Source organism: Primulina eburnea, chromosome 18 (genome assembly GCF_022965805.1).
Source record: "Primulina eburnea isolate SZY01 chromosome 18, ASM2296580v1, whole genome shotgun sequence".
Lineage (NCBI taxonomy): Eukaryota > Viridiplantae > Streptophyta > Magnoliopsida > Lamiales > Gesneriaceae > Primulina > Primulina eburnea.
Window position 1 is genome coordinate 29532583 of NC_133118.1, and position 136784 is coordinate 29669366.

A 136784-nucleotide genomic window follows, 5' to 3' on the forward strand; every position below is an offset into this window, starting at 1 on the left:
TAATATTATGAATGTTTTATTTAATTCATTTTAATGAATAATTTACAAATACATAATAATTTTAAAAATATTTAATTATTTAAAAACTTAATTAGCTTTTAATGAAACAATATAATTTCTACTTAAACAATCAAACACAAAAAAATTAATCATAAATAATGCTCATCTGCACGCGTTGCATACTTGTACAAACATTTTTTTTTTTATGTAAATACCCATGTTGAACAAATTAGAAATTAAATTCGGAATAATTAAAAATCAAATTTAAATTTTCTGATTTTGTAAATATAATTTTTATTTCATAAATAAATATCTTAAATAAACAATGATCACGTGATTGATGAGAATCAATTGGACAAAGATTATTTTTTTATATTGGACACAAATTTAATATAGATTAAGTATAAAATTATATTATTAAATTATAAATAGATGTCCAATTCTATATTTTATTTTAATATTTATTTATTTAATAATTAATGGATAATTTAATTTAATGAATAAATAATATAATAGTCTCTAATAGAATTTATAAATATGTAGTTTAATTATATGAATTTTATGATAATTTAAAAAATATTTATTTTGTAAATTATTTGTATTTTATCACAATTCACATTTATTAATAATGTAATATTGTTTATTTATTTATATAAACATTAATCGTCAAAAATTGCACTATTTTCGCACAAAACTTGCACTAAAATGGCCGCCTTAATCACAACATGCAATCTTGCTGAAACGAAGAAGAGAAAGCGAACATGCATGCAAGGATCATCATTACTGAGGGAGGACCGTTGCGTTACAGAGCGGGCAAGCATTCCTCTGTCGCAGCCAACGTTCGATGCAATGCATATGATATTTATGGTCGCAGTTTAGAGTAGAAATCGTCTCCTTATCGCCATCCTTGTCGTTCAAATTGTTCTGGCACACGACGCATATCTCGTCTTCTTCACTACCTTCCCCGTACTTGAATGACTGAATTGGGGCAGTAGCAGTTCCTTGAAAATAACCTGGGAACAAATCCCGATTGGCAGACCCTTCTGCGTAAGCAGGGTTATCACGAACCCATGACTCATCCATGATCTGTCCACGATTGGCTTGTGGATTCGAAGACGAACCGGTAAGCAGCTGATCAATCGTGAAGTCTTCACTGGGGATATGACCAAACATATTGAAGTAAGTTTGCTCCTGATGAATGTTCCAGGAATTTCGGGGACGAGACCAATCAATCTCATCATATGGTTCGTGAGAAACAGGAACATGAAGAGAGGCTACAAACCCTACCACAGAAGTCAAAAAAGGTTCAGAAACCGGCGGTCGTCGTCGGAAGTTGTCTCTGCTACTCCGATCACGGTGGCGACGGGGAGCCATGGATTTGAATCAGAGTCTGTTTCTGTAAATAAGAATTGGACACAAGAAAGAGATCGTTAGAGTACTCCTCTATATTAGTACAACTGTATGAATAATAACCAATGAACTTATTAGATAATTAAAAAATAATAATATTTTAGTATAAAGTATAATATTCTTTCATGAATCGAGTCGGGTTATAGATTATATCATAAAATTGTCTCGTTACTGTAGGATATTTTGTGTTAATTATATTTGGTTTGAGCGCTAGTTAGCTAAATTTTGAGGAAATTACTTAATTGATCTGCTGTGAACTAGTAAGCACTCAAATTAAAAGATAAATAACATTCCAATTACAAACACACACAAAATTATATATATAATTGTGTTTGTGTCTCTCTGCTAGAGGTGGCTCTCTGGGATCGATTTTATGTTTTCATTTTTTGCGATCGCTTTTATGTTATCAATTTTCACGTCTTGTAAGACTCAAGTGAAGAAAGACTATTTTTTTTTTAAAAAAAACTACAAATTAGTAGATTAAACCATAAATTTATCAAAATAAAGCTCTATCAAATTTTTGTAAATTCTTGTAAACAGATCTGATGAGAAACCTTTTACCGATCCATCAAATCAAATAGTCGTCTACTCGTCAAAATTTTGAAACCCTAAAAATTCACTCTCCACATAAATTAATTACACACTAGAGCAATTAAATTTGCATCGAACATATATTCCCATGTTGCAAACTTCTCGTGTGTAATGTAGACATACCTTTTTGGTTCAACACTCTCAAAAACTGCGATTGTGAAAGCAGAGACTCGTTTTTCCTCCTCTCCACGTGCTTTGGGCAGCGCCGTAGCGAAATAAAAACACAGATTGTTTTATAGTTAAAAATTTCTAAAGGTGGTCATAGGTTTATTTATTATTAGATTCTCAATATATTTTGATAATTTGGTTGGTTTGATTTAATAATCAAATTAATTTTTTAAAAATTTAAACAAAACCTATAATTTTTTTTGGACTTGACAATACATTGTCAATAATTTAAGCATATTTTTTAAAACCAGGACTAACATTGACCAGATTAAAGCTTAGATAACATAAATGACAAAAAAAACTAGCAAATTTTCCCTAAATTGGTAAACATATTAAAATTTTAAATTGTTTTAGAGTTCACTTATCGTTGTATTAATATCCTCACATATTTTTATGAATTCCTAAAGTAGTTTGTAAACTCTTTTTTTTTTAAAAAAAAAAACAGAAAACAGTAGAAAAAATATATAAATAATTGATACTCCAATTCATATTTATTTTAAAAAAAAACTATTTTTTCTCTTGTGAGACGGTCTAACGAATCTTTATCAATGAATCAGGTCAACCATACTTATATTCACAATAAAAGTAGTACTTTTAATATAAAAAACAATATTTTTTCATGGATGACCCAAATAAGATATCTGTCTCACAAAATACGACATGTGAGACCGTTTCACACAAGTTTTTTTCAACATTTATATACTTTTATAAAATATGTTCAGATTTTGAAATATATGTAATATCGATGTTTTTTCATTAGAAAATGATATATAATTAATTCATCTTTAAACATAATTAATAATTCAAAATAATAATAATAATAATAACAATAATTCTAGATTCAAATATTATATTCCTTAAACTACTTAATTAAATTTTAAGTCGATGGCTTATTTAGAACAGCTCGACCGTTACGAAACGAACAAACCCAACCCAGTCCAAATCACATTAGTTCCAGACAATGCTAAAATGTAAATATAATTTTATGAAATTCAACTATTGTTAGCAAGATATCTAATTAAAAAATATATTAGGACATCTTCTGTTCTCCTTTCAATTGTTTTAAATTCTTTTATCTATTTTTAATGATTAAAAATAATTGATAAATAATTTAATTTGGTATATAATAATGTAATATAATTTACAAATATATAATATTATGAATGTTTTATTTAATTCATTTTAATGAATAATTTACAAATACATAATAATTTTAAAAATATTTAATTATTTAAAAACTTAATTAGCTTTTAATGAAACAATATAATTTCTACTTAAACAATCAAACACAAAAAAATTAATCATAAATAATGCTCATCTGCACGCGTTGCATACTTGTACAAACATTTTTTTTATTTATGTAAATACCCATGTTGAACAAATTAGAAATTAAATTCGGAATAATTAAAAATCAAATTTAAATTTTCTGATTTTGTAAATATAATTTTTATTTCATAAATAAATATCTTAAATAAACAATGATCACGTGATTGATGAGAATCAATTGGACAAAGATTATTTTTTTATATTGGACACAAATTTAATATAGATTAAGTATAAAATTATATTATTAAATTATAAATAGATGTCCAATTCTATATTTTATTTTAATATTTATTTATTTAATAATTAATGGATAATTTAATTTAATGAATAAATAATATAATAGTCTCTAATAGAATTTATAAATATGTAGTTTAATTATATGAATTTTATGATAATTTAAAAAATATTTATTTTGTAAATTATTTGTATTTTATCACAATTCACATTTATTAATAATGTAATATTGTTTATTTATTTATATAAACATTAATCGTCAAAAATTGCACTATTTTCGCACAAAACTTGCACTAAAATGGCCGCCTTAATCACAACATGCAATCTTGCTGAAACGAAGAAGAGAAAGCGAACATGCATGCAAGGATCATCATTACTGAGGGAGGACCGTTGCGTTACAGAGCGGGCAAGCATTCCTCTGTCGCAGCCACCGTTCGATGCAATGCATATGATATTTATGGCCGCAGTTTAGAGTAGAAATCGTCTCCTTATCGCCATCCTTGTCGTTCAAATTGTTCTGGCACACGACGCATATCTCGTCTTCTTCACTACCTTCCCCGTACTTGAATGACTGAATTGGGGCAGTAGCAGTTCCTTGAAAATAACCTGGGAACAAATCCCGATTGGCAGACCCTTCTGCGTAAGCAGGGTTATCACGAACCCACGACTCATCCATGATCTGTCCACGATTGGCTTGTGGATTCGAAGACGAACCGGTAAGCGGCTGATCAATCGTGAAGTCTTCACTGGGGATATGACCAAACATATTGAAGTAAGTTTGCTCCTGATGAATGTTCCAGGAATTTCGGGGACGAGACCAATCAATCTCATCATATGGTTCGTGAGAAACAGGAACATGAAGAGAGGCTACAAACCCTACCACAGAAGTCAAAAAAGGTTCAGAAACCGGCGGTCGTCGTCGGAAGTTGTCTCTGCTACTCCGATCACGGTGGCGACGGGGAGCCATGGATTTGAATCAGAGTCTGTTTCTGTAAATAAGAATTGGACACAAGAAAGAGATCGTTAGAGTACTCCTCTATGTTAGTACAACTGTATGAATAATAACCAATGAACTTATTAGATAATTAAAAAATAATAATATTTTAGTATAAAGTATAATATTCTTTCATGAATCGAGTCGGGTTATAGATTATATCATAAAATTGTCTCGTTACAGTAGGATATTTTGTGTTAATTATATTTGGTTTGAGCGCTAGTTAGCTAAATTTTGAGGAAATTACTTAATTGATCTGCTGTGAACTAGTAAGCACTCAAATTAAAAGATAAATAACATTCCAATTACAAACACACACAAAATTATATATATATATAATTGTGTTTGTGTCTCTCTGCTAGAGGTGGCTCTCTGGGATCGATTTTATGTTTTCATTTTTTGCGATCGCTTTTATGTTCTCAATTTTCACGTCTTGTAAGACTCAAGTGAAGAAAGACTATTTTTTTTTTAAAAAAAAACTACAAATTAGTAGATTAAACCATAAATTTATCAAAATAAAGCTCTATCAAATTTTTGTAAATTCTTGTAAACAGATCTGATGAGAAACCTTTCATCGATCCATCAAATCAAATAGTCGTCTACTCGTCAAAATTTTGAAACCCTAAAAATTCACTCTCCACATAAATTAATTACCCACTAGAGCAATTAAATTTGCATCGAACATATATTCCCATGTTGCAAACTTCTCGTGTGTAATGTAGACATACCTTTTTGGTTCAACACTCTCAAAAACTGCGATTGTGAAAGCAGAGACTCGTTTTTCCTCCTCTCCACGTGCTTTGGGCAGCGCCGTAGCGAAATAAAAACACAGATTGTTTTATAGTTAAAAATTTCTAAAGGTGGTCATAGGTTTATTTATTATTAGATTCTCAATATATTTTGATAATTTGGTTGGTTTGATTTAATAATCAAATTAATTTTTTAAAAATTTAAACAAAACCTATAATTTTTTTTGGACTTGACAATACATTGTCAATAATTTAAGCATATTTTTTAAAACCAGGACTAACATTGACCAGATTAAAGCTTAGATAACATAAATGACAAAAAAAACTAGCAAATTTTCCCTAAATTGGTAAACATATTAAAATTTTAAATTGTTTTAGAGTTCACTTATCGTTGTATTAATATCCTCACATATTTTTATGAATTCCTAAAGTAGTTTGTAAACTCTTTTTTTTTAAAAAAAAAAACAGAAATCAGTAGAAAAAATATATAAATAATTGATACTCCAATTCATATTTATTTAAAAAAAAAAACTATTTTTTCTCTTGTGAGACGGTCTAACGAATCTTTATCAATGAATCAGGTCAACCATACTTATATTCACAATAAAAGTAGTACTTTTAATATAAAAAGCAATATTTTTTCATGGATGACCCAAATAAGATATCTGTCTCACAAAATACGACATGTGAGACCGTTTCACACAAGTTTTTTTCAACATTTATATACTTTTATAAAATATGTTCAGATTTTGAAATATATGTAATATCGATGTTTTTTCATTAGAAAATGATATATAATTAATTCATCTTTAAACATAATTAATAATTCAAAATAATAATAATAATAATAACAATAATTCTAGATTCAAATATTATATTCCTTAAACTACTTAATTAAATTTTAAGTCGATGGCTTATTTAGAACAGCTCGACCGTTACGAAACGAACAAACCCAACCCAGTCCAAATCACATTAGTTCCAGACAATGCTAAAATGTAAATATAATTTTATGAAATTCAACTATTGTTAGCAAGATATCTAATTAAAAAATATATTAGGACATCTTCTGTTCTCCTTTCAATTGTTTTAAATTCTTTTATCTATTTTTAATGATTAAAAATAATTGATAAATAATTTAATTTGGTAGATAATAATGTAATATAATTTACAAATATATAATATTATGAATGTTTTATTTAATTCATTTTAATGAATAATTTACAAATACATAATAATTTTAAAAATATTTAATTATTTAAAAACTTAATTAGCTTTTAATGAAACAATATAATTTCTACTTAAACAATCAAACACAAAAAAATTAATCATAAATAATGCTCATCTGCACGCGTTGCATACTTGTACAAACATTTTTTTTTTTATGTAAATACCCATGTTGAACAAATTAGAAATTAAATTCGGAATAATTAAAAATCAAATTTAAATTTTCTGATTTTGTAAATATAATTTTTATTTCATAAATAAATATCTTAAATAAACAATGATCACGTGATTGATGAGAATCAATTGGACAAAGATTATTTTTTTATATTGGACACAAATTTAATATAGATTAAGTATAAAATTATATTATTAAATTATAAATAGATGTCCAATTCTATATTTTATTTTAATATTTATTTATTTAATAATTAATGGATAATTTAATTTAATGAATAAATAATATAATAGTCTCTAATAGAATTTATAAATATGTAGTTTAATTATATGAATTTTATGATAATTTAAAAAATATTTATTTTGTAAATTATTTGTATTTTATCACAATTTACATTTATTAATAATGTAATATTGTTTATTTATTTATATAAACATTAATCGTCAAAAATTGCACTATTTTCGCACAAAACTTGCACTAAAATGGCCGCCTTAATCACAACATGCAATCTTGCTGAAACGAAGAAGAGAAAGCGAACATGCATGCAAGGATCATCATTACTGAGGGAGGACCGTTGCGTTACAGAGCGGGCAAGCATTCCTCTGTCGCAGCCAACGTTCGATGCAATGCATATGATATTTATGGCCGCAGTTTAGAGTAGAAATCGTCTCCTTATCGCCATCCTTGTCGTTCAAATTGTTCTGGCACACGACGCATATCTCGTCTTCTTCACTACCTTCCCCGTACTTGAATGACTGAATTGGGGCAGTAGCAGTTCCTTGAAAATAACCTGGGAACAAATCCCGATTGGCAGACCCTTCTGCGTAAGCAGGGTTATCACGAACCCACGACTCATCCATGATCTGTCCACGATTGGCTTGTGGATTCGAAGACGAACCGGTAAGCAGCTGATCAATCGTGAAGTCTTCACTGGGGATATGACCAAACATATTGAAGTAAGTTTGCTCCTGATGAATGTTCCAGGAATTTCGGGGACGAGACCAATCAATCTCATCATATGGTTCGTGAGAAACAGGAACATGAAGAGAGGCTACAAACCCTACCACAGAAGTCAAAAAAGGTTCAGAAACCGGCGGTCGTCGTCGGAAGTTGTCTCTGCTACTCCGATCACGGTGGCGACGGGGAGCCATGGATTTGAATCAGAGTCTGTTTCTGTAAATAAGAATTGGACACAAGAAAGAGATCGTTAGAGTACTCCTCTATGTTAGTACAACTGTATGAATAATAACCAATGAACTTATTAGATAATTAAAAAATAATAATATTTTAGTATAAAGTATAATATTCTTTCATGAATCGAGTCGAGTTATAGATTATCTCATAAAATTGTCTCGTTACAGTAGGATATTTTGTGTTAATTATATTTGGTTTGAGCGCTAGTTAGCTAAATTTTGAGGAAATTACTTAATTGATCTGCTGTGAACTAGTAAGCACTCAAATTAAAAGATAAATAACATTCCAATTACAAACACACACAAAATTATATATATAATTGTGTTTGTGTCTCTCTGCTAGAGGTGGCTCTCTGGGATCGATTTTATGTTTTCATTTTTTGCGATCGCTTTTATGTTATCAATTTTCACGTCTTGTAAGACTCAAGTGAAGAAAGACTATTTTTTTTTTAAAAAAAAACTACAAATTAGTAGATTAAACCATAAATTTACCAAAATAAAGCTCTATCAAATTTTTGTAAATTCTTGTAAACAGATCTGATGAGAAACCTTTCATCGATCCATCAAATCAAATAGTCGTCTACTCGTCAAAATTTTGAAACCCTAAAAATTCACTCTCCACATAAATTAATTACCCACTAGAGCAATTAAATTTGCATCGAACATATATTCCCATGTTGCAAACTTCTCGTGTGTAATGTAGACATACCTTTTTGGTTCAACACTCTCAAAAACTGCGATTGTGAAAGCAGAGACTCGTTTTTCCTCCTCTCCACGTGCTTTGGGCAGCGCCATAGCGAAATAAAAACACAGATTGTTTTATAGTTAAAAATTTCTAAAGGTGGTCATAGGTTTATTTATTATTAGATTCTCAATATATTTTGATAATTTGGTTGGTTTGATTTAATAATCAAATTAATTTTTTAAAAATTTAAACAAAACCTATAATTTTTTTTGGACTTGACAATACATTGTCAATAATTTAAGCATATTTTTTAAAACCAGGACTAACATTGACCAGATTAAAGCTTAGATAACATAAATGACAAAAAAAACTAGCAAATTTTCCCTAAATTGGTAAACATATTAAAATTTTAAATTGTTTTAGAGTTCACTTATCGTTGTATTAATATCCTCACATATTTTTATGAATTCCTAAAGTAGTTTGTAAACTCTTTTTTTTTAAAAAAAAACAGAAATCAGTAGAAAAAATATATAAATAATTGATACTCCAATTCATATTTATTTAAAAAAAAAACTATTTTTTCTCTTGTGAGACGGTCTAACGAATCTTTATCAATGAATCAGGTCAACCATACTTATATTCACAATAAAAGTAGTACTTTTAATATAAAAAGCAATATTTTTTCATGGATGACCCAAATAAGATGTCTGTCTCACAAAATACGACATCTGAGACCGTTTCACACAAGTTTTTTTCAACATTTATATACTTTTATAAAATATGTTCAGATTTTGAAATATATGTAATATCGATGTTTTTTCATTAGAAAATGATATATAATTAATTCATCTTTAAACATAATTAATAATTCAAAATAATAATAATAATAATAACAATAATTCTAGATTCAAATATTATATTCCTTAAACTACTTAATTAAATTTTAAGTCGATGGCTTATTTAGAACAGCTCGACCGTTACGAAACGAACAAACCCAACCCAGTCCAAATCACATTAGTTCCAGACAATGCTAAAATGTAAATATAATTTTATGAAATTCAACTATTGTTAGCAAGATATCTAATTAAAAAATATATTAGGACATCTTCTGTTCTCCTTTCAATTGTTTTAAATTCTTTTATCTATTTTTAATGATTAAAAATAATTGATAAATAATTTAATTTGGTAGATAATAATGTAATATAATTTACAAATATATAATATTATGAATGTTTTATTTAATTCATTTTAATGAATAATTTACAAATACATAATAATTTTAAAAATATTTAATTATTTAAAAACTTAATTAGCTTTTAATGAAACAATATAATTTCTACTTAAACAATCAAACACAAAAAAATTAATCATAAATAATGCTCATCTGCACGCGTTGCATACTTGTACAAACATTTTTTTTTTTATGTAAATACCCATGTTGAACAAATTAGAAATTAAATTCGGAATAATTAAAAATCAAATTTAAATTTTCTGATTTTGTAAATATAATTTTTATTTCATAAATAAATATCTTAAATAAACAATGATCACGTGATTGATGAGAATCAATTGGACAAAGATTATTTTTTTATATTGGACACAAATTTAATATAGATTAAGTATAAAATTATATTATTAAATTATAAATAGATGTCCAATTCTATATTTTATTTTAATATTTATTTATTTAATAATTAATGGATAATTTAATTTAATGAATAAATAATATAATAGTCTCTAATAGAATTTATAAATATGTAGTTTAATTATATGAATTTTATGATAATTTAAAAAATATTTATTTTGTAAATTATTTGTATTTTATCACAATTTACATTTATTAATAATGTAATATTGTTTATTTATTTATATAAACATTAATCGTCAAAAATTGCACTATTTTCGCACAAAACTTGCACTAAAATGGCCGCCTTAATCACAACATGCAATCTTGCTGAAACGAAGAAGAGAAAGCGAACATGCATGCAAGGATCATCATTACTGAGGGAGGACCGTTGCGTTACAGAGCGGGCAAGCATTCCTCTGTCGCAGCCAACGTTCGATGCAATGCATATGATATTTATGGCCGCAGTTTAGAGTAGAAATCGTCTCCTTATCGCCATCCTTGTCGTTCAAATTGTTCTGGCACACGACGCATATCTCGTCTTCTTCACTACCTTCCCCGTACTTGAATGACTGAATTGGGGCAGTAGCAGTTCCTTGAAAATAACCTGGGAACAAATCCCGATTGGCAGACCCTTCTGCGTAAGCAGGGTTATCACGAACCCACGACTCATCCATGATCTGTCCACGATTGGCTTGTGGATTCGAAGACGAACCGGTAAGCAGCTGATCAATCGTGAAGTCTTCACTGGGGATATGACCAAACATATTGAAGTAAGTTTGCTCCTGATGAATGTTCCAGGAATTTCGGGGACGAGACCAATCAATCTCATCATATGGTTCGTGAGAAACAGGAACATGAAGAGAGGCTACAAACCCTACCACAGAAGTCAAAAAAGGTTCAGAAACCGGCGGTCGTCGTCGGAAGTTGTCTCTGCTACTCCGATCACGGTGGCGACGGGGAGCCATGGATTTGAATCAGAGTCTGTTTCTGTAAATAAGAATTGGACACAAGAAAGAGATCGTTAGAGTACTCCTCTATGTTAGTACAACTATATGAATAATAACCAATGAACTTATTAGATAATTAAAAAATAATAATATTTTAGTATAAAGTATAATATTCTTTCATGAATCGAGTCGAGTTATAGATTATCTCATAAAATTGTCTCGTTACAGTAGGATATTTTGTGTTAATTATATTTGGTTTGAGCGCTAGTTAGCTAAATTTTGAGGAAATTACTTAATTGATCTGCTGTGAACTAGTAAGCACTCAAATTAAAAGATAAACAACATTCCAATTACAAACACACACAAAATTATATATATAATTGTGTTTGTGTCTCTCTGCTAGAGGTGGCTCTCTGGGATCGATTTTATGTTTTCGTTTTTTGCGATCGCTTTTATGTTATCAATTTTCACGTCTTGTAAGACTCAAGTGAAGAAAGACTATTTTTTTTAAAAAAAAAAACTACAAATTAGTAGATTAAACCATAAATTTACCAAAATAAAGCTCTGTCAAATTTTTGTAAATTCTTGTAAACAGATATGATGAGAAACCTTTCATCGATCCATCAAATCAAATAGTCGTCTACTCGTAAAATTTTGAAACCCTAGCAAGTCAAAATTCACTCTCCACATAAATTAATTACGCACTAGAGCAATTAAATTTGCATCGAACATATGTTCCCATGTTTGCAAACTTCTCGTGTGTAATGTAGACATACCTTTTTGGTTCAACACTCTCAAAAACTGCGATTGTGAAAGCAGAGACTCGTTTTTCCTCCTCTCCACGTGCTTTGGCAGCGCCGTAGCGAAATAAAAACACAGATTGTTTTATAGTTAAGAATTTCTAAAGGTGGTCATAGGTTTATTTATTATTAGATTCTAAATATATTTTGATAATTTGGTTGGTTTTGATTTAATAATCAAATTAATTTTTTAAAAATTTAAACAAAACCTATAAATTTTTTTGGACTTGACAATACATTGTCAATAATTTAAGCATATTTTTTAAAACCAGGACTAACATTGACCAGATTAAAGTTTTGATAACATAAATGACAAAAAAAACTAGCAAATTTTCCCTAAATTGGTAAACATATTAAAATTTTAAATTGTTTTAGAGTTCACTTATCGTTGTATTAATATCCTCACATATTTTTATGAATTCCTAAAGTATTTTGTAAAATCTCTTTTTCTTAAAAAAAAAAAAACAGAAATCAGTAGAAAAAATATATAAATAATTGATACTCCAATTCATATTTATTTTAAAAAAAAAACTATTTTTCTCTTGTGAGACGGTCTCACGAATCTTTATCAATAAATCAGGTCAACCATACTTATATTCACAATAAAAGTAGTACTTTTAACATAAAAAGCAATATTTTTCCATTGATGACCCAAATAAGATATCCGTCTCACAAAATACGACATGTGAGATCGTTTCACACAAATTTTTTCCAACATTTATATATTTTTATAAAATATGTTCAGATTTTGAAATATATGTAATATCGATGTTTTTTCATATGAAAATGATATATAATTAATTCATCTTTAAACATAATTAAAAATAATAATAATAATAATAATAATAATAATAATAATAATAATTCTAGATTCAAAAATTCCTTAAACTACTTAATTAAATTTTAAGTCGAAGGCTTATTTAGAACAGCTCGATCGTTACAAAACGAACAATGTGAGAACCCGAATTTCCAACATTTCAGTAGCAATGCAAAATTTCCAGCAGAAGATCATATTTCAGAAGCTGGTATTTTTTCAGCAGACATGTATTTTTCAGCAGACAGAATCCAGCAGCAGAAGAGCGAAAAAGCAGTAGACAGTTACTGATTCAGCTTGGACTTGTAACTGAAGCATTTAAAATGGAATCAAGGCTGTTAAATGCAGATTATGACCATTAATATGGAGCCTAACAGTCAGATTTCGGCCTATAAATAACACTCTCAAACCTCTGAATTGGGTTACAAAAATCTTGAGAGTATCCACTTGAATTTTCGAGCTAAGAAAGTGCTGATTTTCGAGCAGTAGAACAAGTAGCAAGAACAATCAGATTTCAGACTTCTACCGAAACACTTTTAGCAAATTACTGTAAGTGGGCTTACGTATAAATATCTTGAAATCTGTTTGATAATTCTGTGTTAAAGTTCAGTTTCTGTATGTTGATTTCTGATTTTGAAGCACTGAAACTCCCTAGTGAACTAATGGTGGGAATATATATTCTGAACATTTCTGAATTCTGATTCTGATTCTGGCCTCACCCCTTAGAGAAGAGAACATATAGGGGACTGATAGCAGTTTAGCCATGAAATTCACTAACGTGTTCAGTGCTTACTAATTCTGATTTTTGTTCTGAAGCCTGCAAATTCTGAATTCTGGTTTCTGTTGAAAACGATTTCGAAAACTCGGAGTTATTCTCGCCCCTGCTTACTGAGTGACAATCATATCACTCACCCACCAAACCCATCTCAGATAAGAGTACTGAAGAAAGGTTAGAAGAAGAATAGCAGATCCAGTTCTGGGGCTGGTGAAGAAGACTGTTGTTCTCAGTTTATGTTTATTTTTATTCCGCTGCATCTGTTAAAATACTGTAATATTTGGTTTTACATTTCTGTAAAACATCAGTATTCGAGTTGTAACAGACAACTAATTTATTTCGTACTATGAATAAAAGACTGGTTTCTGAAATTCTGTACTTCTGAGGCTTGTTGTTTTCGAATGTAATATTTGAGAGCAACGCCGGTGTCAACCAACCCCCGTCCCGGGGCGTGACATTGAAGTTGTATCAGAGCAGAACCGGGTTCATAATCTGGGGAGGAGGAACTAGAGATAATAAGTTCTTATAGACTTCTGAAAATAAGTCCTGAAAGTTACTAAAATAAGCTACTGTAATAGACTACTGAAAGGATAGACTAACTACGTACAGTTAGGAAAATCAGTAGAGAAATAAATCAGAATGCAGTAGCATATAAAAAAAACAGTAGATGGAAACCAGTAGCCGAAACCAGAACCAGTAGATGGAAACCAGTAGCCGAAACCAGAATCAGTAGATGGAAACCAGTAGATCTGAATGCAGAAGACTGAGTCAGTAGACTCGGAATGCAGCAGACAACGCTGGAAAAGCAGCAGACTGATTGCAGCAGCATCAGAGTTGCAGTAGACAGTGTATTCCAGCAAGAGAATGCAGTAGACCTTGCAAATGACATGGAAGTTGAGGTGTTTTTCGCGCAAACTTCAAACGGCCATAACTTTTGATCCAGGAGGAATTTTTACTATTAAAAGTAGGCGTTGGAAAGCTCTCGACGAGGAGAATCTAACCTAGCACCGCCGACGAACCCCAAAATACCTCTTTAAGATAGTGATATCATCATTTCCGTAAATTTTCCAACTTTTCGAAACTTTGAGGAATTTTCATTTCTAATTGGCTTAGTATTTTTGCACCAAACTTGGCACCATTCATGTTCTTGATGTCAAGGATTTTTAATAAAATTTTCACGGAATTTTGAGACCGAAAATTTTTGGACTATTTCTTCTGTTAATTGTATAGGCATACTGATTCTGTTCATTCCAGTAATTGTCTATAGTTCGACTTGTATTCTTGATATCGTTTCTGAACCTTCACTCTCATGTTTTGGATGTAGGATATGGCTGACCAAATTAGCTACATTAAGAGCTTAGAGAGGAAACTAGAAAAACTCAAGGAGAATAACTACTGCCTAAAGTTGGACAAAGATGAGTTAGAACGTCGGGCAGAGCACTTAGAGGGTGATGTTCAACGTTATGCTCACTATCTGCATGAAGCAGAAGAGAGGAATAAGAAGACTCAGGAGGAGTTTGAAATATCCCAAGAGACTGTGGCAGAATTCATCGAGCTACGTGATACACTAGTTGACAAGATCCAAATACTCAAGGATCAGAATCATCAACTCGTGCACCAACATAATCAGTATACTGAACAGACTGATGCACATATTCATGAGTTGCAGAGTACTGTTGAAGTTCTTAGTGACCAGAATGCAGTTCTGCATGGCCATATTGAACATCTACAAGCAGTAATAGCCAACCAAGATGAACCTGAAGAGGAACCAGAAGAGGAAGAAGAAATGGAAGAGGATCCTATGGAGTTGGGATTAGAAGAAGTGATAGATTAGACATTCAGTAGTACTCCTTTGTATTACCATGTGTTCCATTTGCATTCATGTTCTCAATTTCGATGTTTCGTTGTAATTGCACTTCTTGAGGAATCAATAAAATTTATTTCAATCCATTGGTTTCATATTTAAACTTTGAGCAATTACTCTATCATCGTGCTTCAATTATTTAGTCTCTATTCTGCCATCAACCTTAGAACTTTCTTAATTGTAGGAAATGGACGGACGACCAGTTAGAAACAATCGCAATCCTCGCTATGACAACCGCAACAATAACCGAAATGATGAGGATGCACAACAACAACAACCACCACAACAACCACCAGCAGTTGGCCTCAGTCAAGTGGATTTGATGGCTATAGCTACGATTGTGGCTACCACGCTACAAGGGTTGGTGAACCCTAATGCTAATCAACCACCGCCACCACCTCCAGCTCATAATGGAACGAAGCAGCACTATGAGGCTCTCCGAAGAGCAAGAGTTTCAAACTTTTATGGAAGCACCGATCCAGAGGTGGGACAGAATTGGATGAAAGAGGTGGAAAATCATCTTCGACTACTTGAGGTTCCCCAAAGGATCAAAGTAGAGGTGATTACACCTTTTCTTGTGGATAAAGCTGCCAAATGGTGGGAAGGAGTCTCACCAGCTATGATAGAGGCGGGACCTATCACTTGGCAAAGGTTCCGAGAGACATTCCTGAGGCAGTACTTTCCGACAGCAGTTCGAGTGCAAAAGCTGTCAGAATTTGAAAGCTTGGTTCAAGAACCAAACATGACTGTGGTGGAGTATTCATCTAAGTTCCACTCATTGGGAACTTACTCCCAACCATCATGGGAGACGAAGCCTTGAAGATGCATCGCTTCAAGAAGGGATTGAACAGCCGTATTCAATCTGCTCTTGCCGTTATAGAACCCAACAGCTTTGATGAATTGATGGGAGCCGCCATCAGGGCTGAAAATGACATCAAGAGGCGTGAAGGCGAGAACAATCTCAAACGTCCTCAGCCAAGCCAGTACCAATCGGGCCAGCAATTCAAGAGGCCTAGGTTTGCAAGCAACCAATTTAGTGCTCCATCCTAAGGAACCACTTCTTCTCAATCAAACAAAGAAGGAGTCAAGTGCCAAACTTGCGGATTCACACACACTGGTGAATGTCGTAGTAATTCTGGAGCTTGTTTCCGTTGTGGGAAGATGGACCATCGCATTGCTCAATGCCCTATTCCAGATCCAAGGAATGGTCCAGCAGGTGGAACAACTCCAAATAAGCCTAAGGAGAACAAGCCCAATGCTCGAGTCTATGCTATCACTCAAGAAGAGGCGGACAACTCAAATGATGTAGTAGCCGGTACCATTCTAATCAATAATATACCTGCTTATGTGTTATTTGATTATGGTGCTACGCATTCATTCATGTCTAAGAGATTTGCCAAGAGGTTAGGAGCTAAGCCTGATGACTTAGAAGAACCATATAGAGTAGCAACCCCTGCAAATCGAATTTTAGAAACTCGCACTCTATATCGGGATATTAGTGTTCTTATAGAAGATCAGAATTTCAAGGCAAACCTGATTCAACTAAACATGGTGGAATTCGATGTAATTCTTGGAATGGATTGGTTCGCCAAGAATCATGCCTTAGTAGACTGTCATGGAAAGACGGTAACCATCCAAGCTCCACACCAAGAGAAAATTTTATTTCATGGCAAGACCAAAGAACGAAAGACTCTTCTTTCTGCTTCTCAAACTTGGAAAGCCATGAAAAGTGGAGAAGAAGTTTACCTAGCCATCTTAAGCGAGGTAAAACAAGAAACCGCACTGACATTAGAAGAGATTCCGATAGTACAAGAGTTTCCAGATGTATTCCCTGAAGAACTCCCTGGCGAACTTCCCGATCGCGAAGTGGAATTTGAAATTAATTTAGTGCCCAATACCGCACCAATCTCAAAAGCACCATACCGAATGGCTCCAACAGAGTTGAAAGAACTCAAAGAGAAACTTCAAGAGTTGTTGGACAAGAAGCAAATCCGACCAAGCGCATCTCCGTGGGGAGCTCCTGTCCTATTTGTAAAGAAGAAGGACGGAAGTATGAGGATGTGTATCGGTTACAGAGAGCTGAACAAGATCACAATCAAAAACAAGTATCCGCTTCCAAGGATTGATGACTTGTTTGACCAACTCAAAGGAGCTTCAGTCTTTTCCAAGCTCGACTTAAGGTCAGGCTATCACCAACTCAAGTTCAAGACGGACGATATTCAAAAAACAGCCTTCAGGACAAGGTACGGACACTATGAGTTCACAGTAATGCCGTTCGGACTAACAAACGCTCCGGCAGTATTCATGGATCTCATGAACAGAGTGTTTAAACCATTTCTTGACAAGTTTTTTGTGGTATTCATCGACGAAATTCTAGTATATTCGTCAAGTGAAGAAGACCACAAAGAACATCTTCGTCTCACCCTCCAGAAGCTGAGAGAGAAGGAACTATACGCCAAGTTCAAGAAATGCGAATTCTGGCTAGAGAGTGTCGCATTCTTGGGACACATAATATCAGCAGCAGGAGTCTCTGTGGACCCAAAGAAAGTTGAGGCAATCTCAGATTGGCCCAGACCAAAGAATGCGACCGAAATTCGAAGTTTCTTGGGACTAGCAGGCTATTACCGAAAATTTGTTGAAGGATTTTCCTCAATAGCCATACCTCTTACCAAGCTCACACAGAATAACTCTAAGTTTCAATGGAGTGAAAAATGTGAGCAAAGCTTCGAAACTTTGAAGAAGAAGCTTACATCCACACCAGTGCTAGTATTACCTATGGAAGGTAATGACTACACCGTCTATAGTGATGCATCCAAAGAAGGTTTAGGATGTGTACTCATGCAAGAGGGAAGGATGATTGCATACGCATCAAGGCAGTTGAAGCAGTATGAACAAAATTACCCAACGCATGACCACGAACTAGCTGCAGTGGTATTCGCACTAAAGATTTGGAGACATTATCTTTATGGAGCCAAGTGTGAGATTTTCACCGATCACCAAAGTCTCAAATATTTGTTCACACAAAAGGAACTAAATATGAGACAAAGACGATGGATCGAACTCATGAAGGATTACGACTTGACAATAAGCTACCATCCAGGCAAAGCTAACAAGGTAGCAGATGCTTTAAGTCGAAAGAATATGAGTAAGGTGATCCTGACAACACTTTCAGAACAACCATGTCTTCGAGAGACAATCAAGATGAGTCAAGATAGAGATTCCGCTTTGGTGAAACTGAAAGAGCAAGCCAAAGAAGGGAAATCACCAGATTTCGAGATAGACAACAAAGGAATCTTGTGGATGAAAGGACGCTTGTGCATACCAAACATCGACCACCTTCGACAAGAAGTAATGTCTGAACCACATAAGTCAAAATTTTCAGTCCATCCCGGCAGTACCAAGATGTACAGGTACTTGAAGAAGAATTTCTGGTGGAGTGGAATGAAGAAGGACGTGGCAATGTTTGTTTCCAAATGTCACGTGTGCCAACAAGTAAAATCAGAACACCAAAGGCCTGGAGGACTTCTGCAACCTCTAGAAATTTCAGAATGAAAATGGGAGCATATTTCTATGGATTTCGTTGTGGGTTTATCAAAGACGAGACAAGGTCATGACGGAATATGGGCAATCGTAGATAGACTCACAAAATCTGCGCATTTCTTACCTGTCCGCATGAACTATAATTTGGATAAGCTAGCCACATTGTACATGAATGAGATCGTACGATTGCATGGAGTTCCTGCTAGCATACTGTCAGACAAAGATCCTAGATTTACATCTCGATTTTGGAAGAGCTTTCAACAAGCTATGGGAACCAAAATTACTCTTAGCACGGCCTATCATCCTCAGATCGATGGCCAAACAGAGCGGACAATTCAAACTCTAGAAGATATGCTGAGAGCAGGTGCTCTAGACTTCAGTGGTAATTGGAGCGAACATCTGCCCTTAATCGAGTTCGCATACAATAATAGTTACCACAGCAGCATTGGAATGGCACCATACGAAGCTCTGTATGGACGAAAGTGTCGATCACCACTGTATTGGGATGAAGTCGGGGAAAAAGCCATCGTGGGACCCGAACTGATCCAAGAAACAGTGGATAAAGTTGCTTTGATCAAAGAAAGATTAAAAGCTGCACAAGATCGACAGAAAAGTTGGGCTGACTTGAAGAGAAGACCCGTGGAATTCGAAATTGGAGAGAAGGCATATGTGAAAGTGTCACCCATGAAGGGTGTTATCCGATTCAATAAGGCTAGGAAACTAAATCCCAGATACGTCGGACCATTTGAAATCCTCGAGAAAGTGGGGACACTTGCTTATAGATTAGCACTTCCACCCGACATGTCAAGAATTCATAATGTATTCCACGTCTCGCAGCTGAGGAGATATATTTCTGATCCAAGTCACATTCTAAAAACGGGACCACTTCTGGTTGAGGGCAATCTATATGAAGAGCTGAAGTATGAAGAAATTCCGATTCGAATTGTGGATTTCAACGACCAAGTACTGAGACGACGAACTATTCCATATGTCAAAGTACAATGGTCCAACCATACCGAAAGAGAAGCTACTTGGGAGTTGGAAGAAAAGATGCGAGCACAATATCCCTATCTCTTTGAAGATCAAGTATAGCCAAGTTTCGAGGACGAAACTTTTCATAAGGAGGGAGGGATGTGAGAACCCGAATTTCCAGCATTTCAGTAGCAATGCAAAATTTCCAGCAGAAGATCATATTTCAGAAGCTGGTATTTTTCCAGCAGACATGTATTTTCCAGCAGACAGAATCCACCAGCAGAAGAGCGAGAAAGCAGCAGACAGTTACTGATTCAGCTTGGACTTGTAACTGAAGCATTTAAAATGGAATCAAGGCTGTTAAATGCAGATTATGACCATTAATAGGGAGCCTAACAGTCAGATTTCGGCCTATAAATAACACTCTCAAACCTCTGAATTGGGTTACACAAATCTTGAAAGTATCACTTGAATTTTCGAGCTAAGAAAGTGTTGATTTTTGAGCAGTAGAACCAGTAGCAAGAACAATCAGATTTCAGACTTCTACCGAAACACTTTTAGCAAATTACTGTAAGTGGGCTTACGTATAAATATCTTGAAATATGTTTGATAATTCTGTGTTAAAGTTCAGTTTCTGTATGTTGATTTTTGATTTTGAAGCACTGAAACTCCCTATGAACTAATGGTAGGAATATATATTCTGAGCATTTCTGAATTCTGATTCTGATTCTGGCCTCACCCTTAGAGGAGAGAACATATAGGGTACTGATATCAGTTTAGCCATGAAATTCACTAACGTGTTCAGTGCTTACTAATTCTGATTTCTGTTCTGAAGCCTGCAAATTCTGAATTCTGATTTCTGTTATGAAAATACGAGTTTTCTGTATATTATTGTATTACTGTTTCTGTTAAAAACGATTTCGAAAACTGAGAGTTATTTCCGCCCCTGCTTACTGAGTGACAATCATATCACTCACCCACCAAACCCATCTCAGATAAGAGTACTGAAGAAAGGTTAGAAGAAGAAGAGCAGATCCAGTTCTGGGGCTGGTGAAGAAGACTGTTGTTCTCAGTTTATGTTTATTTTTATTCCGCTGCATCTGTTAAAATACTGTAATATTTGGTTTTACATTTCCGCTGTAAAACATCAGTATTCGAGTTGTAACAGACAATTGATTTATTTCGTACTATGAATAAAAGACTGGTTTCTGAAATTCTGTACTTCTGAGGCTTGTTGTTTTCGAATATAATATTTGAGAGCAACGCCGGTGTCAACCAACCCCCGTCCCGGGGCGTGACAAACAAACCCAACCCAATCCAAATAACATTAGTTCCAGACAATTCTAAAATGTAAATATAATTTTATGAAATTCAACTATTGCTAGCAAAATATATAATTAAAAAATATATGGAATATAACAAAGAATTTGTCCCAATTTCACTTGTAAATATGGTTACAGAATAATGGTTAAACCAATCTAAATTACATATGAGTTGGAGAATTAAGAGTCAAAGAAACCAAATGCAGAAACTTCACAATTAATGTACATAAATACATGCCCCAACATCACAAGCCAAAACACCTAGAGATAGCACTTGTAGAGGTTTTTGAGTCGATGAAATAGATAATTGTTTAATCAGTAGTTATGAGTTCGATCTCTCACCCCGATATTTTCTCTTTCGAGCCTCACACACATAGTTTTTTCATCCTCCAATGGAGTCCTCATATAGGTGATCAGACCAGGATTAATCTCTCCCATGTCAATCTTTTCTGTATTTGTAAACAATAAATCACGATCATTTATTTTATTAATGGAATGAAACATTAAAATTATCAAATAATATATAAAATAAGCATAAGTTAATTGTATAATATAACAAGAATGTTCTAGAAATCATTTAATATTATATGTTCAATCGTTTTGACAGCAACTGTTCTATCTAATTTTTTTTTATTTGAATGATGCATGGAATAAACTAATATTGAATCATATTTATCGTACTTTTTTACAATATTTACCTAGATGGTTTTTTGTAGATTATTTTTTTATAATATTTAGTAACATTAAATATTAATATCTTAAATTTAATTTTTATTTTATTTGCATCATCGGACATTAAATCATTTTTAGTATAGGTGGAGAGAATACGACTAATAAAGAAAACAAGATGAAATTTTTATTTTAGAATATTAAATCATTGTATCATCGGCCAACTTCTAAAAGCCGCCTCGGTCAAATTTTTAGAACTGTGTTTCCAGATGTTCTTTCTTTTCCCCCCTTCTAAATAAATGCATCAACTAAAATAATTCCAATCAATTATATTCCAAAAAAAAATCATTTAATTTGAAGATGACCTAAAACCTTAAAATTTTATGACTTGAACCTCGGTCGGGTGAGAGGTTTGGTCGACCCCTGCTAGTGAATTAATCCGCATTGAGCGTGGATCGCGTAGTACCCTCTATGAAAATCCGATGCCATAAGTATATAGTTGGTTAAGTTCAAAATTAAAAAAAAAAAAAAAAAAAAAATTACCCTTTATCAAACTGGTGAATCAAATTAAATTAAAACACAAATCTCATTACTTTCTATTTGGGAACCATTCAATATGTGACATTTAATTGTTATTCAACTAAGCTTGGATCTATATTTAACCAAATAACTCATCCAATTTGAACCTGACTCGCGAGAACGCTCTTTGAACTATATACTGGCGAAAGAGACACAAGTTATGTGTGTGTCAGCGTAACATATTTTTTTTAAAGAAAGATTCGAAATTTATTTTTGATACACTTGTTTTATAAGTTCTATCAGTTCTATGAAGTTACTGTCATTGTATTTTTTTTAATTCTAAAAAAAATGAATATTAGATGCATTTGATCATGCAAATATACCTCAATACTCTCATGCATTTCTTGCCTAACAGTCACACCATTACCTTATTATTGCATCCTTTTGGTCCTTTCTACAACTCTAACATCAAATATATCTTAAAAAATTCCAATATTTATTCTTTGAAATACAACAAAAAAAAATGGTGAAAACTCAGCTTCCCATGAAAAGGGGTCATTGGAGTAATGAAGATCATGGTGATAATGAAAGATTTGTTAGAAAAGAGCAAAAGCAAGAAACAGGTAATTGGACAAGTTTCTCCAAGAGATCAGGTACATTTTCTTGATTCAGCTTCATTTCAATTAAACGAAATAGATCCAAAAACTTGTCCGCGATAATTTAAGGATGCAGATGAATATGATTAATCAGAGTTGGCTTGATCGGTACATGATTTGCATTCAAAATCACTGAATTATGTTCGAGTATGCGATCTCGAGCTTAAATATGAAATATTTATTTTAAAGATATATTTAGAACTTAAACATGAGCCGTTAGTTCTTGAATCACTAACCTAAAAAAATCAAATTGAAACTCAAACCTTAGTTCTACCCTTAAAAGCCCCGGAAAATTCAATTTTCAAGCTGCGAGAGAATCTCGATACTCCGACATGAAAGTATATTCATGATGTTAAGATTGAGAGATTAAAGTTAATAATATTTTTGAAGATTTATTTAATTTTTAAAATAATTTTAGAGATGGTTTAATGTGTAGAAATATCGTGGCAAGCATGTTTTTCAGGATTGAGAAGCAGTGGAAAAAATAGTAAGCAAAGGTGGAGTAATGAAGAGAAAAGGACTGATCCAAGTGACAACAATTTCACCCCTCAAGAGGAGGAGTTGGTCATCAAGCTACATGCAGCCATAGGTAGCAGGTAATTTGGAATTCTTTTTCATCCAAAATTTTATAAAAGTAATTTTTGTCAATATGATTGATTGTCTGGAAAATTAGATTTTTTTTCCCGATAATTCGACAAATTTTGGATTTTGTTAGTTTTCAAAAGTTTGATTTTGATATATTAATTATTTTTTATTTTTCGGCTATTTTGATTCTATTACTAACATCACGTCATAATAGTCATCTATCGTCATTTTAAAGTCAAGTCAACATTTTCTGATGTCAAATCAGCACTCCGACTAAACATGATTGAAAGGGGGGGAAACGGTCGGATGCACCAAAATCATACTTTTTAATAACTCAGTGAACCAAAATCCATAGTAGAAAAATTTAATGAACCAAAAAAATTTATTTTCCTACTTATAGTCGTGTGGCATGCACCAAACTCCAAAGTCTCAAGTTTTGGAAGAGGTCTTAAACAAACTATTGCTTCATCTCAAAAACAAAATGGGTACTCTTTTGGTTAATTCAACGATGAGTTGTAGTTTATTCATCTAGAATCTGACCTAGAGGTGCAGACAAGCCAGTCAAGCTCGAGTACTACTCGAGCTCGACTCAATTTAAAATTTGTCTACTCGATATTGCATTATATGATTGAAAAGTGTTATAATGAATGTTTCAACCATTTTGTTGCATGCAACATCTAAAATGAAATATATAATACATGTCCATTATCCACATGCAGGTGGCCTATAATAGCACAACAACTTCCGGGACGAACCGAAACCGACGTGAAAATCCTATGGAACACCAAACTAAGAAAGAAGCTATCTGCAATGGGAATCGATCCTGTCACACACAAACCTTTCTCCCAAATCCTTGCAGATTATGGAAACATTGGTGCTTTCCCTAACGACCAAGCACAAATCGTCCACCTCGCCCTCGATTCGGCGAAAAATCCATTCCTCTTGAAACAAGAACAACCACAAAGACATCAACAGAGTACTTTTGAGTTTTGCTCCCAACTTCATGCCATAAATATGGTCACAGATACCTCAAACTACACAAACACGACTAATCGTAACACGACACAAACTTTTACCACGAATCACTGTGTGCCATCATCTGAAATATCATCGTCATTGGATCACGAATCATCGAGCTTCTGTTGGAGCGATTTTCTTCTTGATGACGAGTTCTTGACATCAAATGTGGAGGGTGATCAAGAAAATCTAGGAACAGTAGAACAAAAATGTGATGCAGTTGTGGATTTTGGAGCAAATTGGATGAAACTGATCGACAATGGGTTCGAAGCATCGTCTTCGTCTTCAAATGGTTCGTTTGTTGAAGCCATGATCGAGCATCAATATGAGATCATGTTCTTGCAGTTCCCTGGATTTGACGAAGAACCATTTAATCTATGAAATAATTATTTGCTACAGATTATTCACTAAATAAATTTTGGAATCATTATTGATGGTTTCTAATATATGAAATTTGGTTTGATGTTAATGTAATATTTCTTGAATTTGTTAAAAATAAATGTTTATGGAATTTTTATTTCTTGATGCATTAATCGGACCTATATATATATATATATAATAGGATTCAAAAATAAAAAGAAATTAAAGGATATAGTTTATATTCAATTCAATGGCAAAATCATCAACTAGTGAACCAACTCTGATACACAGAGAAGGAAGATATCATGAATTATTTTGTTATAAATATATTTTTATTGTAGATGATTTTATTTAGTTATATTTGAAAGTTTTGTAATTAATATAAATATGACAAGGTAATATCCGTAAAGATTTGAATATTGTAATCTTCCTCTATAAATAGAGTAATTGTGTTCAATCAAAACTGCACCTGATTATCGACTCAATCTCTCTTTTCTTTTATCTTTTCTCTTTACTCCCAAATAGATTTTATCATTTTAAAAATTCTACTTTGGACCACCCTCCACTCTCCTATCCTTAGAATTTAATTTTATCTGATGCATGCCCTTGATCTCATGATTTTACACGATGAATGCAAACAACAATATTCATTTGTCAATTACCAATGTTGACCTAACCAGCTAATATGTTATGTTTTCTCTATTTTAGATAACCAATAATATAAATATACATATATACGGAAAATAACATGTTTAGCTCTGTAACTTGTATATTTTTTATTTTTGCTTTTGTTATCGATTAATTCACGATTTTAATATTAACAGTATGTTCAAAATCTATAATAAATATTTTCTTAAATATATATATATATATATATATATATATATATATATATATATATATATATATATATATATATACTTATATACTTATACTGTTATAAATATATGAGTTTGAATTGTGAATTTACTTGTTTACCATTTTCCAACTACTACTTAATTAATGTCTTATTTATTTATTTAGGTGACTTTTCAATTTTCTTATCTAATTACCTAATTTGTTTAATTAATACATTTTATTTTACTATGCATTATTTCACATCAATATATTTTCTAAGCTTTATAATAAAAAATAGTTCGGACTTAATTTTTTTAAACTACTTCAAGTTACATGAACATATAAAGAATTTACTTGGTTACCATTTTCCAATTATCACTTAATTAATGTCTTATTTTTTTATTTAGGTGACTTTTCAATTTTCTTATCTAATTACCTAATTTGTTTAATTAATACATTTTATTTTACTATACATTATTTCACATCAATATATTTTCTAAGCTTTATAATAAAAAATAGTTCGGACTTAATTTTTTTAAACTTCAAGTTACATGAACATATAAATTTTTGGTTAGCGGTTCGGATTTAATTTTTAAAATTTCAAGTTAAAAAAACATATATGTTTTATACCTAAAAATAGTTCAAACTTTATTTTTTAAACATCAAGTTAAATGAACATATATATAAATTTATGGTTAGTATTTTTTAAACCTACAATAAATTTTTCTATTTTTTAATATATTTTCTATTTTTATAACCAAAAATGGTAAGGACTTAATTTTTTAAACTTCAAGTTACATGAACATATAAATTTTTTGTTAGTGGTTCAGACTTAATTTTTCAAACTTCAAATTAAATAAACATATATGTTTTATAACCGAAAATAATTTAAAATGTATTTATTAAACTTCAAGGTAAATAAACATATAAATTTGTGGTTAGTATTTTTTAAACATATAATATATTTTCTATTTTTTTAAGAAAAAATGATTCATATTTAACTTTTTTAGCTTAAAGTTAAATGAATATATAAATATGTCATTATCTCATTTATATTTATCTATAACACTCATCCATACATTTTTGGTGATCTAATATTTGATTTGGATATGGTTTCAATATATAAATTTAGCTTAAATAAATATTTGTAGATGTTGGTACTTTATTGTATTTAAAATAACTGTGAGGTCATCACGATGTGAATAATTTTAATTCTTTATTTTTTTGTAATAATAATAATAATGTATTGTGATTTCACCGACTTATTAAAATGAACATACTCATATAATATTGCTCTAACGTTTGTTGATTTGATTGATTTATATATGATTAATGTATGTTCTTAATTTTTTAAAATTTAAGTTAAATGAACATATTAATTTTTAGTTAGAGGTTCAGACTTAATTTTTTAAACTTCAAGTTAAATAAAGTTAATTTATTTAATTGATAGATTGATACATCATTATGTATTATTTTCCCAATTATTAGTTAGTAATTGATATATTTTTAATTTAATTTAGTCTATTTATTTATTTAATTGATACATAACTATGTATTATTTCAAATAAAAAGTTGAATGCTATTAATATTTCTTACATATTTTTTTATTATGCATTCTTTCACATGAAAAAGTAGGCTACTATTAATATTTTTTAAAGGTATATTTTCTATGTTTCATAACAAAAAATAGTCCAAACTTAATTTTTTAAACTTCAAGCCAAATAAACATATACGTTTTATAAGCAAAAATGGTTCGAACTGTATTTTTTAAACTTCAAGTTAAATGAACATATAGATTTGTGGTTAGTGGTTCAGAGAATAAAATATAAATCAAACAAAGAGAAGAATTTTGTTTTCTGTTATATATTTTATTTATTCAGCAATGAGCCTTTTATTTGCAAATACACATATGAAAAAAAAACCACAAAAATAGCAACAATATTTGACCACTAAACCATGAAATAACAAATATGCTAAGATAATTATTTTCTGTAATACTTTGTTGATAATAAACAATGACTAACAGATTTTATTTGACAAGACAGATAACTAAGTACTTCGACAAACCTTTAACAATTCAATAATATCTCCCTTAAACCGACAAGGTAAACATCGGCTTAATAAGAACATCATCCCTCAAATTTGTTTTGTAGTATGCTAATACCAAGTAGCTCCCTTAGTTTATGAAATGCAGGCAGTTTCAAGGACTTGGTAAACATGTCAGCTACTTGGTTTTCACTTTTGCAATAGATGCGATCAATTGTTTCATTCTTTGTGAGGTCACTTAAAATTGATAATCACATCAATGAGCTTGCTTCTTCCATGGAGGACTAGATTCTTTGATAGTTTTATGGCTGAAATATTATCATAATAAATTGCAAAAGGATCATGATTCTTGTGGGGACCCGGACGCTAATCATCTTTGGGATTTAATTATCAATTAAGATAAAACAGGGTCTAAAAATTTTTCTTTTTAAAATATAACTGCGGAAGGTAATGGAATCTAAATACTATACATGTCTGTATAAAATACATTTCAGTATTAAAGTACAACAAGCTAATTTAAGGTTCAACTACTAAAGTCCAGTAATAAAACCAAGTCTACTGTAAGTCCGGAATCACCACGCTACACTCGTCTTCTCTCATCATCATCTTGACCCTGATCCAGCCCCACCTATTGTCATGCACACATACAAAACAAGACAACAGCCGGATAACTCCGGTGAGAATAAATCCCAGTATAAAACATGGTAAACATGTATATACATAAAATAATTCATGAAACATGCTGTCACGAATAAAATCAAAACATTAGATTTCATAAGCTATGAAATCTAATCACAATAAGCATGCACTTCAAATCAGCTAAACATGCATATAACCAATCTAAATCATAAAGACATGCTAGCACAACTGGAAGCAATAACGAGGGGTCCCATGATCTAGGAGCCACATCCATATAAGCATGCAGTCCTAATCAAATCATGTCTAGACTCGACTCAACTATAACTCTAGGGATCCCGGGGTGAATAAGACGTCACTACCTACCCTCCCAATCGGGGTAATGTACGTCTCATTCCTAGACTTCGGTCTGAGCTGTATCAACGGCGGCAATAAGAGTAATACCTACTCCTATGCTGAGATACACCGAAACGTCTAGCTATTTGACAATGCCTGTCAAAGACTCTCCTATCTTAAATGCAATGAATAACAATCTGCAAACAAAGCATAATCATATTCATAGCTGAATATGACAATAATCTCATACATATGAATACAATTCTATAATCAAAGCATAAACATAATAAAATATAGACAACAGTCTAGTATGTGATTTTGTTGGGAAACTCAAATGAGATTTCATTTGAGTTGGGACTTCCCGAATATCACATGCATTATACCTTTGTCGTCCCCGTCTGATGAAGACGAAGTCTCGAAGTCGAATTTGTCCATATCTGATCTGAAATGACAATAATCAATACACTGTATCAATGTATAATCCAATTCAAAATCTGTCTGGTCAATATCTGAATAAGCTACAATCTGATTCATATCAACCATATCACAAGATAACAGAAACCAATACTGAATCTGATCAATCTGTACCAACTGATGTTTAGACGGCATAACAATACTGTCTCGATAACCCCGTCAGTCTAAACATCACAAATATAATACCAGACTTCGAAATCAATACTGATACAAATGATAATCTCAATAACAATACGAATCTGATATAAAATCTCAATCAAATCAACTCTGAAAATCATAACAAATACATAAACAATCTGTTCTTCAATCTGACTTCAATTATACGATGTCTACAGTAGCAGAAACACCATATCTGAATCATATTCAATTCTAACAACATCATAAATTCAAATCTTGTCTAAACGTAATGAAACTTACGTCCTTGTGTAGCCTGCGTTGATAGGAACACAGTACCGAAGTCGGATTTCAATTCAGATAGACGGTTTACTCGCAAATCGATTTCGAAGAAAAAGAACAAAGCTTTCCCCCAAACTTGTCGATTTCCTCTGTTATTCTGAATGAGAGACGCTTGTTATATGTATATATATATATATACTCCATGCATGTAGAAAAACGTGGCATACTTCTTCACGCAGCACGTCTCGCGCATATGCGCGGCCACTACTCGCGCATATGCGCGAGACCTACTGTCTCGGCGAAAATGCTACTCGCGCATATGCGCCATTAATTCCGCGCATATGCGCCACCCCTTCTGGCCCTCCCGCGCATATGCGCCACTCTACTCGCGCATATGCGCCACTGGTTCTGGCCTTGCCGCGCATGTGCGCGCATTATCTCGCGCATGTGCGCGCAAGCCTCGGCCAGCTCCGCGCATGTGCGCCAATCCATACAGCGCATGTGCGCGGGCTCTTTCTTGGCACACACATTTACACCTTTCTCATGTGTTCTAGTCCGATCCGTTCCGTCTATAATCATCTTGATTAATTCCATAAATCATTCCGGATTAATCTCCGATTACAGTAATCATATCCACATCATTTCAGATTACGGTAATTAAATTTCCGGGCATTACAATTCTTGAATTTAAGCTCTTCAAAAAAATTTCTCAACCAAATAGCTTGACATGCACGTGAAGTTGATGCAACAAATTTAGCTTCAATGGTTGATAAAGTAACAATTGATTGTTTCTTCGAAGTGCATGGAACAACCGCTTGACCTAAGAAAAAAAATCATATCCTTAAGTTCTTTTTCTATCATCTCGATCTCCTTCAAATCTGATTGTTCTCCTTTCTTATAGTAGAGACCAAGTTCTTGTGTTCGTTGTCGGCATCATAAAATCCTCTTAACAGCTTAAAAATGCATTTCTGTAGGATTCTCAATGTATCTGCTTATGAGACTGAAAGAATACATAATATCCGACATTGTTGTTGTCAAATACATTAAGCTTCTAACAATTTTCTTGTAAAATATGTTGTCAATCTTCTTTCCTTCACAAATTTTTGTTAGCTTCAAACCATTGTCTACGGGAGTACTTGCAGAATTGCATTTCTTCATATTAAATTTGCACAAAAAATTTTGAACACGTTTCTTTTGTTAAATAAAAATCTCATAAGTAGATTGAACTACTTCATACCAAGAAAATGTGCATCTTGCCAAGATCCTACATATCAAACTCAACCATCATGGACTTCTTAAATTTTTCAAACATGACACTATCATTTTCAGAGATTATAAGATCATTAACATATAAACAAACAGTGAGATTTTTCCTTCATCTTCAATTTTGTGCAAAGTTTATACTCAGATGACCTTTTTTTAAAACATACCTTAAAAAATAAGTCTCAATTCGACTATACTAAGCTCGTGGGACTTGCTTTAGCCCATACAAAGTTTTTTTCAATTTATACACTTTATGCTCATTTCCAACTTAATATAACAAGTAGATTAATGGATACATATATGTTCTTCCAAGTCTCCAAGTAAGAACGTCGATTTCACAGCCAAATAGAAGATAGACCATGGATATTGTGCTACTAAGGCAATTATCAATCTGATCGTATCATGTCTTGCAAATGAGCAAATATTTCTTTATAACCGACTCCAAACTCTTGTTTGTAATCTTTTGCTACCAACGGTGCCTTGAATTTGTCGGCTTTCCATTTTCTTTCAATTTACTCTTCTAAATCTACTTCACACATCGTTTTTTGACCTTTTGGAAGCTCGTGAGTTCCCAAGTTTTATTTTTATCGATGGATGTGATTTCAGCATCCATTGCCTTTTGCTATTTTGATTCTTTGACACCTTCTTCGAAAGCTAATGGATCACAAAATGAAAATAGAGCAAAATGAACAAATTAATCTTCAATTTGGTTATTACCAGTTACCTCGTAATTTTTCATCCATGTTGCTCTTCTTCTAAATCGTTGAGATCTTTGTTCATTTTCTGTCTCATTGACTGAAATATGTTGACTGATTATTGATTGTTTCTTGTACTCTACAGATTATGCATTCTCCAAAGTATGCTGCATTTCTTCTCTATTTTCTCCATCAAAATCAGCTTGAATTGGTTTTTTAACAGTATTTTCATCAACGAAAAACTACTGAACATCATGAATATTTTTGGCATTGGGATAACTGCATCTACCGATTATCGTGTTAATATCTATTTGGTTCAACTTTGAACACAATTCTTTTTCTGCGCATATAGTTTACGTTGTTGACTTGTAACTCAACTAAGTTGAGATAAAGCGATTGTATTTGTTAGCTCAAACCAATAATACCGAAAGTTTTAATAGGTATTCATTCACCCCCTCTAAACATCTAGCCGGTCCTAACAACATATGAGATTGAGTACATGCTGATAGTCATAGACTAAAAAACGAAAGCTAGAGAAATCCACCATTCATTGTATTGCAATTATTAAATAACAAAAGGACACTTGGTTATTGTATGTTGTTGAATTAGTTAAATATAATTTGACATAGTATATTTATAAAATAATGAATTTCTTCAAAAGCATTGCTTAAGAATTGATATGTGCATTAACCGATATTTGAACAGTCATTTATTAATTATTTTAATTTAAATTATTTAAATTATGTTTGTTTCATCCTTTTATTTTAATTTCAATTTAGTTTATTAATTTATTCAAGTTTTTGTTCAAGTTAATTAAAGAATTGTTTTTAATGTAGATTTGCAATATATCAAATTTTGTCGGACGATATCCGTACTTGTTATTAAAACTTGACATGTACACAGAAATAACAAACAAAATTATATAACGAAATGTAAATTATTTAAAATAAACATGTGAAAACATGTAAATTTTCATATATGTAATTAATATGAATTTATAAAAAATATAATTTTCATTTTTATTTACTATATCAACTAATTTTATCTCAAATAAAACGCACGTGCACCATCCTAGTATATATATATATATATATATATATATATATATATATATATATATATATATATATATATATATATATATATATATATATATATACTAGGATGGTGCACGTGCGTTGCACGTGAAATGTAATTGTCAATGATTTGTTTGAAAGGAGTATACATAAATTGTATTTTCTGAGTTTGTTTAATATTAGTTTTTTAATGATAATGAAATTTCATGTAATATATTAGGACTGTTGGATTATGAGAAAATATGTTTTTTTAAAGCACCAAAAGTCGAAAGAGGTTCTCAAATGGCTTGATGGATATCCTCAATATAATTTGTATATATAAATATTTAATGCACCAAAATTTATTATCCCGATTTTTCTTGTTTGATTTTAAATTTTCGTAGTAAATTAATTCTTTGATTTTGACGTAGCTTGCGATCTCATCTTTTTTTGTATAATCTCCCAATGTTTCATCGTCGTCGATCTCTATTTGCTTCTTATTTCCTTTGGTTTTTTTGACGAGTTTTATTGATGATGCAGGTGTTTCCTTTTTTTCTTCTTTGATGATAGATTGAGATTTTGCCTTACTTTTCTTTGTCAATTTCCGTTTTCTGATCTTCCTTTCTCTATTAAAATTGTTTCGATTTTGTCAACACCTTCAGCTTCTATAGAACATATGGGACCAAGTTTGTCTATGAAGCGATTTAATTTAAACAAGATTTTGTAGTTTTCGTTCAGCAATGCGTCAACGGGATTTATAATTGTGGTATCAGGGGCAACCTGGAGGAAATAAGAAACAAAAATGTTTAGATTTATTGTGATGATAAGAATTATTACATATATGAAATATAGTGTAATATTTAGTTTTTACTTGATTATGAATCTTCATGTAGTCTTCAACATGATATCTAATTAATGCCTCGACAACTTCTTGTAATCCTAGCAATATTTGTACCATCATCCAACAAAAAATGATAATCTATACCTGCAAGATTGAATTTGTAGTTTTCAATATCAATGTTAGATATATAATATATGACAGATGTAAAAATTTGAATACATAGTATTACTTGGAAACTATCTGGACTTGTAATTTTAAGCAATGTAGACAAGCAAGACCATTCGACATTTTTGTACCCGCTTTGAGACAATGATCACAAGCTTCGTAGTATGGTAAAAAAACATTCTCAATCTCCTTGATAGTTCCTTTCAAATAGTAATATGCATTCTATATCCAAAAAAAAGTTCGATCATTAATGATAATTTAAATTTGTTATGTTTTTGGTTTCATTCAACGATGATCATTAACACCGATTAATAAATATGAGTTATTTACAATTGGAATAAGCAGACTAAATTCAATAAGACATGTATATAAACAAATACTCAAACCTCCGTTAAAATTGTCGTCTTCTTAATCACTTCGTCAATTGATGGAGTAGACTCAAAATATGAGGAAATTAAATGCATAATTATCGGTGATAATTATAAAATTTTTTATAATAAGGTTAATTTTGTCATTAAAATTTAATATATAAGTTTAATAACTCTTATTAAAATCATACCTAACATTAAATATAATATCATACATCTTATTTATCCTTGACTTATTCTTATATTATAAATCACATGTTTATCTTATCATGTGTACCAAACTACATCAAATAGTTGGAAGATAAGAAGGGCGATGAGTTAAAAACACATGTAAAACTGATATATTTATAAGAGTATAAATATAAATATAGATATAGATAGATAGATTAATAATACTGAAACTATAGCAAGAAAATAAGGCTCTTGTAGTCAAGGGCAGCCAATAAGTCGGATAAGTAAATAATAATTAATAATTAATATTATTAACTAATAATACTTAAAGTGTTGGAATATTATAATTAATAATACCTAAAGAGTTGGAAGAGAAGGAGGGCGATGAGCTAAAAACACAAATATTAATAATTAATAATACTTAAAGTGTTGGAAGATATAAAGTGTTGGAATATTAATAATTAATAATACCTAAAGAGTTGGAGAGAAGAAGGGTGACGAGGTAAAATTACAAATATTAATAATTAATAATACTTAAAGTGTTGGAATATTAATAATTAATAATACTTAAAGAATTGGAAGATAAGAAGGGCGATGTAGTAAAAACACAATAATATACGTATAATTACTTACGTTGATTTTCTTTATCGCTCAGTTGAGGTGTTATTTCAATAAATTGCCTGAAAGCCAAGTGCAGTTGTTGTATTGCTAGTTTTTCTGGTAGCTATGTAACGACGGTACCCCGTTGGAATAAGAATTCAAAACTTGAGTGAACATTTTCGCAATTCGAATTCATGTCCTTAACAAACGGATTATAGATTATATAAGATTTATCTGTCTCCATTATTCCTTGAAATTGCTTATAACATTCGAGAATATCAGCCCATGAATAAATGTCCCCCACAAAAAGACCGTAGAGTGAAGTAACTAAATATTATGCAGATTACTTTTCGAGTATAATGAGGTAATTCAGAATGAGACCTAACATAACCCATAAATCGATTTCGTATTTTAAAAACAAAAATTACAAAAGCTAACCAATCGGATTAGATAGTGTGTTATCAGAACTCGATGAAGTATCCAACATTGCGCAGCCAAAACACGAGGGAACGAGTAAGGAAGAACTAAAGAAGAAAAACCAGTACAACACTGAGGAAGATTCGAGCAAGAGAATGAGAGCAAGCAACACACCAACCGCTGGCTTTAAAAATCAAAAACCAAATAACCGGAAGTTATAAAAATGAATGAAACAAAGTACACGAGAACAACTGTGGGGACCCGGACGCTAATCGAATTCATAATCGTCATTGGGATAATTTAATCAATTATAATAAACAGTGTCTAAATTTTTTTAAAAAAAGGCGAAACGTAATGGAAATCATACTAGCATACATATCAGTATAAAATAAGGTACAAGTCCTGTACAGCATATATTCAATACAGACTAAGGTTCAACACTAGCTATCAAGTGTCCAAACCCTATCTACAGCAACGTCAAAGTCCGTTGTCTCCACTCTAATCATGATCTCTCGTCATCTCCTTGACCCTGATCTTGTCCCACCTATTGTCATGCACATATACAAACACGACAACAGCCGGATAATTCCGGTGAGAATATAATCTCAGTATAAATCAAAGAACATGCAATCATATAATCAATATAAAACATGAAGTAGATATCAGATATATATCAAAGTCTGAAACATAAATAATATCAAACTATCAATCATACTCGTGACTACACGACTCAGACTAGACTCAATCCTAGTCTAGGGATCCCGGTTTCCAGACGTTGGCATTCCTATATCGACCAACAGTAATAGAAGAAACTCTGATTCTATCCACGTCGATATAACCAAACATCCGGTGTCTTGACCTATCCGTCACAGACTGTGGCACTATCGCCAATACACTATCTTGTGACATCGTGCAATGTGCCCGTGGCGATCCCACCACTATCAGGCACTTCTGTCAAAAGATCACTCGTCTAATACTCGTCTAATACATGCTTCATATAGATCAATAGAACAGCATATAAAATCAAATCAATGCATATAACAACAATAAGTATGTGATTTAGGGAAACTCGAGTTTATCCTACTTTAGTCGATCTCCCAATACCACATTGACTTATACCTTTCGTTTGTAGTCTCGATCTGAAGAAACGGAAGTTCTGAACTCAAGACTGTCTCTGTAAATCTGAAATGACATATCGACAATAATAATATCAACCTTCCATTCTCAATTCAATACTGAATCTGATTAATCTGAATTTAATTCAAATCATCGGCATAACAGCACAATCTCAATATCCCCGTAAATACCATATCAACAAATATCAATTACAAATCATAACACATATCCGATACAATCTGTAATCGATCAATAATCTAAATCTGTCCGATTTTCAGTCCATATAATCAGAAATTCATAACAATTCCATAATCAATCTGTTCTTCGATCTGACTTCGATTCTACGATGTGTAGTATTCTCAGAACACATAATAATAATTAAATAACAATTTCTCCCATATCATAATTTCAAATGATAACAGAACTCAATAAAACTCACGTCCTGTAGTAGCTATCGACGAGAGGATCTCAGAAATGTGTTCAGATTCTGATAAACGGATACCACGGATACCGCACAATCAAATTTCTAAAAGAAGAAATGAACTTGGGATTCCTGAAACTTTTCCTTCGATTTTCCTTGTCTTTCACACGAGGGAATGAAGATTTAACATTTTATATATGCATGGTGAGGACAAGTGTCCCACTCAAATCATTAATTGCACTTTAGCCCCTGAATTCTTCACTATTTGCAATTCAGCCCTCAATAATTATGAAATTGCCATCAAATTTAAATCAAGTATTTTTTCCACTTAATTACAAAATTGTCATCAAATTTAAATTAAGTATTTTTCCACTTAATTACAAAAATGCCATCAATAATATTTTCTTTTCGGGGTCTCATAAAATTGATAATATCCCGGGCCTTACAACAACACCTGGAGACGAAAGCAAAAGTCGGCCTAGGCTTTCGACCACAAGCCATGACTGGAAACAAAAGGCAAGCGTGAAGCGTGATGGAGTGAGGGCAGAAAACAAGAAGTTACATGCAGCCAAGGAACAAAATGCATTTGTGTATGATGTGCAGGGGAAAAGCAGGAGGCAAATACACAGTCAACATAGCGAAAATAAAGGAGTCTACACTAAACACAAAGATTAATTATAGATTCATGATAATGATTAATTAATAATTAATATGAATATTAATATTAATTAATAATACTGAAACTGTAGGAAGAAAAGAAGGCTCTTGTAGTCAATGGCAGCCAACAAATCGGATAAGTAATTAATAATTAATAATTAACATTAATAACTAATAATTCTTAAAGTGTTGGAATATTAATAATTAATAATACCTAAAGAGTTGGAAGAGAAGAAGGACGGTGAGATAAAAACACAAATATTAATAATAATACTTAAAGTGTTGGAATATTAATAATTAATAATACCCAAAGAATTGGAAGAGAAGAAGGGCGATGAGGTTAAAACATAAATATTAATAATTAATAATACTTAAAGAGATGGAAGATAAGAAGGGCAATGATGTAAAAACACAATTAAAACTTGTATATTTATAAGGATAATACCCAAAGAATTGGAAGAGAAGAAGGGCGATGAGGTTAAAACATAAATATTAATAATTAATAATACTTAAAGAGATGGAAGATAAGAAGGGCGATGATGTAAAAACACAATTAAAACTTGTATATTTATAAGGATATATATATATATATATATATATATATATATATATATATATATATATATATATATATATATATATCCTTATAACATACATATAAATATACCACTTTCATTTGTGAATTTCCTTATATGTCCTTGTTCATTTATTTAATTAAGTTAGCAAATAAACTAATAGGTTATCTTTAAGGTTTTTTTTGTAATTTATTGTCCATCTTAAATGAATTTGGATATTAATACACATTCCTCTTTCTTCCCTAACTTTTATGCCAAAAAAATTATTTATTTAAATTTTCTTGTTAATTTAAGTTAGCAAATTAAGTTAATAGGTTTTTTAAGAGTTTTTTGTAATTCATTGTCCATCTTAAATTGATTTGGACATTAATACACATTACTATTTCTTTTTAAAATTTTATGCCATAAAAATTATTTATTTATATTTCTTAGTAAATTTTTTAACAAGTTTATTTTTAAATATGAACTAATAAAATCATAAATTATATAGATATTGAAATATGATAAAAGGATTTCTAACATCTAACATACATATATGTCACTTTCAATTGTGTTTTCTCCTATGTACCCTTATATTTCTAGATTTTGCAATTTGGCTTCATGGAGGATTAATTTTTTCGCTGCTTACTACCATTTGATAGATATATGAGCCCATTTATTTCCTTCTCATTTATTTTTTTCCTACGTTTCTTCATTTCCTATTACTGCTTCACCATGGTCATTACTGTTGATGGGTTATTTCATCCACCTTCCAGTAAACTCACCGATTTCTATCGCCTGCAATTTGTTTATGTCGTTGTGATCCTCAATTTCTCTCTGTTATTATGGTTTTACTTCTTCTACTTTTCATGGCGCAGGGTAGACGGCCGGCTGCCATCTCGGGATTTGTCTCAGGGTATGTGTTTCGCTCTCTTCATTTCTCTCCTGATTGCTTTGTTGATGCCCATTTGCATCTTCCAAGTTCATGTATTTTCTATGTGTACTCCTAACGTTATTTTCCCTCTTAGCTATTTGTGTTATCTTAAAGAGTTTCATGTAATCATTTTAATTTGGCAGCGGTGCTACTCAATTTCGGTGTGTTGGTGGTGCCGGTTTATCTTCTTCCAACAGTTAGCTGCTATGTTATTTTCACCATGTTTATTTGCATCGATTGGATTGTTTTTCCACCTTTGATCTTACAGCACATATTGTGTCCGTTCCGCTGGCGTGTTCTCCTATATGTAATTAATCTGTTGTTGTTTTCATCGTGCCTTTATTTTACTTGGATTTTTTTTCCTCGGTTTTCCTATGTTCATTTTTTCGCCCGTGAAATACGTGGGTTTTTTTTCCCCAGTTGCATTTCTTTTTAAAATTCAGACAATGAAGGAGATATTGCTGGTATCAGTGTCTTGCCAATGGTTCCTTCATGTCAATTTTGTGGCGCACATAGATTCCTTTGTGAAGATCCATATTATTGTTGCGCATGTGGTAAAGATTGGCATCTCCTATTACTCATATTGCATTGCTGGAATTATTCAAGGACCCATCGTCTCCCTTGGCTATTTTATTCCGCCATAAAGTACGATTGTACAACAATGTTTTTTCTTTCACTTCATTTGGGGTTAGGCTTGACAAGGAATTGGCTTCTCTTCAACGTGGGGTGTACACATTTCGTGCGCCTGGCTAGATTTTCCATTCATTGCCACCACTTATACCTAATTCGGATGGTGCAAGGTATTTCCAACTTTATTTTTGGGACAACGATAATGAGTTGGAAAATAGGATGTCTGTTTTCCTGGACACTTATGTTGACAGAGAACTCATGGTTTTGTTGATGGACATAATGAAAGTAAGCCCTTATGCACAACTTCTAAAGAGGATAAATCAGTATTCTTCAATCATAAACTTAAGATTGCATATTTCCAAAAATGTTCCCGTTGACCAGAGATGTTATGACAGCCCATCCGCTAATCAAGTTGCGGCTATTTGGGTCGAAGGCAATGATGATGCTAACATTCCACATAACAGGGACATAGTTGCTTGTGGTCGTGATGGTCAAACCCATCAAATACAACATTATTATGGTTATTATGATTCCTTGAAATATCCGTTTTTTTCCCGTATGGGGACAATGGGTGGCAGTAGAATATTCTGAAGGTAAAAAATGGATATGCCCATGTTGACGTGCATGAGAGTGTGCTACCACTTGCAGATGTTAATTCCTTCGATCGTATTATTGCTGGTGAAACTCGTGGTGTGTTTTTAATCTTTTACCTCATACTCAATTTTTAGTAATTATTTATTGCAATTTCCCCCAAACAAACAAGGTAATGGTCGGCTGCATATATTTATATTTTTGTCATGCAACTAATTTGTGTGTATTTTATTTGTTTCATGCAATCGTGGAAAAAATGATATGATGGTTTCTTGTAGGGAGTACTATTTTTACATGTTGCAAATTCATGGTAGCTACAGTTCGTTAATCTTGTATGGTGGTCGATTATTGCAGCAATTTGTTGTCGATATGTACATTAAACTAGAAACAACGAGATTAGATTACTACAGAAGGCACCAAAGTGAGATAAGGTCTGAATTGTACCGGGGTGTGGTTGACAGTGTAGCCAATGGTGAATCACATGGGAGTGAGGTCGAGCAACGTGTTGGTTTACCAGCATCTTTCATAGGAGGTCAAAGAGATATGCGACATCGATATCTTGATGCAATTGCATTGGTTCAGAAATTTGGAAAACCTGACTTGTTTATTACGATAACTTGCAATTCGGATTGGAAAGAGATTCGAGAAAATTTATTTGAAGGTCAGCTTGCTCGTGATTGTCCAGATTTGGTCTCTCGAGTGTTTCATGCAAAATTACTTGATCTTAAGGACCAGATTCTTAAAAAGTCTATATATTTGGCCCTATTGTTGCTTATGTTTATGTTATTGAGTTCCAGAAACGAGGTCTACCTTATTGTCATATGATTATTATCCTGCAATCTAATTATAAGATTAACTCGCCTGAAAGGTTCGACTCTTACGTTGTTTCTGAGCTTCCAGATAAAGATGTTTTTCCTCGATTGTTTGGTTTGGTCTCACGACAATGATGCATGGACCCTATGGCACGTTAAATTTAAAATGTCCATTTATTGTTAATGGAAAATGCAAAAACCATTATCCTCGCCCTTTTTTAGAACATTCTGTTCAACGATCTGATGGTTACCCTATATATGTACATGAGGAGATACGATGGTCGCTCTATTGAGGTTCGGAATTGTACAATGAATTCTCAATGGGTTGTTCCTTATAATCCTTATCTACTCTATCGCTATAATTGTGATATCAATGTTGAAATTTGTTCTGGGCTAACGGCTGTAAAATATTTATACAAATGTATCTACAAGGACCATGACAAAATAAGTGTTCATTTATCACCACATAGTTCTAACTTATATGTAGATGAAATACGAGCATTTCAGGATGCTCGCTGGGTGTCTGCTCTAGAATCAGTGTGGTGCATTTTTGAATTTGATCTGAATGAAATCTCTCATGCAATTATCAATTTGCATCTACATTTACTGGACAAGCACATGATCACCTTATCAAATTACAAGAACTTGGGCAATGTGTTGGCATCCGAATGTGTCTCCAAAACTATGTTGACTGAATTTTTTAAGACTTTTTCGCACATTGTGGAAGCAACAAAGTTCTTATATTCTGAATTTCCAGAGCATTTTGTTTGGGATTGACCAAATAGAACTTGGAAACCAAGGAAACAAAGACAGATTATCGGACGTGTTAACTCGGCAAATCCAGCAGAAGGTGAGAGGTATTATCATCGTTTATTACTTCTTCATGTTCGAGGACCTAAGTCCTACTCTGATTTGCTCACTGTTCGTGGAATATTTTGTTTCACTTTCAAGGAAGCAGCACAACGTAGAGGGCTATTAGAAAGTGATAAGAGTAATTTTGAGTGTTTAAATGAGGCAGCAAGTTTTCACATGCCTATTGCTTTGCGTAGGTTGTTTGCTATGATCCTAGTACATTGTGTAATCCTTTGCTTTGTTGTTTGCAACTTTAACTGAAAATTATTATAGTACTGTATCTTATATAGACACGATATCTTATTATTATATAGATTTATCTCTCTATTGCTTAGTTTGAAAACTTTTGTCAATGAATTGCTTACTCTATAATATTTATTGCACAATTATTGAAACATATATCTCTACGTGCATCGCACGTGCACCTACCTAGTATATATATATATAACTGTAATAAATGGATATGGATTAGATGCCTCACAATTTACCAACTCTAGAACATGACATGCTTGCCCACCGAATACCAGAATTTAGGTACCATATTGTCCCAGATGTTAAAAAAACAAATGGAATTTTGACCCCCACCACAGTTAAAATCTCACATTCTCGCTAACATTAATGATTCTAATATGATTCAGTCACGTTCGAATCTGATTGCATACAATGAGCTTCCCTAGCAACGACGCGGCCTCGCCGAACATATAAATTTGATATTTAATTCTACATTATGTTATTGCAATGAATCTAACGTTAGACTCACACTATACAATGTTTTTTTTCTTTAATTAATTAAACGATGCTCTTCTTTAAATAGCATTGCATCAGATCTCAATTTGCTACTGATTATCTCCGCAACAAGACCGAAAATGGCGCTTAATATCATCCTTCCATTGATCTCCCTCTTCATGATACTTCTCCGTCTACTTTTACTCCCCATACCTTGCCATTCTGCCGATCCTGATCCCTTGCAGGACTTCTGCATAGCCGATCTAAGCAGTACCCTTTCTCTCAACGGCTTTCCCTGCAAACCGGCCTCGAACGTCACCTCGGATGACTTTGTCTACTCCGGACTGATCAACGTCGGGGACACAAGCAATTACTTGGGAAGTTATTTAAACGTGGCTAACGTCTTTGCTTTCCCAGGGCTAAACACCCTCGGATCTCCATGACTCGTATTGATATAGCCGTGGGTGGTGTTACGAATCCTCACTGGCATCCGCGAGCCACAGAATGTGGAGTTTTGATCCGAGGGAAGGCGTTATTAGGGATAGTTACGAGCGGAAATGTTGTTTACGCCAAGAATGTAAGTGTTGGTGAGATGTACGTGGTTCCGACGGGGCTGGTGCACTTTCATTTGAATGTTGGAGTGGAGCCTGTGCTTGCTTTCTCTTCTGCTAACAGCCAGCTGCCTGGTACCATATACGTTGCCCGGAATATGTTCGGCTCGAAGCCTTCTGTTCCTGATCAAGTCTTGGCTAAAGCTTTTCGATTGGACCAAAGTGTGGTGGATCAAATCAAATCCAAGTTCGTGATGGGTTGAATCATGTGAGTTATATATGCTTTTGTTTCGTTTTCGTGATTATGTTGAATTAATAAAATCAAGCATGCTTGTAATTTTCGACGTGCCGCTAATGTTTGTATCTCGAATTCGATCTGTCGGAGGTTTGTTCATCTGTTCTTGATGCAGTGTAGTGTGTTCTGCATGCTATTCATGCAGTCAATCATGTCAATGTATTATAAAATTTGTGTTACTAATAACAAGTCAAAAAATTTTGAATGATGTTTTGAGCAAAGCTTTCCAGGTTATCGTTCCAGGTACGATAAATATGGATATGATCGACATGTTTCGTTAATACATACCTATGAAACAACACATAAAAAAAAAAAAAAAAAAAAAAAAAACCTACTCAAAAAAATCGATCGATGATACGGTAAGGACAAATTAATTAAGTAGGTAAAGAGTTGATATTTGGTACATAAAAGTTGACAAAAAATAACTTGGAAGAAAGATTAAAAGACAGTATCAATAGCAGATCGATTTCAAGATTCTTGCCAGGATTAATTTTGTGTCATTTTCTATCTTTGATTATAATTTAAAAAATTGAAAAATTTATTACAATGAATAAAAAAAATTAGGATTTTCTAGTTGACTTTTTTTAATATGTAAGGGTAATGGACCTCATCAAACCTAATCCATTAATTAATTAAGAACAACATGCGTCTAAACAAAACAGTGTTACTGTCATGGGACAATATAAACACCAGTATCCTTCTGTATGTATTGAATTACTCATCTAACTAATGTATTAGCCTATAAATCACGGTAAGTAAACCACACCAATCTCCTACGACAGGCTCGTCCAAAAAAATGTTGATACGAGAAATCGAACTCATAATCATCACTCTTTTCTTGTTCGAATTCATCAAATTACAAACATGATACATAGAAAAAAGAAACAAAAACAAAGGGGGGGGAGATTATTTTGGCTAAAACAATGGGTACAGAAACTCAAATTTTTTGTTTTAAAAAGTAAAGAAAACGGAAGAAAAAATAATCTAAGCAGCAAACTTGGACTTGATCTCATCGATAATATCACTTCCAACCTGGAAAGCTTTGCTCAAAACGTAATCAGGAACAGCCGGCGTCGAAGCAAACAGATTCAACGGAACGATAACCGCGCCAGGCAACTGGCTGTTGAAAGCAGTGATAATCAGGGCCTTTTGGTCTCCAACATTAATCTGGAAATGCACCAGTCCCCTGGGAATCACAAACATCTGTCCAGGGCCCAAGATCTTCGAGTGGAAAACATTTCCAGTTGTTACAAACCCCACGAGAAGCTTTCCCTGGATCACCACACCTGATTCCGTTGCTCGAGGGTGTGAATGAGGAGGATTCAACCCTCCAGGAGCGAAATCCACCCGGTTCATAGAAATTCCCATGGTATTCAAGCCTGGAAATGCCAAAACATTACCCTGAGTGGGACGGCTCCCGAAGGTGTTGTTCGTGTCACCTTCTTCGACAAACCCGTCGAAGAAAAAATCTTCGGACGTAACGTTTGATGCCGGTTTACAGGGAAAACCATTCAGTGCTATGCTGCCTGATAAATCCGCGACGCAGAAATCTTGTAAAAGATCAGGATCCGCTGAGTGAGAAGGAAATGGTGTGAGCAGCAAAAGTGTTAACAATATGCCATTCAATGGTGAATATTTTCCAATTAAAGAAGCCATTAAAGTAGCTTATTTGAAGGATTATTGCCTGTTGGATTGTGGGTTAAATGGTTTTTATTGGAAGATATTAAACTAAATTAAATTTTGAGATAATATTATTTTATATAGTAAGAGATTTTTTGGCTTTTGAGTACTGACAAGAGTGGGGAAGTGGATTGGGATTAGTTGTTTAACAAATTATTTTAATTATATGTTAACAAAGACTTGTAAGTTGTAATCTTTAAAACATGGTTTGGCCTCTTCTTGTCTTAAATTTCTGAAAATTTGAATTTGTCTTAATATTTAAAGTGGTATTTATTAATAGACAAAAAATTGTGTGAGAAAATCTCACGGGTCGTATTTTGTGAGACGGATCTCTTATTTGAGTCATCCATGAAAAAGTATTACTTTTTATGCTAAGAGTATTACTTTTTATTGTGAATATCGGTAGGATTGACTTATCTCACAAATAAAAATTCGTAAGACCGTCTCACAAATAATTTCACCAAAGTGGATGTAATAATTTACACATAATGATCCTTTTTTTGATTTTATTCTCTCCACCACACCTAATTTTTTTAAAAATAAAATAAAAATAAATGATGGTTTGGTTTGATAAATTATCATGTTAAAAGTCTAAACGTAGGAGAAAATTGCTCTGCTACAAAACATCATATACATATTATCTTTTAAAAATTATTTTCTATAGTTTCCACTTAATAGCTAGATTATTGTATCAATATTATGTACAAGTTTAATCAAAATAAAGTCGAATTTTTAACGAATTGCTCCATAAATTTTAGTCGTGAATGTGAAAAGAAAAGCTCGAATAGTTTACATTCTTATTAATCCAGTTGCACAAATTGTCCTAAAACAAACCAGAAAAAGCATGAATTTACTCTCCAAGTGCATGAAAGATCTGTAGTAATCTCTAGTGTTGCTGATTGTGTAAGTTCTTGTACATTGTTAATGATTAAAAAAACTGCCTTTCAAGAACTTTCCCACATGCAATCAAGATATAAGAGAACCAGGAGCTCATAAAGAAGAGAAGCCAGGCCTCAGGGCTTTTGCGTTCGACGGGCTCGTCGGCGTGATATGTGATCCCAATGCTTAATACATGTACAGGTTTCTATATCCTAACTTGTGGAGAAAAGAATGGAGAAGAGAACAAAAAAGAACACTGCAAGCAAAAGAAGTAGGGGGGAACAGGTCAGATTTCACTGAATTTCAAGAAAAACTTTCCTGGTCTTGCACTCTTTTAACTAGTTTATTATTTATTAAAGGTTTTCAAGTCACCCTCAGCAAGGGAAACAAAGTAAAATTCCGAGTAAACGCGAGTCATGCCCCTAGAACTACAGGCCTTAGCAACATGAAAATAATTGTTTTAGTTGTTCTATCTGTAGGCACTCGAGTTGGGGTGTGGCAAGTAGAGAAAGTACTTTGAAATCTCACCTGAAGGATAAGTTTCAAGCTTCTGAATCCTCTGTTAAAGATTTGGTTGAGTCCCTAATCTGTCGGAGATGTTGAGCTATTTCAGTCAAGAGTTTAGTTCCTTCGCCTCCTCGTTGCAGCGTCATGGCCGCATGCTTTAAAAATCCACTGTCTGCTTCAATGGTCCTCAATCTCTCCCTCATTAGAGATACCTCTCTTTTAAGGCTACCCTTTTGCTCTTTTCCTATATCACACATAAAAGGATAAATATCTAAGTTCAGAAAAAGAGAATGGGAAAAATTCAGGAGCAATAACAGTAAAAGGACTGAAGAAAGGATGCGCATCTTTATTTTTTCTATGCTACACCTGACGAATCATTCGTTAGTTCTGAGATCACCAATTATATGTACAAACTCGAAGAGTATTATATCGTCGTTTTCTTTTATTCATATCTACAATATGGTTTTTCCTACAACACAGTTTCCACTGAATTGTTGTTAACTCATGCAAGTTTTTTATGACTCCTATTTATGTCATACAAGATCCAATAATGATTAATGTTATCATCATATATTACTAGATTATGATAACCCAAACTAGACATTCGATACCTTTGCATCCATCTTCATTACTGATTGCGACGCCACGCTCAGAGGAATTGCATAATTCATCTGAAGGTGAGTTGATATTTCTCTTAAGCTCTGTCAATAATCCAAGAAGATAAGATCTCTCGCCCTCGAAATCCAAAGACGATTCGTTTGGACTCCCTCCCCCATCCTCCATCGAATTATTGGGACGTTCATTTTCATTTCTATCCGCTCCATTCGAGCTCCCACAATCTGATCTCTCACCATAAGATGACAAGGACTGAGACTTCATATCTTGATAATCTTCATCAGCATCAATTTCACATATATCACTTCCTACTTTCTTGATAAAGCCATGCTTTTCTCTGTACGTGTCCAGTTCTGACTCCAAAGCCTTTATATCTTCCTCCCTCTTCAAAAGCATGTCTTTCATCACTTGCAGAGCTTCTTGATCGTATTCCGCCTGTTCTTCCATCATTCTCTGATATTGCAAGGCCTCCATTTGCACAGCTGCTTTCTCGGCTTGCAGACGAGTTATCATGGCCATGGCATTATTGGCTGCAACTGCAGAAGCACTTCTTTCTTCATCCAACTCCATGTATAGAGCTATCAAGGATTTGCGGTCTAAACGAACCTGTCTTTTCAACCGGTTCAAGATGTCTCCATCTAGTTCATTGAATGAATTTGCATCACTGGGTTCAGGAACACAATCGATGTTTGGTAGTTTTCGACCAACCTTGTAGCCCCATCTAGGACTAGCTTGAGCTGAATCTGACAACGGGATACCAAAAAATCTGGTCCCTCTGGCAAAACTAGGGGTTCTGCAAGAATCTTCGGTTATTTCCTCTGAATCTGGTAGCAATGGCACCGAGGCCGACTTTACATCATCTCTTCCTATTATAGAACACAAGAAAACAATTAAGCATCAAACACTTGAAGATCCTATTACAGACATAGACAAGTTAAAGAAAATGTAAGAAAAATGTTTCACCTTGATTCTCTCCATTTGGAGCATCTTCATACTCAGAGATCTCCTGCTCAGCATCTGACATAAACTTCAGCTCAGTGTACTTAACGTGTGGTAACAATATGCTACGCCCCTCCTCGTTTCTCCTCGCCAGCAAGGGTGCTCGAGGGGACGGGGCCGGAGCATTCATAGACAAACTCCGCCCATATTTCGAGGAAGATCTCGGTTTCAGAGCCTCACCACAACAAGAACACAAGTGTGCACCACTCTTTTCATCTGATATTTCTTTACCATCATCGCCATTTCCCAAATTCATCAGCAACTTCTGGTTATCCTCCACAAAGCAATCGATATCCTTGTGCAGAATCCCAACAAGGGACTTGTACTTATCACAGTCGGAATCTTTCTCCGTGGCGAAAGACAGAAGGCATCCCTCACACATGGTACGCAAATCGGATAGCTTCTTGTGGACATGGCAATACGCAAGAGACGAGATTTCTTTCTTGTGAAGCTCACAGATGGAATCGTTGTAGTAAAAGTTGGAGTTCCTGTGTGCGAGAAGATGATCTATTCTTGTGCAGAGTAAGCATGGGATTCTCAGCTCGAAGTACTTGGCGAATTCATTCGAAACAAAGGCAAGAAAGCCGTCGACGAAAAGCAATATTATCATCACCCATTCGAGAATCGCATATATCAAGAAATGCGGGAATTTCCCGAGCTTCTGCTCCACGAAACATTTGAACGATCCCACCGGCATTTCGACGCTTCCTATGAACCAAGAAAACCTCAGAATCCAAGAATGTGACTCAGATTATCACAGACACGATTGATCAGAATGGTTCTTGCTATGGAAGGAATCAATCAGAAGTTTCGGAACCGAATGGACGACTAATGGAAAAGATCATGATCATGGCAAGAACAGGTGAATCCCAGATCATGATCTGTTTCCTTTTTGTGTCTCTTCGTTAGTTTTCCTCTTTGTGGCACCTGTGCCTGTACGAGGAAGAGTGGCAAACAGGTTGTTAGATTCAGAGGTTGCCAAAATTCGGTTGGTTTTTGAGATATTTGTGGTAAACACATTTCACAAGTCGATTTGTAAAGTAGGAATTGCCTCCTCAATTAACGGTTAACCGTTGTGAAAATTGAATGATTGTCATAATATATATTATTTTTATAAAAAAATGAATTCTTGATTCTCAACTACCTAAGAAGTATACTTTTAGTACTTCACCACTATTTGAGAGACTTGCTTTTGAATCCTTTTTGTGTTAAATCTATGTCAAACTAAAAACTTTTATTCAGACTCCGATCCACACGAAAAATGTTTCTATATTTTTCGGACTCATATGTATTTTTCGAATTAAATTCGGTACAAAACATTGCAAAATATGAAATAATATATGATATTTGAATATTATGTGTTTTATATCTGGTACAAAAGATTAAATTTTGAGTAAAATTGAAACAATTATATTAATATCAATAATTACTACATTTTTATGTGTTCTCAAATATCATATATTAGTATCAAATCTGAAAGAATTAATATTGAAGTATCATATATTAGTACAACATTTTAGATATTTTTTTTACTGATTTTAATCTAAAAAAGACGAGTGGTTAATACCAAATAATTTTACAGTTCTATTAAATATTATTGATGCTTCTTGCAAATCATACGCATAATTTATTTATTTTTTTCAGTTGATGGGGTAGTATCACATTCACTGGGCGCCTCCTATTTGGTTATATATTCATTATTAATTTTCATATATAATCAATTTTAAAATTTATAACTTAATAACTAAGTGTTTTAATTTCAGTGATGCAGTTTTTATATAATGAGAATGATTGATTTTACCTAAATTAATTTGGTTACATTGTTTATTATGATAATCATATCTTTCCCTAAATCGCATCTTACTATGGCCAAAGACTTCTTGAAACGTGGCGTTTATATCACAGAAACTAGTCTAAAGCTCGAACAACATTTATCTTTGTTTTAAGCGGTTGAATTGACTAAAAATATATTTATAATATACAACGTACACACTTCCTAATAAATTACACAATCCACTAGTCTCGTTGACATCATGATACTTATATATAATATATTCAAAGACTTTATTTACGCAGCTTATGTAGATATACAGATAAAGTAAATGTCATAATTGGACGAAATCATAAAATACTATTAAAATAAATATTGTTTTACATAAGAGTGGATAAAATTCCAGCCAATAATTGACTCGTTGGATACTTCTCGTAAAAATAAAGACTACCACCCTACAAGGCCATAGTTTCTCCACCGCATCGCCTATTATTTCATCGGGGTTACATCAGATATTGTATATAGGATATTGGATTAGGATATAGTTGATGTTAATTAGGTTGTGTACATTCCATTTTATAATTTTCCACTTTGATTTTCTTGAATGTTAATATTGGAATTTTTTTACTTGTCAATTTGGACTATTCATCTTATAACTTCTTGATGTTTCTTTTATGAGTAGGTCTTTTGTGAGACGATCTCACGAATCTTTATCTATGAGACGGATCAACCCTACCGATATTCACAATAAAAATTAATTCTCTTAGCATAAAAAGTAATATTTTTTCATAGATGACCCAAATAAAATATATGTCTCACAAAATATGATCCGTGAGACCGTCTCACACAAGTTTTTTCCATCTTCTATAATATAATTCTTCATTTATTATGTTTTTATGTGGATTCAAAGCGAAATCTTGGAAATTAAATTGAAATCAATTGTGGTATTTGGGAAAAACAATTATTTTTAATTTTTTTTATTATATTTAGTTTTGAGTAGGTTTTTGTAAGACGGTCTCACGAATCTTTATCTGTGAGACAGGTCAACCCTACCGATATTCAAAAATACAAAGTAATACTCTTAGCATAAAAAATAATATTTTTCCATGGATGACCCAAATAAGATATCCGTCTCACAAAATACGACCCGTGAGACCGTCTCATACAAGTTTTTGTCTTTAGTTTTTACATAAAATTTTACACTAACCATATAATTTATTTGGTAAATTTACAGAAGAAAGAAAGATTGTTTTTTAGCCTTTTAGAAGATACACATCAAATTCAACATTGTACGTAATTTTCCAATAATCATGTATCGAAGGAAAAACAATTAATGGATCGCTAACATATAAATCGAAGCTCGTCGAGGAAAATACACTGCCATTTTGATTACATGTTCATTCTTGGCTCCACAATTCTTCTGTCGATTCTCAACCATTTGATCAACTTCTAGCATTATTGAATTGAATTTTCTTAGTTGTTCTAAGAATTTGAGTAAAAAAAAAACTTGATGAACCAAATTAATTTTACATTTTCTTTTTAAAAAATTTGTTTCTATTAACCATTTACTGTAACTTATAATTTAATTTAATTATGCATGGAGTGTGTGTGTGTGTGTTTGTGTGTGTTATTAGGGTACATAGAATCATACTTCATTCATTCAACTGTGGTTGCATGACCATTGATCTGCATTCTCATTTTCAACATTACCAAATTGCTGCTGAATCCACAAACCATTATTGTCCCTGCAATCTAAATAATCGGCGTTCGAATACGATGCGACAGGCAGTGATGCACTCACAGGACCGTAGTCGGCCGGGATATTCTCCTGCCGTAAAACCAGCATTGCGGAATTTTCGGCAGGCGGCGAGACCCCTAACTGCAACTGCGACAGGTAGTCGTTTGTTGGTGACATCTCTTGCTGATGATTCTGTCGATAATAGGCCAGTTGCTGCAGAACTGCCTGAAGTTCCTCCTCGGCTAGCTGAATCTGATATGAAAGCTGTTGTATCTCCACCAAGCACCCGTAAACGGGGTACTTATCGCGCATGGTGGCCTGGAATTTCATGGACTTCATGGCGATGGCTTTCTGATCCGGGTCGAGCTGTCTCAACGTGTTGACGATGTTCTTCACCCCGAACAACCGGTGCACGTTTTGGAATATCTTGGGCTGATCGGCGGGGAAAAACGGGGCGAGGACGCATTCGGAGGTGCACCTTCGTCTTTGGTACTTGCACGCGGCGCATGCCTGGCCGGAGCCACTCTTTACTGTCATTTCTGTAGAGGTGGCATTCAAGAATCTATGAATTCAAGAATGAATGTGTGCATAAATGGGATTCTTTTTTTCCTTGTAGTTTAATGTGATTGAATCTATGTTTGTGAAGAACAAGAAAATAGATTTAGAAAGGGAAAAAAGAAATTGGTAAGTATAGAGATTTATGTGTTTAAAAGAGAGAAATGGGAATTCTATTGTGGAATGGATCAATAGACTCGATCCATTTATCATCTTCAATTTTAATGTAAAATCAAATCCATTGGTTACAATTAGTGGAGATTAAAAAAATTTGATCCATTGTAGAAATTTTTATAGGGGAGAGTTTGAACAAGTAAAATATAGGATAAATAGAGGTGCGAAAATGTTGGAGATGGTTTCTTTGAAAGTGTGACCATTGGGGACAAGTGTTGTTACCTCGGCAACCTCTTCAAGGTTTCTTGCGAGAAAAGAGGGAGAGTCTAAACTTCTTGACCATTCATCACTTGGTGCAAGTTTAGTATTTTTTTAAAATTTTAAATTGATGGAATTTATAATGGTTTTTGTTGGGTTGCGAAAAGCTATCAATTTTGATTTTGATGATAGCAAAATTTGTTGTCGTATTTCTAACATTTTTACTCAAATGTATAGTTGTAGGATGTCAAGTTGAGAGATTTGAAAAGCTGGAATTTAAATGAAATCAAACTGAAAATCTAGTGAGGTCGTGTATTTTGATGATATGTCATAAACCAATATTCCAAATGACCAGAGGCCAAAACGATTGGTAATCCAACTCAATTATCTAGAAATCATATTTGGGGTAGGTCGAGTGAAATTGAATGTTATCGAGACGAAATGGCGGTCACAAGATCTGACCAGCCAAACATCCTCGTTCTGGATGGCTCGATAGACCAGCTTTGGTATTTTGTTGATATCTCTCAGTAAATTATTGTAATGGAATGATACAATATGCGTTGGAAAAGATAATAAAATGATCTACAAATCATCTTCAAATGTTGAAGTCTGAATCGAAGCTTAAGAAGTTGATAATTCACGATAAAATTGTTGATTATGTATAGGTCACAGAAAGAGTTCAAGAATGTACACAACCAAATATTTCAAGCATATATCTCTCATATAAACTCGAAATTGAGTGATTCTTATTATGTGGAAAGGTAAGAAAAGGGGCTACAACTTTCATGTTTATCACTTTGCCTAAAAATGAACGAATCAAGAGTTGTATTCACTGGACCAGACCACGTTTCACTCAGCCGTTTTGCTCATTCAATTGTTCTGTTCATCCGACTGGTTCATTCATTCAATTGTTTTGCTCTTGAAATTGGAACGCACGAGCAACCTTCCAGAAAGTCATATATGACTGTTGCAATGTGAAATAGTACAGAATTTTTCCAACTGTCATAATCTTGTGTCAAACGTATATATCACTCTTGGAGACTATATATACAACATCTTGAAAAAAAAAACAAGTTTTTGAAGAGGATTTAAAGCATGGACAACCATGAAGAAATTAGTTAAAATGAGCAAGTCCAATAAAGGAGTCTAAATAGACATATTAGTTTAGTGAGAGCTTTTCCCTTGAGGATATATTTTAGAGACACCGTAATGGATTAATTTCTTAACATAGACTATCACTCCTAAGATGAGATTTAAAGTTTAATTGAGTGATATTCTTCATAAAAAGACAAAAAAAATTGTATTTGTAGTCTTGGCAGAAAAGATATTAAACGTTATGTAAATTGTGATGTTGCGGCCTACAATCGAGAGTGTGCCATAAGTTTCGATTAGATAATGAATAAGTCCTAAGTCTAAATGGTTTGTACAAAGAGTTGGATAAATTAAAATCTTATAGTGAATCCTTCCAAGAGGAAGACAATGTGACGTATGAATTATTAATCTCCGAACATTCATAAACAAATTCATGCATATTTATTTATCGCATTTGCTTATTTTTGCAACTATTTTTGGCAGACATAGTGGAAGTATTTTATGTGTTTTTCAAATATCAATATATTGCATACAAAGTGTTGATAAAACAACTAAACAATTCTTTTTTTTTCAAGTTGAATACTTTTTAAATATTTTTCAAAATATTTAATCGGTTTTCTAGAGGGATTATTTCGAGTTTTTCCGCTTGGTTTTAGAACTAAATTCGATTTAATTTCTCAGTACTCGGTTCATTTTTTAACATTTCAAGAACAAAATATTGTAGCTCTTTTAATCACAAAATCTTTTAAAGAGTTTATTCATCTCTCTCTAAACTCTACATGTATGTAAGATTTTGTTCTTATAGAAAGATAATTGAATAAATATATGAAGATCTATATATATGGAATATTGAGAGAAGAACGAGAAGACTTGGAGATGATTTTTTCGCAGCTGCCGGAGCTTTCTCTGAACATACCCGACGTTCAGAGTTGAAGATAATTTTCATGTTGAAGAATTTGAGTGATTGATTCACGTTTATGATGTGTTGCTGCTTGGTATTGAAAACACTTGAAGAACAATACTGACGCAGAGTGTTGATCGAAGAGTGTTCTTTTATTTGTTTTAAGCAACTTCGATTTATGCATCTAGTCTTAGTTTTGTTTATTTTGATGTATTTTAATTACTTGGAGTGTCAAGGAATTTGGTTTTGTTATTTTCGATAGTATTGTTGTGTAAACAAATTACATATTTTCCTAGTGAATTTTTGTAATGAGGCGTTGCACTACTTGTGTATAATTTAAAGCTGGTCTCTATTTATTCAAGTTATACTTGTGTGTTAATAATTAATTTCTGCTGCATGTTGTGCGCTCGTATTGATAACACCGGAGCACAACACTAACTTCTGATACACACAATATATTAATTTCATGTATGTTTATGCTCAACAGCCCTTTCAGATAGTTTTTAACGCCTGACATTCTGTGGTGCAATATGATGTTTCAAAGAATTTCTCATGATTTAAAACTTAGCTTTCTATTTTCACATGCAATTTTTCAATAAAACAACGCCTGACATTCTGTGGTGCAATATGATGTTTCAAAGAATTTCTCATGATTTAAAACTTGAGTGATTCTCATGTGAGACCGTCTCACGGATCTTAATCTGTGAGACGGGTCAACCCTACCCATATTCACAATAAAAAGTAATACTCTTAGCATAAAAAGTGATACTTTTTCATGGATAATCCAAATAAGAGACCCGTCTCACAAATACGACCCGTGAGACCGTCTCACATAAATTTTTGCCTTAAAACTTAGCTTTCTATTTTCACATGCAATTTTTCAATAAAACAATAATCAATTATTATTTCCATTTATCTCCTCTAGACTCCATTTTTTTTTTAACGTTCTCTTCCTATTTTATGTACAAAAACAAATGAGGTGTAGTTAAAATACTTTTGAAATAATAACTTTACACATACATATCATTTACCAACATAATATACAAGATATAAATGGAGTATCGTATTAGATAATAAGACTTTTTTTTATTAATTTGCCTAGATGATTCATTATTCTCTTCTCCCTCAATCAAGATGTCGTTTTCTGGCGAAACACGATTTTGCAACAATCATACACCCTCTCAAAAAAGAAGCTCCCCACAACCTAGAGAAGAGACATCAAAATTGCCAGCCAAAAAAACATGTCTTGGATTGACTACAACCATTGAGATAAATTAATTTTGATACAAAATATTCAATATGTTATAATAATTATATAAATTGTGTGCATATCACTTAGATAATTTAAAAAATAAATGTTATATAAGTTAAAAAAAAAATGTCATCTTACTAAAAATTAATCTTTTTAAACATTTTTCGTCTCAACATTCAACTTTAGCTTATATTAACTTTGAAAATTTATCTCCAAACACTGTCTATTTTTTCTCAACCACTTCTTTATAATCTCTAAAAAAATCGCTTAAAAAAACTAGAAGCTCTTGCAAAAAGTCTCTAATTCTGCCAAAAATAGTGTCTTTATGACGACAAGCAGAAATTCTTGACAATGGCCTGTGCCAACAAAATTCTCAAAATATGAGAAGGGAATCATTGTACTCAGGTGAGCAGGAAACAGATTCCAATAGGCCAAAGTCTTGTCTATTCACAACTTTGTATCGGTAAATAGTTGGATATGTGGAGCTAAGTACAAGAATTGCGTCCAGAATCGTGATGTTTGTAGAAAGATGGCAAAGGTCACCGTCGAGAATTGCCCACCGGATAGAGTTCATTTTACCATTCCAAGTAGGTCCGTTGTTCTTGACCCTTGCTCTCCACTTCAACAAGAATCGGATGATTATCATTGAGCATCATAATGAACACAGATTTTCCTGTTTTCACTGAATAATTTTTGAATTTCTTCACTTCGCTGTATAATGGAAGCCTCCACTGTTCTATAATACAGTTCTGGGCTTTGTATCGGTTAGCTCAAAAGCCCGTTCAAGATGAGATTGAATACATCATTAGATCCAACATCGAACAGTAGCTAACCTCGTATCTTCAGAATGTCAATTAGTTTACATCTTCAAACAAGAGGACTTGGGGTTGGAGGTGGCCTTTTTCACACATTGTAAGAACATCATTCCAGCCACCGACAACCTAGTTACAAAACATAGACGAAGAACGCATTCAAAAATATGTGTTCTTTATAGCAGGAGATTCAACAGATTAGGAAATTTTACCTTCACGGTTTTGTCATCATACATGACCCACTGTTCTTGATCACGGCTGTAGGCAAAACAGTGATAGTGTTGCCCATAGTAACAAACCTGAAAGTCCCAGAATTAGTAAACCTTTAAAAAGGAGACCCAAAGCAACACAAACAAACTAGGTAAATTGACGTCCTCGCTGGAAGTCAAACACTCAAACTTTTTCGATAAGAAATCAAGATCTTTGTTTTTGTGGGGAAAGATATATGTTGAAAAAACTGAAACCATGCATTCACATCAATTAAAAATCAACTGAAGAACACGAATTGTAGGAAATGCTAAAAAGAACAGCTGGTTCAACAAGTGAAAAACATGGCTTGGATTGAGTACAACCATTGATTTTAGACTAAATAAAGTAAGATTTCGGTTAACAGCCAATTAAAAAATGCATACAAACAATATTTTTATGAGCCAATACACAGAGTAATATGAAGTAACATCATTTTTTTTTAAGAAACGATATTTTGTTAAATCTTAATAGCTTTTAATTACAATAATCGGACTAATAATCCACCCACGACAAAATACTAGACAAGACCCTAGCCTTATCAATAATACACAAGAGCTTAATCTCTCAATAAATCTGAGACTGAGACGTTCTGAAAGTCCGCATGAGATCCAATCTAAGTAGATATTTTGATCTTAATCTTTTCCCAACACTCTTTCTCGTATTTTCAAAGTTGTCAAAAATTCTTCTATTTTTCTCTATCCGCGCATATCACTTTCCAAAAACTTTTGACTCTCTTGCCAAGAAACTGTCCAAAATCTGTATCGAATAAATCTTGCGTTGATTTCGGCACCACCCAAATCAATCACAGTTCTTCTAAAGCTCTCACCCACAACCCACTCAGGAATGTACAATGAATCAACATATGATTCTGCGTCTCCCTGTCATTATGACACAACACATTACAATTTGGGCACAAATCACACGAGGCTCATCTCTTTTGCATAATTTCCGAGGTAGGCAACTTACCTAGAACTGATGTCCACGAGAATACTTAAATTTTTGTTGGAACTGGAGATTTCCAAATAACATTATAAAATGGGCATAAAACTACCGCTCGAAAATAAAGATTCAAATAAAGATTTGATCGAAAAGAGACTTGACGGATCCCCACCCCACACTCAGACATCATCTACCCCTTCAATCAACCTGATCCTAAATCTCCTAATAACTCACTCAACTCCTCATCCCTCAAAACCCTACGAAAATGCAAGTCCCATGATGGGAAGAGGACGAATTATCAAATAAAGCAAAATGAGATATAGGCATATTATGAACCGAAGAAAGCTAAAATAAAGACGGATAAAAATCCCGAAAGAAATAATCGCCCAACAACATATCCTCCCAAAAACCTGACCTTGGTACCTCTTATAACCAATGTCCTCACCAATTGATGAAAAGTCGGGTAAGATCTATAAATTCCATGGGCATATGAATGTCACGTTTCTTGTTACACTTGCATCTCATCCATATCTTGTAACCCGTATGTACTCACTATAATTTTTTTCATGTCTCGTCTTCAGCGTACAACCTCCACCACCATTTCCCCAACATGGCCCTATTCCTCAAATAAATATTTCCAATACCCAACCCCCCTCAATTTTTGGGTTTGCACACATGTTCTCAGGCAACCAGATGACCATGTGATTCACCATAAGCTCCATCCCAAAAAAAATCTCTCATAATCTTTTCCATCGCCTCCGTTATGCCCTTTGATACCCTAAAAAGAGACATGAAATACATCGACAAAGCATTCAGAAGTGCTGCAATCAACGTCGACCCCCAACCCTCTAGACAGAAATGTTTTCTTCCAACTTGCCAACTTCTTTGACAGATTATCGGTTCCTAAAACGAGACTTTTAATGGGTTTCCTCCTAAAGGCATCCCCAAATACTTAATTGGCTATTTCTCTCTACCACACCCAATTTGCTGAGCTAACTCCTCTACTTCTTCTTCACAATGGAGACCCAACAAAACATTCTTTTCCCAATTGATTTTTAACCCTCACAACTTCCAAAAATCTGACATAATTATCCTTCTTGACAAAGAAAAGTGCACAAACTAAATATGAGTTATCTCTACTTTATCTCTACCCACCTCCATCCCTCTAAGTAAGACCATGGCCTTGGCCTTATCAATCAGCCTTCCCAACACATCCACCACTGTATTAAACAAAATAGGGGACAAAGAAAAAAAATCGTTTCATGATCTCTACAGAAGACTATCGTAGGCTGCAAAAGAACTAATAGCATCATCATGTGCAACAAATAACATGATTATCACTTTCTCACAAAATATACAGATGACCATGCCATAAATAAATTGGGATTCCAAATAATTCAGAGCAGCATACCATCGATACCAAGGAATGTCTACTCTGTGGATCAAGACCTCGGTACAAAACACTGATGTCAGTCTCAGTAGATAAGGCAGCCAATGTTGCTGTTATATCTTCAACACTCTCACAAGTATTCTGCCAACCTAGGACTAAAGACAAAAAATAAGAATTGCATTTAAAATTACAAGCAGCAATGCCCACTCTTTGGCATGTACAGAGTATAATACAAAAATACAAATAAACAAACTAACAGAAGGGTTACTGCATGAAATTGCGAATTACCTATGGTAAAAACATGTGGTGGAGTAGAGAGAATATGGTGAATATAATTAAGAATTCCACAACCACCAGCATCTGGATCACAAGCTAACTGGTGATTCATCTCAACAAGGTTCAAAAGCTCATCAAAGGAGCTCTCTGGGCACATAACCTGCAGGGTAAAACATTAACAATCTAATCCACGAAATTGCATGAATCATAGTTATAAAATGCGAGCGCCTGGCTGCGCCCAAACGCACCAGTTGCGCATGGGTAATAACCCAGGTGCAATATTCCAGGAGCAACACATTAAACAGGGGAGCGTCTAATGCCCAGGCGCGGTGCTGCTGAAAGGCGCGAGCATTTGCGCTTGTGGCGTACATATATAATATAAAATAATTCAAGCCCACAAATTTTAAAGCCCAATAACAAAGCTCGTCCCTATTTAATGTTTAAAAAAGCCCTGCAATATGCATGCATACGTTTCATATCCCTTGCGGTCTCGCTCAAATTCTTCCTGCGTCTGCAGCTCTGCGCGTCTCTGCCTCAAATTCTTTCTGCATGTGTGCGTCTCTGCCTCTGCGTCTGCAATCTGCATCTCCCTCTCTGCTGCCAACCATTCCAATCTCTGGAGCTTTAGCTTCTGGAGATGATGATGATACAGTTGAGGAGGATGAAGATGAATTCGATGATTTAGATTTTTGAAATTTTTTTCTTGATATATTATGATGACCTTATGACTTACTGATGAATTTTAGATGATTGGATTTGTTTTTTGTTATGATTTATGCAATCTGTTAATAGATTTTTGATTATATTGTTTGTTATCTTTGTGAAAAATATTTAATTTGAATAATATAAATTACTTTAGATATGTTAATTTTAAAATTTGTATCAAATGCACTTTATTCGATAAAGCGTGCGCCTTGCCTTGCGCCTCAAGCCCAAGGCACCTTAGAATTTTAGTGCACGTTGCGCCCCAAATAACTATGGTACGAATCAATGCTTTTCAAATCGCACATATTATTTTAAAGCTAATTTCACCATACCACAAGCACCATAAGCATAAGCATTATCACAATACTTAGGTCTAAAGAGACATGCCTTCATTGTTCTGAGAGCACTCGCATTGATATTATGAAAGAAAGATGTGTACTTCAGATATCGGGACTCCAAGCCACAGCTGTAACAGTTCATTCTCTCAAATATGTCCATTCCAAATATTGAATGAGCAATGCAAGAGACATTGCTACAGTCCCAAGAACCTGTGCAGTTGCTATCTTCCGATTCCGTATCAGACGCACAAGGTACAGGAGTGAATGATCGATGAAGACAGTTAAATATCACACCCAGCACTTCAGAAGCGTCATTCATCTGACCCTGCAGCATTGACAAACTTAAATATTTGAACAACTTTCTGAGCTTTTCTGAGCTCGTGTTTCATGAAAATGTATTGAAAATATAAAGCCCTAAAATCAGAAATGAAAAATCTCATAGTAATTAGTAACAACAGGTGGCTTCACCTCCTGGTAGAAATTGCTCTCCGGGTACAACTTGCTCAAGGCAACTCTTAAAGAGGTAGGAGCAACAGCTTCCCTTCTGTTATCAGTAGATCCCACGCTCAAAGCAATGAAGATTACATATAAGGCACATATAACACAAGGGTCACCAATGTGAACATGTTCTGAAGATGACCTCCGCAAAAACTCATCTCGGAATCGTCTTAGATGCCACAAGGACTCATTGACAAAAAAAGAGACAGGATCAACACATCAGATTCAAGAAAGATGTCACCTTGAAGACTACAAACAAATGGAAAGTGTACATATTTAGTGAAGAACTAAATAGCATAGTTCAAATACCAACCTGTATAATGACATTGAGAAAGCAATTATATTCGCCAACATCATTTGTTAACCCTGTTCCATATGAATCTGTTCCACTAGCACCATCCACCCTAACTTCACTGTCACTGATTTCTAGCAGCTCCTTTTGTGGCATTGGTGAACTTGACATCGACGGAGGTTTTTTATGTGCATGGAATGTGTCTGGCAGATGATATTGGACATGTAAGTATATAAACAAGTTGCAAAAATATGCACTCTCGTCTGCCTAACATCACTGATCAAGAAAACAAATTAGTGGTTTCAGTAAAGTAAGAAATTTTGGGTTGGTAATAGTAACAAATATTCACTAGCAGACAACCCAAAATTTATAGTTTTCCTCAATCATTCAATTGACCAAGATACATCGTTTTGAGGTGGATAATGACTACAACAGAATTAAAATTATATTCAACGAAAAGAAGAAGAGGCCCGAAATTGACTTGGTCCTACGTAATCAATCACAATTCAAAATCATTTTGTTCTAAATGGGAATTTAATTTCAAACAAAGCCCACGCACCCGTCTACCAGTATATTAAGAATAAATGTTGTACAACAACAATGGTACTGATGATGAAGGGACACATGCAACAACATAATGCAGAAAGATAAGAATTTGGAGCAAGAAAAAGGCCAAGGAAATATGTGGGAATTAAAATAAAGTTTCATTAGATATAATTCCTCTTGGCATAAAAAATATGATCACAACATGGCAAGAAGAGTATCCTCAATATTTCTAAAAGAACCCAATAAAAGTCAAAAGTATGTTAAATATAATCAAAAAGAAAATTCTTGGAAACTCCTGAGTAGATTTAGAATCATAAATAAAAAAGGAAAACAAAGAAAAAAGGACACCTACCGAGGCTCTGGAGTACAGCTTTTTCAAGGTCAGCTTGAAACCTTTCATCGTCATCCTCTGCCTGAAGCTGTCTCAATGTTTTTGCCCCATTTTCTACAGAACGAGGGCTATCTAAATTTCAACCATAATAATAAATGATTCAGTTTATTAAGCCACAAAAGGCATAAATTAAGAGCACAAATGTACTAAAAAGATTACAGATAATAACAAATAGATTAGTATTAGTAGAGCTAATCAATGCAGGAAGAGGGTGTGAAGCGTCCTCAACTTGAATAAATCACTAGTGGTTTGCATCAACTTATACCTAAGTTATGAGCAAATAAGAACAGTAGCTGCACAATCCATCTAAAATGTAGCCTTCCAGAGAAAGAGTGATAAAATAATGATGGAAATATGTTATTGGATGCATTTTTAGAGCAAAATACATTTACAACATCATTTTATTAGCACATGCTAAACAGAATTCAGCAACCACATATTTAATTGTAACGATGTAAATATCTTAAATTGTTGTAATTGAGAGTGGCATTCTTTCATATTTGAAAAAATGCTCCTAATGACTCGGTTGAAATAGACAGAATGCATAAAACTTGAGACCAATAATAACTGTCTTATGCCGATTCCTCCTCCACGAAGGCAACACGTCCAGCAAAAATAAATGAAGGCATTGTCACCACAAATTTGTGGCAAATCACTTATCATCTATCGCAGGCTGTCAAGACACTGCAACTATAACAAGAAATGTTCATCTTTTAAAATTTATTTCATCACCATCCAACAGTTTGTTTCCTCGTAGAGGAAGGTCGCAAGGAATGGCAAGATAATCCAGTGGAAGAAAATAGTACACCACACTTAACATGATAGGCAAGAAAATTTTCAAATAAACAGCGCAAAAGCACCAAAAAGGTAGATATCAGCTGTTGTTCATCTTTACCCGCTGTAGTCTGTAGATAAAAAACACGGGGACTCCATAACACAGTTACACATTAGCTTTTTAGACTAGTAAATACTCAATTGCTAACAGATTGTAAGAACGAACACACACACAAAAAAAAAGACAAGAACGAATTGTAGTAAGAATAAAAATATAGAATTTCCACCGACGGTAACGAAAGGTAATCAGATCAATAGACCACATTTTGTTAAAACTGTTTACCACCATCAGCAACAAGAATTTGTCCAGGCACTGATTGACCAACATCATTATCTTCTATTTCTGTTGTCAGTGGTGTATGCTTTGCATCGCTAAACTTAGCGAGGCCCTTATGCCGTCTACCTCTCCTTCCGGGCCGGCGATCAGAAAATAATCCATCCTGTGGATTATCTCCATTTTCTAAGACTGCAAGAAAGATTATCCAATAGCATGTTTATAAAAATTTGGCCAAAGTGACGTAAATAAAAGGGCTAATATACTTTCGGAAAATAAGATCAAAACACCAACCAGTTGTCAGCATATCCCCATTAGCCTTGTTCTTTGATAGACCTTCAGAAATGTTAGTAAATCCATCCTCCCGCATCAAAGGCTCCTAGAGAGCCAGATTAACAAAAAATTTATAATCAACACCATTTTTAACTCGAAACAAATCCAACCAGTTTTGGACCTTCAAACTGGGAACCAAGAGAAATGAACCCTTACCTTCCTAATAGTTGTCAATTGCTCAGTGGAATCTTTCTCATCATTATTGTTCTTTGTGTAAGTGTAGGAAATTGAAATTGTTTCGGCCTTTTTAGATATTTTCGAAAAAAATTTATTTTGCTCCGCGAGATGCTTCTGTTTTGCCTCATTTTCTATTCGCCTTTGATACTCCAAAGTTTCTTCAAGCTTTCTTTCCTCGGCTTCAAGTTCAATTATGCGCCTGTACTCTTCCTGTAGTCGGAAGGCATCATCAATCTCATGAACATCAATTTCATGAACATCAATTTCGGAGCCCGGACCCTCCTCGTGATATGCACTGAGAAGCAATCTTAAGTAAGATAGCAATGAAAAAACGAAACTTCAAGAAATAAAAGAAAATAGTGCTCTTAATGTTTTGCCGGAGAAGGAGAAGTATACATCTCTTCAGCAATCTGATCATGTGGTTCATCAGGATTAGTAGCCTGAAGAAACATTAACCAGAATCAATAACAATTAAACAGCTGCCAGTATCCTAGAGTTCAATAAATAGGAGGTTTAGTCATTCAGTTCAAACCTTTGTATCCTTGTTCTTCCGGCTCTCCTTGCTCTTTTTCTTATCCTTCGTCCTGTCATTCACATTTTTTAAAACATCAACTCGAACACCAATGCCCTTCTTTGAATCCAGTGCAAGTTCAGCTAGAAATGCCTCTCTGGCAGCATCAGATTTCTCTGTGGCGTCTTTCTCTGCCAGATCTTCCAAGCGAGACTGCAAAAAGATGAATAATAAACATCTAACTCGTATAAGAAGGCACGAGTAGAGTTCATGTAAATTTTACGAAAAGCTGTGAGATACTTACCCGCATAAATGACTTTACTAGAGGGATTAAGACTGATTGGAAATCTTGTGTGGAAGTAGACTCGAGCTTAACCTCCAACTGCTGCATCCCCGTAACTATTCGCATAATTCTTGCATCTAATTTGCTTATCTGCATCATAAAAATGTGAGATAAACCAGAAATGCAGATACATGACTGATAACAAATAATAAAAATGCGGCTAATGTACCAAACCTCAATAGAAACTTGCTCTTTCTGTCGTTGTATTGCAACTTCTATGCAAGAGTCCACCTGATGCAGGTAGTCTTTTGTTCTCCAATCATTTTCTTCACCAGATTCTAGGTCACAAAGATGAGATGTTACGCCACTAGAAGTCTCCTCAAAGCCAAATTGGTTAATATTCAGAGATTCTGCATCCTTCAGAATATTTGTTATGACGTCCAACTCAAATCTATTGCTGATTATGGTGATTTCGTTGTCATTTTCGATGAGCTCTTCTCGCCTTTTCTTAAGGACAGAGTCATAACTTCTATGGACAAAATCAATCACGTGCTCTCTTTTCTTTCCCTCTTCCAAGCATAGATCTTCCACTGCCTGTAGTGCCTCCTCATAACTTATATGTTCGCGTTTTCTATCGCACAAGCCTTGCAGGTGATAAGATTCCTTCTCAAGCGACTGGAGTATTTCCGAGCCTTGCTGAGCCTTTTCTTCTCTTGCATGAGACCAGGATGTCAATTGATCAGTACTTGAAGGGCCCGTAAATATCCAGGATAACAACGCTTCTGAATCGAGTACAACACCATCATCATAGCTGACATGCGAGGAAGCCGTTGAACTGGAATCATCGTTAGCAGCATCATCACAAGATAAGCGTTTGAGATTGCATGGAAGAAAATGCTCATCAAGCACCAAAAATGATGCATCTTGGTTAAAACATATCTTCTCCGTAATGTCATTTCCCCACAGTTTGGTGTTTGAATCATCTATGGCATTACTTTTATCAGAATATCTACCTAGACCACAAGAATGAAATATTTCCTGCAAAAATGTCAGAATTTTTTTAAGTTCTGGAGCACCCAAAAAACATATGCAATCAGGCGTTTGGTCCACGTTGGAATTAAGAAGCTGTGACCCACACGCAAGACTCTGAAGCTCCTCCACAGCAAAGTGCATGATCTTGTTAAGGTGACTAGATGCAAGACATTTGTTCTTGATGAGTGCCTTGAAAACAGTATGGATTCTATCTAGAAGCTTTGCACGCTCAGGGTCATCAGACAAAGGCCAATTTTCATGAAGTAAACTTTCCTTACCATGTTGATCTCCATCACAGTCCATCCACTCAACATCTTCAAAGTCTCTGCTATCCTGAGTACTGAAATTGATATTATCACCCAATTTCTTCTTTCCAGGTGATGAATCCCGTTCAAATTCATTGCAATAAGTATCCACAAAGCATTCTTTCGCATCATCATGGCCATGTCTAGGGAATGGCTCGTCAGGAGAATCAGTTGTCTCAGATTTCAAACGTTTTTTAAGCATCCTAACTGCTGCATTTAACTCCAAAGGTCTCCAAGAACAGTTAAGAAGCATTTCGGCCCAATCGTTTTCCACACCTTGGGGTATGGTTGACTGCATTTTGGGTAATAAACTACCCATATGCTCCTGCACAACATGCTGCATGAAGGAACCAGCATCGGGAAATTTCTCATCACAGCGACAGCACATCCAAAACTTCCACGCTTTATTTAGTTCCCCAAAGGATAGGGCTTTATTGAGCAGTTCACTTGGTGAACCATCTTTTAGCGAACTGAAATGTGCCTTTAAATCCGAAATTTTAATTCTGAGAATGTCTTTCTTCTTATCCGAACTCATCGAAGTCCAATACGATTGGACCCAATCTCTTCTCTCTGCTGAAGACGCGTTCTTCCTCACGTTGCCACTTTTCCTTCTTTCTCCTACTCTCTGGCCCGACCCTGGAGAAGAATCCAGCCCCTTGCAACTGTTATTACTTCTGTCCCCATCATTCCCCGAATTAGTAGAATTGGACTTCTGCTGTAGAAGCCTAGCAGCAGCCACCCTAACCTCTATCTCTTTCCTTCGTTCTTCAGGAGTCTTGGTCGCCTTCTTGATTTCGTTTGGCCTCCTAGCCTGAACCAATCTCAGCTCCATTGGATCCTCAGTAGCCCTCCTGATCGGAATCAACCGAAACTTTTCCTCTCCATGGCCAAGATTCTTCATCCAAGTCGAGATAGATGCAATGTTTGACTTCTGAATCAAAGATCGGAGTTCAGCTTGAACATGAGCAACTCGAGCCTCAGCAGTAGGAATTTTCTGTTGATTCTCCTCCTGCAAACTCTCTTTCGCAGGGTCCACGGGGTTCTCTATACTCAAGGCCTTCTCACACTCCACCACCACCTCTTCGTACTCCTTCCCATCATTTGCTGCCTCATACAACATATTCGCATAGAAATGTGCAAACTCAATAGAATTAGGGGACAAACTCACGGACCTCCTAGCACTCTCAATCGCATTTTTCAAGTGGCGCTGTTTAGCATTTGGGTCATTAATAATCGAGGCCACTTTCAGACACACAGTCCCCTGAACACGGTGAATCAATGCAGAAAATGGAGAATTCTCGTGTTTCAAGCACAAATCCTTCATCAACCTCAGGGCTTTGGTATGGTTCCCCCTCCTCAAAGCCGTTAGAGACCGCTCGCATTCAGCCTTTATCGAAACATAGGATGCAGAAGAAGGGTTTCCAGTGGTGACATCACTTTCCAAATCCCCGGTATCAGATTTTCCCTGTGTCCTAGTGCCAGGGTTTGGGGAATGGTCGGGTAAAGGAGCACCAAATTCAACAGCTGCAGGATTGTCAGAAGTTTCGGCGGCGGCGATATCTACGACATCCACCGCCGCCACCACTGATTGTGCCTGTGAGGCCTTGGAGCGAGGAGCGATACTACGCTTCTTATGAACCATATCAGATTTTCCCAAATCTACTCAATAGCATGCATAAATTCGCAATTATCCGCGCACATAAACGCATGGGCTGATCGATTGTAAGTACAAATGTGGAGTGCATAGAGAAGGAAACTTACTCTGAAACATTGGAGAAGGCGATCGGAGGAGAGACGGATATATGTATCTATATATGTATATATATACACACACACACACGCGGGGCTGTATGTATAGATGGAGTATGTATGCGTAAATGTAGACGAACACACCTAACCGGCTAGGCAGGAGAGGGTTGGTTCTGTAGTGTGCTAAGGTGGGAGATGGATTTTTGTGCCAATTAAGGGAAAATGAGGAATTAATTCCATTTGTCAAATTTATTTGTAAATTTTTTTTATAACAATCATTCTTTTATTTTTATTAATTATTTAGTTGAGTTTTAAATCCAATAAATAAAAACATATTATAAGCAAAAATATCGATCTGTATCTACCCAAATATAATGCAATTATGCTGGTATATCAGTTCAAATTTTAATTATTTGCCTTCTTTTTAAATGATAGGTAGAGTCCGAAAATTGCGAAAATAAGCATATACGAACATTCAAAACATCTGCCTTAAGTCAAGGATTTCTTGGTCGAGTAGGTCTCCTATGAGACAGTTTCACGAATCTTTATCTGTGAGATGGATCCATCATATCGATATTCACAATAAAAAGTAATAATATTTGCATAAAAAGTAATATTTTTCATGGATGACCAAAATAAAAGATCCGTCTCACAAAATACGACTCGTGAGACCGTCTCACACAAGTTTTTGTCTTCTTGTTCTGGTGATAAGTTTGAGGTCTCGAGATCCAAATGTTTTGGATTAGAATTTCACTCTTGTGAGTTTAGATAGATATAATTATTTGACATAAATTGTATCAAAAATAAAAAAAAAATCAATCTGATCAATGATTGATAGGAAACTAAAGTGAGTATAAACGGGTAGCCAAAAAAAATATTTTTAGGAGATTTATAAAGTTTATTTTATAACAATCTTTTTTTTTTTGATATTTTTATTTCAACAAGTGGAGGAATGTATAGATATGTTTATTCATTTAAAAATTAATAAAATGACCAAAAATAATTAATTTAAGCAATTAATTTGAATAATATAGTGTAGACATATCATTCTCTTTTGTTATCCATGTGTATCAGCATGTAAGAGACTGTCTCATAAAATATTGAAATTTAAAACCGATTATCTAATTTTTTTTTTAATTCTCGTATATTAAATTATCTTAATATTTTTTTTCTCTTGTCAAGTGAAGCATGCACCATATGATGATATTTAAATAATTTTTTTAAAAGTACAAAAATAATATGATGTCTTAGTCAATGGGAAAGCTTTAGTGACCTAATTCTTTGTTCGGATAAAAATCGAGAATTTTTTGTCTCGATTTTGTATCCCATAATATCAGGACCTAAATATTCGGAATCTCGATAGATATGAAAAATATATCCGAAAGTTTATAATATCATCATATTTGGATGATATTCCGATAAATATAGGATGTGAACAACAGTAACTTCCTTTTGCTTTTCTAAGTTTAGGTTAAATAAGATAAAATGATGATAAACTCATTTTTTATTTTGTATAATTTTATTTGAATTATAATATTTGTTAAAGTGAACTTTTTAAATTTGGATGGATTATTTAATCATTTCATTTAACCTATGAAATTATGGTATATGAACAAACACCATCTAAATACGTTAGCCAATTTTTATACAGGCTTCGACCTAATATTATTAACAAAAACTTGTGTGAGACGGTCTCACGAGACGTAGTTTGTGATACGGATCTCTTATTTGGGTAATCAATGAAAAATATTACTTTTTATGCTAAGAATGTTACTTTTTATCGTCTCACAAATAAAGATTTGTGAGACCGTCTCATGACCTGCCCAATATTATTTTATTTTAAAATTACAATATTTCAACTCAATGTGTTAATAAGATTATGAAATTTTTGAAAGAAAATTAAAAAATTTAAATATTCAGGTCGAGAATCTTATCGGAATGATATTAATTTCTCGATCTCTCTCTCGACAATGATCGGGACAAGAAAAATCCTGAAAATTCATGTCGGGATTTTTTCGAAACGGGAATGAGACGAGAGTTTTGGGTTTTTTCTCATACCTAAAAAGCTTTACAAAATTTGATTTTTATTGGGGGTATGCATTTAAATATTTACATTTCTTCTTGACTTATTAAAAAACAAGTCAAATGGATATATATTATATTGTTTTTCAGTTGTTTCAATTTAAAAGTATATTTGAATTTTGAGGGTATAGAATATGCCAAAGTATACAATTACAAAAAGATATCCTCGAGAAAAAGCTAAAGGCATACTAGTGGGTGTTTTATTTTCTTATGAGAAAGAGATGAATCTTGGCAAAAAGTTTCATTTATACAAAATGATTTGGGATTTCTTGTCACGACAAATTCTCAAGACTTTTACGTATGACTTTTGAAAAATAAAATAAGAGATGCTATTTCAACTGTATTTTTTCGTGTTGTCGTCGACGTTGTAATCTTACTGTAATAATAAGAATTTAGTGCAGTGATCCACATTATTCACAAGTTTTGGGATATATCGTATATGTTTGAGAAATTTTCTTATTCAATTTGTATATTTTTGGATCAGAAATACAACATACCATAGTTCTTCTAGATTTATCATATAAACATTTTCACGTGTGTTATTTTGGTGTATATATCATATAAAAAAAATTGAGTGTGTTATTTTGGTGTCTAACATCAACACGACGCTCGATTTTTGTCTAAATGGTTCACTATTTCTTTATAAGAAATTATTATTATTATTGTTTAACGAACAATTAAATATTTTTTCTATAAAGATTATTTATAATAAAATATTAACTAAAATACATTTTTCAGAATCAACGGCATGTCATTATACCAAAACTCATAGATGTTAGCAGATACACAACTTATTTTATTTTATTAACAACTCCAACCGCCTTTCAAAAATCGATTTCAAAACTTACGAACAAACGTTCATCACTAAACCAAAAACTATAGATGACATCAAAGACATTATCTTATTTCTTTTTATATTAAGACAACGCTGAACCACATAAAGTAACAAAATTACAGTAAGGAATTTAGTTGTTCAATGAAACTCGATTAACTATCAAATAAATGAAACTAATTATATAAATAATTAAAATACAAATTTAATATGTAAAAAGGTTAATAATTCTACAAAAACGTATTTGACTGGATAGAATAATTATTGTAGATAAAATTGTGGTGAATATTCTAGGAATATTATTTTAATAATAAAACTCGACTTTTTTGACGATGGAATTTTGGTTCTGATTATGGGTAAAGTCTATATTAAAATATAACTTTTGGTTGGAAATAACCTAAAGAACTCATGTTTTTATATTTTATTAATTAATTAATATTTACTATATTATTATCATATAATAAAATAAATGTTATTATTATTTTTAAAATATAATTTTCCACTAAAAAGGCAACATTTATTAATATCCTCAATTTTTTATTATAATTTTTTGTTGGGCCATGTCCAGCTAAATCTTCAACTAGCTTAAATCTTAAGCCCAGGGTAGGCCCACTTGCCCATATGAGATGTCCAAAAGCCCAAACCCATTATATTCTATCTATTATTACCTTTTTTTTTAAATTGAAAAATAAACAATAAATAAAATCCAAATGTTTAATTTCCAGTAATCCTGCCCTCCAACTCTACATATTCCAATATTATTATTTTTATGTTATTCATTGCATAATTTCGTCACTCCTCTTTTGTATTATTTATCTCTATTCTCTTCCAAAATAAAGAACGTCGTTCGTTGAGATGCAATAATTGATCATGTCAGAAGATCGGTCGATACATTTGAGTTATTGTATAATTTGAAATATTATAATTGAATTGTTATTTTTAACTGATATTTTTTGTCAAAGGGTTCTTTCTTGATCCTACATTAGTATGGGAGACAAAATGTGTTTAATTGTCATGGATTGTAGTAAATACAATCACTGAAAATGAATACTATAATTTAGAATTAAACCTTCATATTAACTAGTAACCGTGACACACGCGTTGCGTGTGTCCTGAATACATGTGGCTAATATATTAAATATTCATGATATTACAAAATAATGACGTCACAACATAAAAAACATAGTTTATTTTTCACTGGTGGGTAATTTGCAGAAGAAATAATATTATTTTTCACGTGAACAGTTTCCTTATGACGGTGAATATAATATTATTTGGTAAGAAAAAATATAATATAAAAAATGAGAAAGGGTAAAATAGAAAAGAAAGTTGGTGTCCTCATAGAGCGGTTATTATTAGGGCTCAACTATAATAAAATAGTAAATAGTAAATATAAAAAATTAAAAAGAGTAAAACATGAAAGAAAGTTGGTGTCCTCATAGAGCGGTTATTATTAGGGCCTCATACTTAATATAATAGTACAGATATTGGTTAAAATATAAATTTTTATGACAATTAATATATCAGAAAGTTGAGTAGGTCTTTTGTGAGACGGTCTCACGATCTTTATCTACGAGACATGTCAACTCTACCGATATTCACAATAAAAAGTAATATTCTTAGCATAAAAAGTAATATTTTTTCATGGATGACCCAATTAAGAAATCTTTCTTACAAAATACAACTCGTGAGACCGTCTCATATAAATTTTTGCCCAAAAAATTATATATATCGACAGAAAATCCAACCAAAATATACTAACCATTTAATCTATTTGACTAAACTTCTTAGATATTATAAAAATTGCAATAATTATGCAATATTTTATATTATCGAAGAAAATAATGTTTTTTAGACGTGATAAAATAATCGAAAGACTTTTAAAACAAATCAAATGAATGAGAGAAATAAAAGCAACAAGCAAGAGAAATGAATATGAGCAAATTTATGAAACATTTATAAATATGATATAATCTATAATTTTTTAAAATAGTTTATAGATTATAAATAAATATTAAAAAATAAAAGATAGTTGTTGTAGATAGATATTTTATTTTTTGATTTGACAATTTTGCGAAAGGTATAACTGAGTCTTAAACAAGACAAAAACTTATATGAGACGGTCTCACAGATCATGTTTGTGAGACGGATCTCTTATTTGGATCATACATGAAAAAATATTACTTTTTATGCTAAGAGTATCACTTTTTATTGTGAATATGAGTAGGGTTGACCCTGTCTCACAGATTAAGATCCGTGAGACGGTCTCACATGAGACCCACTCCTTAAACAAATATCTTATTTTAAATTTGAGATTTTGTTGTTTTATTAATCCGTTGACATATAGTGATATATGATTAATTAAGATTAATTTTTTGACAAAAACTTGTGTAAAACGGTCTCACTGGTCGTATTTTCTGAGACATATATATTATTCGATCGGATTATCTATGAAAAAATATTATTTTTTATACTAAATGTATTACTTTTTATTGTGAATATCGGTAGGGTTGACCCGTCTCACAGATAAAGATTCGTGAGACCGTCTCACAAGAGACCTACTCTAATTTTTTTATGGTATGAGAACCTGTAAATTTTCGGTCTAAAGCAATATTCATCCACGTAAAATACACTGGATAAACTCTATGGGACAAATCTTTTCATAATATATTGATATAAAAAATCAAACTATCGCCCTAAAACGGACCATATCTATAGTTTTACGTGAACAATGTATTAAAAAAAAAATAATCGGACCTTGTAATAACTATTAGATTTACCCGAAGATAGCAATTAGAATCCAAAACATTTCCCAAATTTTGGAACAAATGTGACGTCGGCATGGATACTGTGAAGGGTAAAGAGGGGCAAAATTGGAATTCACAGCTTTTATTATTATTCTTCTTCTTCTTTAAGACTGAAGAATATTGAACAAAATAAAATCGAATCACAGGTCTCGCTCTCCTTCATATTCGCTTCGCCCCGCCGCATCTGCGCCATTTTCCCCGCCAACATGCCTTCTCCTTCTTCTTTCTACGCATTTTCACCGTCTCCGGCCGTTAAGTGCGTAGCTCACAGCACGAACTGATTTAGTGAGGTTTTAATTGCAAGATTCTGGAGTTCTTGCTCCTGACTTGAGGGTTACTTCAGCGCCTTGGTAAACTCTCGGTTCCGGATTTATAGAAGGTCCGGTTTCTGCCAGAGCATTAAGGGCCCGAAAGTTCTTTTCTTTTCTTTTTTTGGTTGTAGCAGAAACGCGCGCTGGGTGGAATTAATATTGGAAATAGGCTCGACTTGTTGATGTCCGGCCGTCAGAACGGTGGCCACTGGTTTTGTATACTGTTTGTTGTATATATATCTGGCATAGCCAGCTCGGAAAAGAGAACGGGTGATCATATTTCGGGCTGGTTTGTATTTTGATTTTTTTGTCGTAACATTTTTGTGGTAAAAAATGGACAAAGATGTTAGGGATTCAGGAAATCCTGATGTCAGATCCTCGTACTGGTTAGATGCCTGTGAGGACGACGACTATTTTGTTCATTTAGGAGCTAACACAACTCTGGTTCCCGAATCATACTCTCAGGAGGGTTCCCATGACCCTTGTTTCTTTGATAGTAGTGAACCATCGAAGAAGAGGAAAGTTTGGGATAGGACTTCAGGCAGGAAGAGACATCGAGGTTCAGATGATATAGAGAAGGATGTGAGGGGTAGGGATCGAGTTAGAAGAAGAGAACGCTATAATTCATGTAGTTGGAAGGATAGAGAGTTTAGGGAAGCAAAGGGTTTCTGGGAGAGGGATAAAGCAACAAATGAATTGATCTTCCAAGTGGGTTCTTGGGAATCTTGTCGAAATAAAAAAGATAAGGTGAACAATGAGAAAATCAGCAAAGGCGATGAAGATTTGGAAGAAATCAAAGTTGATGAGCCGAAAGAGAAGTTTCCCGAGGAGCAAGCTCGCCAATATCAGTTGGATGTTCTTGAACAGGCAAAGAGTAGAAACACAATTGCTTTTCTTGAAACGGGGGCTGGAAAAACACTGATTGCTGTCCTGCTTATAAAAAGTATCAGCCTAGAGTTGCAAGAACAAAATAAAAAATTACTTGCAGTCTTTTTGGTACCCAAAGTTCCACTCGTGTATCAGGTAACGATCTACTGGGCAAGGAGTGATTCTTTTCTCTTTCAAGTTGTAAGTCCTATTAAGTTCAATCTTTAAATGCAGCAAGCAGAAGTAATCCGCGAGCGAACTGGTTATCAAGTTGGCCATTACTGTGGTGAAATGGGTCAAGATTTCTGGGATGCGAGGAGGTGGCAACGTGAGTTTGAAAGTAAGCAGGTAGTTTTAAATGTCACACTTATGGTTGTAATTGAAATGAAGTGTCTGTGGGTATGTATATGCCAAGCTTCTCTTTTTCCTCCTTTCAAGTGTTTGTTCAATTTGTCGGGCGTAGGACGAGCGATAATATTAATATTGTAAAATTAAAATTAGTGGTTCATTTGATTTTTTAGCATTGATAATGATGCCCTCGATTAAATTGAATACTGTAAAAAAACACTCTAATTTAGTCCAGCTCTTATATCATCTGAGTTGTACCATTTGCAGAGTCAAATTCTCACGGCAAAGCTCACTTCATATTCTAGATATATTTCCTCTTTTGGTGACGTAAATCGCCTTGAAATGGTGGAGATTGGACATTAAACCTGTCAGTTTTGATAATGCAGAAATGAGAATGAGCTTGGAGGCATAAAGTAGATTTACCTTATCTAATGAATTGTAAAACTGAAAAAAAAACTCAAAAATTGGCATTACTTTTAGATTGCAACTATGTAACGGTTGCTTTTGCCAAGATTGTTTAAAAATTAAGAATTGTAAACTATGAAAAATATTACATTATTGCGTGGAAATTTAACATAACAATTGGAGCTTGTTGCAGTTATACATCTGCTCAATTTTTGAATTGGAGGGTTGTGTCTTGAGAACAGAGTTTGTGCTTGGAGTTGCATGGTTGTAGTTTACCCGCATCTCATTTTACCTGACTCCACTGCGGCCAAGCCTTGTGTCCCTAATTTTTTAAGAGGCTGTGGTAAAACTAGTTACCTATCATAGTGTAACATGGTAACACCGATGTACCTATTTTAGTTTTGCAAAGATAAAGTGCATAAAGTAATAACGTATCAAGCCAAAGCAATGGTAAATAACTAGTAGAAAATGATTTGAATCTGTCTACACGTGTCTCAATCTCCACTCACCTTAAAGTGGAGAAATAAATTAGTGTGGAAAATCGAGGCCATGTTCCAGAGGTGAGCTTGCGTGTTGGAAAAATCTCTGTTGAATGTTAAAGAAAGCATGTCAGTAATGGGATAATTTGTTGGAACTTTTGGGAATCTTATTAAGATTTCTCTACCATCTGGTGAGATTCAATCAAAGTTGGAGCATTATCATCTTATAATAATACTTCTTCAGTATGTTCTTTCCCGTTAAGACAAATGGCTCTCGGTGATTTATATATTAAAGTAATAAGCTTCGTGAGAGCGACGCTATTCATCCATTTCAGAACTTACCTGTTTGGTCTGTTTTTTTAAAATTTGGATATTCCATACTTGCATTACCTGAGACCAAGTGAAGAAGCATGGTCTATTCCCTAGGGGCGTATTTGGTCACTCTGGCTTTCAGTCAATAACTTATAGAACTTTTCTACATTTTTTTTCACTTGTTTCTTAATTAGTCATGTTTTGTGAATAGCACACTTAAACTTCAGTTGCCATTATGTGACACATGCGCTTTAAAAACAGTGAAATAGCAGTTCAGAACTATCTCAAATTCCTATGGTAAATACATAATAGCTTTTGGATATATGGTCATTTGAAAGCACAGTGGTGTAGCTATACGATTGGCAGATTTTGGGCCAATTATAGTTGTCTACTGGTAGGCGTTGTATTTGTTATATTTTTACTAAAATTTCAGGAATTTCTTGAAATATGTGCAAAATTATTGTTCTGAAGTTACAATGTCCGAGCACTGAAATATACTCTGGAAAACTTTTGGAAGCTCTTAACACGTTTCTTACTTCTGTTGCTCTTTAATCAGGTCTTAGTGATGACGGCTCAAATTCTTTTGAATATACTTAGGCACAGTATAGTGAAAATGGAAGCAATAAATCTCCTTATTCTGGACGAATGTCATCATGCAGTAAAGAAGCATCCTTATTCATTGGTGATGTCTGAGTTTTATCACACAACACCAAAAGAGAAGAGGCCATCAGTTTTTGGGATGACCGCATCTCCTGTCAACTTGAAGGGTATTTTTCTTATTTGTGTCTCTATATCGCAAAGTATTAGGTTCTTCTAGAAAACATCACATGGCTTTTTCATCTATAGATACAAACATAAGTTTTTGTTGTTTCTCTTTTGATAATTTTCTTGCACTAGGTTTTGTGTTGGTCCCTTATGTTTTTTCATTGAAGTTTCTTGAGCTGAAAAACTTTGTACTTGGTTGTTGCAGGTGTTTCTAGCCAAGTGGATTGTGCAGTAAAAATTCGAAATCTGGAGAGTAAACTAGACTCTGTAGTTTGTACCATTAAAGACCGCAAGGAACTGGAGAAACATGTACCGATGCCTTCAGAAGTGGTGGTGGAGTATGATAAAGCTTCTAGCTTATGGTCTCTTCATGAAAAAATAAAACAAATGGAACAGACTGTTGAAGAGGCAGCTCGGTCAAGCTCTAGAAGAAGTAAGTGGCAATTCATGGGAGCAAGAGATGCTGGTGCTAAGGAAGAGCTACGTCAAGTTTATGGTGTCTCTGAACGAACAGAAAGTGATGGTGCTGCTAACTTAATCCAAAAGTTGAGGGCAATCAATTATGCACTTGGTGAATTAGGACAGTGGTGTGCTTACAAGGTGATTTGTATACTTTATTATAGATTGTATTCTACACTAGTCTTACGCAATTGATGTCCTAGTTTGCCTACTTGTATCTGTATATTTTTGCTATCTCTTCCTTCATTTTTGGATGGGCTGGTGGTGATGTTGGGATGTGGATATGCTGACAGCCAAAACATAAAAAGCTTTGGTCTGGCTGGCTGAAATTATTGGCCTCATGCCGTTTTTTTTTGCCTTTTCTTTTCAATTATTTTTGTCAGGTTGCGCATGCATTCTTAACGGCTTTGCAAAATGATGAAAGGGCAAACCACCAACTTGATATCAAGTTCCAAGAATCTTACCTAGTCACAGTTGTCTCTCTCTTGCAATGTAATCTGTCTGAAGGAGCCATTTCAGAGAATAATGCTACAGGTTCTGACATGGATGATGCATCTGTAAATGGGAATGAGCCCGATGAACTTGAGGAAGGGGAACTCGCTACCAGTCACAGTGAGTACTTTGCCATCGATTGCCCTATGCTGTAGACATTTTGTCATTATCCAACTTAATGACTATCTCTGAACTCTGAGCAAGAGTACCCAATTCTTTCCAGGGATAGTGAAACGACCAACTGATTTTATCTACTTGATTTATGTATCGTCCAAGTCTTAGACTTGAAAAATATCCTGAATTAAATTAGTTGTTTGTTTGTGCCTTTGATTATGTAGATCATTATGGATGACCTGTATTGCTAAAAAAAAACTGTTACTCTTTTATAATGTTGCAGGCGTTTTTTCTTCTTCACTACCCTGTTTTATTAATTTGATCAATTAGACAGTAAATTTAACGAATCAACAATAATTTATTTAATGTCAGCTGTACTTTTTCTTGGATATCCACTATATTTATTGCCATGGAGGATTTGCTTGTCAGAGGAACCAGTCTGATGGAGGTTTGCATGCCTTATTAGATTTTGCTTGCAGTTTTATAATTTGACGGATGCTACTTTATGCTTGAGTTATCAGTATTTGTGTTTTGGTTCTTTTCGTGTGTATCTTACAACTTGATAGCAGTTTTTGGTCCCCGAATTTGTCATTGGATGGATAATGTTATGATATGCGTGTCTGTTAGTTGTCTCTGGTGGGGAGCATGTTGATGTGATTATTGGAGCTGCAGTTGCTGATGGAAAGGTGACTCCAAAGGTGCAGTCATTAATCAAAATACTTCTAAAATATCAGCACACGGAGGATTTCCGTGCAATAATCTTCGTGGAACGTGTTGTGGCAGCCTTGGTTCTTCCTAAGGTCAATTGAGAACAGCAAACAAGTATTATAGTTTGAAGTCGTTTCTTGCTAGCTAGTGTCTTCCTAAATGAATTAAAGTTTCTGGTATATGTTCAGGTGTTTATGGAACTTCCATCTCTAAGTTTTGTCAAATCAGCAAGTTTGATAGGGCACAACAATAGTCAAGAAATGCGAACCTCTCAAATGCAAGATACGATTGCCAGATTTCGAGACGGTCGTGTATGTTAAACTGTCAAATATGTTACTTGAAGTTCCCTCGATAAATTTCTATCAACTTATTTGGTGTTTACCTGTTTGGCAGGTGACTGTCTTAGTTGCCACTAGTGTTGCTGAGGAGGGACTTGATATTCGGCAATGTAATGTTGTCATCCGCTTTGATCTTGCCAAAACTGTATTGGCTTACATTCAGTCCAGAGGTCGAGCTAGAAAACCTGGATCAGATTATATTTTGATGGTTGAGAGGTAATCTCTGTGCCATAACTTTACTTTCCCATTAATTTATGAAGTGACGACTTGTGTAGCTTACTTTGAAATTAATGATTCATTTGCAGAGAGAATCTGTCCCATGTAGCGTTTTTAAAGAATGCTAGGAATAGTGAAGAAACTTTGCGGAAAGAAGCCATTGAGAGAACTGATATTAGTCATCTCAAGGATACCTGCAGCATAAATTCAGGAGAGGCTGTAGATGGTACGATGTACCAGGTGAAATCAACAGGTGCTGTAGTTAGCTTAAATTCAGCTGTTGGACTCATCCACTTTTACTGCTCTCAACTGCCTAGTGACAGGTCACTCTTTCTCTCTCTGTAGAGAAATACAAACACTCTACACACGTGAGGAAAATCTCCCCGCACTTTTCATGCAGGCACTTCTTATCATTTTGCAGTTTCTCGACCTTTTATACATGCAGGTATTCAATTCTTCATCCAGAGTTTACAATAAAGCATCATGAGACGCCAGGAGGCCTGATGGAATATTCATGTGAGCTTCAACTTCCATGTAATGCACCCTTTGAAAAACTGGAAGGTCCTCCATGCAAGTCGATGCGTCTTGCACAGCAGGCATGATTATGTTAAAAATCTTCACGCCACATTTGAGTTCTTATTGGGGGGCATATCTATATGACAAATTATGGAATCTGTAGGCTGTTTGTTTGGCTGCTTGCAAGAAGCTACATGAGATGGGAGCATTTACTGATATGCTATTGCCAGACAAGGGAATTGGGGCAGAAACTGACAAAGTTGAACAAAATGATGAAGGAGATCCTCTCCCAGGGACTGCAAGACAGAGAGAATTCTACCCTGAAGGTGTAGCTGATATTCTCCAGGTTAGGTCCTCCTGTCCTTGTTCGTATGAGCAGACTTATGCTTTGAAGGTGGTTCACTTGACATGCCTTAATGATTGATATTTACCTACGTTTTCTTGAAACTGAAGTATCATTAGGAAGCTTTGTTAGTTGAAGTACAGATAAGCTCCCTTTCTCAATCAAGAGCATATGTACATGCTAAATTGTACTCAAATATGTACGAGTTTGTCTGCATGAAAGCATTGTTGTTTGTGACCCCTTACGGTGATTGTTGGAAGACAATTTCTAATGAAGTCAAATTCTGGATGAATAGATTTGCAGTTAAGTCATACATGGTCTTCTAATCTGCAGAATTTGCGCATAATATCAAAATGAATTGAACACCAGAAATATCAAATGGTTGTTTTGGTGAACATATGGTGTGGTATTAATGATCCCGGGGCGTCTCTCAATGTATTAAAGCGGGAGAAAGAATCATATCCATTTTTCTGCCCATATCTCTTCGTTACTATTCTGATTCTCTGAAATTTTATCCAACCACTTTTAACATATATGAGATGTTTAATTAGGGTACTGTTTAACTGATTGACTGGAGTCACTCACAAAGTTTAAAATATCTCACCTAGGTGACCATATCTCTTTTACGTGTTACTTTGGCATATCTCAGTGAATTACTAGGTTAGAACAAGATGAAAGTTCAAATTTCTTAGCATATTTTGATGTATTAAGAAAAGGAAAATGACTTCAGTTTCTATAGTATTATTGCTAGTCTTTCTTAATCATGGTTAAAAATTAAAGGAAACTTGTGAGTGGATAGGAGCAATGTAATGCGTGCTAGTAGTTAAACTTAACAAATTACCCAGTTCACAAATAAAAATATAGCACGTGTTAGTTCACTGTTCATGTACCGGTACAGAAGTAAATTTCCCTCAAATTGTTTTGGCATATATTATTTGGTAGTTTGAGTCATGTGATGACAATATGTTTACTGTCAACCGCTGACAAGAGATTCACATTAAATGGAAATTATATTATACAAACCACAAATTAATGTTCTCGATTAGAAACAAGGTAGATCTCAAGATTTCAGTCACAACTAATGTGTTACAAACAGGTCACCGTTCCTATGCCGAACAGAACAATTAAACATGTTTAATTGGTTTTAGAACCTGTATATGAATGAAGGTTGTGAATCTATTGTAACAAGCTTGTTAGGGCAAACGAATGTATCAACAGAGTGGTTGTATATTGCTTGGTGATACGTCTTTCGTTGGGATCTGCTGTTAGGATCCCTGCAGTGTCAGAGGCTTCCAGTATTTTTATGCCATGTTTCGATCAAATAAACAAGTCTATTGGTCATGGATTCTCCTTATTATCCCTACATTTTATGTCAATTCTCTGTTGTGGGATTTTAGAAGCATATACCTACCTTTTTCTTTGCAGGGAGAGTGGATATTATCTGGAAAAGGCTCTGAAGAACCCAAGATTTTTAATCTTTACATGTACTCTGTCAATTGTGAAAATACTGGCTTCTCAAAAGATCCCCTCCTAAACCAAGTGTCAGAGTTTGCAGTAATATTTGGCGCTGAGTTGGATGCTGAGGTACCTTATTTTTATTTTAAGCTCAACAACAGTAGAGTTCTTCATTTGCTCCCATATACTTACCAGGTTTTATCAATGTCGATGGACTTATTTGTCGCTCGGGCTGTGATAACAAAGGCTTCCCTTGTTTATGAAGGGCCGATAAAAATCAGAGAAACTCAGGTGTGCAAATCCTTTGATTATTTGAATGCTGTGCTTGACTTAGAAATGATAGATTGAGAAAGCACCAACATTTTTCTGTATACAGTTGACTTTGCTTAAGAGCTTCCATGTACGCTTGATGAGCATTGTATTGGATGTGGATGTTGAACCATCTAACACTCCTTGGGACACTGCGAAGGCGTATTTATTTGTTCCTTTGGCGGGAGGAAAATCGACAGATCCAGTACATCTTATTGACTGGGCTCTAATTGATGAAGTTACAAAGACAGATGCATGGATTAATCCCCTTCAGAGGGCTAGACCGGATGTTTACCTTGGCACCAATGAGAGAACGCTAGGTGGAGACCGTAGGGAGTATGGATTTGCAAAATTACGACATGGCATGGCCAATGAACAGAAAAGCCATCCTACTTATGGCATTAGAGGAGCTGTTGCCCAGTTTGATGTGGTCAAGGCATCTGGATTAGCACCTCATCGTGATGCTAGTAGAGTACCCTTTCAAGTTGATTTAACAAATGGAAAATTGATGATGGCTGATTCCTGTATTATGGTTGAAGATCTGGGAGGAAAAATTATCACGGCAGCTCATTCTGGAAAGAGGTTCTACGTTGATTCTGTGCGCTTTGATATGACAGCTGAGAACTCATTCCCGAGGAAGGAAGGCTACCTAGGTCCTCTGGAGTATGGTTCTTACGCTGAATATTATAAGCAAAAGTATGTTTCCTTTACTTTAAATTTGCTTAAATTTATTATGTGTTGACTCTTTCCCTACTGCATGGATGATGTGTGTATGAATATGAATTCATCCATGTATCTGGATGCTTTTATTGATAATTTCACTTTGATATGTGCTAGCTTGGAAAGATTTTGGCTGGGAATCCAGAAAATCTGTTTCGGAAGATAATTAAAAAAAGGATAAAAAATCGACATTTGATTAGGTTTTCGGTAATTTTCAATTTGAGAGTTTTAAAAGAGTATTAGAAGCGTTGGATGAGAAAATTTTGAATTATGTAGCGATGTTATACTTTTTCAAGGTTTTGGATAGTTTTGTTATTGGACAGTGGGGAGGAATTAAAATTTTAAAAATATGTTTGTGTTTTTGGAATGATGCAGCGATAGTGAAAGATAAAAAAAATGGCTGTATTTTATGTTTTTGGAATGATGCTCTGATAGTGAGGAAAATTTTTATCTGAAGTGAATAAATTCAAGCTGGTAACTGGGATTTCGAGTAGAAATCCAAAATGACTAGGCCTTACCCTTTTGCTTTTAACCTATTTTGTGTTCAAGAGTTGGCTATTTCTAGTGAATTTGAAAAAAATCAGATTTATCCATCATTGTAATTATTGGAGGGAGTATAAACATTTGTGTATGAATAAGGTGGTTTATAAGTGTTTTACATTGTTTTGAGTATATTTATTTTAGTTGCTAGAAGACTAGAAGCCTTCAAACATTGAGCAAATTCCATTCTCTACTTGCAGCATGGTGACCTTGCTGACCAAATTAATTGTAGGTATGGGGTAGAATTGATCTATAGACAGCAACCTCTTATAAGAGCCCGTGGTGTTTCATATTGCAAGAATCTCTTATCTCCACGGTTTGAACATTCAGACGGTATGCTCGTTGGTTAATTTTTTATTTTTATCATTTTGGTGTTTATCATTTTGTTTGGCTATTTGATTACCCATGGAAGTTTCTATGATAGGTCATGATGCTGTATCTGAAGAAACACCTGAGAAAACATATTATGTTTTCCTCCCTCCTGAACTATGTTTTGTACATCCTCTTCCTGGTTCACTAGTTAGGGGTGCTCAAAGATTGCCATCTATTATGAGGAGAATTGAAAGCATGCTACTTGCTGTTCAACTCAAGGATATCATTAATTATCCTGTTCCGGCTTCTAAGGTATTCTAGAATTCTATAAACCGATTCTTGAAAGTCACTGTCAACGTACACCTGATCTGTGATCCGGCTATTTGCAGATCTTGGAAGCCTTGACTGCAGCTTCATGCCAAGAGACCTTCTGCTATGAAAGAGCAGAGCTTTTAGGAGATGCTTACCTGAAGTGGGTTGTGAGTAGATTTCTTTTTCTAAAATATCCCCAAAAACATGAAGGTCAGCTCACTAGAATGAGACAGCAAATGGTGAGCAACATGGTACTTTATAGGTTTGCGTTGAACAAAGGGCTTCAGTCATACATCCAGGCAGATCGATTTGCTCCATCTAGATGGGCTTCACCTGGGGTGCTTCCTGTCTTTGATGAGGACACCAAGGAAGCAGATTCGTCACTTTTTTATGAAGAAATAGATTCCGACGAGAGGTTAAGCAGAAAGATCCACAATACTGATGGATATGAAGAAGACGAAATGGAAGATGGGGAACTTGAGAGTGACTCAAGTTCATATCGTGTGCTCTCTGGAAAAACTCTGGCTGACGTTGTGGAAGCATTAATTGGTGTCTATTATGTCGAAGGTGGAAAGTGTGCTGCCAACCACCTTATGAGATGGATTGGAATTGAGATTGATTTTGATTTGAAGGAAATTAAATACTCAGTCAAGCCGAGCACTGTTCCAGACAATATACTGAAAAGTATCGATTTTGATTCATTAGAAGGTTCTTTGAATTGCAAGTTCAGTGATAGAGGGTTGCTTGTAGAAGCTATAACTCATGCATCACGTCCATCTTCAGGAGTGTCTTGTTATCAACGACTAGAATTTGTTGGTGATGCAGTGTTAGATCATCTCATCACAAGGTACTTGTTCTTCACGTATACAGATTTGCCTCCAGGACGTTTAACCGACTTGCGAGCTGCTGCTGTAAATAACGAGAACTTTGCACGTGTGGCTGTCAAACATAACCTTCATACTCATCTTCGTCATGGTTCAAGTGCCCTTGAGAAACAGGTTTCCAATTTTTTTCTTTTTCGTTTACCTCTAGGGTTTTATATGTCCATTGCTTTTATTTTAACCCACTTTCAGATTCGGGATTTTGTGAAAGAGGTTCAGAATGAACTTTCAAAACCTGGGTTCAACTCTTTTGGTTTGGGGGATTGCAAAGCACCAAAAGTTCTTGGAGATATTTTTGAATCAATTGCTGGGGCTATCTTCCTTGATAGTGGATGTGTTACTGCATCTGTATGGGAGGTTAGCTTCATTAATGTGACCCGTCAGAATTTTTTTGACTCATATAGTGTTGTTAGGGATGGGCTGGGAGGTTTGAGTTGGAAATGTGTTGGTGTAAATTTCCAGGTCTTTCAGCCGTTGCTGAACCCGATGGTTACTCCAGAAACGCTCCCGATGCATCCTGTTCGAGAATTACAAGAGCGATGCCAGCAACAAGCTGAAGGCCTAGAATACAAAGCTACTCGGACCGGGAACCTGGCTATTGTGGAAGTTTATGTTGATGGTGTGCAGATTGGGGTTGCCCATAATCCGCAAAAGAAAATGGCACAAAAACTGGCCGCTCGAAATGCTCTCGTTGCTCTGAAAGAAAAGGAGTCAGCTGAAGCCAAAGAGAGTGGTGAGGTTGATGGAAAAGAGAAGAATGGTAGCCAAAGTTTTACCAGGCAGACCTTGAATGATATCTGCTTGCGTAGAAACTGGCCAATGCCTATATACCAGTAATAGCTCTTTTTCTAGGTTGAAATTTTTAATTAATAATGTTTTTGGAGAAAATATTCATTTATGTGGCTTTTTTTTAAACGTTTCAGGTGTATACATGAGGGTGGTCCAGCACATGCAAAAAGATTTACCTTTGCTGTGCGTGTTAATACTTCTGATAGAGGATGGACCGATGAATGCATCGGTGATCCAATGCCGAGTGTCAAGAAAGCGAAGGATTCTGCCGCAGTTCTTCTTCTGGAACTTTTGAATAAATGGTATACACGATAATTCTTTTACAGAAAAGCTAGGTTGGATGCTTAAGTCATCTAGCAACTGATCTGAAAGATTACATTTACGTCTCTTTTGTATTCGCATCATTTAATTCATGAACAGTCCATCAAGGCCTGTGAACCTTCATCTCTCTCCTGGTCTTCTTTATAGCTTTGGCTAGCAAGTTTAACTTGGGATTCCGATGGGATAGGATAACAGAAAAGTAAAGAAAATAAATTTTAACCGCCTCCTCATTTTCTGTCTTTGGACATGGAGTTGTAGGAAAACATTTGGCAATGAATTTATTCATTCCCTTACCTGTTCCCCTCAGCTTCAGATACAAACTTCTATGATGTGTTCTTGTGTTTCTCAACTCCAAGAGCAGAACTTGAAAATGGTATTTTGCTTCATTTGTCATGATTATTAGTGGGCTCTTTCCAAAATGAAATTTGTGCTGGCAAATAGGAATTCAGGATCTGACTGTAGGCCGATTGAGGGGACCTGCAAATTTTTTCTGTTGTTGCCACCTCATTTGAAATGGTCAAGTTCAATTCTGCTGTGTTTATCATATCAATTGCATGTATATCGTGTGTTTGCATGGCGTTTTTTAACACCACAAATGTCAGCGAACACCAATGGGGATTTGCATCCACAATCAAACATATATAATTGAGTTTCGAACTTGAGAAATCGTCTCATGAAATCGTTTTAGGAAAAATGGATTTTAAACATATAATTTATCTAAACACCGAAAAATATTTTTAATACAGTTTATTTAACTATTAATTTTATATAGAGAACTTCAATGGGTGATTTGTCCTGATGTACATCATAACTATTTGGAGATAGAGATGTAAACGAATCAAATCGTTTGTGAGTTATTCGAAGCTCGATTCGATAAAAGCTCGTTTGAGCTCGTTTAATGAGGTTCGTTAAGATAAACAAACCAAACTCAAGCTTTACAATATGCGGTTCGTTAGCTCGTGAATATGTTCGTTAGTAAGTTCATTAGTAATCTTTTAGATGAAAAAATAATAGTTTTGATATTGATTTTGTATATTTTTTTATGAAATATATAGAAAAATCTATTAAATTTATTTATTATAATAAATTTACAAATTTTAATAAGAATAATATATTTTTCTTTAAATATATAATTTATTTTTTAATAATTTAATGAAAATTTAAATGTATAATTCATATTTATTAAGTTTGTTTAAGTTTGATAAATGCTTGAATAAGCTCATGAGCCATGTATATATTCGTTAAATAAAGCTCGAGCTCGGCTCGATTATAAACGAACCAAGCTCAAACATTTAAGAGTTCGGCTCGACTCGACTCGACTCGATTTCATCCTTATTTGGAGACCATTCTTTAAGCAGCATGCGGAAAGTCTAAAGAAAAAGTTCGCCATCTTTTCTTGAATATATAACAAAGCAGTGGGCTTGAATTTGAATATTAGTTGCGAAAAAGTTAGCTTTTTTGAATGGCAAGCCAATAAGCAAAATGATGGATGATATAAAATCTCTTTAATAAATTATTTTTAAATAAACAAAAAAGCACTTTGGGTACTTATCCTTTATGCTTTTTGGTGATTTAATAATAATTTTGACCTCATAATATTAATAAATAGGATGGTAACCACTCTACTACTTTGATTCTCCCCTTGTTCTTCATGATAATGTAGTTCACCTACACTACCTAATTCTTTAAAAATGCATCCCTCTCAATACATTATTTATTATATTTTAAAAACATATTTTGGAATTGTGGTTATTCTATTGTCATTTAATAATATGTACATTTGAAAATATTATGCAAAAATTTATTGAGAGATGGTTTCACTGGTCAATTGAGTAGGTCTCTTGTGAGACAGTCTCACGAATCTAAATCTGTGAGGCGAGTCAACCCTATCGATATTCACAATAAAAAGTAACACTCTTAGCATAAAAGGTAATATTTTTTCATGGATGACTCAAATAAGAGATCGAGCAGTGAGACCGTCACACAAGATATGATCTGTGAGACTGTCTCACACAAGTTTTTGTCCTGGTCAATTTTGTGAGACAGATCTTGGACTCGACCCGAACAAACTCATTAAAAAGTTTTACTTTTCATGATAACCATGGATATGATCAACACGTCTCATATATAATGTTAATTTTGTGATATATATTTCGACTCGAACCAGCTCAGAAAAGATAACAATTTTTATGCAAAAAATATATTATTTTTCATATTAAATATGAATCGATTCAACTCCTCTTATATAATACTTACTCTACTTAAAGTTCGTGTTTGTCAAAACTGGTATTTTTTGTAACCAATTTCAATTTCATATTAATTAATATTGGGATTGACCAAATTGCAATACACGCGTATTACAACTGATTCCTATACTTTTTTATTATTAATTAATAATTAATTAATGGTCTTCGCTTATGTTTCTTTTACTTGGTCTTTGAACTAATCATGCTAAGTCATCGTTTGGTGTCTTAGTCAAGAAGACGACCCCGTAAACTACTACTAATACTTCATAATTAAAGAAAATAATCATAAATCGATGCCAACAAATAATTCGATCTTCTTTCATTAATGATTTCGTTCGCGGATGTAAACTTCGTGTCTCTATCGAGTCGAATTTTCGAAATTTTAAGGGTCGTGTGCTATCTGATCTTTTTTGTAGTCGAGTTCGAGTCATTCGTTCGTTACACTAATTTTTGGAAATTGCTTGAATCAAATGGAATAATGGAGAATCATTTGAAGAAAATATTGGATTAAATATTGTTGGATTAAATATTAGTAACATGACCCATTATTTGGTATTGTCATCGTCTTTGAAAAATATGTTTTAAATTTATATAACTTTTTAAAGTATAATATAAATTTTTTTCTTTTAAAATTAAAAATTTTAGTACGATATACTCATACTCTAATATTAATCAAGTAATCATTCTCCTTGGAAACCAGGTAAATCTTTTGGTTGTATTTTTTCGAATCTCCGAAAACAAAAGTATTTCAGAGTCCAGACAAGTGAAAAGTAATATTTTTTATTGATTGAAACAGATTAGAGACATGTCTCACAAAATTGACGTGTGAAACCATCTATTATAAGTTTTTTTGTTGTTTTAAACTTAAAAATTTAACAAGTTGATATGATCTATGTTTACAATAATAAAAAATAATTTTAACATAAAAGTTAACATTTTTTCCTTTACAAAATCAGATGGAAAATCTATATCACAAAATTTATATGTGAAACAGTCTTATACAAGTTTGTTTTATTTTAAACTTAAAAAGTTATTATTTTAGCATAAATTTTTTTAAAAAAATTATGAAATTAAATTAAGAAATTCAAAAGAATTTGTTCCAATTTATATTTTAAAATCGATCAAATTAATTAACAAAAAAAAATGCGTGTGTGTGTCTATATATATATATATATATATATGTAATAATTAGCAATAAAAATCAATTAGTAATAGAATAATTAAGAATTAATAATAGCATGATAGTAATTAAATGAGTGTTTATTATATTCAAACAGCAGTGTTTTCCCCCAGCTGACCCCAACTCATCTCTTCTTCACCTTCTCGCTCCTCCACCGCCACCACCAACCACTGCCACAACGGGCGGCGGCGACGCCTTCTACATCTTCGAACTGTGGCTCCAGTTAAATTTATATTGAACCCATCATGGGCAACTGCAACGCGTGCATAAGACCTTCGGAATCTGAGCATCAGACTCCCAAATCCCATGGTCAGAAACAAGGCCAGAAAGCCGACGGGCGCTACCCCAATCCGTATGCGCAATCTCCTACCCCGATCCGCGTGCTCAAAGACTTCATTCCCCGTACTAAAATCTCCGACAAGTATATCCTCGGCCGTGAGCTGGGCCGTGGAGAATTCGGGGTCACCTATCTGTGCACCGACCGAGAGACGCGCGAGGCACTCGCGTGCAAATCGATATCCAAGAAGAAGCTTCGGACTGCGGTGGATATCGAGGACGTCCGCCGCGAGGTTGAGATCATGTCTAGCTTGCCGGAGCACCCGAATGTCGTGAAGCTACGTGCCACCTACGAGGATAACGAGGCGGTGCATCTGGTGATGGAGTTGTGCGAGGGTGGGGAGCTTTTTGATAGAATTGTGGCGCGTGGGCATTACAGCGAGAGAGCTGCAGCGGGAGTGGCGAGGACGGTTGCGGAGGTGGTGAGGATGTGTCATCAGAATGGCGTTGTGCATAGAGATTTGAAACCCGAGAACTTTTTGTTTGCGAGTAAGAAGGAGAATGCGGCGCTGAAGGCCATTGATTTTGGGTTGTCTGTGTTTTTCAAGCCCGGTAAGTTTGTGTTTGTTTTTTGTTTTTGTTTCTTCGGTATGATAAAAAAAATCGATCTTTGATCTGTTTTGGTGGGTTTTGAATCTTTTTAAAAGTTTTCTTAGCTTTTTTTACTGGGTTTTGATCGTTTGATTTCATTCTTGTTCTTCTTCGATCATGTTCTCTTTTCCTTTTTAAAATTTGTTATTCATTGCCAAGGTTGGTTTGTTGCATCTGATTTTGGGTATGTCCAATTGTTTTGATCTGGTTTAAGAAGCTAAAATTATCTTTTGAATCGTTATATCTTGCGTTTTACTGAGTCCCATTTGGCATGATATGCTGTTATCAAGATAGAATATATGCTTGTGGATTTGTTTTATTTTCTTATGTTCTTATATTGATTTCTTTAAATGCATATTGATAATTCGATAATCAGGTGAAAGGTTCAATGAAATTGTGGGAAGTCCATATTACATGGCACCGGAGGTTTTGAAGCGAAATTATGGACCTGAAGTTGATATTTGGAGTGCTGGTGTTATTCTGTATATTTTGTTGTGTGGTGTTCCTCCATTTTGGGCCGGTACTTTTACTCCCCTTTTCGATACGGATCTTTTTATACTTAGTTCATGAATTGAGCTATTTTATTTCACAACCTGCGACAGAATCTGAACAGGGGGTTGCGCTTGCAATCTTAAGAGGAGTTATTGATTTCAAGAGGGAACCATGGCCTCAGGTTTCTGAAAGTGCCAAAAGCCTTGTTAGGCAGATGTTGGAACCTGACCCCCAAAAGCGTTTGACTGCACAGCAAGTACTTGGTATGTTTGGAAAATACTCCTTTGGTAGATTCTTGAAAAGTATTGATAAAGTTAGTGGTAGTGTCTTTATTTTATCTTTGCTGCATGTGATCACTTTTCTTTAAAATGATGATGGGCAGCATGCTGAGAAAGGAATGGATGACCCCGGCACCCAAGAATTTTTTATTTACTTAGTAAATGTCCCTTGGCCAGGAAAACTAGTGTTTACTTTGGTAATAAATAAATGCAGAACATTTCAAGAAAGTAGATTTTAATTCTGTAACAGTGGTAACTGTCCATTATGCAGCAGAGGGCCGTTCAGTCTATTACTGCTCTTTTGCTTTTAGGATAACATTTGTCGATCATAGATTTCAATAGTAGAAACCTGGTTTTCCATGGTCTTGGTGGAGATTCCCCATTGGTTTCTATACTTAAGTAGAAAATGGTTCTGTCATCGACTCATCGTATACAAATCAATCAACTGGGATTGTGAAATGATTTGACATTATCTAATTAATAAATAAAATCCAAGATTAAAGACCAAGAACCTATTGGGTCTCCCAGAAATGCATTCAGATACTCGATTGTTTTATTAGGAAGTAATATTACATCCAGGAGGTTTAGCTTCTCTGTTCACAAAACTGCCACTGTTTTGGTTCCCTGGTCACTAATGACTTGTGAGTCGATCAATTTTTACAGCTCAACAAACATTACGGACCTTCGGTTCTCGAATATTGCCACATTTTTAAAAAATATTTAGCCTTCAGCTGGTTTGTGAGAGGCGAGCTTGGGTGTGTAGGGGATGCAAGAGACAGTTTTTCCAATATTTCTTTTAATAACTATTGTAACTCGCTTATCATAATGATGGTGAGGAGACGATTGTTTATATGCGGTTTTATGCAAAAACTGTAACGTCTTTCTTTTCATTTGTTGTCTTGATCAGAACACCCGTGGATACAAAATGCAAAGAAAGCCCCAAATGTACCATTGGGAGATATTGTGAGGGCAAGACTTAAGCAGTTTTCTGTCATGAATAGATTCAAGAAGAAAGCATTACGGGTAAGCGTCGAGCATTAGTCGAGCTATATTTGTAACTCTTATTTTCTATTGGAAAAATCAGTATCCCTTACATCAAGATATCATCTGGGAGAAGATTTTCTAGTGAACAACATGGGGAACTGGTGTTTGAGCTTCGCCTAATATTCTTGCATAAAATATGTAGTCTGACCTGTTAGTAAGTTGAACTGAGGTAATTATGGTAGAAAAGTACCATTTACTGCCCATGTTGATAAATTGTGTTTTACTCTGTACACGTGTAGGTGATTGCGGAACATTTATCTGTTGAAGAAGTTGAAGTCATGAGAGATATGTTTGCATTGATGGATACCGATAGAGATGGGAAAGTATCATATGAGGAATTAAAAGCTGGTCTGCGAAAAGTTGGTTCTCAGCTGGCAGAGCCTGAGATAAAGTTGTTGATGGATGTGGTAAGTGTTAAAATTATGGACTTTTCCACCTCAAAAGCTAGCTTAAATGAGAAGAATTGTCCAAGTATATATATATAACTCTCAAGAACTTAATTCAGTCGATGTGACTCACGTCCATGAATGAACAACTGGAGCGTGAAGTTTACAAGACATTAGTATATGACCATAAGAGCAGTCCAACATATAACAATGAGTTTGAGCTCTGATACCATGTTATGATTATGAACTTTGTGTTAACTTTATCCCAAAAGATCGCTCAAGGGGGAGAATTGTTTAAGTCACTATACTATTTTCAAGAACTTAATACGGTCAGAGTGGGACATCTAATGCACCTACGCCCCTCAAGCCCAAAATGAACAACCAGGACGCGAAGCTTACAAGACATTAGCAGGTGATTTGTAAAGACAATTCAACACATAATGATGGATCTGAGCTATGATATCATGTTAATATTATGGATTTGAGCCAAACTCCATGAACTAACTTTTGGGATGTAGTTAGACAAAATCCATGATCTTAACATATTATCAAGAGTTTATACTCATCATTATATGTTGGACTATCCTTATGAACCACCTATTAATGTCTTGTAAGATTCACGCCCTAGCTATTCATTTTGGGGGTATGTAGGTGTGTTAGATGTGCCACATCGGGTGGATTAAATTCTTTGGAGTTGTATATATTGACTTGGATAATCCTTCACCTTGAACTACCTTTTGGGATGGAGTTAGACCTAAGTCCACAATCTTAGCAGTAAATATAACTTGCGCAACACCGAAAACGTTGAAGTCATTTTCTACTTAACACAGTTGCTAAGAGTTAATGTTCACGATTGTCTTTTTCTCCACGTTCTTACTTTTTCTGGGTCATTTAGAGGCAGTAAGATGTTGAGTATTCACAAGCTTGCCAACTTCTATTAAAATTGTGCCATATCTTGGGTGTTTAAACTTTCCGGATGGATCTTGTTAGCTCTTAGAAATTCAATTTGAATGCAAATTGTATCTATTATACTCAACCTTCAAACATTGGGAAACCACGTTTCTTGTAACTTCGTTGTGACTTTGTTAAGGCAACCCTAAATTGTCTGCAAGGTCTCCTTATAGTGGTTATTGTCTAATGAATGATAGGCTGATGTTGATGGAAATGGAGTGTTGGACTACGGCGAGTTTGTTGCGGTGACGATCCACTTACAGAGGATGGAGAATGACGAGCATTTCCGTAGAGCATTTATGTTCTTTGACAGGGATGGTAGTGGGTATATTGAGCTCCATGAACTACGAGAAGCGTTAGTCGATGAGGCAGGTGATGCGGATATTGACGTATGCAATGACATTATGCGGGAGGTTGACACAGACAAGGTAAGCCTAAAAGTTCCCATCTTTTTCTCTAATCGATCTAGTAGCTTGTCATTCTTGAAGCTTTTTGGCCTATTTTAACTGCCAATCCGATTTCAGGATGGCCAAATTAGTTACGATGAGTTTGTTGCAATGATGAAAACGGGGACAGATTGGAGAAAGGCGTCTCGACAGTACTCAAGAGAACGTTTCAAGAGCTTGAGCCTCAATCTGATGAAAGATGGCTCTCTTCAACTCCAGGATGGATTTATAGGTCAAACTGTCATTGTTTAAACTTTTTTCGCCATCACAAAATCATCTTATCCATTGATTTAAGATAGAACTGTCCCCATTTAAACTTTTCACAACCGCAAAACCGCCTCTCTGTTCCAGATACATTTCTTGTTAACAACCAAAGCTTATAGATGGATGAACTTCAAGAAAGTAGAGTAGCAGACTATGCTACATTCTTGGTTCTTGTTGGTGATGTGACCGAGGAACCATGTTTCGAAGATGATTGATTGATATTTATATGTTCATACCATTCTTAGGCATAGATAACATGTCGTGTTTGCGTCGCCTCTTGTTGTATATTTTTGTTGAATTCACTTTTGGTGGTGTTTTATGTACATGTGTGCCTTGTCAAGAGAGCACATAGTCGAATTCGCTAGTTGGAGATTGCGAAATTCTGGAGATAGTTCGTGTGGTTTGTTCAATGTGCGTTGTCTATTTGAAGCACAATTACTCTAATCTCAAATTTTTTCCCATCTACTTTTTCCAATTTTTTTGAATTATATATTGTGTTTTGGCTCATGTGTTTTATGTTACAATCTCTTGATAATTACAATATCTTGTAATTCATGATATTTAAACATGATTTTCGTTCTCACAGAAAATGGTAGCATCGATTGATTATAACCATTTGAAAAATTATAACTAAAAACTAAAAAGTATCCATGTCCTAAAATTTTCAAGTAATATAATCATTATATTTTTTTTGTATTATATCACACACGAGGATTCGAACTCGAGGAGCCAACTAATCTGACAGAGTGTGAGATCACTGGGTTTTAGTTTTCATCCAATGTAATTATCGTTAATTTTACTATTTATATAGAAACTATGTCTATATTTGTGATGTGGCCTAAATATAATCGCACAAATTTTTAACTTATCTCACTTAAAGATATCGGATGATTAAGGTAAGTTTAGAACAACTTATCATTGTTATAACTTAGTCGTCAAGATAAGTTTGAGACAATGTATTAAGTTCTTAAGTCGAATTTAAATTTAAAATTTGCAACAAGGTAAGTTTGTGACAAGATATAAAAATATATAATCTATCTGATATCATGATAATTTTGAGACGAAATATCATATGATATTAAAATAAGTTTAAATGAAATATCATCGTTATAATATATCTGACATATAAATTTGAGACTTATATCCCATATAAATGTTAAAAAAATTAAAATATGATAACAAGAAATCTTAATTAAATAAACACAAAAACTCATGTGAGACGGTCTCACGGATCAATTTTGTGAAACATATATTCTATATGGATCATCCACGAAAAAATATTACTTTTTATGTCAAATATATTATTTTTTATTGTAAATATAGATATGATTGATCCATCTCACGAATAAAGATCCGTGAAATCCTCTTATAAAATATCTACTCTTAGATAATTATTAAAACAAGATACAAATATTTAAAAATTTTTTAGCTCAATTATTAGTTAAATGGCAAAGTCAAAATAAAAATGGAGCCCACTGAATCCATCTCCTTGGCCCCAAATATCACTTCTCGTCATCGAAGGAATTAAGCAAATTCCACTGAAATTTGAAATCTTAGAAAAGATTTTCATGGGGGTGGACTACTACAATATCCTCAAGGTCAACCGCAACGCCACCGGCGATGACTTGAAGAAATCCTACCGCCGTCTCGCCATGATTTGGCATCCCGACAAGAACGTCAACAAGAAAGAAGCCGAGGCCAAATTCAAGCAGATTTCCGAGGCCTACGACGTCTTGAGTGACCCGCAGAAGCGTCAGATCTACGATCTTTATGGAGAGGAAGGCCTCAAATCTGGTCAATTCCCCCCTCCTGCACGCACCACGCGGAATCGTCATCAGGGTTTTCACTACAATCATCAGCAGCATCCGAACCCGAATTTCCGGTTCAATCCCAGGAATGCGGATGATATTTATGCGGAAATTTTTGGGGAGAATAGTAATGGAAATGCGAGTAGCAGCAGTAATGGCGGTGGGATTAGGAGAGATGGGTATTTCAGGAGTCAGACGATGAATAACGGCGAGGGGGCCAGAAAGGCGCCGCCTTTGGAGAACGTGCTCGTGTGTGGTTTGGAAGAGTTGTACAGTGGTGCCACACGGAAAATGAAAATTTCGAGGAATGTTTTTGATGGGCATGGGTATGCACCTTTTTTTTTTTGCTTAATCATCGAGTTTTTGTGCCTCGCTTCTTTTTTGTTATGGTGGTTGTGTGTTTGTTTATTTACAATCTGATTGTTCAGCCTGAAGTAGAATTCTTGCGCAGTGCTGTTCTGCGTGCAATTATTGGTTTTTTTTTTTTATATTGTGTTTTTCTGTTTCTTGGTTACCTAATCATGTTTGATTGTTATGTTCTTTATTTTTTCCGGATTTTTTAAGTGTAAGGTTGTTTTGTCCCCTATCAGGTGCATTTTGACATTGCCATTTGTGATTTTCTCCGTTTTATTTTATGTTTGTGGATCAAATATGTTCAAATTTTATTTAGTAATTCTTGAAGGCTTAGATACTTCTTGAGGTGGTTTGAACTGCATTTATTTGATTTGTGCACATCGGGTTTTCGGGTTTCAAATTGGCTATTTGTTGCATGTATCATGTGATTGTTGTGGATCAATGTAATAAAATTCACCAGGCGCTACTCGGGTGCCAGACCAACGTCTAGAGCCTACGCCACCTAGGCGGGACTGGGCGTCTCTAGGCAGATTTCATGGTATCAAGAGACTTGTAATGATTTTTAGAATAAATGTCAGCCCAAACTTTGTTAAATCCAATGGACACATGGTTCATTCCTCCCGCTTCTTCTGTTTAAGGCAGGTCAGGATAATAATCAATGCAAGAGGAATCAAAATTAAAAAAATTACCTTTAGAGCCTGATTCGATTTTCTTATGCGTGCACAAAGTAAACCAAAAAGATGAGAGTCATGTGTTAGGGTAAGCGCAAGCCAACAAATCATGGCTGTAATTGGGCTTTCAATTCCAAAAAATTAATAATCAATGCAAGAGAAATCAAAATTTAAAAAATTACCTTTAGAGCCTGATTCGATTTTCTTATGCGTGCAGAATTAAGCAGACCAAAAAGATGACAGTCATGTGTTAGGACAAGCGCAAGCCAACAAATCATGGTTTTAATTAGGCTTTCCATTCCAAAAAATTAAAATAAAAAACTTATAATTATTTCTTATGTCATGTTTTTTATTAATTGGGCTTTCAAAAATTAAAAATCCAAAAAAAAAAAATTCCCAAAAAAACTCTAAACGCCTAGGCCCGCCTAGCACTTTTTCGGTTTGGCCGAGCGGCGTCTAGGCAGCTAGAGAACTGTTGTGGATAATTGGGTTTCAGTACGCAAGATTTCTTTTTCCTTTTATTCCCCCCAATTTTGGGTGCACTTTTATTTTAGGTTATTAGTTATTTCACCTTGTACTTGTCAGGTCATGTAATGTGGCTGCATTATTATCTATATCTATATATGTAGTTCTCGTCAGTATGAATTAGTTGCATTGCATGCTTGATTATCACACGAACCTTAACAGGAGTGGGGTGACCACGCAGTTTGTTTTCAGATGGAAAAATGTGTGAAATAGAAAGGAATAAGGATGTGCGGATACAGTTCACGACCTTTTACTTTATTTCCTGCCACGCCTTTTGAATGCCTTATGAAGTGGCAATGCATCTTCCCTACTGATGCAAGATTTAACTTCAACTTTTTTAGCCTATCAGAGTAAAACATCAATTATTAAGAACATTAAGTTCATGAATAAATTCAGCGTGGAACTTGCATCTTACTGTGTTAAATCAATTTAAGCCATGTTAAATTGTTGAGTGTGATGAGGTTCCTTATAGATCTTCTTTGACTTTGATCAGCTTGTATGGCGTTGTGCCTTTAGTTGCAATACATATTCACCAATATCCATTGTAAGAAACAATTTAAGTGGAATTATATCCACGAGTCATGTAGATTAACCTTGTAATAGGTCAAGTGAAAAACAGAGATTCACAAACAACACGAGTTTAGTTGAATTTGGCTGGTTGTCTGTTACAATGGCGAATTGCACGTATTCATATTTTAATTTCACAAATTTCAGGACTCGGTCCACCCGATTCCCAAAAAGGCTTTTAAATCAATAATATTTTGATTAGATCTTATATTTTAATTTTTGGACATATTCATTCATCAATCATGCTCACATACTATGTGATTGCGATCATGAAACCGAGTTGTTTCCTTGGAAGTTGCAAACCTTGACAGCATATACTATACTCCATACTAGGGTCCTATATATGATAAAGTGAAAATTGTATGAAGATTGGTGATACTTGTTATTTTTGTAAACGAGGTAAACATCCAACTTTTCTGATGGTGTCTGTGTCTACTGCTTAGCTATTTTGTAAAATTTCTGAGAGCTGAAACTGCTTCAACTGTATTAAGAGATGCTAAGGATCGTTCTGCATGTTAAACATCATGCTGCAATTAACTTTGCTCTAGAAGTAATGAAATCACTTACGGACCTATAAAACTAACCAAACCTGCCAATGCAGTATTGTTTTAATATCAGTAAAACACTCTAACCTTATTTTTTCGTCAGACCTCATATTCATGAAATCGTGCATGGTTCAATATTGATTGTTAACATTATGAAAAAGTAAATTGCAAAAATAAATTTCCTTCATATGTTGTTCTTAGGTAAAATTTTTTAATGTGTACATTTGAATTGTACTCAGTGTTGATTTGTTCTTTGTTTTCTTCCAGCAAGCCTCATTTGGTGGAAGAGATTGTAACTATTGATATAAAACCGGGCTGGAAGAAAGGCACAAAAATAACTTTCCCAGAGAAAGGCAATGAAGAACCTGGCGTCGTTCCTGCAGATCTTATTTTTGTTTTGGATGAAAGACCTCATCCATTTTATATAAGGGATGGTAATGATTTGATCGTGAATCAGGAAATAACACTTCTCGAATCCCTCACTGGAAAGACTGTGGAACTTACCACACTAGATGGGAGGAGTATAATGGTCCCTTTGACTGAGATTATTAAACCTGGGCATGAGGTGGTTGTCCCTAATGAAGGAATGCCTATTTCAAAGGATCCAAGTAAGAAGGGATCCTTGAGGATCCAAATTGATGTGAAGTACCCTAAAAGGCTTACCGAAGTACAAAAATATGAATTGAGGCGAGTTTTGGGAGGAAATGCATAAAAAATTCAAAAAAGCTGGGGTTTCTTGAAATGCAACAGTGAGTTGTAAATACGAAACTTGAATGCTATTAAAGTGTGAATATTAGAAAGAATCTTGTTCTAGGGGATACTCGGTTGTTGAACTTTGATGACTTCTCTTTGAAGATGGATGGAAAATGCTTGCTGCCATGGAAGTGAATATTTAAAATGAGAGAGTACGAATTTTGTGGGATTAGTGATGGTGGTCTGCTAGAGAACAAAGCAGAAATGGATGAGACAAGTTTTCCTTGTTGAAGGTCATACTTTTGGTTGAAATTTTATGCCTTACAATTACTCCATTACTGCTCTTCCATTTTCAGTTCAATTTTAGTTTATACCTCCCTACCAAACAAACCTCCCTCTCCGACACAAGTTATTGATAGAATCCAAAGTTAAGATAGGAGTAAAGCAATGTGACGCAGGAGTAGAGAATTGTCTGTGTTTGTGACTGAGGATTCATTTAATCATATGAAGTGTTATTTTTCTTGGCTTGTCAATGGCTCCTCCTGACTGTTGTTTTTTTGCCTTTTTTATTTCTGTCAAATCTTCAATATTGACACTAGTTTGTAACGTGTTTTTGTATGGAATTCCGACGATGTCGTCTTGTGATTAAAGCACTCTTAGTTTTAGACATGTTATAGGTAAGATCTTTTTTTCATCTAGGTGAAGCTTTGCCTATGCTTGAAATGATATCTTGGCTCTTCGTCTCTATTATTTCCTGTTTTTCCATCGCATCTCCACATTAGTATACTTCTTGTTTGATGTTCAAATAGTTTAGGCAACTCATGCAGTGCTTAGAGGTGGATTCCACAAGGATGAGTAAAGAATTCGTCACATTTTATTTGTATTTTTATAAATGTATATTACACTTGTCAAATATATTCAGTCAGTGTTCGTAAATGCTTAAAAAAATGTGATCATGAACTTTTTCTTTAAAAAGTTTTGCAAATTTATAAATGAAATGGATAGATTTAAGCTAGATATGAGTAGGATCGGATGAACGTGTGAAGTTAGGCTAACGCATCATCCTTTTCACTCGCCTGTGTGAGCTAATAGAAAAGTGTGCCACCACTGTTTTTTCCTTTATTATGGTAGGAAAATGATATTTTTTATTTTATTTTAATGAGATCATTTCATTAAAATAATGTAAAAAAGAATACTATACAAGTACAAATAAGATGTGCATCTTTAGGAGATAACGTTCGTACCTTACATGTTCTACATCATCACAAATTATATATTCAAATCAGAGTTTTAATAAAGCTTGGAAATAAACAAAACATTAGAACTTTGATTTTTTTCACAATTGCTTCGACATTTGGCTTTTCATTCTCCCAAATATAGTACTTGGGGGATGTCAAAAACAAATGAAAATTGTAGGGAGATGAAAAGGACAGTGGCTTAGGATGCTAGGACTAAGAATTTATGAACTATAACACATTGTATGGTCTAGGGAGGAAGTAGTTTAAGGCCAAAAATTGTAGATTGTCAAGAGTTTTGGGTAAGCCAAACCATGTCAAAATGGACATGGCGAAAAAACTGGTAATTAACTGGATGTGTACTTCTATAACAAACTAACCTTGCTTATAATCGGGCGTGTTTTCTTCCCTATCGGGGTCGATCCTCAATGAAAAGACACACACATACTCGGGGTCTTTTATCGAATCTCCCCGAGTATTGGGTTAAAGCTAAGTTTTTCGAGCTTATTTTCGGGTTAGACTTGAATAAGACTTGAAACTTGATGGTCCAGCACTATTTAAATAGTAAATTTTTTGTTTATCTCAGTATCTATCCTTGTCCAATGAGGTTCAGAGAATAGGTTTCATGATATAATATGTTAGTACGAATGTACAATAACACATGCTACAATCTTACTCAACTGATTCAATAACATATTGTAATGTAACACCTCCTAATGTTTGTAGTGACATAATCATCTCTCGACAGGACTCGGATGAGAATATTTATCACACACGGTGATATATTATACTAGATATATTTATTGTAACATGAAGTGTAGCACCACGTGTAGCAGAATATCTCCTTTGGTTCAACATGACATTAAAACAAAACTAAGACTTTTATTGTAATAGTGATTAAAAAAAGAGAAACTGATGTGTGTTTATTGAAGCTTAGGGAGTGGCTGGCTTTCATTTTCTAGTGAATTTTGGCTGACTTCCCTAGTAAATAAATGATAATGTACGGATTAAATACATGGAAAACAAGTAAACGTAGAAGAAAGGGAAATTTCAAAAAGGAATATGACTAAACATAGCCAACTTGCCAAGAACATAGTGGTCCGCAGCATTAAATAGATTTGCATTTGGCTACGCCCTATGCCTATTTATTAACAGTATTGAGGGAGTGAATTGAATATCAAGTCCAAGTTTCATAAAATAATAGTAATAATACCAACGCCCTGAATTGAAGAAGGATAAATATTAAGACAAAAATTTGTGTGAGACGGTCTGAGTCGTATTTTGCGAGACAGATCTCTTATTTGGGTCATCTATGAAAAAATATTACCTTTTATGCTAAGAGTATTACTTTTTATTGTGAATATCGGTTGGACTGACCTGTATTATAAGTATAGATTTGTGAGACCGTCTCACAAGAGACCTACTCTAATATTAATTTTTTTTGTGAACTTAGCAATATATATTGTTTCCATTATAAATATAATTAAAGTGCAATCAAAATGTCACACTCGATAACACGCGAATAAATAGCAAGACACTTTCTTTTTGGACATAAAATAACAAGATATGTTTGGCTAACTTTATTATACGTAGCTTATAAACTTTTACAATTTAATTGTTATCGATCATTTGAATTCTCCAAGAATTTATTGCTTGTCCTCGAGCATAAAAGAATTCAATTCATTATTCTCTTTCTGCTTCGTTTATTTGTCCGTAAAATATTTTTTCGTGCACCAAAAAAATTTAATTGTTGAGCATCTAACATATCAACATTATGAACAGTTACTTCCATTCGAATGTGTAGAAATAAAAATGCATTGGATCCAAACACTCCTCACATGATTCGTTCATTTCACTCGTAAGTGTCTAGGTATGTATCAAGAAGTTCACATGTCAAATCACTGAAATTTTTTTACCATAATCTTGCAAATATATCACATCTTCCACCAAATGGATGAATTAAAACACACAAACAAGGGCTGTAAATGGGTTGTAACGTGACTAGAGGTTAAGCATGAAAGAATGTACAATGGGTTTATGGAATTGAAGAAATCATGCACACTTTTCACAAAGACAATTACACTCACCTAACAACAACATCTTCAATCTCATTATAACATCCAAGAATATTTTTTTTCTTCTTCGTTGCTCTTATTTTCGTTCTCACTCGCCCTTTTTTTCTTCTTTTTTCATATATATATATATTCACTTTTTGTCATATTTTTTTTCATAAGAAGTTTTTGAGACAACGACTTCGAGCATTAATCATCTGATCTCAACAATTTGCATTTTCTTGAATCAAAGTGATGTTAAATGCGAAAAATTTGTATAATTCTCCAATTCAAGGTTCAAATTGAGGAATAACCAACAAAATAGATTTATCAGGCTTGTAATATGATTATTTTCCAACGAATAGGCTCAGGCTCGAACTTGGCTCATTAGGGGTAAATGCATCAGGGTGGGCTCAAAAGAACGACACTGATGATGCGAAAGAAAAGTGTTTAAACCTAATACCTTTACTTTTGTTTGTGCACATAATCCATCATAAGGTGTCAACAAAGACATGTATAACAATGCAAGTTCTAGAAAAATCAACAATGCATGACTATGGAGCATCATATGATGATTGATCATATGCTTAAAGCTCACCAAAGAAATTGTGCGGATATATGAAAGGACATGCATGTATATTGAGGCGTGTCAGACTTATCATATTTCCGGAATACGAAGCGTTTCAGACCATTTGAATTATAGGGCATATGTCATCATGACATCGCCGAGAATACTAAACGACAAAATATTCAAAGTCCAGGAGACATGAGGCCCCGACATAATATTCAAAGTCTGGTAGATATGAGACCCCAGCATCTTATTTAAAGTCCGGGAGACTTGAGGTCCCGACACCTCGTCCCATCTCTATGATACATGGAGCCCCTTATGCTTTTACTAATATGGAATATGGAATTGATTGTTTTTCTATTAAATTGCAAGCGTGACTAATCGGGACAGCGAGTAAGACTACATCCCGATTATTTAAGGGATGGTGATACTCCCATAAGAGCCCGTGTCATGGATGACTCGAGATATTAAATAGATAGCCCAAATCAAAGTTAATATGTAGGATGATTTCTTCAGCATCCGGGAAGGTGAATGCCCGTGACATCTTTTCACCAGGTTACCAGACGCCCGGGCTCTTATGCAAGCTCCCGGGAACTTGTTACCCGGGCTAACTTGAGAAGCCCTCCTTACTCGAGGGCAACAGTATGAGTTACCTTATTCTTGGCAATCATTAATGTCACAACCACATGGATTGGCGTGTAAGAACAACTTGTCAGAAGTAGGGTATGGGCAGTCATCTTACCATAAATAGCAAGTAAGCATTGAAAACAAGGTAATCATGAGGTTTCCTCCTATAAATAACAGATATACCTCTCATTTGAATGATTCCGGATTTCTGAATTCTGAATTCTTAATTATTTCACGTATATCACCACATATACATCTTTTTTATCATTCATCTTCAACCTGCTGACTTAAGCATCGAAGTGGTCACGCAAGACGTCCCTCCGATGCCCATTCACGAGTTCATTTCACTGTCTGCAGGTCACGGTGGAAGCCATAGCTTACAGAGATATCTTCGTCACTAGGGGTGTTCATCGGTCGGTTCGGTTCGGTTTTCGGTTTTTTATTTCGGTTTTTTCGGTTTTCGGTTTTACAAATATATAATCCGATATCCGAACCATTTTTCTTCGGTTCCGTTTTCTACCGAAATGGTTCGGTTATTTCGGTCGGTTATTTCGGTTTTGATACAATTATTTAAATTAATAATATAAATATATTATAAAATATAATATGTTATTTTTTTAAATGATTTTTTAGTAATTAGTAAAATATTTAAATATAAAGTACAAATGAATTACATAAACAACAATCAACTAAGTATTATTCAAAATAATTCTTCATTCACTAATATCATCTCAATAAATAATATAAAATAAAAATAACATTATTAATTTAATTAAATTTCGGTTTTTTCGGTCGGTTCGGTTTTGACATTTATAATTCGAAACCGAACAAAATTAATTTCGGTTTTAACATTTATATCTGAATTATAAAATTCGGTTTTCGGTTCGGTTTAGTGTTCGGTTTTTTCGGTTTTATCCGAAGTTTGAACACCCCTATTCGTCACAGATACATCCCCTTGCTCATTTTTTTGAACAACACATTTATCAGAATCCGGTGGATTGCCCCGATTTTGCTTACCCAAATCATCCGGATCACATCATATATTTAACGAGGACGAATTTAATGTGTGCACTTAAAAGAAATAATTATAATAAAATCCCTCCAACAAAACCAATATTTTTTTTAATTTCATAAAAAAACCTTTTTACCCATAATTTTTTCAATAAATCTGAACATTTATATCTATACATAATTGCAATTTACAGTAATTGAAAAAAAAGGTTACGGGATTTAGGTACGGATGTACTTGACTTATACATAGCATGTGCACTTTTTTATTTTGGAAAATATTAATTGATTGCGACTAAATCTCTACCACATATGTTTGTCCGATAATTGACTATACATCAGTCGAGCCCCACGTCCACACATCTGTATTTTGAGTAAATTTCTTTTGAAATGATCTCATGAATTTTTATCTGTGAAACAAATCAATCCCATCGATATTCATAATAAAAAATAATACCCTTAGCATATCTAAATAAGATACTCGTCTCACAAATTAGATCCGTGAGACAGTATCACACAAATTTTTACTTTATTTTTTTGAAAAAAATTTGTTTTTTTAGTGACGATGGAATCATAGTTGTATCATTCAATTTACATTAAATAAATTAAAATTAAAATAGTATTCTGCAAACTTATGTTTGAAGATAAAAATTAGATTAGCTATAACATCGACAAAATAAATAAATCTAGAGTCGATCGGTGAATGAAAAGATGGTGGTGGGTATGAAAGCACTATATTATTTATATCTCAAATGTTCGTAAAATTTAAAATAATTCGGCACACACGTTATATAAAAATAAAATAATATAAGATACTGGTTCAATTATATATATATATATATATATATATATATATATATATATATATATATATATATATATATATATATATATACATATATATGGTGATTCATGGGGCATGCGTTACAAAAATAAGAAGACGTGTGATTCAACTTTACATTAATTTAAGTAACGCACATCTTTAATTAATCTTATATATATAAAAAATAATACATTTTAGTGCATAAAAATAGTGGGATGTCACTAATCTAATCTACCATTAAGCTTTTGTATAGGGAACAAAAAAGAAATTGGAATGGTGGATTTAAAATTCAACACTGATTAGAGCATGGATCATACGAGAGAGACGTCAAATTTTAAAAGTACACCCATATTTCGAAGGGTTACGTACTTCGTTCACGAGTAGGGATTGTGCGTATCGAACATAAACAACCATAAAAAATCCTCTAAAAAAATCATTAAACTTTTCGAAAGTTTTCGAAATATAGCCCAACTCTCTTTTTTAAATCAAGATTCTATGTCGATGGCACAAAAGTTCAACGCATAAATCAGCTCAAAAAATCCGCTCTCACGACGGATTAAGGATAAAAGATTAAAATCAAGAATTATTATTATTTTATAGATTTGCTTGAAAACAATCAAATTTCATTCTTCAAGAAGGGTTAGGCTTTGATAGGAATATGTATTGATATTAAAATTAAAAATTATCAATTCTTTTTTTAGAATTAGATCGTATGAGTCTATATCTAACCGGAGGAACTTTATTAGCTTTTAGTCATGTTGATTATTATTTTTTATTTCAAAGTGGAAAATAAAAAAATAGTAGGAAACTAATTAAAGACAAGTAATCTTAAAAAGGACATTGTAAGAAGTTTAAATAATTTTTTTTTCCTTCCCCCATATGGTTAAGCTTATTTTATGCACTAGTCACTTTACACGTGACACATATATATTTTTAGTCGGTTTATAAACATTAAAATTAGTTATTCAATATCTTTCAATTTTAATTATAAAATAATTTTATAATTATAAATTATAATATGTTTTCGTGAGTTTTATTCAATATCTTTCAATTTTATATATATATATATATATATATATATATATATATATATATATATATATATATATATATATATTAATCTTTCGGATCGATCCAAATGTTTTAAGGAATCTATCGATCCGAAAGATTAAAAAATCAAGTGAGAAAAAAATAAAAATAATGAGGGGAAAGAGATGAGATAAAGCGTGAGTCTCATGTGAGACCGTCTCACGGATCTTAATCTGTAAGACGGGTCAATCCTACATGTATTCACAATAAAAGTAATACTCTTAGCATAAATAGTAATAATTTTTCATGGATAACCCAAATAATATATCCGTCTCATAAATACGATATGTGAGACCATTTCACACAAATGTTTACCTTAAATAATAATTTGATAGTAGTTCTCATGGTACATACGTTGTGTGTATCAAATACTATATTTCGCAAGAAGTTGGAAAAAAATTCGACAAATATTTAACAATATTTATTTAAAATACAATGACATTTTTTTACATAGGAGAAAAACTATCAAATCCCAAGTATAACTCCTTCAAATCCGCCATCATTTTAGCCAATAAAATTTAGTAAATTGTAAAAAAGTTAGTCAAAATTGGGTTGAAAATTTGAATCAGCAAGTTGACTACTATGATCCCCTCTTGGATTCCATTTTTATATTTCAGATCCAAAATTTTAAAAAAACCATATTATAAAAATATATTCCATTAGAAAAACATTAAACTTAAATTATTCATCTACTTATACATCATAACCATTCACATATTTATCTAATTAATACTTTCTCGTGACTTCAAAATCTTTCATTTTTTGGTGAAAAATCTTAAAATTTTCACTTAATTTTTAACATAAATACCCAATTTTATCTTAATTTCCACAATGTATAAATATCGTTATAATCAACTTCATCGAGCCGATGAGACGATGACTTATAATCTGACAATAAGATCTCAACCTTGAAAACGAGTCATATCTAAGACTCGATTGTAACAAAAATAATCCTCAAACTCAAAAATAATAATCAACTTCATTGAGATAACTCACAAATCGACTTTAATTGATCATGACAATTGAGATATCTAACACTTGTTTTCACTTTATCATTTAATAAATTTACTATATTTCCGCCGCATATTTAAAAATATATATATATATATATAAATATATGAATGTGAATTGTGAATTTACATAAATGTCCTTACTTTCATTTAATAATAATCATTAAATACATGTTTAAATTTTTGTGAATTTACACACTCCATTTTTTATTTTTTCCCCATGTTTTTCATCTATTAATTAATGAAATTTAAAATAAATTGAAGATAAATGAATTTTAGTCTTTTCCAATCTATCAATTAATGAAATTTAAAACATAAATGTCATTACCTTCATTTAATAGTTAATTTTTTTTTGGAATTTACACACTCCATTTTTTATTTTTTTTGTTTTCCATGTTTTTCATCTATTAATTAATGAAATTTAAAATAATCTATATCTATATAAATATATGAATGTGAATTGTGAATTTACATAAATGTTCTTACTTTCATTTAATAATAATCATTAAATACATGTTTAAATTTTTGTGAATTTACACACTCCATTTTTTATTTTTTCCCCATGTTTTTCATCTATTAATTAATGAAATTTAAAATAAATTGAAGATAAATGAATTTTAGTCTTTTCCAATCTATCAATTAAAGAAATTTAAAACATAAATGTCATTACCTTCATTTAATAGTTTATTTTTTTTTGTGAATTTACACACTCCATTTTTTATTTTTTTTGTTTTCCATGTTTTTCATCTATTAATTAATGAAATTTAAAATAAATGGAAGAAAAATGAATTTTAGTCTTTCCAATCTATCTATTATCGATATAAATATATGAATGTGAATTGTGAATTTACATAAATGTCCTTATTTTTATTTAATAATAATCATTAAATACATGTTTAGTTTTTTGTGAATTTACACACTCCATTTTTTATTTTTCCCCATGTTTTTGCATCTATTAATTAATGAAATTTAAAATAAATTTAAGATAAATGAATTTTAGTCTTTTCCAATCTATTAATTAATGAAATTTAAAAATAAATGTCATTACCTTCATTTAATAATTTATTTTTTTGTGAATTTACACACTCCATTTTTTATTTTTTTTATTTTCCATGTTTTTCATCTATTAATTAATGAAATTTAAAATAAATTGAAGAAAAATGAATTTTAGTCTTTTCCAATCTATCTATTAATTAATAAAATTTAAAATAAAGTGAAGATGAATGAAATTTAGCCTTATTTTTTGTTGTAATGAAATTTACACTCTATTTTTTAAATTTTATGATAAAGCAGATACGATATAGCTAATACAAAAGTCACAACTAACGAGTTGAATTCGATTAAAGAAAATGAACAAATATATGATGTTATGATGTGATGTTTTGACACGTTATGCAATTTTACGACATGTTTATGCTTATGCTAAGATCATGAAATGTATGTTGAGTACAATATTTTTCATTGTTGCATGTTATGTATATGTATTTGTTATTAAGTTACAGGTGTTGAGTCTTTAGATTCACTAGGTGTGATTGATGCAGGTGATCATATTGATCAGGAGATCGGAGGTGCCGAAAACTGAGTAGGCGGGGCTGGATGTGCGCACACTAACCCGAGGACCTTATTTTTTCCGCACGTTTTCATTTATTAATTAATGGAATCTAAACTAAATTGAAGAAAAATAAAATTTAGCATTTATTTTTTGTGATGAAATTAACAATCCATTTTTTTTTAAAAAAACTTATATCTATAAAGAAATTCAATATATTATCTATCTATCTATTATTATTATTACTACTATAATTATTATTACTGCTATGAATATATGAGTTTGAATTGTGAATTTACATCTATGTCTTTATCTTCATTAAATAATATTTATTAATACGTATCGCTTTGTTTGTTTTGTTTTCATTTATTAATTAATGGAATCTAAACTAAATTGAAGAAAAATAAAATTTAGCATCAACCTTCATTCTTCAGTAATACATGTTTCTTTTGTGTTTTTTTTCATATATTAATTATAAATTTTAAAATAAATTGAAGAAAATAAAATTTAACCTTCTTTTTTTGCGATGAAATTTGTACTCCATTTTAAAAAAAAAACATATCTTTAATGAAATACGAAACAATAATATTAATAAATATTTTTTATTTATTTTCTATCAGCTATTAATGACTTCTAAAATAAATTAAAGAAAAATGAAATTTAGACACCATTTTTTGAAATAAAATTTAAATTTATCTTTCATTTCTGGAAATGAAATTTACACTCTATTTTTTTTAAAAAAAATATATATCTTTAATGAAATTTAAATTAAATGCATTTTTGTTTGATTTCTATTTTTTATTAATTAAGGAATTTTAAATAAATCGAATGAAATAAAGTTTACACTATTGTTCAAAATTTTATAGTTCTCCAATTTTTAGTAGGTTTTATGTGAAACAGTTTCATTGTTATATAGTCTTCAAAGGGCTGACCCAGTTATTTCAGGAGTAAAAAAAATAATTTTTTTTTTCACGATTCAAGTCGGATATGAGACATGTTTCACAAAATTCATTCGTGAAACAACCTCATAAAAGTTTTTGTGTCAATTTTATTTTTAACTTAAATAAATTAACATCTGTGAATAACGTAAATAATAATAATAATTAATGTACCTCTCTTCGCTTGTTTGTATTTTTCCATCTATTATTTAATATATTCTAAAATAAATTGAAAAAAAATAAAATTTAGCTACAATTTTTTAGAATGAAATTTAAATTAAATGTTCATTTTTCGGAATGAAATTTACATATCATTTTTAAAAAAATTAATATCTTTAATAAAATTTAAAATAATAATAATAATAATAAATACATATTCTATTGTTTGTTTTTTTCTCACCTATCAATTAATTCAAAATAAAATTGAACAAAATGAAATTTAGCCACCATTTTTTGAAATAGAATTTATAATTTATTTGTTTTAAAAATATATATCTTAATATAATGTAAAATAATAGAAGAATAATAAAATTTACAATATATTTTCACAGAATGAATTATATCCTTATTTTAAAAATAATTCTTTTTGTTTGACTTCTTTTATTTTATTTATGAATTTTTATAGTTCTCCAATTTTTGAATTGAAATTATGTGAGCCGGTCTCATGGATATATCCTTCAGATGGGCGGTCAATAGAAGAATAATAAAATTTACAATGTATTTTCACAGAATGAATTATATCTTTATTTTAAAAATAATTCTTTTTGTTTGACTTCTCTTTTTTTTTTTGATTTATGATTTTTTATAGTTATCCAATTTTTGAATTGGTCTTATGTGAGCTGGTCTCATGGATATATCCTTCAGATGGGCCAACCAGTCAATTTTCAGAGTGAAAAACAATGATTTTCATGATTATGGTAGGATATGAGACATGTTCCCGTGAAACAGCCTCGTAGGAGTTTTTATGCAATTTTTATTTTAAACTTGAGTAAATTAACATTCATTAATAACGTAAATAATACACGACTAATATATTTGAAAACTCTAATAAAATTGTGTGAATTTATATATATGTTCTTATTTTCATTAAATAATATTAATAAATACATGTCTTTTTTTTGTTCGTTTTCAGGTATTAATGAATTTTATAATAATTGAAGAAAAATGAATTTTTTTTTTTTGTAATGAAATTTACAGTTTTTTTAAAAAAAATTATATCTTTAATGAAATTTACAGCTTTTTTAAAAAAAATTATATCTTTAATGAAATTTAAAATAAGCGACACAATGTCAGCAGCTTAACTCCCGAAAACTTCATAAGTGTTCGTTCACTCATCCCAATACTACCCTCATTTTTGCACGCTTAACCTAACAAAACTGAATGATAGTGAAAGATTTATCTTTTAGTTCGAATGTTGCTTAATTTTTATGTCAAAAGTTATATTTATTACCCATGACGCAATATTTATTTCTTATAATTGTGATTTACCATGCAAAGCCCTATACTAAGCAAATAGTGAACATAATGAGGATTGCATTGACGTGGATGTCAATTTGCCAAATTGTAAAACCCTATGCATAACAAACACAAATAATTGTTTTGTACAGTAAGAAAACACTTCAAAAGAATCAAAATGAGTTTAAATTAGTTTTATGTGTAATAATTACTCTTACATATATCAAATGGATAGAAAAAGAGAAATAAAAATGAATTCAAATCATTTTTATGTAAAACAAATTATCAATACATAACTCAAATTTTAGATCACACTAAAAAAAGTGATCATTACTTTACTTCTTTATGTTACAGGTATAGGATAACAATTAAAATTGAATATGAGAATGAGATGGCAAGAATAACATTATTTAGAAAAGTTGCATCGTCTTTTGTTGGATGTTCTATTGAAGATTTCATTCAAATTCATGACCAGATATAAGATAAAACAAACAAATGATTTTATATCTACATAAATATTGTATCTAACAATAAAGATTTTCAATGCAGAATCTACCAAATAACAAATATAAAGATTCGTAAATCAACCAAGCTCCATACATTCTTGTTCAAGTTAGATAACTCAGTAGAAAAATATGATGAAGTGTTAAAAATTGTGACAGAAGCTATTGAGATATATGACAATTATCCAACAACAAATGTCAATATCAAGAAACGGAGATCTCGGAAGATTATCAAGCCAACTAAACAAAGCGGTGTACCACCTAAGATAGAAAAATCAAATGAAATAAATATCAACAAAAACATGAAGATCCATGAAGACAAAGATGAAATAAAGATTCGAGATGAAGAACAAATTGCCGAGTACAAAAAAAGAGATAAGAAGATAAAAACCGACGGGCACAAAAAGATTTCAAGAGGTCTTCAAATCAAAGACAAGAAAATGTGATGATTTCATTTGTAACCAAATAATTAATTATTTATCTATTAAAGTTATTCTTATTTCAAAAATAATTTAAACATATTTAAATAAAACTATCATATACAAATTATCTCTATTTCTCAACGTGCAACGCACGTACATTTATCTAGTTCAAAATAAAAATTATAAATTGATGGGTTTTAACCAATCTAAATATTAGCCAATTAAATTGAGAATGGTTTTTGTATGAAGAAATTCAGGTAACATTTTTATTTTGCTACGTAAAAAATGTTCATGTTTTACTTCTCCATTCAACTTGATGGGTTGTGTTATTTTTATGCTATGATAAATTTTATAAAGAGATAATTGAATGGAAATTGGGTGAATGAATTCAAGGAGTAGGCCTGAGAGGCCATGTGCAGTTATGTTTCTTGGCATTTTTTGTTCCATCTCAACTATCCTACCAAACATATAGAAATCTTTAATTTCGAGATTATATTTTTCTAGAAAAGAAAAAAAAAACAAAATAGGAATGGAAAGATCATTATTTACTCCCAAATGATTTGTATCTGTATCGTGAAAAAGTTTTGAGCTTGAATGCGTGATTATAGTAGTTCGGGAGCCTAAAAGGTAAGCAAAAGCAAAGTGAAAAATTTGTTATTTTTGAACAGCTTTTAGTCCCCATCATTCTTTATTTGAAAATAAAATATTATAAAGATAATAAATTATGTAGGAAATGCAAAAGCAATGCTTTCTGCTGACTGTTCACTCTAATCACCGGTTCCATTCCCTTGTCGGATTGATATTGGTGGGTTGGCCTCTTGAGTTGTCTTTGAATTCTATCTAATCTAACATGAGAAAGATCCAATCTTTATAACTTGGCTGCCTTTGGTTTTCTATCGTCTGTAGGAATTCCTGCTGCTTTTAACAGCTTGTGTTCGTGGTGTTTCTTGCATAAGCTTTGGTTTGGGAGCTTGTTCTTTGGTGGAAAAAAAGGTATAAAATGGGGGAGAAGACCGAGGTTCTTGATGCTGTGTTGAAGGAAACTGTGGATTTGGTATGGATCTGTTAACCGACATTCTTAATTTTCTTGAATATGGGGTCTCTTTTCGTTTTGATTTTCTCTTTAACCTTTTTTTGCTTGTATTGTTGAAGGAAAACATCCCCATTGACGAAGTGTTTGAGAATCTGAGATGCACGAAAGATGGTCTGACGACTGAGGCTGCTCAAGAAAGATTAGCCATTTTTGGGCACAACAAGCTTGAGGAGAAGAAGGTGCTGATGGAATAGCTGAAGTTTTTTGTTTTTGGTTTTTAAAATTACCGTTCTCAGGAATTTCGATGTTGAGGGGTAGATCATAATTTAGTGTATTTTGGGTGGTGGAAATTACATTACCAAAAAACAAAAAATCAGACTTAGTGACTGCTATATTTGTTCCCATATTGTATGCCCCTTTATGTTAGTTTTTGGATTATGCGTCATCTTTTTACCTCGTAAAGAAGTTTTGATGCAGATATATTATATCTTGTTGTTTTATCTTTTTCTCGATCTGTTTGGCTTGTTTATGGTTTGAGTTAGCAGTTATTTCAAAAAGTTCGATGTTTTTGAGGGCAAATGCTTGAATTTGCGACTTATGGCTATTTTAAAAACAAATCTTGTGAATTTAATCATTATATATGATGTTTTCTCTCAATGTTGGTGTTCTCAGGAGAGCAAATTATTAAAATTCTTGGGGTTTATGTGGAATCCTCTTTCATGGGTTATGGAAGCTGCGGCTATCATGGCAATTGCCCTCGCAAATGGAGGAGTAGGGGCCCACTTTTTGAACTCAAAATTGGTTAAGAGTGCTTCTCTGGGGAATGTAGTGATTCTTGGTTTAAATTTTACAGGGAAAGCCTCCGGACTGGCAGGATTTTGTGGGCATTATCACTTTACTTATGATAAACTCGACTATTAGTTTTATTGAGGAGAATAATGCTGGGAATGCAGCAGCTGCTCTTATGGCCCGTCTTGCTCCAAAAGCAAAAGTTCGATGATTATTTTTGTTTTGAGTTTCTATGAATGGTTGTCTTTCTCGTGCTAATCTGATTGATAGTTGTTCTGTGAAGGTTCTTAGAGATGGTAGGTGGACTGAGGAGGATGCTTCCATTTTAGTACCCGGTGACATAGTCAGCATTAAACTTGGAGATATAATTCCTGCTGATTCTCGTTTACTTGATGGCGATCCTTTGAAAATTGATCAGGTGCGTGTCTATGATTTCATGGTTGGTTTACATGATTCGAGTTTAGTTTTATCTAGTATGATCACGATAAAACATGCAGTCTGCTTTGACGGGCGAGTCCCTCCCTGTGACAAAAGGCCCAGGAGATGGTGTTTACTCTGGTTCCACCTGCAAACAAGGAGAAATCGAGGCTATTGTAATCGCCACAGGGGTTCACACGTTTTTTGGGAGGGCTGCTCACCTCGTTGATAGTACTAATCAAGTGGGGCACTTCCAAAAGGCAAGTTGTTGAAGTATAAGATTGTTGTTCTATAGCTTGAATTTCTGTTTATAGTCTCAAATTTTAGATGTGTTTTATGACGGTGACAATCAGGTTTTGACTGCAATTGGAAACTTTTGCATTTGTTCAATTGCCGTGGGGATGATTATAGAGATTATAGTAATGTATCCTATCCAGCATCGGAAATATCGTCCTGGTATTGACAATCTTCTTGTGCTTCTCATTGGAGGAATTCCAATTGCCATGCCTACTGTCCTTTCAGTTACAATGGCCATCGGTTCTCATCGTTTGGCTCAACAGGTTTGAATTATTCCTATATATTATTATTTGGTTATTTGATCCCCATCCGTTTGGGATTAAAATTAAAATAGTACCGAGACATCGACTTTTTTGTAGGGAGCTATTACAAAGAGAATGACAGCCATAGAAGAGATGGCTGGCATGGATGTACTTTGCAGTGATAAGACGGGAACACTGACACTTAACAAGCTTACGGTTGACAAGAATCTCATTGAGGTAAAGTGGCACTGTTGAGTTTATTATTGATGCTTTTAAACCTTACCTTCTACTCTGATTTTTGTCCACAGGTTTTTTCCAAAGGTGTTGATGCAGATACTGTCGTTTTGATGGCATCCCGAGCCTCTCGTACTGAAAACCAGGATGCCATTGACTGTGCAATAGTTGGGATGCTTGCTGATCCGAAGGAGGTAGTGTCCTCTGCTTTATAATTCTACTGTAAGATAGAGGTTTCCCCTTTCTTGAATTGTTTATTTTGATCCATAACAGGCACGAGCTGGAGTTCGAGAAGTACACTTTCTTCCTTTTAACCCTACTGACAAGCGAACAGCATTAACTTACATAGACAATGAAGGAAAATGGCACAGGGTCAGTAAAGGTGCACCAGAGCAGGTATAATCTATCCTTGTCTTATGTGTTTTTGACTATTTCTTTGATGGTAATTTTAATATTTCCTTGGAACACACATTTTAGATTTTAAACCTAGCACGCAATAAGTCGGAGATAGAGCGGAGGGTCCATGCTGTGATCGATAAGTTTGCAGAAAGAGGTTTAAGGTCACTTGCCGTGGCATATCAGGTAGGTTCCAGGATTTTAGTTACTATAATGATAGTGATTGATTGAACCATTGCTACAGCTTTGATGGTATATCTTCGGTATCTTCTTGCAGGAGGTTCCCGAAAAATCAAAAGAGAGTGCTGGAGGACCATGGCAGTTCGTTGGTCTTATGCCTCTCTTTGATCCACCAAGACATGACAGTGCAGAAACAATAAGAAGGGCATTAGATCTCGGAGTAAATGTCAAAATGATAACCGGTAGAACTCTTGTTTTACTTAATTTTAGTTAGATAAGCTTCATTGACAGTCTTGATACATTTGGTTTCAAGAGTTCATTTAGTAGTAAGTTGATTTTGACAGGTGACCAACTTGCCATTGGAAAAGAAACTGGACGAAGGTTAGGAATGGGAACGAATATGTATCCTTCTTCAGCTTTACTGGGACAAAATAAGGATGAATCAATTGCTGCTCTGCCAGTTGATGAGCTCATTGAAAAAGCCGATGGTTTTGCTGGTGTTTTCCCTGGTACTTTACTTTCTTGCTACTATAAACCTTATATACCTACTAGTGGACAATGCATGTTATAAAAAATCATATACAGTAAAATCTCAATAAATTAATATTCGATTAAATTTATAAATTATCTAAAATAATATTTTTTATGAGTCCCAACTAGAGCCGGTTTACTAAATTAATAATTTCGATAAATTAATAAAGTAATAATTTTTCAGATTTTTATATAAATCTATGGTCCCATCAATATTATAAATTAATAATTCTATAAAATTTACCAGCATTACCATGATAATTTAATAAAGTATGATTCTGTTGTTTTATTTTTTTAATTTAATTTTATTGTTGATGTTCTATTTTTGTTTGTTTATGTGGTGAAATTTATTTGATTAGTCAATACAATGTATATTATTTAATAAAAAATCAATGCCTACGTAGGAAGAGATGTTTTATTGTACGATCAAATGACAATTTTCTGAATAATATTTATACTCCGAATATTTCAACTTTTGTTAAATATGTTGTCTTTGCTGTTGTTCAGAGCACAAATATGAAATAGTAAAGCGTCTACAAGCTAGGAAGCATATATGTGGAATGACTGGTGATGGAGTAAATGATGCTCCTGCTTTGAAGAAAGCTGACATTGGGATTGCTGTTGCGGATGCAACTGATGCAGCTCGTAGTGCTTCCGATATTGTTCTTACTGAACCTGGCCTAAGTGTTATAATCAGTGCTGTTTTAACCAGTCGGGCAATCTTCCAGCGGATGAAAAATTACACGGTACAACTTTTGTTGGTCTAAATGTGAGGTCAATTTTTTTATACCATTTAAAGAATGATTGCTTACCATGAGTTTATGGGCCTAACTGATTGCACATGATATCTTGAGCTCTTCAATAATTCTCTCTTTTTCAGATTTATGCTGTTTCAATTACTATTCGTATTGTGGTAAGTTATTGTCCTTTCTGTTTATGGGTTTTAATTTACTTTTGCATTTGGTTGATAATTCTTGAAGAACAGTTTGATCTCTCTTTCTTTGCTATATACAGCTTGGCTTCATGATGTTGGCCCTGATATGGAAATTTGACTTCCCACCTTTTATGGTGCTTATCATTGCAATACTAAATGACGGTTAGTCTTGTTAACCATTCTTGTCGTCGCCCTGCTTGTCAAGAGGTTCATGTTCGGAGCTAAGAATGGCCTTTAGCCTTTCGAGTCTTCGGACTCACTGGTTTTGACCGTGAGCAAAAATGTTGATTTTATAAAAAATGTTAGAAAGGCTAATACCTTTTAGGCTTTGGTATGGCGTATTTTTTTCTATTATCGTTTTTTACCTTCCAAAGACTATCTGAATTCCTCATGGATTCAATTACTGTTGCATGAAATCTTGCGCTGTAAGTATTGCATCTCTTGTCAATTTTCATTGAACTCTTGCGATTTAAATGGTTTCAATGTGACCATGTAGGTACCATTATGACCATCTCAAAAGATAGAGTGAAACCATCTCCTCTACCTGACAGCTGGAAGCTCGCTGAGATTTTTGCAACTGGAGTAATTCTTGGTGGTTACTTGGCCCTGATGACTGTAATATTCTTTTGGGCAGCATACAAGACAAATTTCTTCCCGGTAGGCTTATCTTTAAAGTTTCTGCATCTTTTGTAGATCTCAAACTGAATGCTAAATTTGTCTCTTTGCATTTTCATGTCAGTCCAATCAGGTTCCGAGATGCTGTTACTCTTATTTTGTGACTTCTTGAATGATGCTCAAGTTCATACATCTTAATTTAAATTCATATTAGTCAAATGTTTGAGAAATTTTTTGTTTCCTTTTTGTGATTTTCCAAGCTTGGTAATTTATTTAACGATCTGTTAACTATTATGACATGCTATAGGAATTAATTATTTTTTAGGAGTCAAATTGTTAATTTTTTTCTGCTATTAAATTGCTAGCGAGTATTTGGGGTGTCGACTCTGGAGAAAACGGCCCATGATGACTTCAGAAAGCTTGCTTCAGCAATATATCTTCAAGTGAGCACCATCAGTCAAGCTTTAATATTTGTTACAAGATCCCGAAGCTGGTCATATGTCGAGCGTCCTGGTTTATTACTCGTGTCAGCATTTTTTGTTGCGCAACTGGTTAGTATCTATTTCTTCGAGCCAGTGTACAAAAAAGCGTTATTTTTCCTAGTAAATCTTGACCTGTTGTGGTTCCCTGTCGAGCAGGTTGCTACGTTGATTGCAGTATATGCAAACTGGGGCTTTGCAGCAATTGAAGGAATTGGATGGGGTTGGGCAGGAGTGATTTGGCTTTACAATATCATTTTCTATATCCCCCTTGATATTATCAAATTTCTAACCCACTATGCTCTTAGCGGGAGGGCATGGGACCTTGTTCTCGAGCAAAGGGTAAATTTATACTTCATCAGTGTCATTTACTCGCTCGTTTCTTTCATTCTTGACGTTTTGCCTTCTCTGTTGCAGATTGCTTTCACTAGGCAAAAGGATTTCGGAAAAGAACAGCGTGAGCTTAAGTGGGCACATGCGCAAAGAACCCTTCATGGCCTGCAAGTACCGGATACCAAATTGTTCAACGAAGCTACTAATTTCTCAGATCTCAATCAGTTGGCTGAGGAAGCAAAAAGAAGAGCTGAAATTGCTAGGTAAGGATGACTGTTACTCTTGAACGATACTTAGTTCTGTCGATTATCTCCAAGGATGAATAAACTTCTTGCTTGTCAAAGGAGATCTCATATTTTTGCTTAGTAGAAAGGGAGACGGGCTGTTTCATGAGCCCAACGACCTCAAGACTGAGTGATGCACGACTTAAGGACATGCTTATATGTAAGAGTTTGATTATCTTGAGTTTCTAACTAATTCGTTACGAAACTGCCAATGTGTACAGGTTAAGGGAGCTTCATACGCTCAAAGGTCACGTTGAATCGGTGGTGAGGCTGAAGGGTCTGGACATAGATACTATTCAGCAGGCATACACTGTATGAGAAATCAAACCACATTTCAATGGTTTAAATGTTAGTTATGCGTTTATATTAGAAACAACCTGTTCCGATTCCCATGCATCAGCAGAAGCATATTTTTCGAGATTATCGGATGTGGCCCCCCTTTATGATCAAGTTTGGGCATGAAACTTGTCCACATTTGAGGGAAAAAACATGAAACTTATATTATGTTATTATATGTTGTATGAAACTTGAAGCTTATACAGTGGATGCTGGTTTGTAGTGTACATGGAGTAATAACCTAAGTGCCACTTTGTCGTTTCATACTTGTTTATTTGGATTTCTATCAGCATTTAATTGTGGATTAGTTCAACTTTCAAGTGTGTCAAGATGCGCAAGCTCGAAACCTTCGAAAATTTCAAAAAAACTGGAAATGACTAAACCGGCATCAGTCGGGCCGAGTGATTGTACATATTTTTGGCCTCCATTTCCACTGTTCTCCGCAGAAACGGGACGATGAAGATGACGTAAGATGCGGCCGGTATATGGAATTTTGTGTTGCCAAGATGTCTGTCGGATCGAAGAGCTTGGAAAACTATGCACTGCTGCTGTGCACCGCACCCAAATGGTAGATGATGGCTATGAGAGAAACTGGGATGACCCTAAGCACACATTTTGCTTCTTCAATCTGCTGCAGAGGTTCCATTTGGATTAATTTAGTCTTCTGCAGTTGTGATTGCGGCTTTGTCCAAGAATCTGAAGAAAATAAAGAATCTTAAACCGAGCAATCATAAGATCTAAGTTGTCACTGTGACGACGACCGAAAGATTATGTTAGAATCGATGAATTCGAATATATCGAGATGAAAGTCATTTACAACCCATCTTTTGAGAATCCATTGACCCAAACACAATCTAACTCTATATTAATTTCATTCTATAACAAATATATAAAATTCTGTGTAAAACCGTAAAACGATTATTTAAAAAATAGATAAACCTTTCGCTAAACAAGCATAATAAATTATAAAGATCGAAACTAGTACTTAATCTAAGTACATGGATATCACATTCGATGATAATGATGTAACTCAGATATTTTCGAAGGCAAAAACTTGTGTGAGACGGTCTCACGGGTCGTATTTGTGAGACGGATATTTTATTTGGGTCATCCATGAAAAAGTATTACTTTTTATGTTAAGAATATTACTTTTTATTGTGAATATAGGTAGAGTTGACTCGTCTCACAGATAAAGATTCGTGAGACCGTCTCACAAGAAACCTACTCATCTAAGATCAATGTTTTTCGGGAGTCTCATAAAATTGGGCCATAGACTAACGTTTCTCGAGCCACGGGAACCGTGCATAAGCCAAGAAATACTTCGGATGTAACATAGATTAATCTAAATGACTTCAGTTGTTTTGAATTTTAATCTCGTCAGATTTAGTGTTTATTCAAGATAAGGGGATTTTTTTTTTTGATATGCATTGGCACATATGATTGAGTGAAGTGTGGACTAGAGATCATTAATTTTTCATGTAAACATTCAAGGCACCTCATCTCAAGAATGATACATTTTCATGTGTGGGTAGTAAATATCGAATTTCTTTTTATGTAATCATAATTTTTTATAAAGATAATTTTGTTAGGAGTAATTTTCTTATTTTAATTTTTCATTTAGTGGGTTGAATCAAGCTACTAGATAATTTTTTTTGGAAGTTAATTTTCTTATTTAATTTTTCATTTAGTGAGTGGAGTCAAGCTATTCGGAGTAGCTCGGTCAAAACTCGACTCGAGATCGACTTGACTGAGCTCAAATCGAGTAGCTCGACTATTTCAAGAGTTGCTCGAGTAATTATAATAAATAGTTTTTGTCAATATAAATAAAATATTTAAACCCTAAATTAAAATACACAAAAACTTATAGAGAAACCATATCACATGTCAATTTTGTGAAACAGATCTTCGATTCAACTCGACTCATGAAAAATATATATACATATATTAAGGTTTGTTTGAACCCCATGTTGAAGCAACTGCTTCTTTCGATTATGCTCAAGTCCGGACCTACATTCAAAGGGTTTTTTTGTGTGTGATATATCCATCCAGGTACACATAGTCTCTTTTGGAAATCATCTTTACTTTCTAAAAATACACATATATTACCTTAATCTTATAGTGAAACTTCAAGATTAGTGTTAAGATCTAGCGCTCGTCGATTTACCAAAAACTTTAGCTGACTGTAATTATACAACTCAAATATTTTAAACCACAGATATAATTAGAGATGTAATTTTTTTTCCTGATTTGTGAAGTATCTCTCACTTTAACAATGAAATCATACATTTATTTTAACCTTATCGATATTATATCCAAGTAACTCTGTCTGAATAATAAATTTTCAATTTTCTTAAAACAAGGAAAATGAATGGAAAACATTGTTAATTTATTTATGAGAATAATACAATATACTATAAAATATTGTTGATTTCCTATACAACATATTTATTTTCCTTTTCTTTTTCCACAATTTCAACACCAATATTATCTGCTACCTCCACCCCCTTATACCTATACCAATGGGCACAAACAACGAAATAGCAAAAATTCAAAGCACACAGCCCCGCCACCAAGTAGTAGAAGTAATCCAACCTCCCCTTATTCAAATCCTCCGGCAGCCAGTTCCCCGACGGCGACCCCTCTGTCATCCTATGCAACCCCGTTATCAAGAATCCGTTCAAGTAACCTGCCGCCGCCATCCCGCAAAAGAAGAAAGACCCCGCAATGCTCCTCATATTCTCAGGAAACTGCTTGTAGTAAAACTCCACCTGCCCTATCGCGCAAAACCCTTCAGCGAGCCCAGCAATGCACAGCTGCGGGACGAGCCATAAAGCCGACATGGACGACACGTCCCCACGGGGTGAATGCGCCCCAGGATGGCTGAGCGCCATCCCCCGCCTCTTCTGTTCGACAAATGCCGAGACCAACGACTCGATGATCGTCAAGAAAATGCCGATGCCTATTCTTTGGAGGATCGTGATCCCGCCTTCTTTCTTGGTGATCCTCCGGAGGGAGGGGACGATGATCCGGTCGTAGATGGGGAGCCAAATGGTGAGGGTTAGCATGGTGAAGACACTGTAAGTGGCGGGTGGGATTTGGAAGCTAGTGGAGGCGAGATGCCTGTCGGATTGCATGGCTTGGAAGACGATGTACTGCTGCTTCTCGCCGACTTGGTAGAAGATTGAGGCAGCCCAGATGGGGATCACACGGAGGATGCATTTGACTTCTTCGATCTGCTGCATGCTACAGAGCTGCCATGGATTGGATTGGGATCCATTGGGGTTGAGCTGGTCTTCTGCTGTCCTTACCGCTGCTTTGTCAAGAAATCTAGGCACGAATTTGTGCGGAATATTACTAAGCTTTGGTACTTTAAAATTTCGAGTATTCAACAATATTTTGCACCACAAGAGAGAATAATTTTTTTGATTCACTAATTTGTTGTTTAGTCTATTAATTTTTCAAAACTTTGGTTCTGTAGATTAACTTTTAATTTTCGATTATACTGATCAAATTGGTGAGTTAACATTAAACAAATAACATTTTTCGATATCATGTCAGTATTTTCGATATCACATCAGCAATTAAATCAAAATAATTAAAAATTGAAAGTACATATCAAAATCAAATTTTGAAATTTCATGAATAAAAAAATTATTTTCCCAACAAATTATATATAATAATATATACGCGGGAAAAAAAGGAAAGCCAATTTATCTTTTTAGAATTAAAATCTAGACAATTAGATATATAGAAGCCAAATATCAATATAAATGGCTATTTTTACCTAATAAATATGATATTAAAAGGACCAAAGATCTATCTATATATATAATAGAGGATCAATTTTAGAAATTGATCTCCATTTTGAATTACTTTGTATATCCAATAAAATAAAATAATATAACAATATCTAATTTACTTAACTGGCCCGTGCAGAAACCAAGCATTTAAAAATATTATAAGCATAAAATATATAAATAAAACTAATAAACAAATATAATATATAGATGGTTGTTGAATAATCAAACATAAAAATTGGCTATATAATATGCATTGCAGTTGGTGTGCAAACTTAGCAGGTTGGTCACGCAAAGATAATTCATCAAATTGTTAAATAAATTAATATTATTTTCCTTACCAAAATTTCTACTATTTTGTTTGGTTAGACACGTCAATATCTATGGCAAAAATTTGTGTGAGACGGTCTCACATGTCATATTTTGTGAGACGGATCTATATTTGGGTAATCCATGAAAAAATATTACTTTTTATGCTAAGAGTATTACTTTTTATGGTGAATATGGGTAGGGTTGACCCGTCTCACAGATTGAGATCCGTGAGATGGTCTCACATGAGACCTACTCAATATCTATTGATGATCTTTTAAACATGCACTCTATTACTTCTAAGGCAAAAATTTGTGTGAGCCGATCTCACGGGTCGTATTTGTGAGACAGATCTCTTATTTGTGTCACCCATGAAAAAGTATCACTTTTTATGCTAAGAGTATTACTTTTTATTGTGAATATGGGTAGGGTTGACGGTCTCACAGATTATGATCCGTGAGACGGTCTCACATCAGACTCACTCTACTTCTAATTCTGAATGAATCGATGTTTAATGTTTCAAAAAAACAATTGAATATATTTTTTTAGCTTTTGTTCTATTTTGTCACGTGTCACTGAACAAATCCAGTCTATGTTACATGGAGAATATTGTCATTTATGTATTTTTTGTATAAGATATTCATATGAACATTTGTTATAATTTTTTTTTATTTCGAATTCAGATGATCACATGAACATATAAAAATATACAAAGAATATGTCTATTATGAGATAGTCTCACGAATCTTTATATGTAAGACGAGTCAACCCTATCGATGTACCCAATAAAATATAATATTTTAACATAAAAAATAATATTTTTTCGATGATCCAAATAAAATATTCGTCTGCCAAATTTTGATTATTAAAGAACCAAAACACAAAATCCACCAACTATCTATAAATAACATTGGTGAATTAATTATTTTGTCATTTTTATGGCACCAACTAATAACCATAATGAGTAAATCAAACATTTATAATGTGGACCAATAAATTGTAACCACCGCACATAGAAATAGCAAAATTGTACCTGAATTGTTCTGTATATGGGAGCTTCGAGTTAAGTGACTTGAGTGGCGTGTAATTGAACAGGCCAAGCCACGGTTGTTGCGGCGGCTTCAGCCGCCTCTTCTTGACGGCGACCACCAGGACTTGAGCCACGCTCGTGAACGGACTTCCCTCCGGCTTCACGATCACGTAAATGCTGGTCCCCACGAAGAAGACGAAGCACGATATCAACATAAATAAAGTGGGGATCCCCAGTCCGATGCCCCAACTCACGTCCGATTGCACGTACACAACGAGAGTCACCGACACCATTTGCGCGAAAGATAACGTGAAGAAGTACCAATTGAAAAAACTGTCGATCCCCCTCTTGCCACCCTCCGTTTTCGGATTGAACTGATCGGCCCCGAAGGCTAAGTTACATGGCCGGATGGCGCCGGCGCCGAGGATCATCAGCCCGAAACCGCTTAGCAGAAATACCATTTGCCACGGACTTGGACCGACGCATCGTACATCTTGTGCCCCACAATGGGGTGGATGCAAGTTCTTGACTGCAGCTGTCAGTGTTATCACCAACAAACCCTGCGCCAAACAAAAAAACGTCACATTTCTCGTGCGTATTCCAAAAACCATTGCAGCAATAACAAGTAATTCACCAGAAAGGAAGCAATGGATCCAAATCCAAGTGTTTTGTAGCGACCAAAGTAAGTATCACTAGCATAAGCACCGATTAGCGTGGAGAAATTGGTTGTCCCGTTGAAGACATTCAAAAGCGTGGTAGCAGAGATCCGTTTCATATTGAAAACAGTCGTCAAATAAACTTGAAGATTGAACAACATCCCAAGTGCTCCAAGTTTCTCAAATGTCTCATTCCCTGCATAATTTTTAAATTTTTTTTCAAGAACACAATTAGAATCATGTACAAATCGTTGAAGTTAACAAGGGAAAAAAAAAAGAAGATGAAAATTAGAGCATAAACATCACCTATAATAAAGGGCATGGCTTTGATTCCTCTATAGTTGATCTCTGGTTCATCTTCATCGTTTGTGGTTGCTTTCTTCTCTTCCATTTCCATCGCCATATCCTATCTCGGACACGAACTCGAACTCGAACTCGAAATCGAACTCGAATTGTGTATACACTTGTTTGGCAAGAGGGAAACACTTGGAAACAAGAAGACTGGTGAGACTAGGGTCGGTCAATCATCAGCTTTGAGACATTTGTGATGCTAGCTCTCTCCTCCATTATATACAAGTGTTAGTCGTTTTCCCTTTATTTTCAATATCTTTCTAGATGCATATTTGGTTATCTAAAATCAAATTTAAGTCTAAATCCATTAATTTTATTTAATTATTTATTTGTTTGGTAATTTTAATCGTTTTTTATGTCACTGATATATTACTGACATATCAATGACATGTTTAATGTCACATAAGCAATATTCTTGCCAAAAAAAATACTAAAATCGTCAAAAATTTGAAAAAAACCATAATGTAAATAAACAAAAATCACGAAGAAGTAAATATAAATGATCAGAATTACAATTTATTTTTATTTTTAGAGTGAAATATTATATTATGCAAAACATATGTACAATAATTGTTTTTTTTTTTAAAATTGTTATTATTTTTTTGTAAATTATGAACTATATATGGAAGTATATGTACATGCTCCAAGTAGAAAATAGAGAGTAAAAGAGGTCATAATTATGGTGATTAGGCTATATTTTTAAAATAACAATCAAGTGATCTTCTGACAAAATTGAATGATCTTTTTGCATTTACTTCAAAAGGATAAGGATAAGTCCAATTTCCTAAATAAACACTTTTCTTACCATGAAATAAATTGGACAAATATAAAATTGCACTAATATATGAAAAAAAGATATCGAGGTGAGACTCTCCTTCATATTGTACTCTTAACTTGATTCTCACTATGTAGTGAAATCAGAAGTTTTTTTTTCTTTAAATCATTCAATTAATTTTAGATATAAAATGCGAAAATTCGAGATAATCGATTTCGTCATTCTAATTTCATATGTCATTTATATCGATCTCTAAAATTTTAGATTGTGTCACGTATAAGGCTACGTCGTTACCCCTACCACGAATCATTCCATTAAATTCCATAACAATTATTGTTTGAATATCACATGAAAATTGGGACAGCGGGATTTAAAAAATAAAAAAAGCAAAAAACCAAATAAAAAATCCTCATTAGATTTTAGGCAAAAACTTGTGTGAGACGGTCTCACGGGTCGTTTTTGTGAGACGGATCTTTTATTTGGGTCATCTATGAAAAAATATTATTTTTTATGCTAAGAATATTACTTTTTATTGTGAATATCGATATGGTTGACCCGTCTCACATATTAAAATCCGTGAGACCCACTCTAGATTTTATTTTGTAATTATTGATTTGTTAATAGTAAATTTGTATGTAAAAATAATTATAAAATAAAGTGCGATATTGTAGTATAATGTAATCTAATAACAAAATATTTTAGAGGATGAATAAAAATATACGTTAAAATTATTTTATTTTTTAATATATAATAATATCGACTTTTTTAAAAAAATAAAATTGTTATTTAAATTTTTAAATAACAATAAATATTTTCCCATTTTGATCGACACACACACACTAACATTTTCAACAAGTCAAACATGAAAGTAGACATGCCAAGACGCCAACAAAGACCATGGCTTACCATACAATAGGATCCAAACTACTTGCCTATCATTATTTTATTCAAACATACAAAAATATACAAAAGTTACAAAAATATTTTAAAAAAATTATTTTTTTTAGTTTTTATTATCGAACGATCCGATCAATACCTATAACCAAGACGAGAAAAACAACCCGTCGAGATTTAATCGAACCACATTTCATCCATCGGGATCAAATACCTGAGTTTCCATGCTTCCGCGGCTAGGAGATGATCTATGTATACACGAAGTCAGTATTCGATCTTTTAAAATGATATATATATAGTTTTATTCATTAAAAATATTTTGCAACAATTTTTTTTAACAAAAATTATATTTTGTCCATTAAAAATAGAGAAGGTCTCTTGGGAGACGCTCTCACGACTCTTTATCTGTGAGATGAGTCAATCCTACAGATATTCACAATAAAAAGTAATATTCTTAACACAAAAAATAATATTTTTTCATGGATCATCCAAATAAAAGATCTGTCTAACAGAATACGATCCGTGAGATCGTCTCACACAATTAGTTGTCTTAAAAATATTAGTTAACTATATCCAATAATTGAGTTGGGTGTGGACTACATAAAGGGGTAAGACAAAGTGCACCACTATGAACTAAAGTCGTGCTTCATGAAACAGACAACATGCACACGGAAAGGCGTTTGTTAATATTCATTTGAGTCATCATCCAAATGGACAGCACACTACTAACAATGTCGACTCCACTTCATATTCACACGACTCTTGGTCTAGCGACACTCGATTTATAGACATTGTCTTTCGAGTTCGAGTTTGAGATCCGTGTAAAAATTTTCTATCGGGGTATTAAAAAGATTTTATTTTAAACTAAGTAATCAATTAATAACAACTTTTTTTAAAAAATATCATTTCAACTACCTTTTAATAAAGTTTGTGAAATTTAATTAAATTTATAATATTATATTTTTTGGGATAAAATAGTGTGTGAATAAGTGTGAAATGTAAGACCAATTTATTTCTTTTGGGTGGCCAACAAAAAATATTATTGGTGTACTTAACTTTCTACCCTACCTGTTTATTAAATTTATTTTTTTCCAAACTGATTTATTTATTTATGTATTTCTCTATTTGTCGGGTTTTTTTTAAAAATATTATAATTTTAAAACTTATTTATTAAAATATAGCAGTTTTCAAAACTTTACGAAAATATGGTAATCTGGAGAATGAACCCGTGGATTCAGAATCCGGGAGAGACTGACACGGATTCTCAGTCGGCGACGGTTTATCCAAAACCGTCGCTATTAGCGACGGTATTCCAAAACCGTTGCTAATTGCGACGATTTGAACAACAACCGTCGCTATGGCAAGGATTCCCTTCATTTTTATTAAAAAAAAAAGACACGGACCGAAGAAAAAAAACTGCTCAAGAAGAGTGTCGAAACTGAAAAGTTGAGCCGAAGGATGAGATGAATTCGTCAAATACTCGGTGAGATTTATAGGCATGGGATTGTGTAAAGGAATCCTTGACATAGCGACGGTTTTTGTTCAAACCGTCGCAAGTAGCGACGGTTTTGGAATACCGTCGCTAATAGTGACGGTTTTGGATAAACCGTCGCCGACTGAGAATCCGCGGGTTCATTCTCCATATTACAATATTTTCGTAAAGTTTTGAAAACTACTATATTTTAATAAATAAGTTTTAAAATTATAATATTTTTAAAAAAAACCCCTAGCCATAAGTGTAAGCTTCTAATATTTTTTTGGTAAGGTTCCAACATTATCATTCTACTAGTATTTATAGAAATTTTTGCCAAAATTTAAAAACCCTAAAACCTATCCGAACAAATGAAAATCGGTTCGATTAGGTAAAATCCGATAAAATCTGGTTTTAATCGAATGAAATTCTCGAATATGAACCGGTCTGACTTCTAACTGATCGGGTTTTTTTCTTGCTCGAACTAACTTGACCTACACCACATATCAATCGATTTTATTTTCCTCACTCTCTTAATAATTTGTTAGCACTCTTCATAAAATTTTACTAAACATGTGGTATATCGTACCGCACCGAACCAAATCGAACCGAACAGAAAATCTTATATCGTATACCGTACCGTAAATTACAGTAGAGTAGGTCTCATGTGAGACCGTCTCACGGACCTCAATCTGTGAGACGGGTCAACCCTACTCATATTTACAATAAAAAATAATACTCTTAGCATAAAAAGTAATACTTTTTCATGGATTATCCAAATAAAGATCTGTCTCATAAAATACGATTCGTGAAACTGTCTCACACAAGTTTTTGTCATTACAATATAAAAAAATTCATACCGATATACGTATAGCTAGCATACATATTATACCAAAATTGTACGATATGCCAAAAAATTTCGATACAATATCAATATATATCGTTTCATACCGAAAAAAACCTTAGATTATTAGAATTTCATCAAGTATCAAATACCGAACACCCAAAAATGGAAAACTAAACGAAGAAGTTTGTTCACATTCGCCAAATGAAACCTCACGACATATTTCTTGAAAATCACACAATCTCAACATCTATTTGAAAATCACTCGTAAAATATTCAGCCACGCAACCACCGCCAGATACCTTTGCAATTATTGCATGTGTCCAAATGATTGATGGATATTGATTTGATTAGCAAATATGGGTAATATATTTTTAGATTTTTTCGATTGAGTGCTATAAAAAATATGTAATATTTAAAAATAATGATTTATATATATAAAAATATTAAAAAAACTTGATTACATACATTAAAAATGACACCACGTGCATGACCAAATGCTAAAATTATTGAGTGAGTTTCATGTGAGACCGTTTCACGGATCATAATCTGTGAAACGGGTCAACCCTACTCATATTCACTAATATTCTTATCATAAAAAGTAATACTTTTTCATGGGTGACCCAAATAAGAGATCCGTCTCACAAATTTGACCCGTGATATCGTCTCACATAAATTTTTGCCAAAATTACTTAGTGCAGTTGTGAAGTTGGCATCCTCGTGGATGTTGCCCTCTTTTTCGGCATCTTCTCAAATATAATATAAACTAATACATTGACACATATGTTAGCGTGTGTGTATTATATTTTTTTATAATTCATTTATTTTATATTTAAATAAATATAAAAATATAATTATAAAAAATAGTAAGAGATTATATTATAATTTTGATATATAAATTTAAAAAATTAAATAGAAAAAAGAGAGAAAAAGACAAAATTAAGAATTGAACCTACAGCTTGATGTTTAGAAAATAAAGACTTTATCCGCTAAGTAACATATATATGATTATATTATATTGACAAAAATTTGCATGAGACAGTCTCACGGGTCATATTTGTGAGACAGATCTCTTATTTGAGTCATCCAAGAAAAAGTATTACTTTTTATGCTAAGAGTATTACTGTTTATTGTGAATATGGGTAGGATTGACCCGTTTCACAGATTAAGATCCGTGACCCAAATCAGAGATCCTTCTCACAGGTACGACTCGTGAGACCGTCTCACACAAGTTTTGCTTAAAACAAATCATGATACCAAAAGTTAGTTACTCTAAAATGTCCAACTTAATATTATATTATAGATATTGTAATTTTTTATAGTTTTTTTCCGGATATAATTTTTATTTATCATATTTAGTATTATTTTTTATATTATTTTATATATTATATACCATTATCATTAAATATATCACAAAAATAAGATGAGATTGTTTCATTCGGCAATTTTGTGAGAATTTTTTTTAACCTGACCGAATCATGAAAATATTATAGTTTTTTATGTCAAAAATATTATTTTTTTTACTATAAATATGGACTGAATCGATCTGTCCCATTAGACCGACTCATTAAAAACTTATTCTAAGCTCATTAGTTACTTCAAATATTTTTTATCACATCAAAACACTCATTAAATAAGGATAAATAAAAAGTTTATTTGTAGAATTAATGTTTCAAACAATTTTCTATATGAAAAATTATTTAAGTCTATACATATAAGACAGATGAAGTCGAAAGTATTATTTTTATTGCATATATTAGTATGATTGACATGTCTAATTAAATAAAAATATACGAGATCATCTTATCTACTGTGTACGTAAAACTCGTATAAAAATCTAAACGTAAATCCGTACTGTATTTGATTAATTTATTTTCCATATATTTCTTGAATGATACACTGGATAACTTATATCAAAAAAAAAAAATCCATTTGTACCCAACATTATATAAAAATTAAAAATATATGTACTTATTAGTAATTTTAAAACACCTCACCGTATATTTTTCTACTTTTCTCTCGACTAATTCCGAGATATTTATTAAATCACTTTTTAAACTTTTTAAATATAGAAAATTATATATTCCAAACTATTATTTTAAAAATAAAAATAAATTTATATATGAATAACAAATAATATGAATATCTTGTATTATGTACATGTATCGCGTAACACCAATATAATATATAAGAATCGAAGAGAATCATACATTAGGGAAATACTAATTCAACGAGTAGGTCTCTTGTGAGACGGTCTCTAGAATCTTTATCTGTAAGACTGGTCAACCCTACCGATATTCACACTAAAAAGTGATATTTTTAGCATAAAAATTAATATTTTTTTATGGATGACAAAATAATGGATCTGTCTCATAAAATATCACCTGTGAGATCGTCTCACACAAATTTTAGCCTAATTCAACTTAGACTATCATTTTTTTGGTCGATTTAACCTAAAATGTCGAATTCCAACAACCTACGATATTATAAAAGCTAAAATAATCCCAATTCATTGGATTTTTTCACGGAAACCAATTCGTTGGATAAGGCATTGATAAATTGTCCTAGGCACGACAATCAACTATATAAATAATAATATAATATAATCGGAATATAATATAATTTGGTTCATTTTTTAAAAAAAGAATATAATATAGTTTGCTACTCAATTTCAGAAATCGGGGGGAAATACAATCGACCGAGTTCCTTTGTTTTGTTCTTTTTTTAGATATAATTTGTTTCAGAACTGAAAGGGATAATATAATTTTATAATAAATTTAGTTTAATTAATGGACTGACGACAAAAGATGTTTTTAGAGAAGCGATTAAATTTATAATGTAAAAACACAAGAAAAATTAGAAAAGAGAAGGGTTTGAAAAATCAAAATATTATTTTTTGAATATGAATTAAATCGATCAGAATTAGAAACGAAAAATAAATAAAATAAAATTTTTAAATGATCACTTTTCATTAGAGCAAACACTTCCTAAATTCATTAATATGGAATGGATGTAATTAAATATTACAACCTATTTCGCATTTGCTAATTCCACAACCATTTTTCAAGTTCGATTCTGCCGCCATCCTTTGGTTGCAATAGGATGTGAGGGTAAATATATAAACCTCGACCTTAATTAAAGTGGAGTTTAATATATTCAAGATTACAAAAACGGTTGTGCGACGGTTTAATAAGTCAATTTTGTGAGATAAATCATCTATTTCGGTCATCCATGAAAAAAATATTTTTTATATCAAAAATATTATTAATTATTGTAAATATGGACATGGTTGACTCGTCTAATATGTAACGCCTCTGATTCAATGACTGTCCACATTGTACCAAGACGAATCTTTCCAACGTAGTTATGTCCTCACTCACATGTATCCTAAGAAACTTTCCAAAGGATCACCCAACCCAGAATTGAGTCAAACACGCTTAATTTTGGAGTTCTTTGGTGATGAGCTCCGAAAAGAAGATGCATTTTTTATAAGAGTGTTACCTATTAAATTTTTTAAACACTCATCAACTGTATATTCTCATACCTGAACAATTTTTGGAATCCTGCTCATTTCGGTGTGGGATCGGTTCGTTTATGTTCCATTCGCCTAGAAGCTTGTCAAGAGCTACTCATTTTTCGTGCAACCTCATGACACAGGTGATCACCCTCCGTCCTCTTCGGCCCTGGATCTCATATCACATATAAAGACTCGTGATACCGTCTCATAAGAGACCAATTAATCTAAGACATATTTTCAATATCTGAATTAATTTACACAAAAACTCATGTGAGACATTCTCACAAGTCAATTTTAAGAGACAAATATTCTTTTTGGGTCACGGGTCACCCATGATAAAATATTTATTTTTTATTGTAAATATGAACACGATTGATCCGTCTCACGAATAAAGATCAACGACTTATACTATATCAACATTTTTATCGAGCACACCACATGAAATTAGGTAGAGAGATATATATCTGTATCGTGACTTGGCTCGCAACAAATCTAATCAAGTGGTCAAGTGAAGCTAAACGTAACAGTCGTCTGTTCGTTTTGATGCGCATGTCCCTCTTCATCCTTTACCTATTCACGATATTTCACATAATGTACATAATCCATAACACTGCACCCATTACAACCACTTGCAAACTATTTTCAACTTTAAATTTTGCGCCACGGGGGACAAGTGCAACTAATTTGTTCCAACTATGAATGTCCGAAATTGTTCGACGAATGATAATTATGTAGTTTCATCGTTTCACATATGGAAAAAGATCCAAAGACCAAATTCTAATGAGGCCATGGATCGATAGAACCTTTGGATCAAGCGTGAGGATAATACATTTATACTCGACGTAAATCGAGATTAAAATTAAACTATTTTTGCCTCAAATATCAATGTAGATTTCAATTCAAACTACTTTGTGATCTAAACTAGGTGTATTTTATGATCAATCTTCTCCATGGCCACATCTTTATCATCACTCTCAACCCTCTTATACTTATACCACTTGGCACAAATCAAGAAATACCCCAAATTCACCACTTGTATACCAGCAATCATGTAGTAAAAATAATCCAATCTCCCCTTGTTCAAATCCTCCTCCAACCAATTCCCATTTCCCCGCACCCTCGTCGCCTTATGAACCACCGAAATCAAGAAGCTCGTGATGTAACTCGAAATCGCAAACCCACTAAACAAGAACGCTGCGGCGAAACTCCGCATGTTTTCGGGGAACTGCTTGTAAAAGAACTCGATTTCCCCGATCACCGCAAATGCCTCTGATATCCCCGCCAGCGCCAGCTGAGGCACGAGCCAGTAACCCGACATAGATGAGATCGCGCCCTTCTGTGCAGCAACACCTAACGTGGGACGGGTAACAGCCAATGTCCGTCTGTGATCCTCCACTACACCTGATACAACCATTGTGAGTACTCCGAGAAATATCCCGAATCCTACTCTTTGCAGCATTGTGATGCCTTCTTCTTTCCCTGTGATTCTTCGAAGAAACGGGACTATGATTCTGTCGTATATTGGGATCCATAGTGTAAGGGTTGCCATGGTGAAGACATTGTACGAGGCTGCCGGAATCTTGAAGTTTCCAGAGCTTAAACGCCTATCGCATTGCAGGGACTGGAAGACTGGGTAGGTTTGCATCAAGGCTAGGATAATGTAGTATATCATGCCGGATAACCAGATGGGAATCACTCGAATTATGCATTTGATTTCTTCGACTTGCTGCACGCTGCGGAGTTTCCAGGGATTGGCTGCGGATCCATCGGGATTGATTGTGTCCTCCGGTGTTGCAATTGCTGCTCTATTCAGAAACCTGAATTCGTAAATTTTTCTAAGCTCATTAACTTCAACTCAAAAGATTCAAACTTCATTAAGTGAACAAAAGATCAAAACTTGAAAATGCCCACAAATTTATTTTACCTCAATTCATCTGTATATTGAAGCTTAGAATTCATGGAGCCTGGATCGACATGATTAAACAAAGAGCACCGTGGTTGCTCCGGCAGCTCCAGCTTCCTCTTCTTATAGGCAACCACAAGCGTCTGCACGAGGCTCGTAAACGGGCTACCTTCCGGCAGCACTTTCACATAAATCCTCGTTGCCACGAAGAAGAAAAAACAAGACAGGAACATCATAAACGCGGGAATCCCCAACCCGATAGTCCAACTCATATTCGATTGCACGTAAACGATCACCGTGAGGGACAGCATCATGGCGAAAGTGAAAGTGAAATAGTACCAATTGAAGAAACTGTTGATCCCCCTCCTGCCGGAATCCGTGTTAGGATTGAACTGGTCCGCGCCGAAGGCGAGATTGCAGGGCCGGATCCCGCTGGCGCCGATCACCAGGAGCAGGAACGCGGTGAAGAGAAAAGCGATCTGCCACGGTGAAGCTCCGATGCATTTAAGGTTCGGTTGTGTAACTTGTGTTGAACACTCCGGGGGATGAAGGTTTGCAAGTGCTGCTGTTAAGGTTAGCATCAGCATACCCTGGAACCAGTAAATTTCACATGAATGAGAATATAATTACAACCTTTTCCAATTCAACGGGGCTACTCAAACTCGACTCGTGCTGGTTCGAGATCGAATTGTTCGAATCATATACTAGCTATTTGACTCGATGCATCCCCAAACAAAGTCTAGTTTCAGGATAAGTACCAGAAAAGAAGAGACCGAGGCGATGCCGAGCGTCTTGTATCTGCCAAGATAAGTGTCACAGAGGAAAGCTCCGGCCAATGTTCCGAAATTGCAAGTTCCATTGAAGATATTGACAACATTCGCAGCTGTGATTGAATTCATATGAAATACAGTCGTCAAGTATATTAAGAGATTAGAAGAAGTCCCGATTGTCCCAAGCTTCTCGAATGTCTCATTTCCTGCAAAATCATCCAAGAAAATCTATGTCAAACTCCAAGAAACTTGGGAGTTGATCACAAATGAAACTATTAAAAGTCATAATATAGCACCTATAACAAAAGGCATGGCTTTGACCCCTCTATAATTTGGCTCTTTTTTGGTCGAGGAAATCTCATTTTTCTCCATTTTCGATTTGCAAGAAGCAAAAAAGAAGAAGAAGAAGATATATTTGGAGATGGGCACTTCCCCTTTTTGGCAGTACAACTTTTTTCCAAGGGAGTTGTGCCACTTGAATTGCACGTTGTTAGCCAAGGGTTGTCAAGTTATTTATAAAGAAGATACGATACTCGCAAGTCAACTAAAATTTGGCTTTTCAACAAGATAAATTATATAGTATTTGGGGCATATTCTGGTGTCGGTTTACTGCTTCACGTGTATTTATCTTGTTTTTATATTATTTGGTTTTTATCTGGTTTAATATAGAGTATCACGTGAGTTTAATGCGTCAAGAACATTTTTTTTCATGATCATAAAACTCATAGT

At 33.7% G+C, this 136784-nt stretch overlaps 10 protein-coding genes and 1 pseudogene across 17 annotated transcripts; 5 read left to right on the forward strand and 6 right to left on the reverse strand.

Annotated features, from left to right (window-relative positions):
- The first annotated feature begins 42865 nt into the window (after window positions 1-42865).
- Window positions 42866-43863, forward strand: LOC140819842 (germin-like protein subfamily T member 1; annotated as a pseudogene).
- Window positions 43864-44458: 595 nt separating this feature from the next.
- On the reverse strand, window positions 44459-45404 carry LOC140820101 (germin-like protein 5-1). Its single transcript, XM_073180422.1, has one exon. The coding sequence runs from the start codon at window positions 45309-45311 to the stop codon at window positions 44640-44642; it is 672 nt and encodes a 223-aa protein (XP_073036523.1). The 5' UTR covers window positions 45312-45404; the 3' UTR covers window positions 44459-44639.
- Window positions 45405-46106: 702 nt separating this feature from the next.
- Window positions 46107-49324, reverse strand: LOC140820100 (probable myosin-binding protein 6). Its single transcript, XM_073180421.1, has 4 exons — window positions 48300-49324; window positions 47333-48202; window positions 46743-46965; window positions 46107-46470 (listed from the first exon to the last, which is right to left on the reverse strand). Exons 1-3 carry the CDS (start codon window positions 49030-49032, stop codon window positions 46757-46759), a joined length of 1812 nt encoding a protein of 603 aa, XP_073036522.1. The 5' UTR covers window positions 49033-49324; the 3' UTR covers window positions 46107-46470; window positions 46743-46756.
- A 2042-nt stretch (window positions 49325-51366) lies between these two features.
- LOC140820005 (LOB domain-containing protein 27-like) lies at window positions 51367-52500 on the reverse strand. Of its 2 annotated transcripts, none has more exons than XM_073180301.1 (2): window positions 51758-52500; window positions 51367-51555 (listed from the first exon to the last, which is right to left on the reverse strand). In XM_073180301.1, exon 1 carries the CDS (start codon window positions 52379-52381, stop codon window positions 51767-51769), a length of 615 nt encoding a protein of 204 aa, XP_073036402.1. In that variant the 5' UTR covers window positions 52382-52500; the 3' UTR covers window positions 51367-51555; window positions 51758-51766. The 2 variants fall into 2 exon arrangements, with proteins under 2 accessions (XP_073036402.1, XP_073036400.1); XM_073180299.1 differs by having other exon boundaries at window positions 51746-52500.
- A 3927-nt stretch (window positions 52501-56427) lies between these two features.
- Window positions 56428-68144, reverse strand: LOC140819329 (uncharacterized). 5 transcript variants are annotated; one of them, XM_073179366.1, is made up of 15 exons: window positions 65099-68143; window positions 64886-65014; window positions 64603-64794; window positions 64467-64510; window positions 64050-64365; window positions 63855-63939; window positions 63570-63752; window positions 62414-62524; window positions 61537-61718; window positions 61194-61409; window positions 60775-61050; window positions 59695-59842; window positions 59428-59561; window positions 57041-57127; window positions 56428-56957 (listed from the first exon to the last, which is right to left on the reverse strand). In XM_073179366.1, the coding sequence occupies exons 1-15, from the start codon at window positions 67841-67843 to the stop codon at window positions 56871-56873; spliced, it is 4935 nt and encodes a 1644-aa protein (XP_073035467.1). In that variant the 5' UTR covers window positions 67844-68143; the 3' UTR covers window positions 56428-56870. The 5 variants fall into 5 exon arrangements, 4 of the variants coding, with proteins under 4 accessions (XP_073035467.1, XP_073035468.1, XP_073035466.1 ...); XM_073179367.1 differs by having other exon boundaries at window positions 62414-62506; window positions 64050-64377; XM_073179365.1 differs by having other exon boundaries at window positions 64050-64377.
- Window positions 68145-73799: 5655 nt separating this feature from the next.
- On the forward strand, window positions 73800-86282 carry LOC140819579 (endoribonuclease Dicer homolog 1-like). 3 transcript variants are annotated; one of them, XM_073179723.1, is made up of 20 exons: window positions 73800-75005; window positions 75084-75197; window positions 76950-77160; window positions 77364-77758; window positions 78001-78229; window positions 78851-79023; window positions 79120-79242; window positions 79325-79485; window positions 79575-79808; window positions 79931-80081; window positions 80165-80347; window positions 81770-81928; window positions 81995-82090; window positions 82176-82804; window positions 83601-83701; window positions 83793-83992; window positions 84070-84990; window positions 85066-85230; window positions 85336-85706; window positions 85797-86282. In XM_073179723.1, the coding sequence occupies exons 1-20, from the start codon at window positions 74316-74318 to the stop codon at window positions 85975-85977; spliced, it is 5487 nt and encodes a 1828-aa protein (XP_073035824.1). In that variant the 5' UTR covers window positions 73800-74315; the 3' UTR covers window positions 85978-86282. The 3 variants fall into 3 exon arrangements, with proteins under 3 accessions (XP_073035824.1, XP_073035823.1, XP_073035825.1); XM_073179724.1 differs by having other exon boundaries at window positions 74844-75005; window positions 75084-75189; XM_073179722.1 differs by having other exon boundaries at window positions 81770-82090.
- A 3216-nt stretch (window positions 86283-89498) lies between these two features.
- On the forward strand, window positions 89499-94685 carry LOC140819294 (calcium-dependent protein kinase 10-like). The gene is made up of 7 exons (XM_073179298.1): window positions 89499-90297; window positions 90713-90856; window positions 90939-91091; window positions 92014-92129; window positions 92390-92557; window positions 93685-93915; window positions 94012-94685. The coding sequence occupies exons 1-7, from the start codon at window positions 89655-89657 to the stop codon at window positions 94183-94185; spliced, it is 1629 nt and encodes a 542-aa protein (XP_073035399.1). The 5' UTR covers window positions 89499-89654; the 3' UTR covers window positions 94186-94685.
- Window positions 94686-95683: 998 nt separating this feature from the next.
- Window positions 95684-99893, forward strand: LOC140819702 (uncharacterized). The gene is made up of 2 exons (XM_073179879.1): window positions 95684-96331; window positions 98935-99893. Exons 1-2 carry the CDS (start codon window positions 95766-95768, stop codon window positions 99377-99379), a joined length of 1011 nt encoding a protein of 336 aa, XP_073035980.1. The 5' UTR covers window positions 95684-95765; the 3' UTR covers window positions 99380-99893.
- Window positions 99894-113185: 13292 nt separating this feature from the next.
- Window positions 113186-120002, forward strand: LOC140820158 (plasma membrane ATPase 3-like). Its single transcript, XM_073180481.1, has 22 exons — window positions 113186-113443; window positions 113545-113692; window positions 113791-113910; window positions 114344-114442; window positions 114525-114662; window positions 114744-114878; window positions 114958-115137; window positions 115231-115437; window positions 115534-115653; window positions 115725-115844; window positions 115924-116046; window positions 116128-116232; window positions 116324-116468; window positions 116571-116735; window positions 117265-117503; window positions 117638-117670; window positions 117772-117853; window positions 118188-118348; window positions 118672-118857; window positions 118945-119127; window positions 119203-119381; window positions 119624-120002. The coding sequence occupies exons 2-22, from the start codon at window positions 113639-113641 to the stop codon at window positions 119718-119720; spliced, it is 2871 nt and encodes a 956-aa protein (XP_073036582.1). The 5' UTR covers window positions 113186-113443; window positions 113545-113638; the 3' UTR covers window positions 119721-120002.
- A 2101-nt stretch (window positions 120003-122103) lies between these two features.
- LOC140819415 (protein NRT1/ PTR FAMILY 2.11-like) lies at window positions 122104-126085 on the reverse strand. The gene is made up of 4 exons (XM_073179498.1): window positions 125837-126085; window positions 125509-125726; window positions 124878-125434; window positions 122104-123065 (listed from the first exon to the last, which is right to left on the reverse strand). Exons 1-4 carry the CDS (start codon window positions 125931-125933, stop codon window positions 122171-122173), a joined length of 1767 nt encoding a protein of 588 aa, XP_073035599.1. The 5' UTR covers window positions 125934-126085; the 3' UTR covers window positions 122104-122170.
- A 7971-nt stretch (window positions 126086-134056) lies between these two features.
- LOC140819770 (protein NRT1/ PTR FAMILY 2.11-like) lies at window positions 134057-136555 on the reverse strand. The gene is made up of 4 exons (XM_073179968.1): window positions 136352-136555; window positions 136044-136261; window positions 135307-135875; window positions 134057-135199 (listed from the first exon to the last, which is right to left on the reverse strand). Exons 1-4 carry the CDS (start codon window positions 136425-136427, stop codon window positions 134299-134301), a joined length of 1764 nt encoding a protein of 587 aa, XP_073036069.1. The 5' UTR covers window positions 136428-136555; the 3' UTR covers window positions 134057-134298.
- Window positions 136556-136784: the final 229 nt, after the last annotated feature.

Excerpts from the sequence above, each read along its gene's own strand:
- LOC140820101 (XM_073180422.1), bottom strand. The coding sequence starts at position 45,311 with ATGGCTTCTTTAATTGGAAAATATTCACCATTGAATGGCATATTGTTA.
- LOC140820100 (XM_073180421.1), bottom strand. The coding sequence starts at position 49,032 with ATGCCGGTGGGATCGTTCAAATGTTTCGTGGAGCAGAAGCTCGGGAAA. Across the intron at positions 48,203-48,299 it reads TCCAAATGGAGAGAATCAAG|GAAGAGATGATGTAAAGTCG; the intron begins GTGAAACATTTT and ends GTTCTATAATAG. Across the intron at positions 46,966-47,332 it reads TAATGAAGATGGATGCAAAG|GAAAAGAGCAAAAGGGTAGC; the intron begins GTATCGAATGTC and ends TGTGTGATATAG.
- LOC140820005 (XM_073180301.1), bottom strand. The coding sequence starts at position 52,381 with ATGACAGTAAAGAGTGGCTCCGGCCAGGCATGCGCCGCGTGCAAGTAC.
- LOC140819329 (XM_073179365.1), bottom strand. The coding sequence starts at position 67,843 with ATGGTTCATAAGAAGCGTAGTATCGCTCCTCGCTCCAAGGCCTCACAG. Across the intron at positions 61,719-62,413 it reads AGCTGTACTCCAGAGCCTCG|ACACATTCCATGCACATAAA; the intron begins GTAGGTGTCCTT and ends ATCATCTGCCAG. Across the intron at positions 59,843-60,774 it reads GTGCTCTCAGAACAATGAAG|GTTATGTGCCCAGAGAGCTC; the intron begins GCATGTCTCTTT and ends TTTACCCTGCAG.
- LOC140819579 (XM_073179722.1), top strand. The coding sequence starts at position 74,316 with ATGGACAAAGATGTTAGGGATTCAGGAAATCCTGATGTCAGATCCTCG. Across the intron at positions 75,006-75,083 it reads AAGTTCCACTCGTGTATCAG|CAAGCAGAAGTAATCCGCGA; the intron begins GTAACGATCTAC and ends CTTTAAATGCAG. Across the intron at positions 79,809-79,930 it reads TCTCAACTGCCTAGTGACAG|GTATTCAATTCTTCATCCAG; the intron begins GTCACTCTTTCT and ends TTATACATGCAG.
- LOC140819294 (XM_073179298.1), top strand. The coding sequence starts at position 89,655 with ATGGGCAACTGCAACGCGTGCATAAGACCTTCGGAATCTGAGCATCAG. Across the intron at positions 90,298-90,712 it reads GTCTGTGTTTTTCAAGCCCG|GTGAAAGGTTCAATGAAATT; the intron begins GTAAGTTTGTGT and ends TTCGATAATCAG. Across the intron at positions 92,130-92,389 it reads TCAAGAAGAAAGCATTACGG|GTGATTGCGGAACATTTATC; the intron begins GTAAGCGTCGAG and ends GTACACGTGTAG.
- LOC140819702 (XM_073179879.1), top strand. The coding sequence starts at position 95,766 with ATGGGGGTGGACTACTACAATATCCTCAAGGTCAACCGCAACGCCACC. Across the intron at positions 96,332-98,934 it reads AATGTTTTTGATGGGCATGG|CAAGCCTCATTTGGTGGAAG; the intron begins GTATGCACCTTT and ends GTTTTCTTCCAG.
- LOC140820158 (XM_073180481.1), top strand. The coding sequence starts at position 113,639 with ATGGGGGAGAAGACCGAGGTTCTTGATGCTGTGTTGAAGGAAACTGTG. Across the intron at positions 115,845-115,923 it reads TGCTTGCTGATCCGAAGGAG|GCACGAGCTGGAGTTCGAGA; the intron begins GTAGTGTCCTCT and ends GATCCATAACAG. Across the intron at positions 116,233-116,323 it reads CACTTGCCGTGGCATATCAG|GAGGTTCCCGAAAAATCAAA; the intron begins GTAGGTTCCAGG and ends ATCTTCTTGCAG.
- LOC140819415 (XM_073179498.1), bottom strand. The coding sequence starts at position 125,933 with ATGGCGATGGAAATGGAAGAGAAGAAAGCAACCACAAACGATGAAGAT. Across the intron at positions 125,727-125,836 it reads AGCCATGCCCTTTATTATAG|GGAATGAGACATTTGAGAAA; the intron begins GTGATGTTTATG and ends AAAATTATGCAG. Across the intron at positions 125,435-125,508 it reads GATCCATTGCTTCCTTTCTG|GGTTTGTTGGTGATAACACT; the intron begins GTGAATTACTTG and ends TGTTTGGCGCAG.
- LOC140819770 (XM_073179968.1), bottom strand. The coding sequence starts at position 136,427 with ATGGAGAAAAATGAGATTTCCTCGACCAAAAAAGAGCCAAATTATAGA. Across the intron at positions 136,262-136,351 it reads AGCCATGCCTTTTGTTATAG|GAAATGAGACATTCGAGAAG; the intron begins GTGCTATATTAT and ends ATGATTTTGCAG. Across the intron at positions 135,876-136,043 it reads CCTCGGTCTCTTCTTTTCTG|GGTATGCTGATGCTAACCTT; the intron begins GTACTTATCCTG and ends TACTGGTTCCAG.